We start from the raw sequence: 103237 nt of genomic DNA, 5'->3' as shown, positions 1-103237 counted from the left end.
GGTCAGGAAGGGCTGACAACAATTGCATAGTTGTTGGCCAAAGGAGAGCCACCGAGCGGTGCCTGTATGCAAAGTGGCAGTGTTGCCGATCCTAGAGCTAGGATCCAGGCCCGAGCTGGGTGCGGAGCTGAGGGGAGGAGCAAGGAACAGCCCATGCATCCATGTAAATGTCCCGGGCCTGGGGCTCTCCGGCAGAACGTCCTCAGCCACCTTGGATAGAGGGCAGTTGTGCAAACCATGTTGAGAGCATTAAAAGGTGGGGCAATAACTTAGGACTTGTCATTTGCGAGTTGAATTACATGCTCAGGGGAAATCAAGGACAAGAAATCCTTAGGCATACACCTAAAAAAGGGATTGAGATGAGAATACAACTGTTAACTTCTTCTCCTCGGGGTTCTCCTGGCAAGGCAGCATCAGCGGAATTAAATACATTCACAGACGATTAATCAAAATAAGCTTCTTCCCAGTGAGAAACAGCTCAATTTTAAGGAGATCGGGTCTTGTGTGGGTTTTGTTTGTGGGTTTTCTTTCCTTCTTTCAGCACAACCACCTCAGCCAGCCAACTGTTTGTTAGCCCTCCCCTATTCTGACTTTACAAGGTTACTTTTACCTAATAGGGAACACAGCGCCCCTGAGATTAACTCCTACCTTTCTGCCACCACCTGAACGCTGTGTGCAAAATCATCTTTCTTCCAAATTGCTGAAGGTACAGACTTTGTCTTTTCCTTCCCACATTAGTAACAAGAGTTCAGACAAAACAAAAAGAGGAGATACAAATCTCTAGCATTTTGCTTTTACTCCTTCATGGGCTCTTTCCAATGCAACTTCACAAAAGCAATATAAAGTCTGTTTTTACTTCTCAAAGGAAGATCTTGTTCCACAGATCACGTAGTGCAATTGGTCACCTGGTAGAAAAAAAATTATCTTCTTCGGTTCCACGGAAGAAAAACACTGAAAACAGTTCCACGGTCTCCATAAAAATAGGAAAGTATCTCCAAGATCATCTATAATAAAGTTTCTGTTGTGTTGAACACACAATAGCTACTAGTCTGGGCTTTAATTGAAGAGGATCGAATCTGGGTCCTGGTTGGCCAGCTGTGCAATGTGCTTTAATACATCCTTCTTGGTAATGATCCCCAGGAGCTTCCTGAAAAATGAAAACACATTTTCATTGCATCGACACCCACAGGAGGATCCTTGCTCTCACCTCATTTTGCATATGGTAATTGTAACAGAAGTGCTTTTTGGATGACAGCGGTGACTCGCCACACAAACTCTATCACAGAATTGTTAAGGCTGGAAAAGCCCTCTCAGCTCATCCAGTCCCGTCAGCCCAACCCCACCATGCCGAATAAACCACGTCCTGAAAAAGAATGTGTTCACAGTAAACGATGCCAGGTGGTTATAAGCAAGGAACAAACATTAATAATTATGGACACCACCTTCTCCAAAAAGACCAAACCGAATGCCTAGGGCTGTGCTGTCATTCCTGGTACTTGCAGGAGTCGTGCTATCAGGAAGATGCAGAGTGCCACCAGGGACCAGGGATGGAGGCAGGCAGTCACAGAATCATGGATGGTTTGGGTTGGAAGGGACCTTAAAGATCATCCAGTTCCAACCCCTTTGCCATGGGCAGGGACACCTCCCACTGGATCAGCGGCTCCAAGCCCCATCCAACCTGGCCTGGAACACCTCCAGGATGGGGCAGCCACCACTGCTCTGGGAAACCTGGGCCAGGGCCTCCCCACCCTCACAAAAAAACATTTCTCCTTAAGATTTCATCTCAATCTTCCCTCTTGCAGCTCAAAACTGTTCCCCTTGTCCTATCCCTGCCCCTTCTCATCAAGAGCCCCTCTCCAGCTTTCCTGGAGCCCCTTTCAGGACAGGAAGCTGCTCTAAGTTCACCCCGCAGCCTTCTCTTCTCCAGGCTGAACAACCCCAACTCTCTCAGCCTGGCCTTGTACAGGAGGTGCTCCAGCCCTTGGATCATCTCCGTGGCCTCCTCTGGACTCACTCCAACAGCTCCATGTCCTTCCTGTACTGAGGACTCCAGAGCTGGTTGCAGGGCTCCAGGTGGGGTCTCACCAGAGCAGAGCAGAGGGGCAGAATCCCCTCCCTCCCTGCTGTCCCACTGCTTGGGATGCAGCCCAGGACATGGTTGGTTTCTGGGCTGTGAGTGCACATTCTGTCTCACTGACATTGAGCTTCTCACCTCCAGCAGCCCAAGTCCTTCTCCTCAGTGTTGCTCCCAATCCATTCTCTGCCCAGCCTGGATTTGCCCTTGGGGCTGCCCCGACCCAAGTGCACTTTGCCTTGCTGAACCTCACAAAGGTGGCAAAGCCCCACCTCTCCAGCTTGTCCAGGTCCTTCTGTCAGGGTTGGGTGCTGAGCCGCACGGCTACCTGTCCAGAACCAACTGAACCAGCTGGTCCCAAGCACCACAGCAGGGAACAGTGAGAGAATTCCTGCTGGGGCTGTTCTTCAGGGAACAGATCGCTGTGTTTGCCCTTGTTCCTTACCACCTCACCAAACATCCTGTTTCTGATCAACACCAAAGCAAATTTAAGCAGCTGTCTGAGAGACACAGCCAAGTCTGAGAGGAGGCCGGGAGCCCTTCCCCATCACTTTGAGAGGCCCCTCACCATACCGTGCTGTGTCTTCACTTTACAGGCTTTGTGCTGCTGCTTCAACTGAAAGAGAGGGGCTTCACAATGCCTTTTTTTTTCCAGTAGCAGCGGCTGTTCATGCTCTGAACATCAGTGGCCTTTGTTCACTGGAAGTAGTGGAGGGGTTGACTCAGGCAGTGCTGGGACCTCGGGATCTCCTGCAGCGTTCTTACCCATTGTGAGTCACCAGGCACTGGCGCAATCCCAGCTTGCGGAATATATCCACGACGATTTCCATGGGGGTTTGGTCTGTCACTGTGAAAGGACTGAGGTCCAGGATGCTCCTAAGTTTCAGCATAGAGGGGGAGTTTGGAGGCAGTGGAGGAGAGTGGTCAGTGAAATAAATCACTGAGGTGCTCACAATTCCATCCTGCTTCTTCCGGGCATTTTCTGGAAGAAGAAATAGTTGATTAAATCTCATCCCTCTTCTCCTTTTCCCAGCTGAAGAGCATACCAGCGCATAAATATCCTTTCTCTCTCTTTGCCCACACTGGAATGGCCTTAGAGGTCCATTCCTCCCCTTTATCTTCAATAATAGAATCATAGAATCATCGAATCATAGAATGGTTTGGGTTGGAAGGGACCTTGAAAATCATCCAGTTCCACCCCGTGCCATGGGGCAGCCACTACTGCTCTGGGCAACCTGGCCAGGGCCTCATCACCCTCACTGTGAAGAATTTCCTTCTAATGTCTAGTCTAAATCTTCCCCTCTCCAATATAAAGCCATTCCCCCTCATCCTGTCACTCCAAGCCTTTGTAAAAAGTCCCTCCTCAGCTTTCTTGGAGCCCCTTCGGACACTGGGCCTCTGTAAGGTCTCCTTGGAGCCTCCTCTTCTCCAGGCTGAATAACCCCAACTCTCTCAGCCTGTCCTCATATGGGAGATGTTCCAGCCCTCGGATCATATGATCATAGATCATAGAAAACAAGTTAAGTACTTGCCATCGCACAGATATTTACAGCAGGGCATCACAGCCCTCTGCTGCCACACCACAGCTTCCATTTGGGATTTACACTGGGAAGGGGCCAGCTAGGGCCAGCCAGGCAGGCCAGACACCAGACTGGACACCGGCAGCTGGTTGTCACAAGCTAAACACCACTCTGTGGCACACACCGGCACACTACTGGGCTCACCCAGGACAAAAGAGTCCCTGGGGGTTTCCAAATGAAACAAATGTCCCAGTGAAACAAATTGTCCCTGCCCATGGCAGGGGGGTTGGAACTGGATGATCTTTAAGGTCCCTTTCCAACCCTAACTATTCTATGATTCTATGATATGCAATAATTGGTAGTCATACCACAACATTGCCTTTCAGAAAGAAGGCAACACACCGAATTATATGATAGAGTGCTTTTTCTTTATTTCATTCCATGTTGTCATAAGGACAGACACTTACCAGAACAAGAACAACACTCCCGTGCTCTGGAACACTGCACTGCACACCCTAGTGCTGAAAAACTTACCTTAAAAGGGAGAGGGAACACACAGGGTCGATGCCCCATCCCTGGAGGGATTCAAGGCCAGGTTGAATAGGGCTTGGATCACCCTGATCCACCGGGAGGTGGCCCTGCCCATGGCAGGGGGTTGGAACTGGATGGGCTTTAAGGTCCCTTCCAACCCAAACCGTCCTATGAATCACATCTGCAGGTTAAGTCTAAAAACTAGTCTAACTCTGCCACTGGTCCAGGTTAGCTCAGGACCAAGCCACCACATGACCCCTACCAGGAAGGCATCCAGCTTGGGCTGGGACAGTACATTCAACCCCACGCTGGAGAACACACCACAGAGCTCATGCCTCTTCAATCCCACACGATCACACTGTTCCCACCAACACAAACTGCTTTCGCCTAAGGTAAGTGCCACCTTGCTCCCTTGCACCAGCACCCACGTGCCCCCTCCTGAGAGCCAGAACTGGAGACTAACCTGCAAGACACTAACCGAGCAGGGAGGGGAGATGAGTTCCTGGCTGGATCAGTTCTCCTCCAGCTCACCATGAGGCTTGCTTGAATTCTGCTGGGAGCCAGAGTAAGGAAGTGTGTGAGCAACTCCAGCTCGCCCAAGCTTAGCACGGGTGCTTGGAGCCCGAGCTACAGCTGGACACAAACCATATGGACTCAACTTGTATGAGTGTGGGGCTTGGTATCCCTATGCCCAATCTTAACTCCAGTGGAGATGCTGTTTTTGAGGACGTGGATGCCCATGTACCTCTCAATGCTGATACACAGACTTCTCCTGCTTCATCAAGAGATGACATAGTGCCTTGCCCAAACCAGGAGACAACATAAGCAGAACTTCCACTCATGTCTTATGGTGGGAAACAGCATTTGCAGGTGTCTAAGAAATTAGGGAGCAAGAGGAACCTAAATGTGCCCTAAATTGTAAGGGGCAATGTTATTTTCAAAGGAGTTCAACTCACATCACCAACGGAAACTGCAGCCGAGTGCTGCCAGGAGAACGTTTACCAAGTGCTGTCAGCACTGCACACCACCGTCCTCACAATCCCAATGCAAAAGTGGAACAAGTGAGAGACCAGGCTGACTTGCAGTGGTGAGGAGAGGTGGAAGACCTTAACATCAACATTGACATTTATCGGTTTGACAGCACCAACTCAGAAGCAATCAGCAATTCCGTACATGGGCCTACCAGGCATTGGTCCTTAATGAAATAAAATAGGGCTTGAGATGTGAACAGCTAAGAAAGCTTTCCACATCCAGACACAAAGCTAGGAAAACTTAGTTCTGGCTGGCAAGAAGTCTCATGCTTCGCAACCATGCCCTAAGGTTTATGAATTCAGCAGAGCCAGGCTAATTGAACAGGGCAAGCCATGTCGTCCTTCACAGACCCCATCCTGCTCAGGGATGGAGGTGCAGGCCACCACCACTACTGGGTGTTTCAAGTTGTCAAGTAAACTACAGCTGGTGGCATCACTTATCTATGCAGCATCTTGCCTCTTACCAATTGAAATTATGAGGTCTCTCCTGAGGACAAATCCCACAAGCCGCTGGGACTCTCGTGACACCACCACTGGGTAGCCACTGTACGTTGTTTCATTGATAATGGTCTCAACATCTTCTACAGTCATGCTGTCCTGAGTGATGACAGTCAGAGGAGGATCGTTCCTCCGCGGCCTCATTACATCCATCGCAAGTGTCTTGTGTGAGAACTCTTCCTTGGCTTCCAAGAAAGGGTATCCGTTGAGGCGAATATGGGCATCGTAAATGCCTTCTCGTCCAATGGCATCAGCCACCCACTTGCTAGTCATGGCTGCTGCCATCAGAGGAACAATGTATTCCAGTCCACCAGTGAGCTCAAACATAATAACTACCAGGGACACAGTCATTCGGGTCACCCCACCTGCAAAGAGAACACAGGCAATGTGAACAGGCAGTTTGGGGAGTTTCCAGGCAGGAGAGCTGTTCCCAGGTTTGCTACAGCTGTCCTCTGCCAGTGCCCCTAGAGAACATCCCCTGTCAGCAAAACATTGGATTCCTACATTCCACTCAGCATCGCAGTGGAAGCCAAACACCAGCAGAAGATGGTACCGAAACCATCATTCCTTCCAGAACACGGTGCCACAGGCTGGCTTATAAAGGTTGGGTACACAGAATCACAGAATGTCCTGAGTTGGAACGGACCCACAAGGACCATCGTGTCCAACTCCTGTCCCTGCACAGGACAACCTTAACATTCACATCGTGGGTCTGAGGGCCTTGGCCAAATGCTTCTGGAATATAGTCAGGATTGGCATCATGACTGCTTTCCTGGGAGCTGTTCCAGGGATCCACCACCCTCTGGGTGAAGAACCTGCTCCTTATGTCCAACCTAACCCTCCCCTGGAACATCTTCCTGCCATTCCCTTGGGTCCTGTCATTGGTGGCCACAGAGAAGAGCTCAGCACCTGCTCTTCCTCCTCCCCTGCTGAGGAAGCTGCAGAGTGTGATGAAGTCTCCCCTCAGTCTCCTCTTCTCCAGGCTGAACAGACCAAGTGATTTTCGGTTTTGATGGGTCTTTCCCTGAGCACTAAAGCAACCTTAAAAGATGGCAAACTTTCCCTAATGTTCCTTAGCCTCAAAACAGTGGCCACGACAGCGAAGGGCCTTACGCACCCCTCCACAGGCAGGTTCATGAGACGTGATCTCTGACAGGCTGCATGCAAAAAGCAAGCGCCATCCAACATAGAATCATAGAATCATAGAATAGTTTTGGGTTGGAAGGGACCTTAAAGATCATTTAGTTTCAACCCCCTGCCACGGGCAGGGACATCACACTGGATCAGGCTGCCGAAGGTCCCGTCCAACCTGGCCTTGAAAACCTCCAAGCGTGGGGTGGCCACAACCTTCCCTGGGTAACTGTTCCAGTGTCTCACCACTCTCATGGTGAAGAAATTCTTCTTAATGTCCAGTCTAAAATCTGCCCCTCTCCAGTTTACAACCAGTTCCCCCGGTCCTATCACCACAAGCCTTTACAAATAGCCCCTCTCCAGCTTTCCTGTAGGCCCCCACCAGGTACTGGAAGGTCGCTATAAGATTCTCCTCTGAGCCTTCTCCTCTCCAGGCTGAACAACCCCAACTCCCTCAGCCTGTCCTTGTAGGGAAGGTGCTCCAGCCCTCCGGTCATCTTTGTAGCCTCCTCTGGACCCATTCCAACATCCTCTGGTTCCCAATAGCAAGGGCTTCTCACCACTCCCCTTCTCCATTTGCTGTCAGCCAGACCTTCCACTGCTACTTCTTCTATCACACTTGTGAAGGTTGTTAAACACCAAAATAGTTGAGGCATTTCAAGAGAAAACAAGGTGGGTCTTTTGAATATCAACATCATATTTTTGTAACAGCATTTTGTCTTGGCGTGTTTTAATATTGCTTTGGAGATTGAAGTCCTGTAGGTATTGCCAAAGATGTTAGAGCTGCTCTGCTCCAAGAACCACCTCCTGAAGAGGCACACACCATTCAGTGCTGTCCAGTGGCAAACAGAACAATTAATGAAGTGGAACTGTACTGATTTTTCATCATTACATGCCCTTTAAAAAGACCAAAGATGGGTTGCCACAGAATCATGGAATGGTTTGGGTTGGAAGGGACCTCAAAGCCCATCCAGTTCCAGCATGCTGCCATGGGCAGGGACACCTCCCACTGGATCAGGGGGCTCAAAGACCCAGCCAACCTGGCCTTGGACACCTCCAGTTTTGATAATTCAGAGTTTCTTCTGATCCAATAAAGAAGTCTCTTAAGAGTTAAAGATATTATTCCATGGAGAGGATTGGGAATTACACTGAAAGTGAAGCTTAGTCACATGTACTCAGTCCCTCAAAATCAGCCAAGCAGAATAAGCAACAGAGCACTTCAAAGAAGAATTGCATCATGAGATTTAAGACCAGAGCAGGAAGTAAAAGGAATTAAAACCCCATGGGAAAATCTAAAGTCCCTGGCGAGTGTCACTTCTTCCACCTGCCCATTCAGGAGCTCCCCAACTAAAACCTATCATCTCCAGCAACAGGTTGGTGCTGGCAAAAGAACACAAACAGGATGAGAAACACATTGCATATTCTACTAGAAAGTTTCCTCTTCTTGAGACAAAGCCAGTGTTTATGGACTGTGGTAACAGAAGCAAGGCTTCACTCCTGCAATTCTCAACATGGGCAACCAGCATAGGAAGGACGCTGTTGGCGTGAGTCTAGAGGCGGCCACAGAGATGATCCGAAGGCTGGAGCACCTCCCATACAAGGACAGGCTGAGAGAGTTTGGGTTGTTCAGCCTGGAGAAGAGAAGGCTTTGCGGAGACCTTAGAGCAGCTTCCAGTGCTGAAAGGGGCTCCAGGAAAGCTGGGGAGGGGCTCTGGATCAGGGAGGGCAGGGATAGGACGAGGGGAACAGTTTTGACTTGCAAGAGGGGAGATTGAGATGAGATCTAAGGGAGAAATGTTTTGCTGTGAGGGTGGGGAAGCCCTGGCCCAGGTTGCCCAGAGCAGTCGTGGCTGCCCCATCCCTGGAGGTGTTGTTCAAGGCTAGGCTGGATGGGGCTTGGAGCCTCTGATCCAGTGGGAGATGTCCCTGCCCATGACAGGGGGCTGGAACTGGAAGGGCTTTGAGGTCCCTTCCAAACCAGACCATTCTGTGATTCAGTGAACCAGAACCTTATCACAGCCTGGATGCCAAGAGCTCTTGCTTACCTAAACAGGCTGCAGCTCCAACCATGGCGTAGAGGCCAGGAGTGATGCAGTCGGCGCCTTGGCTGCACCAGCCGCTGAAGATGGCCCAGTCATGGTGGTAAAAGGCCAGCTGCTCCATGGCTACTCCAAGCAAGCGGCCAGCAATTGCCCCCACCGCCATGCTGGGGATGAAGAGACCAGAGGGGACCTGGGAAAACACACATTTGTAAACATGCTGTTTCTCAGAAAGCTCAAAGACCAGTGATGGATATGTAAAGTTAGAAGTCACACTGCAGTAAAATAGGCAAGGATGCCTCACTCTAGAGCATAGGAAGGGCAGAGGTAACAATGTGTGCAACTTAGTTGGAATTTACTCCTTTCTGGGCAGGAGAAACAGCCCCGCTAGAGGTTAGTGTGGATCAGAACAAGCTTCTTTGAAGAGCTTATTTCCCAAGAGACTGTAACAAAGCTTCGCCTGCCCAGCGCTAATACCACCTCGTGCCTTTCTGACCACACAGCGTAATCCCACTTTGCTGCCTTCACCTACTGGGAGTGCAACCATCCTTCTTCCTAGCAGCAATTCCGGCTCCACTAGGAAAGCAAGGGTGCCTGGAATTCACACTGTACCAGTGCCATCCAGCAGAGCTGCTGCTGGCAAGTTCCACCTCTGCACTTCAGCTGTTCCAGGACTGTGAAAGCTCCTGTTCTTCGAAGTCAGAGAATCTCTCCCTCTATCCTCTACGCTTTTGTAATACAGCTCCCTCACACATTGTATGTCTTTCTCACAGACTTGATCAAAGGATCATAGAGTGGTTTGTGTTGGAAGAGACCTTAGGCAGAAACATTTTGCTGTGAGGGTGAGGAGGCCCTGGCCCAGGTTGCCCAGAGCAGTGGTGGCTGCCCCATCCCTGGAGGTGTTCAAGGCCAGGCTGGATGGGGCTTGGAGCAACCGGATCCAGTGGGAGGTGTCCACGCCCATGGGAAGGAGGTTGGAACTAGGGCTTTTAAACCCTTCCAACTCAAACCATTCTGCGTTTCTGTGAGTGTGAGGCAACTCTCACCTTCATGCCAAAGGTGAAGACTGTGATGAAGACTTTCATTACAAGTGCCAAAGCCAGCTGCCACATGGCAGTGTAAACTCCAGGGCCAGCAGCTCGGTCTGGCAGGTCATCCCCTTTGGTGCTGTTGAAATCATTCACGTACTCGCAGAGTTTGGAGGAGTCCAAAATCCCACAGTCATTGAAGAGCTCTGAAATCAGCTCGCTGGTGCTCATCCTGGTGTACTCGTTGGGGAAGGCCAGAATGGCTGTGATTGCAGTCACCACAAACACCTCCAGCACAGGGTATTTGCCAAGCTTGGTCGTCTTGCGTCGCCTGCACCAGGCAATGTTGCTGCGGATGAAGAAAGCTCCCCAAAGCCCACCAAATATTCCCAAAAGGATGAATGGAACGAGCTCCAAAAGATGCCATGGCATGTGAAACTCCACATAGAAGAGAACCAGGCGGCTGTTTCCAAAAGGGTTGATGGAGCGCAGGGTAAATGCAGCGACCAGAGCAGCGAAGAAGGAACGCCACAGTGTCTTGAGAGGAAAGTAATAACTGACCTAAAAAAGAAAAACAAAGCAGATGCAGTCAACTTGAACATTTCTCAACACACAGATTGCTACCCAGTAACGAAATCACTGCTGTGTAAGTAGAAGCAAGGGCTGAGATTGATGTGCACTGGTTACACCCCTCCTCCTCTCCAGCCAAGCACCTCAGCCTTTATTCTAAGCTCTGATTCAATGTGGATTGTGAACATGATACAGGGTCCTGGCTTGAAGACTTGCAATGCAGCCAGTGCCCTCTCTGATCCCTTGGAGCGGAGGTGACTTACTTGGATAATAAAAGCTTCTATGAATCAGCTTGGAGCTGAATCTGAAGTACTATTTGCCTTGCATGCTTAGCGAAGTCCAGAAGCGCCAAACAACAGCACTCGCCAAAGCTGGCCCCCACACTGAGCCAACCCACCCCGATCTCCTCTGAGCTAAGCCCTGACGCAAGCAGCGGTGACCCATTTCATGTCTGGATCAAAGAACAAGGGTTTAGAAGTTCTTTGGGAAGAAAAGATAGGCCAGACAAGTTTGTTCCCAGTTACCCTGGGGCAGGAGAGCGTGGAAAACACAACAGAGGCTGTGGCTGTGAGCAGGCAGTGCTGCTGAGCATGGACAGACCGGTGGAAACCAACAGGTTCATTGCAAAGCTAAGGATAGACATCATCCAAAAGAAATTCTCTGGTAGTCGTAAGAATTACCTGAAACCCCAATAAGCTTTTAAGTTGCTTGGCCTTGTAAATACACCACCAATCAGTATTCAACAGGGTCTCATTTCCAAACCCAAGCAGTTAGGAGCGGACTGCATTTATAAACCAGCAGGGTCAGTTCTTGCAATAAAAGAGGTCACCAAGAGCTAAGAGAAAATGCTGATATTACCTCTTCCAGACTAAAGAGCACTCCTCCGATCGGTGCGCCGAAAGCTACAGACACACCAGCAGCTGCAGCTGCTGATAACACCTAAGAGAGAAACCAAACACACATTTTGATCAGGAAAACAGGTTGCCCAGAGCAGTGGTGGCTGTCCCATCCCTGGAGGGATTCAAGGCCAGGTTGGATGGGGCTTGGAGCCCCTGATCCAGTGAGAGATGTCCCTGCCCATGGCAGGGGGCTTTAAGGTCCCTTCCAACCAAAACCATTCTCTGATTCTCAGACCTTCCCAAACCAACCCCTCATTTTTGTCTGTATATAATTAATAGTGGCACAATTTTTATCTCCAGTGAGCGCACAGAAAGTCAGGCTCTGACCTGGGCAAAGATGGAGTGAGAAAATTCACTGGGGAGAAAAACTGCAAGTAGCAACCAAAGCAGCAGCGTACGAACATCAACATTCCCATCCCCAAATCCATACAAGCAGCTTCACTGACAATTACCTTCTGTTTCAGCTGGTTCCATGCTAAGGTTTCACCCTAGATAAAGCTTCAGTAAACCAGAACAGCAGTACTTTCACCTCCCAGAACATTTGCTCTTCCCATGTGTGCCTGGCCTCAAGTTGCACCAGGGGAGATTTAGGTTGGATATTAGGAGGAATTTCTTTATTGAAAGGGTTGTCAAGCATCGGAAGAGGCTGCCCAGAGTGATGGTTGAGTCCCCATCCATGGAGGGGCAAGCAGATGTCGTACTTGGGGACATGGTCTCATGGTGGGCTTAGCAGGGCTGGATCGATGATTGGACTCGATGATCTTAAAGGTCTTTTCCAACAAAAAATATCCTGTGATTCTGCCCAACATTCATACAGTGTCTCAGAAGAAGGTAACACAGTGTAACTAGAGGTGCTGTGGGGCTACCCAAACCCCTGCCACTCCTCTGGGTGAATTCTGGATGACAGGTTGGGTTTAGCAGAAGATAAACTAGCCAATGCTATGCTACACATCTCACATTACTCACTCTCCAGTGCCCTGTCCAGAGAAAAGCCTTCCAGCACTGAGGAAATGCTTGTAGGCTTCACCTCAGACATCGACTTCGTTCTTACACCACACCAATCCCTGTGGCCCTGAAAGCAAAGTCCTCATTCTACTCCTACAGCCAAGTCCAGGTCCCTTAAACAGTCCTGACATGGTTTATGGAGCTGCAAGGAAAACAAACTGGGTCAGCAGCAGGTTAGTGTCAGTGAACGCTCCCATCACCTGCGCTGGCGAGATGCCGTAGTGTCACTCCCTAAGCCAAACGGCTTTTGCTCCAACCAGGCGTGCTGAGACACACCGAGAACACACCACAACACAACGAACCCTGGAGGCAAAGCCCCAGACCGCCTGCTCTCTCCACACTGCCTCAGCCGTTCAAGAACCCCTCCATACCTCTCTGCGCTTCGCTTCGTTCTTCCTGTATTTGGTGAAGAGGTGACACAAGATGTTCCCACAGCAGCAGGCGACGTGCACCAGGGGCCCCTCTTTGCCCAGGCTCAGCCCAGAGGACACGGCCAACACTAAGGTGATGGTTTTGATGATCAGCGTCCACTTGCCCAGGTAGCCTCTAATGATGAAACCACTTAAGATAGTTTTGATCTGGAAGTCAAGCACACAAAGCTCTACAGGCTTTCATTCAAGCCCTGGTCAGAACTCCTGTTTACAAGGCACTCCCAATCCTGCCCTCAACTCTCCTCTACAGCTTTCAGAGTCTTCCCCATCTATCAAAGTACTGCAGAGGCGGTAAAAATAGCCCTCCATACAAAGCCAAAACCAGTCCCAAGTCCTTCCTCAGGGCCACCACTGCTGCTGAAGGAAAATCTGAGGCTGCCTTTTGTAGCCTGACAAAAATGGGGGGCTTTTGTTCATAATTCCTACAGAAAATGCCACAACTAAAGGGCCTGCAAGGAGACTTAAGCACTAGATGTGTGTCAGGAAGAGTTTGGGAAAGAACCCATATATTATGCCATCATTAGAACTGCAAGAAATTATTATACATAGTATTTGTAGTCTTTGGATAGTGAGTCCTTCTCCAGCTTAGAAAAACCCAGGTTTCGTCCATACTCACTCACCTCTGGGATCCCCGAGCCGCAGGCATAAGGAGCAAAGCCCTTCACAAGTAACACAGCGAGAAGGGAGAACAACAATGCCCAGAGAACGTACATGAAGTAGTTGAGAATATAGGCAAAAGCCCCCTGAAAGGCAGAGAAAGTTACCCAAATTAGATCATTTCAACCAAGCTCACATCACACCCGCGCACTGAACCAAACACGCAGAGAGAGCAGGGAGCGGCCCACAGTCATCAGCCAAGGTGAAGGGAACTACAGGCAGGCGGGGGGGTCAATGTGTTTGCTGGGTTACAGGGATATGAGCTAATCGTATCTCCAAACCTGTAATACAGAAGAGCAAACACAACTAGCTCGGTACTGGGATAAGTGGTGTCCCAGTCAAGTGGGCTGCTCTACTGGATAGAGATAGCAGAAAAGCAAGACTTGAGCTCGTTCGGTATTCCTGTACGCGTGTAGACAAAACAGAACCACAGAATTGATTGCGGTGGAAGGGACCTCAAAGCCCATCCAGTTCCAAAGCCCTACCATGGGCAGGGACACCTCCCAATGGATCGGAGCTCCAAGCCCCATCCAACCTGGCCTTGAACACCTTCAGGGATGGGGCAGCTACCACTGCTCTGGGAAACCTGGGCCAGGGCCTCCCCACCCTCAGCAAAACAGTTCTTCTTAAGATCTCATCTCAGTCTCCCTTGTTTCAGCTGAAACCCATTCCCCCTCATCCTCTCCCTGCCCTCCCTTATCAAGAGCTCCTCCCCAGCTTTTCTGGAGCCCCTTTCAGCACTGGAAGCTGCTCTAAAGGTCTCCCCACAGCCTTATCTTCTCCAGGCTGAACAACCCCAACCCTCCCAGCCTGTCCTCATACAGGAGTTTTCCCAGCCCTTGGGTCATCTCTGTGGCCTCCTCTGGACTTCCTCCAACAGCTCCCCGTCCTTCCTCTGCTGAGGACTCCAGAACTGGATGCAGAACTCCCCAGTAATTCCTCTGAGCAGGCACATGGCTAACACACTGCATGTGTCAGTGTTTCTTTTCCTCCCTGAGGACAACATGTATGTGACTTGTTGGAGTTTGTTTATGCCCCTGGAACACCCGTGTTGAATGTGGACATTGGTGGAGCACTGAAACAGCTGCCAGGGAAGCAGTCACAGCACCAAGCCTGACAATATTCCAGAAGCCTTTGGCCAAGGCCCTCAGCCCCACAGTCTGTTGGGGTGGTCCTTTGCAGGGCCAGGAGCTGGACTCAATGGTCCTTGTGGGTCCCTTCCTACTCAGAACTTTCTGCAATTCTGTGAATGTTAAACCACTGAACCAGCCAGAGCTTCCACTTCTGGCACGCAAATCCACATGCCAGCAAAAGATGGGGGAAGGGAACATTCAGCAGCAAAAGCATTGCAGGCAAATGTCACCTCTCCCTGGCCAAGGATCAGCTGGGACCAGCTCTCCCACTCAGGACACTTGTCTCTGTCCGTAAAAGTTGTGTTGGATTTCCAGCAGCAGTGCTCATGGTTAAACCAGAAACCTGCTAAACACACGCCTTCTTTCAGATCTGTCATCCAGTGAGCAGAAATGTCGATCAGACCCGCCAAGGAACCTAGTTTAGAGGAAAAAACAAGATAAAAATTTAGTAAGAGTCTTAGGCAGATTCAAACATCTCAAGGTTACAGCCTGCCCTACTAATTTCTGACTCATCCATCAACAAATAGAGCAGTACTGGTATTTTTTACTACAATTAACTTGTATCCTATAGAGAGTTAAATGGGAAGATTCGCTTAAGTACATAGACTCCTAGAATGGTTTGGGTTGGAAGGGACCTCAGAGCCCATCCACTTCCAGCCCCTGCCATGGGCAGCGACACCTCCCACTGGGTCTGGGGCTCCAATCCCCTTCCAATCTGGCCTGGAACCCCTCCAGGGATGGGGCAGCCACCACTGCTCTGGGCCAGGGCCTCCACATCCTCTCAGTGAAACATTTCTCCCTAAGATCCCATCTCAACCTCCCCTCTTGCAGCTCAAAACTGTTCCCTCCCATCCTCTCCCTGCCTTCCCTGATCCAGAGCCCTTCCCCAGCTTTCCTGGAGCCCCTTTCAGCACTGGAAGCTGCTCTAAGGTCTCCACAGAGCCTTCTCTTCTCCAGGCTGAACAACCCCAACTCTCTCAGCCTGTCCTTGTATGGGAGGTGCTCCAGCCCTCAGATGATCTCCGTGGTCTCCTCTGGACTTGCTCCAACAGCTCCATCAGGGAACAAAGCATTCCTATGAGTATATCAAAGGCTGACCATTGCGCTGCATTCAAACCCACCTGACCTCACCAGAAATTAATTCTCTTGATTACGCTCATTAAAGACAGCACAGCAAGGAGTCTGAGAGGCCAAGAGGGTTTGCATTTCTGGAAGACACAGACAAAACACGTCACAGGTCTCTGGTGCAAGACTCGGAATTCAGAAGTTCCACTAACAACACAGAGACTGTGACAGGAATAACTTGAACTTTGGAGAAAACACTTCCAACACAAAAAAAAAAGGAGGGGAAAGTTACAACTGTGCCAAGTGAAACACAAAGCAAGCAGAGAGCCTGTAAAGAAAGTTATTCAGATTTTAAAAGAGGAATCTTGAAGTAACTTCTTTTTCTTTGAAGAATAACTCCTACAACTCCCAAAGATAAATCCTGCAATCGGCTGTTCTCAACTAAAATCTACATCAACACAAAGGCCAGGAAGGGACCTCTGCTCTATGTGAGCAAGTGCTAGCACCGTCTCCAAAGGCAGCAAGGCACTTGGCAAACATTCCAGTTAATGGAAAACCAGCAAGCGGCTTCCTGTGTGAATATTAACAGGAGGGCTCATTCCTTGTGATCCATGCTTAGCTGCTTTATGTTACGAAGCACATCTCCATCCAACTGATGTACTTGTACTGCACTCGGTCCAAAGTTTACTCTTGAAGTAATTTAAAAGACTTTGGAAAGAAGCCTGACTTCTCAAGAAACACCTCACCCTTCTTATATCTAAGGGGGGAAAAGGGAAAAAGAAACTCTTGCTTGGCCCGAACCTCCTCAGTGTCAATGATATCAATGTTCAGAAGGACTATGTACACTGGGACACATTCCTCTGTTTTCAGATCAGCTCTGCTTTTATTAACTACTATTGTTGTTATTCCAGGGCTCTGGCCCAGCAGCAGGTCCAGAGCCAGGACAGCTTTCAGCCTCAATTTTGTACCTGGGAATTTACACAAACACAGCCTCAAAGAAGATTCTTCTCTTGCCCAGAGCAGCGGTGGCTGCCCCATCCCTGGAGGGGTTCAAGGTCAGATTGGATGGGGCTTGGAGCCCCTGATCCAATGGGAGGTGTCCCTGCCTGTGGCACGGGGTGGAAATGGATGGGCTTTGAGGTCCCTTCCAATGCAATCCATTCTGTGGTTCACAAATTCACAAATATCCTCTGTACAGTGCAAAGCGGCAGCAGAACCATCAGTACTGGCACAGCCCCTCCACAGCCCTTACTCCAGGGACAAACTCTCCTGCTCCAGAGATCTACCAGGGCTTGTGGCAGGGATCCATATTGACCTTGCAGAGCAGAAACAGGACTCATTGCTCTTACCTGCCAGCAGCCCAATGAGGAGCATCAACAGCCAGCCAGAAAAGGCATCGCTCACGCTATGGATCAGTGCCCAGGTGGATTCTTTACTTCTGCTGGTGATCTAAAGAAGGTTTCCCAAAAAGAAAAGAGAATCTGTTAAGACATTGATCTGCATTAGTGGAAACACTCTGAAAACTACATGGTGAGGTCGTTAGCAGAAGAGAGGCTCTAACATGCTATCACGATACATTCTGCTTTGAGGGACAGAGGAAAGGTCTTGGTCAGTGGCTGATTTTACGACTGCAACAGTCAATGCAGCGCTGGTTAGGAGATGGACACAAACGAATCAAGGATACTTCCATTTTTTCCAGAAAAAAAAAGAAAAATAGCCTTCCAAGTACTGAAAGGGGCTCCAGGAAAGCTGGAGAGGGACCCTTGATCAGGGAGTGCACGGACAGGACAAGGGGCAAAGGTTTGGAGCTACAAGAGGGGAGACTAAGATGAGATCTTAGGAAGAAATGTTTTGGTGTGAGGGTGGGGAGGCCCTGGCCCAGGCTGCCCAGAGCAGTGGTGGCTGCCCCATCCCTGGAGGTGTCCCTGCCCACGGCAGGAGGCTGGAACTGGATGGGCTTTGAGGACCCTCCAACCAGAACCATTCCATGATTCGATGGATCTGTTCAGGGAACGCTTTCCTCCTGGCCGTCTTCTCCATAAAAACAAGACATAATTCATCCCTTAATCATTTAAAACCATTGTCAGTAACAGCAAGTTGCCAATGTCCTGATTGCACGAGCAAATCTGAACGTTCCAGACCTCCTCGAGCAATTTATCAACACTGCCTTGTGGGTATTGATACCCACCATGGGGAGAGCAGACAGGGCTGTCACCACCATTTTGTGGTCTCCAGCAACCACCTAGATGCCAGTAATACAAGCCAGCTGTTGCTCGGAGCAAAGGAGAAATTGCCAAGCGCTACTCAGCCAGACACGAGGTGGAATGCAGGTTTAATTCCCATACAGAGAAATGGCCAGGCTGGGAGCCAGGCTGTGCTGGTGCCACTGGAAAGTGGGATTTGGACCCGTTCTGGACACATGGGCTCCATGGAGGCTTGGGTCAGCTCTGCAGGTGCCTGGCAGAGATGGCTGAAGCCTGCCAGTCTCCCTGCTCTTGACAGGCAGACAGAGGGTGACACAACGGCTCCACTGTGCCCCAGTCACCCTGGCCACCCTCCCAAGGGAAATGTTCCAGTACACCACTATTATTCTCAGATAAAAAAGGCACATTCATGCAAACAGCTCACATTCACTAAATGAGGAGTAAATAAAGAATCCTTTCTGCTTGGATAAGCATCACTTGTTTTTTCCTCTGGGCTTTTGTCTTTCAAACACTGCACTGAACCATTCTGAATCCAAGCAGGGCTTGAGGTGGGGGCTAAAGCTATTTCCTTTATACTTCTTCTCATGGAACTAATCCTACACCTCTTTGGCCAGCCGTAACTTCTGCTTTGACCCGATTTCAACTTCTTTTGATACAGACAGAAGCAGCATCACTGGCGATAGGAAACAGATCATCCTGTTCCATGCTGACGGGCGTCGTCTTTGTATACAAGCTTCTGTGTGAGGAGTTCTTTGGGTTTGTACCATTAATCCATAGAATAACAGAATGGTTTGGGTCAGAAGCGAAAGCCCGTCCAGTCCCACCCCCTGCCATGGGCAGGGACATCTCCCACTGGATCAGGGGCTCCAAGCCCCATCCAACCTGGCCTTGAACACCTTCAGGGATGGGGCAGCTACCACTGCTCTGGGAAACCTGGGCCAGGGCCTCCCCACCCTCAGCAAAACATTTCTTCCTAAGATGTCATCTCAGTCTCCCCTCTTGCGGCTCAAAACTATTCCCCCTGGTCCTATCCCTGCCTTCCCTGATCAAGAGCCCCCCCCTAGCTTTCCTGGAGCCCCTTTCAGGACTGGAAGCTGCTCTAAGGTCTCCCCACAGCCTTTTCTTCTCCAGGCTGAACAATCCCAACTCACTCAGCCTCCTTGTATGGGAGGTGCTCCAGCCCTTGGGTCATCTCCATGGCCTCCTCTGGCCTTGCTCCTGTGCTGAGGACTCCAGCACTCGACACAGGGCTCCAGGTGGGGTCTCACCAGAGCAGAGCAGAGCAGAGAAGCAGAATCCCCTCCCTCTCTGCTGATCCCACTGCTTGGGATATAGCCCCAGACACGGTTGGTTTCTGGGCTGTGAGCGCACATTACCAGCTCATGTGGAGCTCCTCATCCCCCAGCACCCCAAGTCCTTCTCCTTAGGGCTGCTTTCAATGAGAAGAGGCTTTGGGGCAGGAGGTTGTCGGGGTACAGAGCCCTTTAACCGTGTCTGTGTGTGTTCAGGTTTGGGCACTACAATGCACTGTCTGTAGTCATGCTGTGTACGGACTACGTTCGGTTTGTGCACTGTGGTTGAGACACAGGTTGTGCTATGAGGCTCAGGGAAAATAACACAAAATGAAAGAACATTTTGGCAAGGAGGTAGACAAGTTGAGTTCAGCCATCACTCTGCTAGAGTTCTGCCAGCAAGGGTTTCTGGTGAATCAGGAGCACACTGGGGACATGAGTACTTTTATTTAAAGCACTCATTGCTCTCTAAGCAGATCCCTTTGATCGCAGAGCCCAATGAAGTTCCAGGAATGAATTCTGAAAGAATTGTAGGTAGTTTTCTCAAAAATGAAGCACAAAACAGTTTGAACAGAAAGAGCACCATTCACCAGCGCAATTGCATGTGCAAAGAAATAACTCCATTTCTTTCTCAATAAACGGTATCTCAGGGGCTGAGATTCCCCATTATGACCACGCAATGGCAATGGAATTCCTCCAGATAATGCACGCACCTTCCACGAGGAGGAGGGCAGGTTTTGCTACGCTTCAGAGCTGAGCAAGTTGAAAATGGCACAAGAAACTGTGCCATTAAAGCAATTAAGAAGTGTATCCAATCTAGTAAAGCTTTTGAAATAAATCAAAGGCTTCAGAAGAGAAGCAGCAATTGATAAACCACAGCATGTTCAGTTTACCATTCCTTTTCCTCAAGCTGAAGATGCTGTGGAGAAGCTCTGTGTTCCCATGTCAAGGGCAATCCCTCTGCCCTAGGTGTATCTCCAGGATGTGCCTGTCTAGTCCGCCAATCAGAACTAGGATCAACTCTTGCAAGTTCATTATTCTGCCCTCAGTGCCGGCCAGGAGTAAGAAATGTTACCTCTCTGTGCCTGTCCCGGTCCCTGGACTTCTCTCGCACCCAATCTATAGTGTTAAAATCTTCATAGGTCCCCACACCAGGAAGAGGTTCCTCCAGGAAATCCATCATTGTGCTTGTGCTGTTCATCCCTCCTCCATTATATGAGGAAAATCCTGATGGGGGGAAAAGGAACATTTCTTAGTTTACTCCCATTTTAGGGAAAAAAAACCCCACAAACAACAAAAAAGTAACACTATCTTAGTGGGTAAACCACAGATTTCAGTGGAACCAAACAGCCAGGGAGCCGCTTCTGGAGCTAAACTATAGAATCATGGAATCTTGGAATCGTTTAGGTTTGAAGAAGGTGTTGAAACACATTGAGGGGAAAACCAAAACAAAGGTCTTTTAAACCTTATTCAAATAAATCAAGTATTTTCCTCACAGATTGATTGATGTGCAACAAGTCTTTTTCTGAGCACATCAGCAAGCTTCATTCCTTCGCTTGCACAAGTGCTGAGGCCCCTGCTCCAAGTCAACATCAACAGAACCCTTCAGGAATCACTCCATGTATTTTTCTTCCTAAGCCACTGCATGCAGAAAAGGCAAAAATTCCATGGGTACTCCAAGAAACACCCTGTTATATTTCAGCAGAGGTGAAAGGTGCCCTGCGGCCTGTTATCCACTATGGAAAAGTGTCCTCAGAAGTGAGACCACCTCACACACAGAATGCTGGTTTTGAAATTCCCTTAAGAAGCCTTTAATGCTGCTCTCACAGGAGCAGCCTACCATGGAATCATAGAATGGTTTGGGCTGGAACAGACCTCAAAGCCCATCCAGTTCCACTCTCCTGCCATGAGCAGGGACACCTCCTGCTGGATCAGGGGCTCCAAGCCCCATCCAACCTGGCCTTGAACACCTCCAGGGATGGGGCAGCCACCTCTGCTCTGGGCAACCTGGGCCAGGGCCTCCCCACCCTCAGAGCAAAACATTCCTCCCTGAGATCTCATCTCAATCTCCCCTCTTGCAGCTCAAAACTGCTCCCCCTGGTCCTATCACTGCCCTCCCTGACCAAGAGCCCCTCCCCCAGCTTTCCTGGAGCCCCTTTCAGGACTGGAATCTGCTTTAAGGTCTCCCCACAGCCTTCTCTTCTCCAAGCTAAACAACCCCAACTCTCTCAGCCTGGCCTTGTACAGGAGGTGCTCTAGACCTTGGATCATCTCCGTGGCCTCCTCTGGACTCATTCAAACCGCTCCATGTCCTTGCCATGCATGATCTTTCTTTTAAGAAATGGAAGAGAAGAAAAGGATGCAGTGATTGCCCTTGAAAGGAGGGACAGATGTAGCTGATAATCCCTCTTTTGCAACTATAGCCTTGCCTTCTTCTCCTGTGTCCGGGAAGCCAGTGGACCAGCCTGACATACACAGCATTTGGAGAAGGCAGAGAATGCAGCTGTGCAACAAGCCGTAGAGCAGCACAGATTAACTCACCTCAGCTCGAAAGACCTTTAAAACAGCCATCTATAAGATATATTGATGGTCAGAAAAGGAGAAGAGTAGGGTACTGCAAGCCAGCTAAGATGCACAGCGAGCAGCCTTCATAGGCAGCTGCCAGCCTGCCGCAACCTGAAGGGGAGTACAGAATCTCTGAGGGAGCAGGAAGAGATTGAAGTCCTCAGTAGCTCATTTCTCACCTGAACTGGGAAGCCCTGCCTACAAGTCACAGATCATTCACCTGGCAATCCACAGCACACCGAAGCCTATCAGACCCTGCCCGCTCCACAGAGTTCCCACACTCACAGAAGCGTAGAATGGTTTCGTTGGGAAAGACCTTTGAGATCATCGAGTCCAGCTGCACTTGTCCACTACTACACCAGAGCCCTGAGCACCTCTTCTGCCCAGCTTTCAAACACAGGATGGGGACTCCACCACTGCCCTGCAGCCCCTTGCAGTCCCTACTGCTGGTGACCCCCACAAGCAGAACATCCATCATGCATGTTCCTCCTCCAAGAACGTGCTGCTACAAAAAGCTTCCCAGGGCACACACATGGTGACAGGAGAAGGGGAGCTGGTTTCTCAGACATGGGCAGGACAGTAAATCTAGAATCATGGAATTATGATGGTTGCAGAAGACCTCTAAGATCACCCAGTCCAACAGTCAGCCCAAAATCTAGTCCTGGTTCTGTAATACAATAAGAGTTTAGTCATCCAGAAGAAAAAAAGATGCAAAATCTAAAATCTAGACAAAACTGAAAGGTGGTGGGCAACAGGAACATTGAATTCCCGTGCAGAAGGATAATGTTTAATATTTCATTTAGCAGATTTAGATTGTAGATTCCACCAGGGCAGAGATGTCTTCAGATAGGGAGAAGTAAGGAATTTAAACAATTGCTTTCTACCCCACCATCTAATAGCAAGACAGACCTGTGCTGTCTTCTGACAGAGTGGTGAAGCCCTAGCAGATACTGCCCAGGGCAGTGGTGGAGTCTCCATCCCTGGAGGGGCTCAAAACCAGTGTGGCCGTGATGCTTGGAGACATGGTTTAGCAGGCACGGTGGGGGTAGGCTGACAATAGGACTGGATGAGCTCAGAGGGCAACCTTAACAATTCGGTGATTTCCAAGCCCATCTCCCAGACTGGCACAACTGCCGCTAAGCGGAGAAAAAGCTGCAGGAAAACAAGATGAGTCACGTAGCACAGCTGACAACCACCACAAAACAACCCACTTTACAAAGGCTCCTCACTTCATCTGGGACAAGAAGCAAAGGTTAACTGAAGTCTCCAGAAGACCTTCCCAAGTGGTGAGCACACAGAGCCCCACCTGCCCTGGACAGAAAACAGAGCACGCTTGCTGCAAACCTGGAGGAATTACACTGGTTTTGACAACATTTCTACACTTCGGAGGCCACCAGCTTGGAAATACACAAACTGGCATCAATGCTGTCTGAGACTTCCCCACTCAAATGTGTCTCCCCCACCCCCGGAAATTCCAAATACTGCACTACAAATCATAGAATCATGGAATGGTTTGAGTTGGAAGGGAAGCCCATCCAGCTCCAACCCCCTGCCATGGGCAGTAACACCTCCCACTGGATCAGGGGCTCCAAGACCCATCCAACCTGGCCTTGAACACCTCCAGGGATGGGACAACGACCACTGCTCTGGTCAGCCTGGGCCAGGGCCCCTCCCACCTTCATTGTGAAGAATTTCTTCCTAATGTCTAGTCTAAATCTTCCTTTCTCCAATTTAAAGCCAGCCCCTTCACCCTATCACTCCATGCCTTTGTAGAAAGTTCAGCTTTCTTGTAGCCCCTTTCAGTACTGGAAGGTCACTATAAGGTCTCCTCGGACCCTTCTTTTCTCCAGGCTGAACAACCCCAACTCTCTCAGCCTGTCCTCATATGGGAGGTGCTCCAAATGTAATGGACCAAAACTTCCTTGAATAAATTATCCCAATAATGACAGACAACCAGGTACAACGTGTACAGTGTGGAGATACCTGCAACCCCCTCCTGCAAGCCTGTATAAAGCAATTTGGGCAACCGCCGCCCTTCAAGGCAACAAATCCCCTCTAAAGCAGATATTTGATCTAAGGCAAAGACAAATCACCATCCCAATCAACTACAGCTCAAGCAAGTGTCACCTGAGAGCACTCTCAGCAAGTTTGCCATTGACACCAAGCTGTGTAGTGCAGTTGACGTGCCAGAGGGCTGAAGCCCTGCGTCCAGTTCTGGAGTCCTCAGCCCAGGAAGGACATGGAGCTGTTGGAATGGGCCCAGAGGAAGCCATGGAGATGATGCGAGGCCTGGAGCAACTCCTGTACAATGACAGGCTGAGAGAGTTGGGGTTGTTCAGCCTTGAGAAGGGTGCAGGCAGACCTCAGAGCAGCTTCCAGTCCTGAAAAGGGCTCCGGGAAAGCTGGGGAGGGGCTCTGGATCAGGGAGTGCAGGGAGAGGACAAGGGGGAATGGTTCTGAGCTGAAAGATAAAGTTTAGGCAAGATCTTAGGGAGAAATGTTTTGCTGAGGGTGGGGAGGCCCTGGCCCATGTTGCCTCTGATCCAGTGGGAGGTGTCCCTGCCCATGGCAGCAGTGGGACTGGATGGGCTTCCAGGTTCCTTCCAACCAAAACCATTCTGTGATTCTAGCAGTGCAGTGACAGTTCCTGTCTGTGCTGCAGACACCAGGCATTTGCTCTCTGCTCGGTTTCATGTTGGCATACCTACCTCAACCTTTCTAAAAGATAAAAAGATGTAGTTGTCCAAAAAAAAAAAAAAAAAAAAAAAGCATTACTAAAGCAGTGTTAAACCCACCTGACAGATGACTTTGAGAAGTATTTTCTGCAAGACAATGTGAACTGTGTCATTCCTTGCTCACTCTTCTGGAACAACCACCCAGACCATCAGCTTTCAACTGTCCTGGGAACACCTCCCAGCTCAAAGCTGCCACAGACAACAAGGAGAAGCTGACACTCAGCATTGCCCCACAGCATGAAAGGGGTCACAGGGCATTGCATCCCTTGCAGGCAGCACCCAAAATCCCACAGGTCTCAGCCTGCACCATTCTTATCACGGTCTACAGCTGCCAGAAAGGAGGTTGGACCGAGGTGGATGCTGGGCTCTTCTCTCAAGTAACAAGTGATAGGATGAGAAGAAATGGCCTCAAGATGTGCCAGAGGAGGTTTAGATTGGATATTAGGAAGAGTTTCTTCCCTGGAAGGGTTCTCAGTCACTGGAACAGCTGCTCAGGGCATTGGTGGAGTCTCCATCTGTGGAGGGGTTTAAAAGACATAGAGACGAGGTGCTCAGAGATGCGATTTAGTGGTGGACAGAGACGGTTGGACTCGATGATCTCAAAGGTCTTTTCCAACCAAGCGATTCTATGATTCTATGATCCCATCTGTACCACAACCAGCAGCTGCAGAGGGGATCTTGCAACGAGGCCAAATGCAAACGGGACAGTCTCACCCTGCTTGCAAGCTGTGGGCCAGCCAGTGGGAGTTCAGAGACTGATCTCACTCTCCAGACCCTGATTCCATCTCACCAAATCTTTCATCTGGAGAGCAGCAGGGGCTTCTATCCCAAAAGCTGCACCCCAGGGTCTGCAGCCGCATATGGCAATTTCACAGCCAGGTATATGGAGAAGCTGTATTGATAGGAGGAGGGGGAATGGCTTTAAATTGGAGAGGGGAAGATTTAGACTGGATATAAGGAGGAAATTCTTCACAATGAGGGTGGGGAAGCCCTGTCCCAGGTTGCCCAGAGCAGTGGTGGCTGCCCCATCCCTGGAGGGGTTCAAGGCCAGGTTGGATTGGGCTTGGAGCAACCTGATCTAGTGGAAGGCGTCCCTGCCCATGGCAGGGGAGTGGAACTGGATGTTCTTTAAGGTCCCTTCCAACTGAAACCATTCCATGATTCTACGTGGAGAAGGTGCCCGTTTGACAGAAGATAATGAGGAAATGCCCTCAGAGTTTCCCCAGGAGCAATAGCAAACTATAAAATGGCTGACAGCCATAAATATTTATCAAGATCATATTTCCTGCTTCAGCTTGTAACAAATCAAGGATCCTGAGATAACCAGAGAGGAATAAAGGAAGAATATGAGCTCAGTCATGCCTTGCAACCCAGACAATCCTAGAGATCTCCCGAATTCCCAACTAATGGATCTCTAAATCTATATTTAATATCTAGAGGGAGAGAGTTCAATGCAACCCCGTTAGAGACGCACAGTTCATTTCTTAATCAGATTTGTTAGCATTTTGAGCACCTCTTCTCCTCAAAATAGGTTAATGCTGCACTTCAGAGGCTCTGCCTGGCTCCAGTACTTGTTAAAGTTACAGCCAGCTGCCACTGTGATACAGCAAACGCACAGGGCTGTACGGATTGTCCTGCCAGCACAGCAAGGTGACAGCCATGGGACCTGGGAGAGGGCTGCTTTGTACTGCTTCCCTCAGCCCAGTACATCTGGGAGAAGAAAGGGGGTTGCAGACAAAAGGGAGACCGGCAGTAAACAACCATTACACAGCAGAAATCCAACAGACAACGGCTGCTCTCCTGGCCCAACCATCCCCTCATCCCAGTGGCTCTGGAGCAGCCGTCAGCAGTCTGAGCCCCACAAGCTCCACTAAGGACAGACCCGCTCCCCCTTGGCTCCCATCCCCTCTCCTCACCCTTGCTCAGCCGCTGCTCCTCCCGCTGCAGCCCCTTCGGGAGCCTGGACATCCCATGGCCATGCACTCTTTGGTTTTACAGCAGCACTTGCTGCATCCTTGTCCTCTGGACACGGGTGCAGAAGAGTCGGCAGCGGCGCTGGGCCCTCCCCGCACGCCTGCCATGTCGTCACCACAGCCGTCACGAGGCAGTCCTTGCACCTCGCTGCAAGAGGCAGGATTTGAGTGACGCGGGGAGGTTCAAGCTCCCAGGCAGGCAAGGAGAGGAGAAGGTGCCGCATCCAGGGCTCTGTACTCCCGATGGGGCCAGAACAGAGACCGCACTATGAAGCTGCAAGCAGAGCCGCTCAGGCAGTGCTTGGGATGTTTTATCTGGCTGAATGGATTCCCTGGGACTCAAACGTGCCTGTTGCTGTACGGCACAGCCTCGGCACAGCAGAGAGCTCTGGCTGCCGGCACAAGGGCTGTGAGATGGAGAATAGCTCCCTCCAGATGCTCTATGCTCTCATAAGACCAAGAAGCCAGGCAGGTTAAAGGAATTTCAGGTGCCCTTCCTTCATCCCAACAAGCCAGGCAGGTTAAAGCTGTGCACAAGGAAATCCAGGTGCCCTTCACCCAACGGTCCAGTCCCCAGCCCTGGCCAAGCCAGCCTTGAGCTGACCGACCACAGCCCATCCCTGTGGGGATGCCCCAGGCATCAGCACCCAGGTGACTGCGCTGGAGCCAACAACACTCTTTGGTTCACTGAATGGTGGCTAAAATCAGGGGGCCATCCTGTGAGCAATCCTAGCGCTGAGTATCAGTGTTTAGAAACAAAGCCAGGTTGCCCTTAGTGTAAGGCTTCAAGGTTGAGGTGATTTCAGAGTAATTTTGCTGTGTCGTGAGAATGAGGGAACTACGTCAAGAAAACCAGAGCTAAGCATGGGAACAAGATGTGTAATTTAACAATGTAACTTTGCGATTAAAATGTTTTGATTCCATGGATACATGTAACTTGAGAAATGTAACCAATCACTGTCTGTTGTTAGGATGTGTTGTACCAATCAACAATTAACACGATTACTAATTAGAGCTTAGTTAGGTATAAAACCAGAACAAAAGAGTGAATAAATTACTTCACTCTGATCATATCGATCACTGTGTGTTGTTCCTACTTCCGTCGCAGTTCACCAGCCTGGGATGGACTCTGAGCCACATCTCCACCTTTCCAAAGGTCTGGGCCAAGCCAAATGTGCGTTTCCCTGGGGTGAAGCTCATAACAGAGCTTCGTGACATTGGTGGGGCAGGCACAGATGGACTGAAACCCCCCTTTCTCTCCCTACCCAAGCAACATCCCCCTCGCCTAAGAGCCCAGAGGTGCTCTTTGCTCCCTGTCTTTCCACAAGGCAGGCAGCATGGAATGTTTTTTGACCCGGCCCCAGAAACGATACTGGCGTTCTTTTCTCACCCCCTTTAGGCCCCTCAAGCACTCTTTATCTCGCCATTCAATGCACCTCAGAGCTCAGAAGTGCCACTGATTAAGTTCTCTGGGCTCCAATCTCCTTGTAATTTCAACATTGTCTGGCAAGCCTGGAACACTGCACCCCAGAAAATGCTGACTTTGGTCTCACCTGATATACTCACCATATTTGGAGATCACAGAGGAAAGTGGTGGAAGCAAAAAAGCTGTGGTAGATGTCTCCTACCTTGAGCACCGATCTCAGAGGTTGGCCCTTTAGAACTTCCAGTGGATGGGTTGTTCAGCCCAGCATGCCAGAGGTGCAGCAGTGGAGTGAAAGCCCTGGCTAGCTAACCAAGGGAAGGTATTTCATCCTTCGGAGAGCAGCTGCCAGCTGGCCAGCCCCACCACAGAAACCAGTCACTGCCTCCACTGCCACTGCACACAGCAGGCGTGTCTGGAGAGTGTAGACAAGGACAGAGCTAGCAGATAAATCCCAAAATCCACAGTAAGTCCAGAAGAGGTCACAGACATGATGTGAGGGCTGGAGCACCTCCCATACAAGAATGGGCTGAGAGAGTTGGGGTTGTTCAGCCTGGAGAAGAGAAGGCTGTGGAGAGATGTTAAGAGCAGCTTTCAGGACTGAAAGGGGATCCAGGAAAGCTGGGGAGGGGCTCTTGCTCAGGGACTGCAGGAGCTGGACGAGGGGAACAGTTTTCAGCTGAAAGAGGGGAGATTAAGATGAGATCTTGTTTTGCTGTGAGTGTGAGGAGGCTCTGGCCCAGGTTGCCCTGAGCAGTGGCGGCTGCCCCATCCCTGGAGGTGTTCAAGCCAGGTTGGATGGGGCTTTGATCACCCTAATCTCGTGGGAGGTGTCCCTGCTCATGACAGGCGGTTGGAACTGGATGGGCTTTGAGGTCCCTTCCAACCCAAACCGCTCGATGAGTCAGTCTATGATCCCTTCATCTGGCTTTGAAAGATGACAACCGGGTAACAGGAGAGCAGGAGAAACTCGGTGCCAACAGAGCAAGGTGGACAGGGACAGGGAAGAGACCCCAGTAAACGTCAGGCTCTGTGTCACCATGTCTGACCTAAAAATTCAAGTGTCTGCAGAGAACGCTCAGTAATGGAGAATGGGCAAAAAGGAAATTGCTGCTTTTAAAATCCCTTAAAATCAAGAAGCTGAAAAGATTTACTACTGTACAAATGCACCCTAAATATCATGTGTGGTTCTGGTCACGTTTACTAGGGCACAGAAAGGAGGAGATGCTAAGACAAAATAACCTTTTGGAAACCAGACTGTATCCTTAAAAAGACCGTGCCACCCCATCAGCCCTGTGGGCAAGATTAAAATCTGTGCTCTGACAATGATTTTCATAGAATCATGGAATGCTTTGAGTTGGAAGGACCTCAAAGCCCATCCAGTCCTACCCCCTGCCATGGGCAGGGACACCTCCCATTGGATCAGAGGCTCCAAGCCTCATCCAACCTGGCCTTGAACACCTCCAGGGATGGGGCAGCCACCACTGCTCTGGGAAACCTGGGCCAGGACCTCCCCACACTCACAGCAAAACAGTTCTTCTTAAGATCTCATCTCAGTTTCCCTTGCTTCAGCTGAAACCCACCCCCCCTCATCCTGTCCCTGTCTTCCCTGATCCAGAGCCCTTCCTCAGCTTTCCTGGAGCCCCTTTCAGGACTGGAAGCTGCTCTAAGCTCTCCTCCCAGCCTTCTCTTCTCCAGGCTGAACAACCCCAACTCTCTCAGCCTGTCCTCATACAGGAGGTGCTCCAGCCCTCGCATCATCTCTTTGGCCTCCTTCCTGTGCTGAAGACTCCAGAACTGGATGCAGGGCTCCAGGTGGAGTCTCACTAGAGTGGAGCAGAGGGGCAGAATCCCCTCCGTCCCTGCTGGTCCCACTGCTTGGGATGCAGCCCTGGACACGGTTGGTTTTTGGGCTGCGAGCACAGATGGCCAGCTTTTGAGGAAGCCCTGCTAAGAACCACTCATTGCCTGGTGTAAAACCATTCCCTCAGTACCAAAACTGCAAGGAAAACTAGAAAAGGATTGGAGTATTTTATTGAAAACCCAAGTTCGATCCCCTAACATAACTTCACAGCATGGGGAAAAAAAAGATGATAAGGAACGTCTTATCTGTTGCCTTGTGTTGCCAAAATGCGAAAGTCCAACCCAGAGAAGATAAGAGCAAGAGAATGTGCTACTCATGGGGAGTTTTTGATAACACAAACAGCCTAGCAGCTGGCGGGAAAAGCCACTGCAGCCGGTTTTAAATCATTTGGACTGGAACAAGCCTGGAGCACTCGGAACATCCATATTTTTGTTCAAGCCCTTCAAGAGCTCCAGCCTTAGGGAAGCAGATGTGCTCTTGCCCATTCCAGCTACGAACGATGTTTCAGTCAGCCCAGATCCCACCAAAAGGTATTTTTTAACACAAGCATCCTGTGTTTCGGGCAGCCGGCGAGGCTGGCGGTTCCTGGCAGGGACCTGGCACAACATGACGGTCCAGTCACTCATCAGCTAAAGGCTCGTGAGGCCAGCACATAGCAGCACTGGCTGCCAAATGCACTCCAGATTTGCAAACCTACCAAGCAGCGGGTGACGCTGCCTCCTCCGGTCACTTGACAGGGTCTGTGTGCTCCAGTTGTGGCTGCTCGTTCCACTTGAGATGCTGCCACTCCTGCAGAGAGCTTGGAGGAGGCGGTAAGAGAGGGCTGGGATCCGGGTCCAAGAGTTCTCCGTGACTCAACCCCATCCAACAACACACAGGCACCCAAAGCAGCAGGGCCCAGCCACAGGTTTGCAGCTGACTCCACCATGGGAGAATCTCAGCCCCCACCTCTCCAGCTCCAGCCAAGCCTGTGCCACATCTTCAGACACCCAAGCATTTGCCGTCTAACATGTCCTGTACTCAGCAGGGGAAATTTGAGAGTGAACAGAAACTGGTATTTGGACAAGGGACTCCTTCTCTTTTTAAACTTCCTTTTTTACTTTTGTGTGTGTCCCCTCTGTCCCCGGACTTCCCTCTCCCATCGGGAACAGGGACCCCCCGAGAGGTGGCCACCACCATTCCAAGCCACACGTGCCAGCAGGATGGACCTCCACTTTTTCCACAGCAGTAGCCACAGGCACTCAAACCCCTGAGCAAGGATGGGAAAAGTCTATTTAAGCAAAGAGGGAAACAATTGAGCCGTGTTTCAGGCCAGCAGCAAAACTAAACTCAGCTCCAGGTACCCAGGGCTGGGGCTGAGCTCCACAGATTAATCATTTCCACGTGAGAAGTCAAAGTATTACTGAACAGAATCATATAATCATTCAGGTTGGAAAAGCCCTCTAAGCTCATCCAGGCAAACCATCAGCCCAACCCCACCGTGCCTGCTAAACCCTGTCCCCAAGTGCCATGGCCACATGGTTTTCGAACCCCTCCAGGGATGTCAACCCCACCCTGGGCAGCCTCTGCTGGGCCTTCACCACTCTGTCAGTAAAGAAATTCTCCCTAATATCCAATCTAAACCTCCCCTGGCACAGCTTGAGACCATTTCCTCTCATCTTAACGCTTCTTACTTGGGAGAAGAGCCCACCTCACCACAACCTCCATTCTGGGAGCTGCAGAGAGTGATGAGGTCTCCCCTCAGCCTCCTCTTCGCCAGACTAACAGCCCCAGGGCCCTCAGCTGCCTCTCATAACCCCTGTTCTCCAGCCCCTTCTCCAGCTCCATTCCTTTCTCTGGATGTGCTCCAGCCCCTCAATGTTTTTCCTGCACTAAGGGACCCAAAACTGAACCCAGGATTCGAGGTGTGGCCTCACCAGCGCCAAGTCCAGGGGGATGATCCCTTCCCTGCTTCTGCTGGCCACTGCATGGCTGAGCCAAGCCAGGATGCTGTTGGCCTTCTTGGCCACGTGGGTCACTGCTGGGTCATGTTCAGCTGCTGTCAATTAGCATCTCTAGGACTTCTTCCACTGTTCAGCTTTCCAGCCACACTTCCCCAATCCTGGAGCTGCACAGGGCTGTTGTGGCCCAAGTGCAGGATCCAGCGCTTGGCCTTGGTGAACCTCACACAACTGGTCACAGCCCATGGATGTAACCTGTCTGGATCCCTCTGCAGAGCCTGGGCCATGGATCCAGCCCATCCAGATCCCCTGGCAGAGCCTTCCTACCCTTGAGTAGATCAACGCTCCTAAACAACTTGGTATCATCTGCAAACTGACTGAGGGAGCACTCAATGCCCTCATCCAGATCATGGATATAGATATTAAGAATTAAAGATATGAAACAGAACCAGCCCAAACACAGAGCCCTGCAGAACCCTGGTTGTGACCAGCTGCCAACTGGACTCAGCTCCGTTCACCAAAACTCTCCGGGCTCGGCCATCCAGTTGTTTTTTCACCCAGCAAAGAGCACGTCCATCCAAACCACAAGCCACCAGCTTCTCTAGGAGAATGCTGTGGGAAACAGTGCCAAATTCAGCTCCTTCTCTCTAGATAGTAAACATGAGTACACGTTTCACTTTAGCAAGCCGATACCCCAACAGTTCTCGAAAAAGCAATTCCCACCAGCAGGGAAGACAACATGAATTTACAATTCCATTACCAACACGCATAGTGTGATTATTTCCACATAAATGCTACACATATAAGTAACTAATACATCTTCAGCAGTAAATTCAGTCACAAGTCTTATTCCAAGCTCTGTGTGAGGAGTTTTGGAGTGGTCTCCCAGTCCCCTCCATCAGCACACTGCCTGCCCTCTGGCCCGCAGCCGTGCTCTCATGTTAGACAGAACCCAGGAAACATTACGCTCAGGATGTAAATCTTGTACGCATCCCCAATCCAAAGTCTCTCCCCAGCTTTTCTGGAGCCCATTTCAGGACTGGAAGCTGCTCTAAGGTCTCCCTGTAGCCTTCTCTTCTCCAGGTTGAACAACCCCAACTCTCTCAGCCCATTGTCCTCGAACAGGAGGTGCTCCTGCCCTTGGTCCATCTCCATGGCCCCCTCTGGACTCGGTCCAGCAGATCCAGGACAGACCCCCCTGGACAGATAAGCAGTGCTGGGGCAAGCCAAGTGCCTTAGGCTACCTGCAAGCTCAGAACTGAATCCCTTTGTGCTGTTACATTCCAAGATTCACTCCACAACCGCCAACCTTTAAAATCACAGGTGAGGGAAGAGGAGTGGGGAGTCTCTGTCTGTATCACAGACCCCCAGGAATTGCTCCGTGCAATCATCCCTGCCCACCAAATCACAGCACCTCCCTCGCAGCACGGCCAGCTCTGCCCTACAGCAGCTATCTCTGAACACTCTAGAGAGGACTATCCAGAAGCCCTAAAAGCACAGTGGTGGCAGAGGATGATACTCTACACTGAAGAGCAAAGTAACCACACAGACAGGTAAGAGAGCAGCTTTCCTCTCAACAGGTTACTGGATGCACAAGGGCAGCTTGTCAGGGAAGACAGACAAGGATCTTCCCAGAGGACTGCAGTTCAGTGTTCGTGTTGGGTCTCTGAGAGCCAGGTAGTGCAGGTCTCCAAACTAGGACAGAGACATGTGCCCCAGTCAACTGCCCCACACAGGCATGCTCAGAGTCACATAAAAGAGAAGCTTTGAAGCCTCAGTCTGGGTCTAGAAATCCTCTTGGCCTGAGCTGGCATCCTTGGGCTCTGGCATGAGCTGTATCTAACCCTGCATAAGGGAGCAGAACCTCAACATGGATGGTCTCCAAGGGGGAAGAATTCCAAAGAAATAGAGTGATTAAAGTGTCGAGCTCGGTATCTGTTCTTGGCTTCAGCTGTGTGAGCTCAGGTGAGGTCTCAGACCACTTGACAGGAAGAGCAGAACCACAAACCACACCTTGAATCCTGGGTTCAGTTTTGGGCTCCTCACTACAAGAAGGACATTGGGGGGCTGAAGCATGTCCAGAGAAGGGCAATGAAGCTGGGGAACAAGCATTGTGAGAAGCAGCTGAGGGAGCTGGGGTTGTCTAGCCTGGAGGAAAGGAGGCTGAGGGAAGATCTTATCACTGTCTACAACTCCCTAAAACGAGGTTGTAGCAAGGTGGGTGTTGGTCTCTTCTCCCAAGTGACAGTCGATAGGATGAGAGGAAATGGCCCCAAGTCACACCAGGGCAGGTTCAGATTAGGCATCAGGAAAAGTTTCTTCACTAAAAGGGTTCTCAGACACTGGCAAAGGCTGCCCAGGGAGGCAGTGGAGTCCCCATCCCTGGAAGTGTTTAAAAGACAGGGAGATGAGGTGCTTCAGGGATCTTGTTTAGTAGTGGACAGGTACGGTTGGACTAGATGATCTCAAAGGTCTTTTCCAAGCAAGCAATTCTATAAAGCAGTGCCTCCCCATCACAACAAAGTCCCTCACACACTTCTTGTGATTGCCACTTATCTGAAGGAGATTTTCTCCCATGCATGGAACACATGCCTCCCACTGGCCTTGGTTACAAAGCAACGCTGAGAGCCAAGTGCTGCACGTGAGCAAGTGTTTGGCTGCTCTGCACAAGTCTGCTCAGGATGCAATGCTGTTCAGAATCTCACCAACTATTCATACTGGTGCTGTGATTTCCTCTCAGCAGAGGCCACTGGGACCCATACAGAAAACATGAATGTGAAATCCTATCAAAAGCCGTTATGAAAAAGAGAAAGCAGAGCGATGCATGAGCGTTACCTCCCATCTCCCTGTCGAGTGGTGGGTCATCGTCTGTCATGGAGAAGTCCAGAGATGCTCCCACTATTTCCAGCATATCTTCATCGCTAGTGCTGCTTTGGAAACTCCCTCGTCGATAGCCTTTCTGATCCATGGCCAGAGCTTCCAAACCTGGGAGCAAAGGGAAAATTGTTAGGTGCCAGCATGTAGACTCACCTTCTAAGACAACAGGACTGATGCCCACTTGACATTTGGTCCTTAAGACCAGGAGGTCACACTGCTTTTCCCATGCAAAGGAGAAACACAGTGACACCAGCCGAAGTTTTGCCCTATCCCTGGAGGTGTTCAAGGCCAGGTTGGATTTGGCTTTGATGACCCTGATTCAGTGGGAGGTGTCCCTGCCCATGGTAGGTGGTTGGAATTGGACAGGCTTTGAGGTCCCTTGCAACCCAAACCATTTTGTGATTCTACAATTCTAAGTATGGGCTAGAACAAGCAACTGCTCAGGACAAAACTGGATGTTTACTGTTCCAAGGAAAGCTCTTGCACTACATTTCACATTGCCACAAGCTAGAAAGAAACATCAAGACCCAGTATGGCATCTGAACTCAACTTGAGAGATGTACAAACACAGCAGCAATGGGGACCCAGGTTCTTAGAAGAGAAGCAGTTCAGAAACCTGCATGGCCAAGTCAAACCCTGCAGAGGAAAATCCTTCCACAATATGGAATTCTGCACACACATCCTCTATCCTCAGTCAGCCACTGGCTGGAAAACGGTTCAAACTGGATCACGAATAGCTTCCAGCCACAAGACAGGCTTAACCAAGGCTACGAGATTGACAGTAACCACCCCACAAAACAGAAACAGCCCCACTCGCAGCTGCTGAGAGCTGGGGAGGGGCTCTTGACCAGGGAATGTAGGGATAGGACAAACGGGAACAGTTTTGAGCTGAAAGAGAGGAGACTGAGATGAGAACCTGCGGAGAAATGTTTTGCTGTGAGGGTGGGGAGGCCCTGGCCCAGGTTGCCCAGAGCAGTGGCTGCCCCATCCCTGGAGGGGTTCAAGGCCAGGCTGGATTGGCCTTAAAGCCCCTGATCCAGTGGGAGGTGTCCCTGCCCATTGCAGGAAGGCTGGGACTGGGTGGGCTTTGAGGTCCCTTCTGACACAAACCATTCTTGATTCTATGATCTCTCCTCCTGTTCTCTAGGACAGCAGGGAAACTACAGAAGCACGAGCTCTGAAAACAGAACAACAAACTAAATTGGAAAAAAAAAATTCAGACCTTGGCCTTAAAAATAGCTCTGGCAACCCAAAAGTGGGAACCTCTTCATCTCAATGAGAAGGCAGACCATGTTTGCTTTCCTCTTGCAAGCATACACATTTTTCAAAAGAATTAGAGGAACCAAGTACGCTGCTTTGCTTTATTTCAGGAAGGGAAGAAGCCAGCCCTTGCAGGCAGCAGGAATCACACGTTCTGCAGAAAGCACTTCCTATTGCAACAAAAAAGCCATCACACCACATACAAAAAAAGTCTTGGCATTGTGTTCAGTGATGCACAGGGCTTTTCGCTGAATCTCGCTCTGTAGAACGCCATGTTACTTAAACTGGTAAGCCCTATTTACTCACTAAACTAGTGCAGAATACACCAGTAAAGAACCCAGCTGAGGGACACTGGGTGCTGGGGAAGGTGCGAGAGCTGCCACCTGTGGCTTGCAGCACAGAGATGGCACGGGCTGCAGTCCTCCATCAGCATGCACAGAGAAACAAAGGCAGGAGAAACCGAGGAAACCAAAGCTATTGCTTACTAGCTAACATTAAAAATAATTAAATGTCATTAAGGTGCTGCAGTGCAGCTCTGCTAAGCTGCTCCCAGGGAGCACAGCAGATCGAGGTCCCAGCCCAGGAGGCAGGGATGGCTGGATCCCCCCAGCTCCTGTGGCACAGCACTTGTCTGTAGCACACCACCATTTGAGAGGTATTTTCCAATGAGACTCGGTGTATATGTGGGAGGGGAGGTTTCAAATATGTCTGTACTCACGTATTTGCTTTGCGCTAAAAGCCTAAATGCACGGGCCTGCCAGAGCCTGGGTCCCTCGGTCGCCAGAACGCACGGCATCACGCCAGCTGCCAGGACTCCCTGCTTGCCAATTGCAGCAATGTCACCCCTGCTCCCCTCAGCCCACTCCCAAGTTTGTTTGTAAGGACAGGTTTAAAAGCCAAGCCCAAGGCACAAAGCCCACCACTGTCCCACTATAGCAGGACCCAGGTCATGCCCAGCACGTGTGCCATCCAGAAAGGACAGAGAAGCTGATCATTCAGAGCTCGCTCCTCTCCCAAGTTCTAGAGCAGTCCTTGGTGATGCAGGTTTAAGCCACTTTTCCTTACAGGAATGCCCCCACTATGGGCAAGTGATGCCTTTCCAGACTAAACCATGCACACAAAAGGACTTCTCATGCTTATCTACATCGTTATTTACCGCATAGTTCATCAGACCACAGCTGGCTCTTTCCTCCCGGCTCAAGGTACTATCCAAAGATGCAGGCGTACATACCAGAGGGCTCCGGGTGCAGCCAGTGCCTCTGCAAGTGAGAAGACATCCTCCTCCAGCTGCCCCTCTCCACCACCTCTGCCTTTTTCAGTCCGTCCATGTTTTCCCCATTGCAGTCAAGCAAAGGGAAGCTACGAACCCGACGGGTTGGCCTCGTGATGCCTGGAAGTGACTCAGATGACAGCACTTGCAAGGAGGAAGCCAGAGCACCCCACTGCCATCCCACGGAGCAAACCCAGCCCCAGCCTCTGCTGTGATGCTTCTGTCCTCAAGTGCTTTTCAATCAACACCAGACCTTGTAGGTTTTTTACCCTATTTCATGCTTTGACATCACTGCCATCCAGAGCAAGCCTGCTCCTCCAGCCTCACCACAGCACCTACCATCACCGCCCCTTCTTCTCTGCAGCCGGAGAACTAGGACCAGCGAGCCACAACATCCACGAGCTCCAGCACCGCCACCCCAGCCTCCACTGCGCAATACACGGGCTCACTGCAGCCCTTCCAACACCCAGCTTCAATGATTTCCACATCAGAGCATGTTAAAATCCCTGTAGTGTTTTTTCCCTGCCATCAGATGTGTGGCTTGGCTCCAGCTCCACCAGCACCACAAAGACATTGTGCCCAGAGAACACGACGTAACAGAGCTGAAAGTGATCCTGACCAGTCGCTCTCCCAAGTCACCGCTGCGGTGGGGAAGGAGTGAGCTTACCACCCAGTGACTGTTGCACGGGGAAAACCAAAGCCTAAATCACAAGACTGCCCTTTCAACAGAGCTCAGCACACCTGAGCAAGGCTGCAACAGCTCAGGGCACATCCCGTCCCATAGCTGCCAGATCAAATGGTACCCAGATGAGGAGAAACATCAATAAACAAACTGTAACTGAAAAAAAAAACCAAAAGGAATTGAGGGGGGGAGGGTGGGGAAAAAGCCATTTAACCGTTATGTCAATATTCCAGAGCAAGGCTTTACTGCAATGTTATCACTCCCTTTAAAAAAACAAAAGGTTACTCCTCAGGGCAGAGGCGGTTAGTCCACAAGAGAGAAACTTCATTGTGCCGGGCACCTAAGCAAGCTGGTTTGGATGGTGCCATACCCCAGAGCATGGAATACGGAGTCCTGCCAGGCACGGGTGCAACATGTTGGACTTCAAGAGAATCACAAGAGGAATGGACAATGATCTTAACAAAAAAATAAACAAACAACAACTCAATTGTAATTTCTTCTTTATCTGCTAAAAAAAAAATCAAACCAGAGTGTATACAAAGTTGGAGGCAGTGTTCACAGAGAAGCTCCAAGGTTTTCAACCCTTCTCCGAACACAAATCAGAGCCCAGACACCAGCAAAACCCTTGACTGCATCATTTTGTAGCTTGATAAAAAGGACAATGCTATTTTTCCAAGTCTTGCCTTCCTCCCGTTTCCTGCGCTGTCTGAAGTGATAACAACCGGTCTCCCTGTCTGTACAGATGAAACCACGCAAAGGGGTGAGCTGATACCCGAGAGGATTGTTGACACCATCCCTAAGTTCCTTTCGGGAGCATAAAAACATCTTCAGGGAAAGCTCAAGTGTTCAAAATGCACTGTTAGCTATGGCTTGGTTTCACAAACAGCATACAAACCACTTAACAGAAGGATTTAGTGGCTCAGGTAAGATTATCACCCTTTCTTTCACCATTGCCTTTGCAGTGTACAGTCATAAACCCATTTAATTACAGTTCCTCCTCGCTGTTTGCCTGCCTGTTTCTCCTCTGAAGAGCAGACAACTGCTTCACCCTTGAGCATCACTCCGCTCCTCCCATTCTGCTCCTCTCCCCAGGGATGACGGCCTCAGGTGGCCCAAGAGGGCACAGGAGCAGGGAAATGGAGAAGCCGTCCCTCTCAGGCTGGAGCCCCCAGCCGCCTCACAGGGCATCCCATCCTTGGCGGTCACCGGAGTGAAGGCAAACAAACAGCAGGCAAGCTGTTTGCATGAGGCAAGAGCTGCGCAGCCACACCGGCCTGGAACAATAGGTGGTTTTATGGAAACTGGGAAGTCTCCCAACACAAGGCGAACACAAAGACTGGAATTGTTTTAGGGCCTATTTGGGTTCTTTGTTGTTCTCTGACACGCACTCCCACAGGCCCCAGGGAGATGATGTTCCATTTGTGGCTCTAACAGCCTCCGAGCCAGGTAATGTGCACCTTAGACTTCACCAGGGAATGCCAGGAAGCCTTGTCCAGGTCCTACAACATTCCAGGTACCCTGGCACTTCTCCACATCGGGCTGACAGAGTATGTTAATGGATTCTCTGCTATGCCAGGATGCTTTTGCACACAGACAAGTTCCAGCTTATGTCCCTATGCCTTGTTGCTGTGCCTTCTCCTTTGACAACTCGGCATTCTACATGGCTTGTGCCGCTCTGCCCCAGATAGTGCAAAACTCAAAGCGAAGGAAACATCAACCACAAGCGATTTCATCCTCAGCTAGTGAGTAAATGCACTTGACTTCTGAATAAAACTCTTGTTCCGCGAGTGTCGTTAACCGAATCACATCCCTTTGCTAGAAAAGCACGCCTCCAGAAGAAAGACGTTTCATTTATTAGATTAAAAAAAAAAAAAACAATTATCTCCCGCTGATTGAAGAAATTGCTGCTGCAGATGTTCAGATGCTTTACATCAAGGGGATTTATAGAAACAAAAATAAAGCAGCCCACGTCTCCAGCTTTCCCAGGCATTTCCACAGCTCGTATCAGAAACACACTCGTCAGAAGACTTGAGGAAAGCAGAAAAACACTCGTAAGGCACGGTGCAGAGAGGTCCCATGGCTTTGCTTGAGAGGGCTGGTCAGATGCTTTTTTTTATGTTGGCTTTTATGAAGGAGGGACAGGAGAGAGGAGAACCAGCAGCTGGAGACCTCTCTCCTGATGTTTTCCACAGGGAAGGTCCCAGAGCAGTGGTGGCTGCCCCATCCCTGGAGGGGTTCAAGGCCAGGTTGGATGGGGCTCTGAGCCTCCTGATCCAGCAGGAGGTGTCCCTGCCCATGGCAGCGGGGTGGTACTAGATGGGCTTTAAGGTCCCTTCCAAACCAAACCATTCCACGATTCTAAGGTATGATTCTATGAAATCCAGGATGGTGACACTGGGTGACTGGCATGGTTCTGTATCAGCTGGTTTTAAACATACCTGTGTAGCTGGTAAGCGATGACTTCAACGTGTCTACAGGCCATCCTCAGGTCAACAGATCTTCAACAACCTCCAGCCAGCCAGCTTTCCCATCAGGAAGAGCGTGATTAACACATGACCCAGAGTGAAACAGCCAGAACAAGCACAGGCGGTTTGCATCACAGAGACTGCTTCAGCATCAAGACCAGATCTGTCATGGTTTTCATCCTGGAAACATCAAAACCTTGGATGAAGACTCTAAAGCCACCACTAGACAAAGTCTCTAGCCTTAAGCTGTATCACAACCAAAACCGTCTTCACGGCCAACTCCTCTCCTGGGAGAGCTCTACGAAAAAGAACAACCCTACAGGCCCCATTCTCCTGAAGGAAGCAGGCTGCTTCTTGGATGAAGCCAAGCCAAGACTGCTGCAGACCATGCTCAAGGAGCTGCAGCCAACGTCCAACCTTACAGGAAGCTGAGGAGAGTTAGGGGCTCCTAGACACATGGCAGTGAAGGTGTCCAAGCCACAAAGGCTTCATCTTCTCCCTGCAATGGGCTGGAGGGACCAGCCCAGTGACCTGCAGGTTCTGTCTGGCATGGTGCAACACACAGCAGTTTGCAGCGTGTGCAGACTGAACCAGCCACAGCACATCCTCCCCAAACCAAGTGGACAAATGATGTGGATGCAAGATGAGATGATCTTAATGCAGAAAAGTTTTCAAGGCAGCATGAAAATCACTTGAACTGGCCAAAGGTGGTTTTTATATCAAAGAATGGTTTGGGTCAGAAGGGACCCCAAAGCCCGTCCAGTTCCAATCCCCTGCCATGGGCAGGGACACCTCCCACTGGAACAGGGAGATCAAAGCCCCATCCAACCTGGCCTTGAACACCTCCAGGGGTGGGGCAGCCACCACTACTCTGGGCAACCTGAGCCAGGGCCAGTTCTGCTTCTTGTTTGACAAGGTACAAAACACCCAGATCAGTGGAATACAGGCTGCAATGGAGTTAGGAAGGGATTTTTCAGGGCACAAAGAGAATGCAAAGCACCCAACTTGCACAAAACCCACCATGAGAAAAGCCTGCTGAAAGCCTCACAGTGGTGACAGTAAGGGGTTTATGGGAGAACTGGAGCCATGGCAAAAACGGCTGCTGGGCTTCCCAGGGAGGCAGAACAGACCATCCAAGAAGATGCTGCCAAGTCAGAGCGAGAATCACAGCTGGCACCAAAAGCCACGGAGCTGCCAGGCCCCAAGCACTGCTCTCACAAGTTATAGAATCATACACTCCCTAAGTTGGAAAAGACCTTTGAGATCGAGTCCAACTGTGCCTGTCGACTACTAAATCATATCCCTAAGGACTTCATTTGCCTGTCTTTTAAATAACTCCAGGGATGGGGACTCCACCACCTCCCTGAGCAGCTGTTCTAGTCCTTGATAACCCTTTTAGTGAAGAAGTTTTTCCTAATATCCAATGTGAACCTTCCCTGGTGCAGCTTGAGGCCATTCCCTCTCATCCTATCGCCTGTCACTTGGGAGAAGAGACCAACACCCACCTCTCCACAACCTTCTTTCAGGCAGTTGTAGACAGGTCTATCCTTCAGCCTCCTCTTTTCTAAGCTAAACAACCCCAGGTCCCTCAGCCGCTCCCCATAAGACTTGCTCTCCAGTCCCTTCACCAGCTTCGTTGCCCTCCTCCGGAGGAGCTTCAGAACCTAAATGTCCTCCTTGCAATGACAGGCCCAAAACTGAACCGAGGATTCGAGGCGTGGTCTCACCAGTGCTGAGTGCAGGGGCAGAATCACCTCCTTGCTCCTACTGGCCATGTTGTTCCTGATCCAAGCCAGGAGGCCATTGGCCTTCTTGGCCACCCAGGCCACTGCTGGCTCATGTTCAGCCACTGTCGAGCAGCACCCCAGGTCCTTCTCTGCCCAGAAGCTTTCCAGCTGCTCTTCCCCAAGCCTGGAGCTACACAGGGTTGTTGTGGCCCAAGTGCAGGACTCTGCACTGGACCTTGTTGAACCTCATTCTGTTGGCCTCAGCCCATTGATCCTTGTTGGATCTTTCCAACACATCCCTCTCCACAAAATCAGTGGAGAAGTGCATGTGATACTACTGATTTTATCCATTTCTGTCAAAGCACTAGATCTCAGTCAGCTTGCAGCCTCCTCAGGCTGATCGGCTCCTCAACCTGGAGCATTCTTGCTCTTCCTTCACAGGCACTAGATGTTTTAAAAGACAAACAGAAGCTCCCGAAAGTGGGGGAGGCATAAAACCGGTGTTTTGGAAGCACTGAATTGCAGCCCAACAGGTCAGAAATCCACTGCATTGAACCAGAACAAGCTGGCATGCAAACAACAGGCCTGACGCACTGACTGCAATACCGAAACAGATCTTGGGGCTCACTGAATTTCTACAGATGGTTCAGCTCCCTGCAAAACCAGGACACGCATTCGATAGCCCACCTTCCACCCTCCAGCCACAGAAACTGCAATGTTTCACTGTCCCCATGCTCTGCAACTTCCCATGATGTCAGCACCCTCAGAATGCAAAGAGGTTTCCATATTGTCTTTAGGAAAGGTGAAATTTGGCTGGAGAGCAAAGTGCCTAAGATTTCATCTCAATCTCCCCTCTTGCAGCTCAAAACCATTCCCCCTCATTCTATCCCTGCGCTCCCTGATCAAGAGCCCCTTCTCCAGGTTTCCTAGAGCCCTTTTCAGTGGAAGCTGCTCTAAGGTCTCCCTGCAGCCTTCTCTTCTCCAGGCTGAACAACCCCAACTCTCTTAGCCTGTCCTCATACGGGAAGTGCTACAGCCCTCAGATCATCCCCATGGTCTCCTCTGGACTCACTCCAACAGCTCCATGTCCTTCCTGTGCTGAGGACTCCAGAACTGGATGCAGGGCTCCAGGTGGGCTCTCAAAGCAGAGCGAACATGGACTGCTGCTCACCGCAGCAGCTCTTCTTTTATTTCAAACATTTTTTAAAATGATATTGTAGCAGGTACCATTTAATAAGAAAAAAGGGAGCTCATTTTATGTACCCCGTGTCTCACTACAGTACTTAAATGCCTTGAGAACTTTCTGCTTCAAGCACAAACCCACAAAGAGGCAAAGGGACTACCGGGTTGAAAACTGGGGACGCGATGAAAACTTCTCACCCCTCAAAAATCCACTGGTTGCCTCCATTTGGCCAAAGCACTTGCCTGTGTACTCCTCTCCTCCCCTCCCCTACCTCTGCTACCCAGGTGTGCCTGCAGCATCCTCCTGAATCAAATCCATCCACTGCACAGACAAATCCACAGTTGAGGTTCAGCTGAAGACAACAGAACACTACAGAGACAGAAGCAGCTTCCATGGCAGCTTGCTCTGTCTGGGAGACAGCCTGATTTTGCACCACTGCTCAGCCCCTTCTTCCCTCCCCAGATAACCACAGGGTGCTTCCCCTGAGCTTGCCACACTCATTTCTTGGCCTCGAGAAATGAGTGAGGAAACCCTCAGAGGTGTCACCCTCAGAGTGCAGGGACACACGCTCGCCATTCCACTTTGCACGACACAGCCGGTCGGGAAGGGAACAGCCATGAATGCAGGCTGGCATCACTGCCCCAAGTCCGGAGACACCCATCACAGTATTCTCACACCATGTCAGTGTGCAGGCATCAGCCTCAGACCAAAAGCACTGCACAAACAGCAATGGGTATGCAGCACCATGATGTCCAAGTAATCTGGACATCAGAACCAGCTGGCCAGGGCAGTGGTGGAGTCTCCATCCCTGGAGGGGTTTAAAAAACGGAGTGGCATGACACTTTAGGTGGGCTAACGGTTTGGTCTGGATGAGCTTAAATGTCTTTTCCAGTCTCAATGATTCCATGACTGGTAGCTTCACCTGTTTAAGCAGGCATGGCCTGGTCTGTCTTGGCCAGCAAGGCTCCTCATCTGCTCCGCTTTCGGACGCAGACCCAGTCCCACCGCAGAGACAGGTTGGGCTTCCACACTCAAGGGTGGAAGGACTCAGAAAAGGATCTTCCAAACTTAGGGTTCATAGTTCTTGCAAAACAACTACACGCGCCCTGCTGCATAACCAGGGTGAGTTGTTATTACAGAAGGGAGTAATTAAAAGCATGGTGCAAGATGCACATATTCAGATCCACGCTCGTCAAATTCTGCACTCGGGCACTCCGACGTGAATCCAAACTCCTGGACAAACTCGTTGGATGAGTCAAAGTCCAGACAATGACAGCATCAGTCACCTCCAGCCCTCACCTGGTTGTGTGCATGCAGTTTAGGGTGCCAGCTGCTCGGCTGGACTTTCCCTCCACACCCAGAAACACCCAAACAGCTTGGATATCGTAATGGATCAACTCCGCCTCTACAGAAGCACACTTGCAATGAAGAATTTTGAGGGACAGGTTTGACTTCCTTCACCAGTGACCAGGTGCAGCTGGAGACAGAGCTGGTGCCACCTTCCACACCAAAGATGGAAGAAGATGAAGAACCATGGCAGAGGGAAAAATAACACAGGTGTTGGGGAAGGAGGAGGTGGGTGAAGTCAAAGGAGTAGAAGGCAGCTGAGAGAGTTGTTCAGTCTGGAGAAGAGAAGGCTCCAGAGAGACCTTAGAGCAGCTTCCAGTCCTAAAAGGGGCTCCAGGAAAGCTGGAGAGGGGCTCGTGATCAGGGAGGGCAGGGACAGGACAAGGGGGAATGGTTTTCAGCTGCAAGAGGGGAGATGGAGATGAGATCTTGGAAAGAAATGTTCTGCTGCGAGGGTGGGGAGGCCCTGCTCCGAGGGTGCCCAGAGCAGCAGTGGTTGCCCCATCCCTGGAGATGCTCAAGGCCAGGTTGGATGGGGCTTGGAGCAACCTGAACCCAATGGGAAAGTGTCCCCGCCATGCAGGGGGTAAACTGGATGGGCTTTGAGGTCCCTTCTAACCAAACCATTCTGTGATTCTAAGAAGCAGGCAAGCCTCGAGAGCCCAGGGAGCAGCAGGCACCTTGCTCTAAGGGTAGGATGCTTCCACTGCCAGATACATCCTTGAAAAATGCTATCCCCAGGTCCAAAAGAATATCTATGTACATCACCCTACACGTAAAAACCCTCCCAGCAAGGCCAGGCGGCAGTAGAAGAAGGCCAAGTATTTCCAGGCACCCCTCCCAAGCATGATGCTGGCTGCTGTCACCCCACACCAGATCCGCTGCTTCCTGCACCGTTGGGCTTCCTGACTCGAATCCCTCAGCTGATCCCTGCCACCAGGTGCTCACGTCACCACTGCTGACCTCAGAGCTTGCTCAGTGAGTCCTACTGTTAAACCAGCTGGTGAAAAGCAGTTCTTCATCTGGAGAGCAAGCGAGCTCCACATTCTAATCATCCACTGCAATGCAACGATTGCACAAACGGCTTTCTGCCTTGCCAACACATCCATAGCTGAAAGAATAACGTGTCATTAATAGGGCTCCCCTGAAATATCGGTATTACAGCCAGGTTTCTTACTCAGTTACCAGCTTCATGGCTTTTTTTGCCTAGAAAAAAGCCAAACAAGATCAAATGGAAATTGGACAAAGCACTGCTGGAGAAGAAGCAAAGGAGAACGGACTGCCAAAGGACTTAAAAAAAACCAACCAAAGGATGCTTAGTGCAGCTCCAGTCTTGGGGAAGAGCGCCTGGAAATCTCCCGGTTGTAAAATGACCTAGGGGTGCTAACCGACAGCAGCTGAACATGAGCCAGCAGTGGCCCACGTGGCCAAGAAGGCCAACAGCATCCTGGCTTGGCTCAGCCATGCAGTGGCCAGCAGAAGCAGGGAAGGGATCATCCCCCTGGACTTGGCACTGGTGAGGCCTCACCTCGAATCCTGGGTTCAATTTTTGGGTCCCTCAGTGGCAGGAAAGACATTGAGGGGCTGGAGCACATCCAGAGAAAGGAATGGAGCTGGAGAAGGGGCTGGAGAACAGGGGTTATGAGAGGCAGCTGAGGGCCCTGGGGCTGTTAGTCTGGCGAAGAGGAGGCTGAGGGGAGACCTCATCACTCTCTGCAGCTCCCAGAAAGGAGGTTGTGGTGAGATAGGTTCTAGGCTCTTCTCTGAAGGAACAAGTGATCAGACAAGAGGGAATAGCCTCAAGTTGCGCCAGGGGAGGTTTAGATCGGATATTAGGGAAAATTTATTTACAAAAAGACTGGTGAAGGCCTGGCAGAGGCTGCGCAGGGTGGTGGTGGAGTTGACATCCCTGGAGGGTTTCAAAAACCACGTGGCCACAGTTCTTCAGGACCTGGTTTAGCAGGCACAGCAGGGTTGGGCTGATGGTCAGACTCGATAAGCTTAGAGGTTTTTCCCAACATTAATGATTCCACGATTCTATGACAGCATTAAGATGAAAAGAAAAACTTGCTTCTCAGCATTCCGTAAGCCTGAAACGCAACGGGATGGCCAAGAGCACACGGCAGCGGAAGAAGCAGCAGGGCTGTACAGGACACAAGAGAGAAGACAAGAATGCTGCATGGCACAGCTTCCCAATGAGCCCTGCAGAACATAGCAGGAGGAAGGAGAAAGGAGTGTCCTTATTGTAGGTTCCACAGTGACTTTCCACCTTCTCAGCTTTCTGGCAGCAAAAGCTCATGGCCACAGGGAGACCAAATGGAATTTGTGTTACATTCTCAAGTGCACAAGGGGGTTTGTAAGGTGCAGGTACAACCACAGCCTCACTAAATAAACCACTTTGAGTTGGGCGCTGCTCCCATGTCAGCTCCTGGAGTTACCAGAGAACAACTGCTGGTGACAGCACCACAAACTCTTGAGCAAACCAAACCCAAATCTCTACAGATCTTTTGGTGCAACCATGCCTGAGGTCGTTTACCCCTGACTTTCACCTGCAGAGGGTGGGAGGCTGCTTCAGACACCAGCAGCTCTGCAAGGCTCCAGCTGGGGATGGCAAGATGATGGTTTGGCCATTGTGTCCCAAAGAATTAAAAGCAATTTGTGCTTTTATAGAACTGTGCCTCAAGTGGGCATTTCAAAACAAAGATAACATCGCTTTCCAGTTCCCCTGGGAACAGAGGGAGTCAGAGGCGCAGCGGTGACTCCCAGACATACCTCCCTGCTGCCTCACAGGTGCTGGTCCCTCTGCCTTGTGGCCACCCAGAACAGAAGCACCAGCACCTGGCAAGTGGGGCTGCATGCACGTCAGGCACGGGACGTGTGGCAGGACCCGCATGGAAGAGCCCTGCCCGACCCAGTGCTCGGAATAGCCCCATTTCCTGACTCCATTTGACTTTCCAGGTCAGCTTTGACCAATGCACCCCCTCCTCAACACCGAGAGGCAGCCACGGCCCTGCCCCACTGCCACCCCCAAGGATCCAAAGACCCTGCCCCACGGACAGCCACATGGATCCAAAGGCCCTGCCCCACCGCCACCCCCACAACCCCATGGGGCTTGCCGCGCCGCCAAACCCATGGACCCACTGACAGCCCCACTGCCACTCCCATGGACCCAAGGCCGTGCCCCACTGCTACCCCCACAGCTCCACGGGCCCTGCCCCACTGCCACCCTCACAGCTCCACGGGCCCACGGACCCCGCCCCACGGACGCCCCGGGCCCAGACCCTACCGCCCTCCCCCACCTGCGCTCCCGGCTGCTCCGCGCGCGGCGGGACGGGGCCGGGCAGAATGGACACGTGACCACACCAGCCCCACCCGTCCGCCGCGCTGTGGGCAGGGCCGGGTGCGCAGGCGTACTGCGCCGAGTGAAGCCTCGTACCGCCATCTTGGGTGTGGGCAGTGGCTCTTAAAGCGGTTCCCACCACCCCCCCGAGCGCGCGCACACACGGACGCACACACGGACACGCACACACACACAGACACACACACAGACACACACACAGACACACACGGACATACACGGACACACACACGGACACACACACGGACATACACGGACACACACACGGACACGCGCACACACGCACACACACGCACACACACATGGACACACAGACGGACACACACGGACATACACGGACATGGACACACACACGGACACACATGGACACACCCCCACACGGACACACACCCCCCCCCACCCCCCCCCCCCCACCCACCCACACCCCCTCCGTCAGCTGCCTCTCCTTGCTGCTCCCCCATCACTGACCCCCATTGCACCCCGCCACTGCAGACTTCCCATCGCTGACCCCCATTGCTGCTCCCCCCATTGCACAACCCTCATCACTGACTCCCATCGCTGTTCCCCGATCACTGACCCCCATCACTGACCCCCCATCACTGACTTCCATTGCTGCTCTCACCATTGCAGATCCCTCACCACAGACAACCCCATCGCTGCCCCCCATTGCTGCTGCCCTCATTGCAGACCCCCACATCGCTGACCCCCCTTGCTGCTCCCCCATCACTGATGCCCACTTCTACTCCCCCCCCCGACTCCCCATCACTGATCCCCTTTGCTGCTGCCCCCATTGCAGACCCTCACTGCATCACTGACACCTCCTTAGTGCTCCCCCAACACTGAGCCCGACTGCAGACCCCCCATCACTGACTGCCATTGCTGCTCCCGCCACTGCAGAACCTTCACCACTGACCCCCATCACTGACGACCATTGCTGCCCCTCCATCATTGATGCCCACTTCTGCTCCCCCCATCACAGACCCCCCATTACTGACCTCTATTGCAACCTCCATCACTACTCCCCCATTGCTGACTCCCGTTGCTTCTCCCCCCATTGCAGACCCCTCATCACTGACACCCCCGTCGCTGCCCCCTTTGATGCTGCCCCCATTGCAGACCCCCATCACTGCTCCCCCATTGCTGACTCTCACTGCTGCACCCCCATTGCAGACCCCATCACTGACACACACCCCACTGCTGCTCCCCCATCACTGACCTCTCATTGCTGCCCTCCTTTGCTGCTGCCCTCATTGCAGACCCCCACTGCATCATTAACCCCCCCTTGCTTCTCCCCCCATCACTGACGTCCTGGGCCCCATTGTTGCTTCCCCATCGCTGCCCCTCATCGCTGCCCCCCATCACTGCCCCTCATCGCTCGCCCCCCCAAAGCTGCCCTGTCCCCATTCCTGAGCCCCCATGTCCCCCAGGCGGGCTGGTGCAGCAGATCCTGATGCTCCTAGGGGCACTTGCCCCCTGCCACCCCTGTGAGGCCCCCTGGGTCAGGGGTCCCAAAGCACCTTTCACTTTTCTCCAGGCTCTGCTCATCCAGCCGGAGCACCAGCCGGCTCCTTGGAACATGGAGATGGGGGCACCAAGGCAAGTGAGATGGTGCCAAGGAGCAGCTCATCTGCAGGGCACAGCAAGCACCAACGTCCTTCCATAGAATCGTAGAATGGGTTGGGTTGGAAGGACCTCAAGACCCATCCAGTTCTACCGCCTGTGATGGGCACGGACAACTCCCACTGGATCAGAGTGATCAAAGCCCTATCCAACCTGGCCTTGGACACCTCCAGTGATGGGGCAGCCACCACTGCTCTGGGCAACCTGGGCCAGGGCCTCCCCACAGGAGGGGAAAACATTTCTTCCTATGATCTCATTTCAATCTCACCTCTTTCAGCTCAAAATCGTTGCCCGCCCCCCCCTCCTGTCCCTGCCTTTCCTGATCAAGAGCCCCTCCACAGTTTTCCTGGAGCTGCTGTGTGAGCTGGGGAGGAAGAAGCGCAGCCATGCCTCAGTTTCCCCTTTTCCCACTTATGTCCCTGGGCGAAGCATGGGACTTGGTTTTATTTGCACAAGCGTCCTCAGCAGCACAAAACTCCTTGGAGCATCAGCTGGGGCGGCTACGGGCTGTGCCCCCAGCCAGAGACAGACCCTCTGGTGCTGTCCCACCACCATAGCCCACCTCTTGGTCCATTCCAGTCCCACCAGTCTGCCCGAGGACAGGCTGTACTGGGGGTGCTGGCAGCACTAGAGGGCAGCAACGATGCAGGCAGGAGCTGCCCAGGCAGGTAGAGCCACGCTTGAGCTCCCTAGTGATGCCTTGCTGTCCTCCTCCAGGTGTCTTCTCCTGCCATGGAGACTGCTCAAAACCTGCTGGTTTCTTCTTTGGACCTGGAAACTTGGCCGGTCCCTGTTGGGAGACAACCCAGAAGGGCATGGAGCCATGCTGAGGACACGGTGGGGATGATGCTGCTGGAAGTGGAGCAAGAACCTGTCTTGTTCCCATTAAGAGGCACGCGAGAGGTCCAGGATCCAGGCAGGATCCAAGCCTTTGGTTCTCCCTCATCGCAGGAGCAGAGGTTCACTGGGCTGGGGAGGCTCTGCAAGCTCCCAGGATGGAGATGCAGAGGTGCTGTACAGATGTGTTTGCTTCCCCAAGAACGTCTCCTCAGATGGCTTGTGGGAAGGTGGCCCTGCTTCTCTTCATCTAAAGGCTTCATCCAGTGCCCAACAGCCTGGTAACCTCAAACCTCCTGTGTCCATCCAGGAGAGGCAGCAAAGAGGGTGAATGTCATGGTGGGGCTGGCAATGCTTCTGTTTCCAGCACATGGAAGAGACACCTTAGTTTTACAATAACAGAGACCCTAGAAGATGCCACCAGCATTATGCCATGTCAGCGAAGATCCTTTAGAAGAGCAAGACCCTGCCACAAGTCCTAATGACGGGAACCATGGCTTCATCTGAGCTTCCCTGTGTTCACACGGCTCAGCTGAGCTGCCCCAGGAATTAGTGCCAAAAGATGAGTACCAGCTCCTCTGGTCACAGCCTCTTGGTGGCTCTGCTGGATGCAGCCAGCCTCAGCACATCCTTGAGAACAGCATGGTATTCCCACCTTCTAGACATGCACCAAGCTGGGGTGTGCTTTCAACCAGCCCCCGCCCCACTCCTCACCTCCCTAGGAGCAGGGACTGCCGTGTTTGGCCTTCCACCTCCTTTCCTCACCGTGCTCAGGGCATCAGAGCTGGTGGAGAGGGTCAGGTGGGCAGCAGGTTCCTCCACAGGGATGGTAAGGACCTGTCCTCTGCCCAGAGGCCCAGCGCACACAGCAGCGAGTGGGTCTGTCCTACCCTGCTTGCTGCTTTGGGGTCTTTCTGGTCCCCTTCTCACTAATTATTTGGAGGGAGAAGTCACTGTCCCAAGGTTTGGGAAACAAGCTATATGGCACGGTCAACATGCTGGAGGGCAGGGGTGGATCCAGAGGGACCTGAACAGGCTGGAGATGAGGCTGTGAGAACCTCTTGGGGTTAACAAGGCCGAGTGCAAGGTCCTGCACCTGGGTCAGGGCAATCCCAAGCACAAATCCAGGCTGGGCAGAGAATGGATTAGGAGCAGCCCTAAGGAGAAGGACTCGGAGTGCTGGGGATGAGAAGCTTAACATGAGCAAGCAACGTGCAATCCCAGCCCAGAAACCAATTGCTGCATCCCAAACAGCGGGACCAACAGGGCAAGGGAGAGGATTCTGCCCCTCTGCTCCACTCCGGTGAGACCCCACCTGTAGCCCCACGTCCAGTTCTGGAGTCCTCAGCAAAGGAAGGACATGGAGCTGTTGGAGCGAGTCCAGAGGAGGCCATAGAGATGATGCGAGGGCTGGAGCACATCCTATACCAGGACAGGCTGAGAGAGTTGTGGTTGTTCAGCCTGGAGAGGAGAAGGCTGTGGGGAGACCTTAGAGCAGCTTCCAGTACTGAAAGGGGCTCCAGGAACGCTGGGGAGGGGCTCTGGATCAGGGAGGGCAGGGACAGGACCAGGGGGACGGTTTTGAGCTGAAAGAGGGGAGACTGAGATGAGATATTAGGAAGAAATGTTTTGCTGTGAGGGTGGGGAGGCCCTGGCCCAGGTTTCCCAGAGCAGTGGTGGCTGCCCCATCCCTGGAAGTTGGATGGAGCTTGGAGCACTGGCAGGGAGTTGGAACTGGATGGACTTTAAGGTCTCTTCCAACCCAAACCATTCTAGGCTTATATGAATTCCTGTGAGCCCCACAGAGGGGGTCTTTGCTCTCAGCCCTCCCCAGAGCAGCCTCATGTCCAGCTCCTGTGGGACTGACAACATCCCCATTTTCCCATCGAATGAACTTCTCATATTTTTCCTTCTGGACAGCAGTGCTGATGTTCTTGTCTACCCAGCACACAAAAGGCCTGGAAGAACCAGAAACAAACAGGATGGGGAACTGCAACTTCAAAACCATAGCAGAAACCAGACTTTCTGCAAAGCAAGAGTCTTTGGGAGAGAGGAGCAGGCCTATGGGGCTGGGGAAGAGAGGGAAGGAGAGGTCTTTGCTCTGCTCCACCACTGTCCTGCTCATCCCAACAGTGACAAGTTCTTAAGCAGTGCCTAGGCTTTAAGGAGCATTTTTGTGCAATGAGGAGCTTCAGGAAGAGAAACGGGGATCTGGCCATTCTTGCAGACACACTCTACGGAAGGCAGACCCCTTCCCTGATTTCCTGCCCATTGTTTTCTCACATCGCCAGCAGAAATACGAAATCCCCCTGGCTGAATGTGAAAGTCAGATCCATCATGCGAAGGAGACAGGGACACTGGGAAGCGTCTGGGTTCAGGGAAACAGGAAGCCTTGAAATAGATGAAGCTGGAAACCTGTGGCCAGGGAGAAGCTGGGAGCATCCAGCATCCCACCGCATTATCTGCTCAGCCCCTGCTTTGCCCCTTGGCATTATTTTGTGATGACCCCCCTGCCTTTTGCCTCTCCTGCCATCACAGTTTCCTTGTCTCCCCCACCAACCCTGTTGTAGACCCCAGTCCAAAGCACAGGGTGCTCTGAGACCAGTCCCTGATATGCTCTGAGGCACCCCGGATCTGACACCCTATGCCCCCCAGAGAGCAATCTTGGTGATGGGTGCAGGTTGTCCCCACTGCCAGCAGAAGGCATGGCCTTGTCCTGCTGCTAAAAGAAAGCTCAGTCCCATACCCTCCTGTGAAAGGATAATACCAGAGGTGATCCTGAGAAAAGAAGCAACCACCTTCTTGTCCAGCCCCACACCAGAACCTGCAGGGATGGACTTGCCACCCCTGTGTGCTGACCCAGCAGAAGGACCTAGAGCCAGATCAAAGCTGACCATGCAGAGGGTGAGCGGGAAGGAGGGGATGCTCAGCACCATGAAGACACAGGGAGGAGGAGATTTCACCCACTTGGTATTTGCTTGCAGTGACTCTCAGAGATACCTGCCCAGCATGGACCTCCCAGTGCTGACAGCCAGCAGGCACCTGGGAGCCTGGGTAGATAGAATCATGGAACCATAGAGTGGCTTGGGCTGGAAGAGACCTCAGAGCCCATCCAGTTCCATCCCCAGCCATGGCAGGGACACCTCCCACGGGATCAGGGGCTCCAAGCCCCATCCAACCTGGCCTTGAACACCTCCAGGGATGGGGCAGCCACCACTGCTCTGGGCAACCTGGGCCAGGGCCTCCCCACCCTCACAGCAGAACATTTCTCCCTAAGATCTCATTTCAGTCTCCCCTCTTGCAGCTCAAAACCATCCCCCTCATCCTGTCCCTGCCCTCCCTGATCCAGAACCCCTCCCCAGCTTTCCTGGAGAGCCTTTCAGCACTGGAAGCTGCTCTAAGGTCTCCCCACAGCTTTCTCTTCTCCAGGCTGAATGATCCCAACTCTCTCAGCCTGTCCTGGTACAGGAGGTGCTCCAGCACTTGCATCATCTCCATGGCCTCCTCTGGACTCGCTTCAACAGCTCCATGTCCTTCCTTTGCTGAGGACTCCAGAACTGGACGTGGGGCTACAGGTGGGGTCTCACCAGAGCAGAGCAGAGGGGCAGAATCCCCTCCCTCCCTGCTGGTCCCACTGCTTGGGATGCAGCTCAGGACACGGTTGGTTTCTGGGCTGCGAGCACACGTTGCTGGCTCAAAGGAACAAGGCTCCAACAAAAGCAAATACCACAGAGAAAAGAGTTGAACTTCAATATCTAAACAAACCTTGCAGTGGCAGGACATGAAACTCCTGGGCCACAGTGAGGAAAGGAGATGGCATGGGCTGAGCATCCTGCTAATGAAACCAGAAGGAATTCCATGGAAAAAAAAAAGACATTTCAAGCCCAAAGATCCCTGCCTGACCAGACTGCCACGCTCTGGGCACAGAAAATCGAGGTGATTATGGTGAGCAGGGATATTTGCAGGCTTAGCCCAATGCCTGAATGCAGGTTTAGCGCCAGAGGAGCGGTTATATAGGGCTGGACCCTCCCGGTATTAGTTTAATCAATTTAATTATGAGGTTAATGCCAGCTAAGCCAGTAGGGAGCCCTGCCCGGATCAGCTGTGTTCCTCTGAGCTCACCCAACTGGGACCTGTGTCAGCAATGTCTGCCAAGGGGTTATGTCTGGGGTGGCAATGGGGCTCCTGCCTTGCGTCCCACCATTGCTGCTGTTGAGGGCTGCAGGAGGGCAGCTCCTAACGATGCGGGAAGGCAGCAGGAGACGGTCCAGAGAGATGGGATAACCTTTCCCGGCCATTGTCCCATGCCGCTGAGTGAAATACCAGCAACTGAGGAGCACGTGAAGCTCATCCGTTCCCAGTCCCTGGGGCCAACCTCTGGCCAAGCAGAACAGAACAATCCTCGGAAGTGACCCATGGGGACGAGGGGACAGGATGCTGTGCTGGCCGCCACCACCGGTATTGTCTCTTTGGATACCTGGGGGATGAAGTCAGAGCCCAGCTCTGTACCGAGGAGCATGGGGTGGGGGTTGAGAGGGGAACAGTGCCCAGGAGAAAGAAACACAAAGTCTCTCTGATCGCAGCCACCTGCCACAGTCTCCACCGGGGTGAGACCTCAGCGAGGACTAGGAGGACCTTGTCTTCTTTCATCCAGGGACACTGGTGCCCTAGGGGAGGCAGGCAATGCACCCATGTCACACTGACTGACGCTGCGGAGCTCTCCTGTCTTCAGGGGTCAGAGAATCATTTGGGTTGGAAAAGACCTTGGAGATCATCAATTCCAACCATACCTGTCAACAACTAAATCGTATCCCTAAGCAACAGAGAGACTCTTTGGAGACTTTTTCAGAAGTCAGGAAGAGCAACTGCTCCACCGCTGAGGACACCTCCCAGCCCTGTTCTGCAGCCTGGTCTGAAGGCACAAGCCTCCAGCCCACTCTAGACAAATGTGGCTCATTTTCCACCCTGGTAGCTCTTCAAGACACCATTCTGTCTCCATCGTCACTGTCAACCTTCCCAGGGGTCGCCTCAAGGCACCCAGAGGTGGGGAAGCACCCTAGGGGATTCCTTGGGACACTAGTGGTCAAAATCAGGGTGAAGGGTGCAAAGCAGGAGTGAGAGCTCCAGCTCTGGTTGCCACCAGCTCTCCCTGCAGCCTGGAGGGGCAGGGCTTGGAGCCAGCACCGCACTATTCACTGCGGTGAGGTATTTGAGCACTGAAAGGATTCACACTGGGATGGTCCTTCAGGAACGGGTTGGAACAAGGATACAGCTCAAAGGCCTGAGAGATGGTGCGGGAGAGACTTGCTGCTCCTTGATAAGACCCTGCTGAAGGCTGATGGAGCTGAGGACTCCACAATGCTGTACAGGGTAGAGAGACATGCATAGCCTGGCTCTCTGAACATCCTGTGTGTGACAAAGACCTCCTTCCACCAAGCTGTCCAGTGTTGCTTGCTGAGCTACATCCTAGCACAGTTCCTCTGTGCAGGCAGACCAAGCCCGCAATGGCTACTGAAGCCCCGACTTCATAGAATCATTAATGTTGAAAAAGCCTTCTCAGCTCATCCAGTCCAACCATCAGCCCAACTCCACCATGCCTGCTAAACCATGTCCTCAAATGTCAAGGCCACATGGTTTATGAACCCCTCCAGGGATGGAGACTCCACCACTACCTTGGGCAAGGATTTCTTGCCTTGCTCAGAAGGGCCGTGTTGCCATCACTCTCAATCAGGACCTGAGGCTGTTCAGCCTGAACTATAACTCTCCTCGTAGCCCTGTGCCAACAAAGCTTTTTCTGTCATGCTTTTCCCTCCAGCAGCTGGGCAGGCCACCGTGGGGACTCCCCCAGCACAACCATGACCTATGATGCCCCAAGTCTCCTACGACCCCACCGCACACGTCTGTTGTTTCACATCACTACATGAAATTGCAGCTAAAGTCTGCTGTCTCCGTGGTGGGAGCTGTGGGCGAGAACGCTGAAGAGCTGATGGCAGTGGTGACACCGGGCTACATCACCCCTTTTGGTTCTGGGAAGGAAGTTTGTTTCTGGGGAGGAGCAGTCAAAGCCAACCTTTATCCCCGCTTGGCCTTTGGAGGAGGCAAAGCCACCCCACATAATGCAGCAGGGGGTCTCCTGTCTGTGCCGAAGGCAAGGACCAGTGTTTGGAGATGTGAGAGGTGGTTGGGTTCATTATGTCTGGAGGGTCACCATGTCCATCTTCCTTTGGTCACCAAAATGGAGATGATCCTCAGAGCCTGTGTTTGGCTGCATCAACACAGCGGTGAAAGGCAGCAGCGGGGTGCGAGTCTGAGTTCTGGGCATTAGGGAATCTGTGCCCCCCAAAGAAAAATCTCTTGGGCTCTGCTTTGTTATCCTGAATCATCAGGGCTGTTCTTGGGCAGGGATTCAGGTGACAGAGAATTTGGCCTTCCTGGGTCCTGCACTGATCCACCTCCTGCAGGTAGGACGTGGATCAGGCACAGAGAAGGCTGGAAGCTCTGCGGGGAGAGGAGTACAGCTATGGGGGGGGGGTATAAACTCTTCAGGCAGGACAGGAAGGGTAGAAAAGGAGGTGGTGTAGCCCTCTCTGTCAAAGAGTGCTTTCATACCCTGGAGCTGGATTACCGTGAGGAAGGGACTGAGTGCCTTGGGTTAAAATCAGAGGAGCCCACAAGAAGGCAGATATTGTGATGGGAGTCTGTTACAGACCACCCAGCCAAGAAGAAGCAGCAGATGAGCTCTTCTATAAACAGCTGGGGATAGTCTCTAGATCACCACCTCTTGTCCTCATGGGAGGCTTCAATCTTCCTGATATCTGCTGGGAGTACAATACAGCAGAAAGGAAGCAGTTTAAGAGGTTCCTGGAGTGTGTGGAAGACAACTTCCTCACACAACTGGTTAGTGAACCAACAAGGGAGGATGCCCTCCTGGACCTGCTGTTTGTGAATAGAGAAGGTCTTGTGGGGGATGTGACGGTTGGAGGACGCCTGGGACTAAGCGATCATGAGATGATAGGGTTTTCAGTTCTGGGTGAGATGAAGAAGGGGATTAGCAAAACAGTCACGTTAAATTCCAGAGGGCAGACTTTGGACTGTTCAGAAGGCTGGTTAGGAAAGTCCCATGGGAGACAGTCGTTCAGGGCAAGGGAGCTCATGAGGGCTGGGTGCTCTTGAAAAATTAAGTCCTAGCAGCTCAGGAGCAAGCCATCCCTGTGTTCCTGAAAAGGTGCCAGCGGGGGAAAAAAACAGCTTAGTTGAGTAGGGAGATCTTGAGAGACATCAAATTGAAGAGGAATGTCTATGAGCTTTGGAAGAAGGGACATGCGTCTTGGGTGGACTACAGGGAGAAAGTGAGATCGTACAGGTTAAAAATCAGGAGGGCTAAGGCCCAGCTAGAAATCAAATTGGCTAAATCTGTGAAAGATAATAAAAAATCTTTCTACAAATACATTAACAAGAAAAGGAGGACTAGGGAGAATATTCAGTCCCTATTGGATGCAGAAGGAATAACATAGGGGATGAAAACAAGGCTGAGGTACTTAATGCCTTCTTTGCCTCAGTCTTTAATAGCAAGGAAAGTTGTTCCCTCTGTGTACAAACCCAGGAGTTAGAGGAGCAGAATGAGGCTCCCATGATCCAAGAGGAGGCGGTTAGAGACTTGCTTGCCCAGCTAGACACCCACAAGTCTGTGGGGCCAGATGGGATCCACCCAAGAGTACTCAAGGAGCTGCCGGATGTCCTTTCCAAACCCCTTTCCATCATCTTCCAGCGGTCCTGGCTGACTGGGGAAGTTCCACTAGACTGGAGGCTGGCTGATGTTGTGCCCATATACAAGAAGGGTTGCAGGGAGGATCCGGGGAACTCCAGGCCTGTCAGTCTGACCTCAGTGCCGGAGGAAGTCATGCAACAGGTGATCTTGAGTGCTATCATGAAGCACATGCAAGAGAACCGGGTGATCAGGCCCAGTCAACATGGGTTTACAAAGGGCAGATCTTGCCAAACTAACCTGATCGCCTTCTATGACAAAGTGACTCAACTACTGGATGGGGGAAAGGCTGTGGATGGAGTCTTCTTGGACTTCAGTAAAGCCTTTGACACAGTTTTTCACAGCACTCTGCTTCAGAAACTGTCTGCCTCTGGCCTGGACAGGCGTACACTCTCCTGGGTTGAAAACTGGTTGGATGGCCGGGCCCAGAGAGTGGTGGTCAATGGAGTTAACTCCAGCTGGAGGCCAGTCACAAGTGGGGTTCCCCAGGGCTCGGTACTGGGTCCAGCTCTGTTCAATGTCTTTATCAATGACCTGGATGAAGGCATTGAGTGCACCCTTAGCAAGTTTGCAGATGACACCAAGCTGGGAGGAGGTGTGGATCTGCTGGAGGGCAGGGAGGCTCTGCAAAAGGGATCTGAACAGGCTGGACTGCTGGGCCGAGACCAATGGCATGAGGTTTAACAAGGCCAAATGCCAGGTCCTGCACTTGGGGCACAACAACCCTATGCAGTGCTACAGACTGGGGAAAGAGTGGCCAGAAAGCTGCAGGGAAGAGAAGGACCTTGGGGTGCTGGTTGACAGCCGACTGAACATGAGCCAGCAGTGTGCCCAGGTGGCAAAGAAGGCCAATGGCATCTTGGCTTGTATCAGAAACGGTGTGACCAGCAGGTCCAGGGAGGTGATTCTCCCTCTGTACTCGGCACTGGTGAGACCGCACACTGAGTACTGTGTTCAGTTCTGGGCCCCTCACCACAAGAAGGATGTTGAGGCTCTGGAGCGTGTCCAGAGAAGAGCTACGAAGCTGGTGAGGGGGCTGGAGAACAAGTCTTACGAAGAGCAGCTGAGAGAGCTGGGGTTGTTTACCCTGCAGAAGAGGAGGCTGAGGGGAGACCTTATTACTCTCTACAACTACCTGAAAGGAGGTTGTGGAGAGGAGGGAGCTGGGCTCTTCTCCCAAGTGTCAGAGGACAGGACAAGGGGAAATGGCCTGAAGCTCCGTCAGGGGAGGTTCAGGTTGGATATCAGAAAAAAATTCTTCATGGAAAGTGTCATCAGGCACTGGAACAGCTGCCCAGGGAGGTGGTTGAGTCGCCTTCCCTGGATGTGTTTAAGGAATGAGTGGATGAAAGGCTTACGGACATGGTTTAAGGGAGTGTTAGGAATGGTTGGACTTGATGATCCAGTGGGTCCTTTCCAACCTGGTGATTCTATGATTCTACGATTCTATTAGAGGGCTGAGAGCAGCCCCCAAGGCAGGAAGGGAGGGAAGGACTCAAGAGTCGAGGTGCTCAGCACGGTCAGGGCTGGTTTAGGAGGATCAGTTGATGAGGACCTGGAGCTATCATGGGCAGGTCCCACAGAGAATCATAGAATAGTTTGGGTTGGAAAAGACCCTAAAGAACATCCAGTTCCAACCCCCCTGCCATGGGCAGGGACACCTCCCACTGGATCAGGGGCTCCAAGCCCCATCCAACTTGGCCTTGAACACCTCCAGGAATGGGGCAGCCACCACTTCCCTGGGCAACCTGTGCCAGGGCCTCACCACGCTCGTTGATCTTACGTCTAGTTTAAATCTGCCTCTCTCTAGTTTATACCCGTTGCCCCTCATCCTACCACTACAAGCCTTTGTAAACAGTCCCTTGCCAGCTTTTTTGTAGATAGAATCACAGACTAGAAGTGATGTTCCTTCCTGCTGCCCCCAGGATGGGATCTTCATGAGCGCTTACCTTGCTGCTACCACCTGGCCAGCCCCGGGGGACCTCGCACCCACAGACCAGCTGGACTTTTGGCGGGGGAACAGGAACTACTGCCATGCCTGCCCTCACGTAGCTCTCCACTTCCAGCCAGAAAGCATGCTGGAAAATTTGCTTTAACAGTAGGACCTCAATGAGCCCCACTTCTCCTTTCCCATAAATGTGAGTTTTTTCCCCAAAAACATGTGAGAGAGCTTGCTGGGAAAGAACGGCAGCAGCAAACGGCATCCCCATGGTTAAGTCATCTCCCCAAAATAGTCACAGCTTCTTGCATCACCACGGCCAGACTCTCGGGGCAGTGGGAGTGCTACCCTCCCCAGAAGGATGTGGTTCCTCTCTGAGATACTGCCTGGCACAGACATCCCCAAGTGCACACAGCCCTAGGCGGCACCACTTACAAGTGTTTTGGCTGCTGGAGGAGAAAGCACCAGCTGGAGGAGCTCAGCAGGCCCGGGAGGACTGGAGAGCCACAGTTATGTGAGGGTGAAGGAGAACTTTTCGTGGGACAACCTGAGGTCTCCACTCAAATATTTCTGTAGTTAGAGCCCCTCTTGCTACTTGGTTTTAAGCTTAGCAAGAGCAGCAGATTTTGCTGTGGTGTTTTGGTGGAGAAACACCTTGCTTTATGTGCCTTTCTCTGGGCTGACCCAGTCAGCAGGGTATGATGAAGGAAATCCAGCTTATAATTTCTTTAGGGGAACTCTAGTGACTCAATTTACACCCACAGAGGCTGGGGAGCTCCCTCCAGGTGGGAACAACTTCATGAAGGAACATCTAGCCCAGGTAGGCAGAGGGAGCAAGTTCCACTCCATCAGCCTCCAGGCACAGACAGATTGCCGTGCTTGTCCTGCCTCCCCCTGACACTCGAGGGCCACCTCCACACAGCAAAAGCCTCCCGATGCCTTCTTCCTATGAATGCCAGAGAGAGGAAAAGCAAGAGGGCCCAAAACCACAGGGAGGCACAGGCAACACTGGCCCAGAGGTGGTGCCTATGGTGGTGGCCACCAGGGATGTTGCTGCCCTCCATGCAGCAAGGAATGGAGGTGGCCGATTGCCACCCAGCCTCTGTGTCACTGTGTGCCAGCCCTGCTAAACCTCTCATCCCCATGCCACAGCCTGGGCATTCGGGTCCCCAGGATGCCAGGAAACGGGATCCTCTGCAAGCTGCAATGCGGCTGGACCTGAACGTCCGCAGCCTGGAGGAGGAGGCTTCCTGAATCATAGAACTGTGGAATGGTTTGGGTTGGAAGGGACCTTAAAGCCCATCCAGTTCCACCCCTTTGCCATGGGCAGGGACACCTCCCACTGGATCAGGGGCTCCGAGCCCCATCCAACCTGGCCTTGAACATCTCCAGGGATGGGGCAGCCACCACTGCTCTGGGCAACCTGGGCCAGGGCCTCCCCACCCTCACTGTGAAGAACTTCTTCCTGAGATCTCATCTCGATCTCCCCTCTTTCAGCTGAAAACCATTCCCGTTGTCCCATCCCTGCACTCCTTGATGAAAAGCCCCTCTTCAGCTTTCCTATAGCCCCTTTCAGCACTGGAAGTTGCTCTAAGGTCTCCCCGCAGCCTTCTCTTCTCCAGGCTGAACAACCCCAACTCTCTCAGCTTGTTCTCGGACAGGAGGTGCTCCAGCCCTCAGATCATCTCTATGGCCTCCTCTGGACTCACTCCAACATCTCCATGTCCTTCCTGTGCTGAGGACTCCAGAACTGGACACAAGGCTCCAGGTTTGGTTTCACTAGCACGGAGCAGAGGGGCAGAATCCCCTCCCTCCCTGCTGGTCCCACTGCTTGGGATGCAGCCCAGGATGTGGAAGGTCCTATGGAAGCGTGTACAGGACCTACTGGAGCAGGACAGTGCCTGCTCCACCAGCAAATAACTATGGCTGTCTAGAAAGGCTGGGTTTGCAATAAGGCTTGAAGGGGGAGGTGCAGGCAGCAGGTCTGTGCAGTTGCCTCAGCTCTGGTTACCCGCTTCCCATCCCTCGGCAGTCCGGTGCATTGCTCTCGCTTAGAAGAAAACAAGCAGGCAGAGACTGCAGGGCAGGGAACACATGGCTGGAAGTGGTGCCAGCCTTGCAGGTGGCCCTGTGCAGGCACCATGTGCCAGCTGCAGCCTGGCTGGGTTTCTCCTCCCTTGACCATGGCAGGATGGGGGCTGCAACTTGATCAGCCTGGATCAGCAGCTCCCAGGTGATGCTCAGGGGCTGACAATCCCTGGCAGCTCCAGCACTGTCAACTCCCAGTGCCTTGGGAGGGTGGATTCCTAGCCTGGCACATCCAAAGCATGTTCAAGACTCTTTACAGAGCCCTACGCAAAGTCCAACCTGGTTCTGTTGCTCCCAGGGCTCCTTGGCCCTGGTCCAGCCTCCTCTGAGCTGCAGGGGAAGAGGAGCCCAGGGGAAGAACTGATGTTTGGCAGGACGTGCTCCTTCATCCTGATTGTTTTTGCAGCACCTCCACTGCACATGCACACAAGGGCCATCCCAGCATCCCCTCCAACCACCTCAGTCAGCCCCAGTCCTCTCTGCTTTTCAGTTTTCAGCCACCCAAGCGAGGCCAGGAGGTATTAGTCCTCCCCGGGGCTGCACAACAGCCCTTGGACAATCATCACCTCATGGGCTGGTGGACGCTGTAGCACTCATCTCAGTGCCACCCAGGTTTGCCCCCAACTCCTGCCTGGGCTCCCCAGGAAAAATATCCCCCACTCCGTGCCAGTAGAGCGCTTGCTGGATCTCCTGCGCCCACCCAAAGGAGTCTTCTTGCAGCGATGTGCTATCCCAAGGGCTGGGTGGGCTGCGCATCACCGTTGCTGCTGCTGTGGGTGCAGGCTGGGTGGGACAGCTCTAGCATGAAGTCCCACATCACTGGCACTGTGAGACGCCCAGTGCCAGCGCCCCTGCTCCTCCCAGCACCAGCTCAAGCAGATGCTGAGTGCCTATCACCAGGTGCAGGAGGTACCACAAGCCCTGGAGAGGACCCTCAGCCTCGTGAAGCGGGCAGCACCCATGGAGCCTGCCCCATTTGAGGAAACCCAGGGTGAAACCCAAACTCCTCTCCTGGCAACCTCCACAACAAACACTTCTGGAGCTTCACTGCATCTGCTAATTCGCTGCAGGGGATGCATCAGCCGCAGCAGGTTTGGGACTTGGAAGTATTTATATCTGCAGCTGCTTAGCAACGTCTGCAGATGTGGCGCTGGTGTGAACGGCACCCAGGAAGGCAACAGTGTGGCATTTCCCAACTCAGCACCGAGCCTCACGGTGAACCAGACAGAGACAGTGCAGCCGGGGAGTGGGCTATGAAAAATCCCCTTCCCACACAGGCTCTGATGGCACTCATCAGACTCAGAGGCAGAAAGAGACTGTGGGTGGACTAAACACCAGAGTCAGAGTGAGATCAAGAGGGCGAAACGCCTATATGCAATGAGTAAGACGGGAAAAATTGTTCTGGGTGACACTGGGGGGGCTGCTGGCACCAGTGTGCACAGCAGGGACAGTCCCTGCGGTGAAGGAATCCAGAATTGGTACAGGGAGATTAAAATCAAGAGCAAAAGCACAAGCAGTAATGGGGTGGTGGGAACTTGGCAAACAAAACTTGGCCTCAAGTTGTGCCAGGGGAGGTTTAGATTGGATATCATGGAAAATATCTTTACCCAAAGAGTGGAGAAGCCCTGGCAGAGGCTGCCCAGGGCAGTGGGAGAGTCTCCATCCCTGAAGGGATTCAAAACCCATGTGGCCATGGTTCTTCAGGACATGGTTCAGCAGGCACAGCGGAGTTGGGCTGACAGTTGGACTGGATGAGTTGAGAGGGCTTTTCCAATCTCAGTGACTCTATGAAAAAGGATTATGCAGGTGCTGAGGATCTGAAGGTAGCAAGGATGAATGGGAACTACTTAATGAAAAAAGCAGTTAATCTCAGGTTTGCTTGAAATGGTAAGACTGGAATAAGGTCAAGATTTATACCTACACCCAACTTTAGGGCATTTAAATACTAAGAATCGTGCCTACAGGAGATCTTAGATGATCCAGTGGGAGATGTCCCTGGCCATGGCAGGGAGTGGAACTGAATGGGCTTTAAAGTTCCTTCCAAACCATTCCATGATTCAATGGTGATTCTATGTAAATAAGGCACCTTCTGATTATTGACTACTTAGGTAGAAGGTAAGCACGTGCACAGGGACCTTTCATGATGAAATCATAATGAATTGATAAGAAAAGTGACTGCATCTCAGTTCTTTGTCTACCAATGCTCTACAATCAGCCTGACCAGGTCTGCTGGCTGTGTTGAACGCCCAGCAGCCACTTCTGCAGCACTGAAATAAATATAAATACCTCAACTCCATTTATGGACACTGAGTGAAGAACACTACTTTTGGGGTCACACCCACAGCCCCTGCTGCCTGGCCCCACCCAGGTGGGCTGAGCACATCTCCAAGCACCACTTGTCTTCTGGTTGCCCCTTGCTGGGGCTGGGGAGTCAGTTTGGGAGGTAGATCAGTGTTCATGTCACACAGCATGGGGGAGAATGATGGCAGAAAGCCTCCCATGTGGGACCTACCCTGCACAGACCTGTGCTGGGGCAGCTTGGAAGTCATAGAGTGGTTTGGGTTGGAAGGGACCTCAAAACCCATCCAGCTCCACCTCCTTGCCATGGGCAGAGACACCTCCCACAGGATCAGAGGCTCCAAGCCCCATCCAATCTGGCCTTGAACACCTCCAGGAATGGGGCAGCCACCACTGCTCTGGGCAACATGGGCCAGGGCCTCCACACCCTAACCATGAAGAATTTCTTCCTAAAGTCTAGTCTAAATCTTCCCCTTTCCAATCTGAGGCCATTCCATCTTCTCCTATGATTCCATGCCCTTGTAAAAAGTTCCTCCCAAGCTTTCCTGGAGACCCTTTCAGCACTGGAAGCTGCTCTAAGGTCTCCCTGCAGCCTTCTCTTCTCCAGGCTGAACAACCCCAACTCTCTCAGTCTGTCCTCATACAGGATGTGCTCCAGCCCTCGGATCACCTCCATGGCCTCCTCTGGATCTGTTCCAACAATTCCATATCTTTCTTATGTTGGGGACTCCAGAACTGAACTCAGGGCTCCAGGCAGGGTCTCACCAGAGCAGAGCAGAGGGGCAGAATCCCCTCCCTTCCTGCTGCTCCCACTGCTTGGGATGCAGCCCAGGACATGGTTTGTCCCCACCACACTCATGCCCTCTCTCCCAAGTGCTTGAGTCTGCAGGATTAATTAATTAATTAATGCTCAGCAGATGTCTGCCACAGCGCTAAGCCCAGGCTGGCAGATTAGATGACCAACATTCTCCTGATCAGCACCCCATGAACCAAGAGGTGAGGGAAGAAGCTAAAACTGCCTGGCTTCCTGCTCAGACAGTTGCAACACAGCCGCACGTGGTACTGGTCCACGTGGACATCACAGGAAAAGGAGGGCAGAGCCTAACCATCCCCTGAGCTCCTCCTGTTCAATGCCACCACTTGCAGGGCAGCTTCTGGGGAGAGAAAACCCAAGGCTAGACTAAGCATCCCTCACAACTGCCACATCTCAGAGTGATGAGGTCTCCCCTCAGCCTCCTCCTCTCCAGGCTAAACCACCCCAGGTCCCTCAGGTGCTCCTCATAAGACATGTCCTCCAGCACCTTCTCCAGCTAAGTTGCCCACTCCCAGCCCTGAGGTGGCTGCAGAGGAGGGAGGAGTCCATGGGAAAAGGTTAGGCACAAACACACACAGACCAGCACAAAGACTCAAAAACCCGTTCATAAAAATCCATCCCATCTGTACAGAGCAGAATCCCCTTTTTACAGTATTTACAGCAGCAGTCGGGGCAACAGCACTTAGGGTGTGGGCAGGGGCTGTGTTTGAGACTACCTGTGCAAAGCAAAGAGCCAGCAGCGGTTGTCACTGCAGATGCCACGGTGGAAATAGGCTTTCCTGACCCTGAAGGGGACACCGAGCTCTCACTGACACACTGCAGCCTCATCTTCCCCAAAAAGCACCTTGTGGCTTCCACAGTGGCACAGGCCCCAATACACACGGTCACCAGGGCTGCCACTCGCCTCAAAAGAAAGCCTAGCATCCTCAGCGAGAGCTTGTCCCATCTCACAGTGGCAGAGTCCTGTCCTGCACGCAGGGGCACAGCATGGCCCAGCCAGAGTTGCAGCCCAGCCGCTCATCCCGCTGCTGGATCAGTCCTTGGTGTGGCATGGCAGAGCCATTGCCCAGGCAGGTGGGGGCTGGCAGGGGCGTAGAAGCAGAGGCTGTGTCGGGGAGGCACGGGGCTCATCTGTGGGTCCTCTGCTCCAAAGTTGCCACCAAAAGCACAGCTCACATCTCTGCAGGACAATCAAGGGGGAGCGGGGGAGGGGGAAGAGCTTAATAAGATGAAAGCTGCACAGTGTACTGGAACCCCCAGGCATCACCAGCAGCAGGGTTAGAACAGAAATCATAGAATAGTTTGAGGTAGAAAAGGCCTCAAATCCCATCCAGTCCCACTCTCTGCCGTGGGCAGGGACACCTCCCACAGGATCAGGGGGATCAAAGCCCCATCCAGCCTGGCCTTGAACACCTTCAGGGATGGGGCAGCCACCACTGCTCTGGGCAACCTGGGCCAGGGCCTCCCCACCCTCACTGTGAAGAATTCCTTCCTAACATCTAAATCTCTCCCCCTCCAATTTAAAGTCATTAAAAATCTGCTGAAGGGCGTTGGTCTGGTCTCCTTCCTGTGCCACTGCCTTCCAGTATGCCTCAGAGCCAGCAGAAGCAGCAATTCCCACCAGCCACCTCATTTTTGACGCTCAGAAAGGAAGAGAAGGGAACAGATACTGAGAACTGTGACTTTTGCAGCTTGCCTAGGGGGAAATATTTGACTTTTTAATCTTTTAAATCCAGTTCTCTCTGACCTAAGACTGTCACGCAGGGCTGCACACAGCTCCACAGGGCTGTTTTTTTTCCAGGCTGGGGTATAACCATATGGAAACAGAATTTTCCTCAGCTTCCCTGCCACCCCACAGCAAAGAGAAGCCTTTGAACAGCAACTGGAGTGATGCTGTAGGCAGAGAGCTATGAGCATCTCTACATCTGCTCAAAAAGTGCCACCAATTCTGCAGGTTGTGCCACCTTTTTAGCAGGCTTTCCTTGTCAGGACCAGTCTGTGTCCTTCACATCCCCAGCCCTTTCCAGCCCTGCACCACCTGAAGGAAACTGATGCATCAGAGGGAAGACACTCAAGCAGTGGAATTTCTGCCCCAGCTGAAAGAGCTTGAAGGGCAGTAGGGGGGTGACATCCAAAGAAGCCTCCTCCCAAAGAAAAGACAGAAGGATTCCAGCCCCAGAGCCAAGGGCAGGCTTTGAGCTCCTTGCAGCAAGAGCCCCAGCCAGGAGGGGTGCTGGGCCAGGCTCTGACGAGCTAGAGACAGCAGAGAAGCCCCAGTCCTGGCGTCTGGCCATGCTGGATGCTTGGGAAACACAAGAATCAGGGCCGCATACATACCTTCCAATACTTTATCAAGATCCGCAATGAACTCCTCCAGCTCCTGCGTGTCTCCCAGCTTAGCTAGCAGAGAGAAACACACCATCAGGTCTCTCCCATTCCCTCTCCCCAGATCTAATATCAGAGAAAAAAGATCCATACCCTTTGCTTCTAACCACAATCTGCTTCTGTAGCAGCCAGGTGCTGCCCAGCAGCAGGTGGAAGGGGGTAGAGAGGGTCTGCATGTGCCATAGGCGGCAATCACTGCACAGCTTGGGAATAACCCGCAACAAACGCCCCCAGCACAGCATCCCCGTGGTGGATCCAGCTATGGGATCACAGCCCACGCTCATACCCATCTGCTGAAGGCATCAGAACAGCAGCGCTGAACTGTATGGAGCAGCTGCCCAGTGCTGCTTGGCTGTGGACTCCTGCTTGCATGGGGTTTAGGAGCAGCTCCAGCACCACTCGTCCCCAGGGCAGGGTGCTCCTCACATGCATGCGCACAGATGGAGGCAGGGAGTTACAGCACTGAGGAGCAAAAGGTTCCACCAAGAACGAGGGCAACAGCGCAGGAAAAGCCCAGGACTAACTCAGAGATGCAGACAAGCAGTGTTTCCACCTCCCACCCCACCTCTGCCCCTGATCTCAGCCCCAGGCTCTTGAGGGACAATGGTGTCCACAGGTATCGTGCAGATCAGCATCCCATCACCCAGCCAGGAGTGCTTCAGGCTCACCATGGGGGAATGCGAAGAGATAGGGTACGTACTCCCATGCGCATGGAGTTATCAGGCCAGAACTAGATTACATCCGTGCACAGTGGGAAGGGTGCTCACCTTCCCTGTGCTTTCATCCCTGCATGATCCTGCACTTCCCAGTTCAGGAACGAAGCCCATCACCGAGAACCTCCAAAACTAACTTCTGTCTCAGTCTAGCCTTGATGAGGAACGTGACAGTCTAACGTCATACCTCTTCCAGCATGCTCCTGGGACCCCAGGGTTCATTCCTACCTCCAAATCCTGCCAGCTCCCATTGGCATCTCCTGCCCCCTCCCCCAGGGCAGCCCATCACTGCTGAGCCAAGCCAAGCACGTAAAAGGAAGCCCTGGCAAACAGCCCTTAGGACAGGTCTTTCAGCCTCACCTTCGGAGGGGTGAGCATTGGCAGGGGTGTTGAGGTCCTCCTCACTGGAGTTGAGGCTGCTTCCTGGGGATGTGTTGGTACCTGCAGACACAAACTATCAGCCATGCTCCATGGCCACAGGCACCTTATAAAGAAATTGTGGGACCAGGGACCAATCCTGTGTGTGGCACAGGGCACCTGGTCCACCCTCACTCTTGACCAGCCCATCTGTGCTCCCTCTGCTGCAACGAATGTTGGAAAAGGGAACTCAGCTTCTCTGCCAGAAGGCAGCACCAGAGGCTGGTGGGCGTGGCCATGGGGACTCCTTGGGGTCGTTCCAGCCAACTGGTTCCCTCCAAGCTCCCAGTTATCTCAAGCCTTGCAGCAGCCAACCCAGCAGAAGGAGCCCCAGCAGACATTGGTGGGGTAGGATCCAGTGATCATCACCCCATGTTACTCATCCAGCCCTTGAGAGATGAGTCAGATGGGCAACTCAGAGGTGGAACCAGCAGGAAGCCCTGTGGTTTACCACGGAGGAACCCCAGAGCTACCAAAGCAGCTCCATCCCGACATACACTGTCATCCCCCAGGCCTCCTCATTCCCCAGCCCCAGACTCACTCTCCAGCTCATCAATGCCACTGTCGTACATGCTGTGTACCGCTTTCTTCTTCAGCTCCTCCAGGTGTTGCTCATATTGACACGCAGGGCCTCTGTCAAAGTCCTCCATCACCTCATCAAACTCCCGCAGGAGGTCACTGAGCTCATCAGCCATTGCTAGGGGGAAGAGTCAGTGGAGGGAGGTGTTTGGGGCACACACTGGGCAGGCAGCCCCAACAAAAGCCTCCTGGAAGCAGGACCAGGCTGGGCATGGGGCAGACCCGGGCTCCAGGCTTCCTCTCTGCAGGCAAGCTCCCAGCTCTTGCTTCATGCAGTAAGTTCTTCTTCTAGCTGGAGGTGTCCCTGCCCATGGCAGGGAGGTGGAACTGGATGGGCTTTAAGGTCCCTTCCAACCCAATTCATTCTCTGATTCTGTGATTGAAGTTCAGGGCTGACATTGCTCCTCATCACACCTCCCCTCCCAAAGCTCTGAGCACATCCTGCTCCTCTTTGCCCAAGTGGAGGCCGAACCCAGTAAGAGCTGGTTCTGGGCAGGAAAGGTTCTGGATCCAAGCCAGCTTTTTCCTCTGCCTTCTGGGTAGGCTACAGCAGGCTGATGGCTGCCCTGGGCTATGGTGAGCTTGGGTGACCAGGACCTGCTTCCCAGGGTTGTGCTGCTTGCTCCTCTGGCTCCTGCCCTACAGAGCTAGCCCATCGCTGAGGAGACAAGGCTGGAGTAGCCCCACAGTGAGGAAAATACCAGCACAGCTGGCAGACAGGAGCCAAGCGAGGGCCAGCGCTGGGCTCAGGCTGCCTCTCAAACCTGCACACACTGGAAGGGACCACGGCTGGGTTGACAGCCCTGGCTGCTGTGGTGATGTGAAGCCAGAGGATGGAGCCAATGAGGTGGAACCCCAGGGGATGACGACATGGAAGGGGCTTCATCCTGCACTCTGATACCCAAAATGCTGGCAAATCAACTCTATAAGACTGATTTTGGAGTTTTAGAAAGGAAACACCCTTTCTTAGCCTGGGCAACACAACGAGCAAGCTCCATCAATTGTGTGCAGTGAGACAGGAGCTGGGACAGGGTGGATTTTCCACTTACATACCTATGTATAAGTTTCCCCAGAATTTTTAAGCGTATTCTATTACTTTCCAAGGACTCATTCTAATGTTGTTCTGACAACAGTCAAATCTCTGCCAGCACAGATCACACTGAACACAAGATGTTATTATCTCCAAAGAATGAACAGTGTCTGGGAAAAAGCCGTTTTAAAGAAAGCTTGCTATAAAAACCATGCTAAGAGGAACATACTTTCTAACTTTAAAAAAAAAAATAAAGTTACTTAGACGAAACTGAGCTCTGCTTTAGCTTAAATAAAAAATATTCTGCTTTTTGTAACAGTAATTCTTTTGCAGATCGCTCTGCGAGATGGGGTCTGTCCGAGGGGAGAGGAGGGGAAGATAGTTTGGGTTGGAAGGGACCTTAAAGATCATCTAGTAATGTACGATGGGGGTGCAGAGCCCCTGCGGAGAGGGGGCAGGCACTCACCTGGGGCTGGGCTGAGTTGAGCTGGTCTCCAGCGGCGGCAGCAGAAACGACTCCCGGAGCAGCAGCATCGGCTTTTTCTCGGGGCCGGTGGGCGGGGAGGGGGCGGCACCGCAGCTCCCCCGCCCCGCTGAACCAGGGGCAGCCGGGGAGGAATTACTGGGAGACAGGGAGTCATAGAGTCGTGGAATCGTGGAGTGGTCTGGGTTGGAAGGGACTTCAAATCCCATCCAGTTCCACTCCCTGCCATGGGCAGGGACACCTCCCACTGGCTCAGGGGCTCCAAGCCCCATCCAACCTGGACTTGAACCCCTCCAGGGATGGGGCAGCCACCACTGCTCTGGGCAGCCTGGGCCAGGGCCTCTCTACCGTCATGAAACTAAATGTGAGCCGGCAACGTGCGCTCACAGCCCAGAAACCACCCGTGTCCTGGGCTGCATCCCAAGCAGTGGGACCAGCAGGGAGGGAGGGGATTCTGCCCCTCTGCTCCGCGCTGGTGAGACCCCACCTGGAGTCCTGTGTTCAGTTCTGGAGTCACAGAATCACAGAATCACCAGGTTGGAAAGGACCCACTGGATCATCGAGTCCAACCATTCCTAACACTCCCTAAACCATGTCCCTCAGCACTTCATCCACCCGTTCCTTAAACACCTCCAGGGAAGGCGACTCGACCCCCTCCCTGGGCAGCTGTTCCAGTGCCCAACGACTCTTTCTGTGAAGAATTTTTTTCTGATATCCAACCTGAACCTCCCCTGGTGGAGCTTCAGGCCATTGGAAGGACATGGAGCTGTTGGAGTGAGTCCAGAGGAGGCCACGGAGATGACGCGAGATCTGGAGTACCTCCTGTCCAAGAACAGGCTGAGAGAGTTGGGGTTGTTCAGCCTGGAGAAGAGAAGGCTGCGGGGAGACCTTAGAGCAGCTTCCAGTGCTGAAAGGGGCTCCAGGAAAGCTGGGGAGGGGCTCTGGATCAGGGAGGGTAGGGACAGGATGAGGGGGAATGGTTTTCATCTGAAAGAGGGGAGATTGGGACACAGCTCCTTTCCAGGAGCTGCAGAGAGCAATGAGGTCTCCCCTCAGCCTCCTTTTTCTCTAGGCTGAACAGCTCCAGGTCCCTCAGCCATTCCCAGAACCTCTGAGCTCCAGACCCTTCCCCAGCTCCATTCTCTTCTCTGGACATGCTTCATGAATCACGGTGCTTTGCAACAGGTTTGTCAATCGGGGCTGATTGTGTGAGGCTGAATCAAAATGAGTGATAAGCAAATCCTTGTGGATGGTGGGCAGTGACAGCCCATTTGCTTTTGAGGCAGAAAAAACCTTGCAGGGTTCAAAGGAGGCAGCTCCTGGGCAGAGAGCAGTGCCGGGCTGCCCTCAAGCAGAGTTTTTAGCAACAGCCGGTGTTGAGCAGCTTTCAGGTCTTGTGATGTGGCAGTGGAGAAGGCCTGCAGCGATATTTCTATCTTTGAAAGTAAGGGGAGAAAGACATCATGTTCCCAGGAGAGCCGCAAAGGCCTTCTTCTGCCCACCATTATGGCGATAGGGGAAAATAAACATCAGAAGGACTTTTCTCGCAAAGCAAAGAGTCACCTGGTGTTCCAGCATCCTTGTCCCATTCAGGTTATCATAAACCGGGTGGTGATTCCACATTCTGTGGTGTTTCTGAACCTGGCAATGCTTGGCACTTCTTCCCATCACCCAGTGGAAGTGGTGTAACAAGTACAGGAGGTAAAATCTGAGGCCAGCCAGCCCATCTGTCAAGGAGCCTTCATAGGGATGACTGGATGCTCTTGTAGATTGCTGTTGTAACATCCAGTGGTGATCACAAGACTTTCAGTCACCATTTAAATCCTTGTGTGGCTTCCAAGGCGGCAACTATATAATGACAGCTCAACACTACAGTCTTAGGTGGACCTGTTGGCCAAGGATCTGCAGCCCCCGTGTCTCCCACATCCTCCAATTTGGCAGCACGTCCTACCCAAGTGCTATGAATGCCTTAAAGGTCATATGTGCCCCACTATCATTTCTCACCCTCAGTTCCTGGAGAGAGGTGCGTGTCAAAAGCAGTGGAAGAACAAGTTAAAGCTCAGAAGAATCAAGAGAGAGAAGCCAAAGGGGTGTTTGGTGGCAACGATCTGTTCCAAGTGACTCACTGAGGTGGCGAGGAATGAGGAAATGTTTGCTCTGCGTGGGTTTTTCTTTTTTTGATACTGATAAAAATGATCAAAAACATGCAATGGAGGCAGCCACCACTTCTCTGGGCAACCTGGGCCAAGGACCCACCACCCTCACAAGAAAACATTTCTCCCTGAGATCTCATTTTGATCTCCCCTCTTTCCACTCAAAACTGTTCCCCTTGTCCTATCCCTGCTCTCCCTGATCAAGACCCTCTCCCCAGCTTTCCTGGAGCCTCTTTCAGGACTGGAAGCTGCTCTAAGGTCTCTCTGCAGCCTTCCCTTCTCCAGGCTGAACAACCCCAACTCTCTCAGCCTGTCATCATATGGGAGGTACTCCAGCCATCGGATCACCTCCATGGCCTCCTCTGGAATCGCTCCAACAGCTCCATGTCCTTCCTGTGCTGAGGACTCCAAAACTGGGTGCAGGGCTCCAGGTGGGGTCTCACCAGATCAGAGGGGCAGAATCCCCTCCCTGGTCCTGTTGGTCCTACTGCTTGGGATGCAGCCTGGGACATGGTTGTCATTAGGCGTTACTGTTAAAGGATTCAAGCTAACAGGAGATAACCAGTCACACCACACGGGAATAGTGAGACCTGTGCTGACTGTTGGCTGAGGAGTAGAGAGTCACGCTGACATGCCAAGGGCTTCTAGGAAGAGCTTTGTGACATCCCCTAGAAGATCTGCTCTTGCAGCAGGCAGAATGCTGCAGTCTGTCTGCACAGAGCAGCTGCTGCCTCCTTGGAAATGGTGTTGATGCTTGAGCATGCTGGTGACCTTCAGCAGAGTCATGGTGTCCTGTGATTATCCACTTCTGCAGACTCAACAGCACTGCTCATCTCTGGAGCTTATCAGTTCTTGGGAGGCTTTCACCGGCTATCTCTCAGCACACACTTCTCTCCACAGCCTCTGTTCTCTGGGAACTCCTTCTCCACCCATCCTGACAGTACCCTTCCGCAGGGAAGGGACCTTTACAAAGTAAGAGCTCAGCCCTGAGCAATGCAGCTGGGAAGATGAAGTACCGTGAGATGGATACCATCCCCTGGACAGACGCAGCCGAGGCTCTGGTGGAATAACTCCTCCCTGGCAGGCCAGGGGCAATGAAAGGCACCTGCATTCATTAATGATCCTTTCACTGCTACCAGGCTTAGCCAAAGCCATGACACCAGAGAACCATGAGCCAAGCCGTGGCCTCCTTGCTCACAAACAGAGCAAGACACCAGCAGCGCTGGAGCACACAGCAGCATCGAGGTCCCAGCCCTTCCTCATGCCTCAGTGCAGCCTATGGCAAAACAGCCAGACCTCAGAGTGGTCCAGGAAGGAGGCCCTTTGGAACAGGGCTGCCAAAGGGCAGGTCCTGGCCCACAGGACCATGGCTGGGGCTTCCTGCCTTGATGGACCCTTGCTTTGTACACTCACATTCAGCCTTAGGACAAATCCAAGCACATCCCAAGCATCAATCCAGAGGCTGGGTGGAAAATGGACTGAGAAGAGCCCTGAAGAGAAGGACTTGGGGTGCTGGGGATGAGAAGCTCATCATGAGCCGGCAATGTGTGTTTGCAGCCCAGAAATCAACCATGTCCTGGGCTGCATCCCAAGCAGTGGGACCAGCAGGGAGGGAGGGGATTCTGTGCCTCTGCTCCGCTCTGATGAGACCCCACCTGGAGTCCTGAGCTCAGTTCTGGAGTCCTCAGAAGTCCATGGAACTGTTGGAGCGAATCCAGCAGAGGCCACAGAGATGATGCAAGGGCTGGAGTACCTCCTATCCGAGGACAGGCTGAGAGAGTTGGGGTTGTTCAGCCTGGAGAAGAGAAGGCTGTGGGGAGACCTTAGAGCAGCTTCCAGTGCCGAAAGGGGCTATAGGAAAGCTGTGGAGGGGCTCTGGATCAGGGAGGGCAGGGATAGGACGACGGAGAACAGTTTTGAGTTGCAAGAGGGGAGATTGAGATGAGATCTTAGGCAGAAATGTTTTGCTGTGAGGGTGGGGAGGCCCTGGCCCAGGTTTCCCAGAGCAGCGGTGGCTGCCCCATCCCTGGAGGGGTTCAAGGCCAGGTTGGATGGGGCCTGGAGCCCCTGATCCAGTGGGAGGGGCCGTTACCCGCGGCAGGCGGTGGGACTGGATGGGATTTGAGGTCCCTTCCAACCCAAACCATTTTGTGATTCCATTGCCATTCGGTGCTGCTCCTTCTACTCAGGGGACACGGTCTCAAACTCAGCCCCCGCAACCCCCCCGGGCTGCTCTCAGCCCTTTGACCGCTGCCCCCCCTCCCCCGCCCCGGGGCCAATAGCGCCCCTCGGCCCCGCCCCAGCCCGGCCCTGGCTAGTAGCGCTCCCCCAGCGCGGGGGGAGCGGAGCGGCCCGGAGCTGCCGGGATGGTGAGTGCGGGGCGGGGTTGGGCTAGGGGCTCGAATGGGGCTCAGGCTGGTGCCGGTGCGGGTTGGGATGGGATGGAGTGGGGCAGGTGCTGGGACAGGAAGAGGTGCTGCGCTGGCATGGGATGGGGATGGGGATGGGATGGCATGGGAGTGAACAGGAGTGGGGCTGGGGCAGGGGCTGGGGATGGAATAGGGCAGGGGCTGGAATCTTCCAGCGGTCCTGGCTGACTGGGAAAGTTGCACTAGACTGGAGGCTGGCTGATGTTGTGCCCATCTACAAGAAGGGTTGCAGGGAAGATCTGGGGAACTACAGGCCTGTCAGTCTGACCTCAGTGTCGGGGAAAGTCATGGAACAGGTAATCTTGAGTGCTATCAGGAAGCACATGCAAGAGAACCAGGTGATCAGGCCCAGTCAACATGGGTTTACAAAAGGCAGATCTTGCCAAACTAACCTGATCGCCTTCTATGACAAAATCACTCGACTACTGGATGGGGGAAAGGCTGTGGATGGAGTCTTCTTGGACTTCAGTAAAGCCTTTGACACAGTTTCTCACAGCACTCTGCTTCAGAAACTGTCAGCCTCTGGCCTGGACAGGCGCACACTCTCCTGGGTTGAAAACTGGTTGGATGGCCGGGCCCAGAGAGTGGTGATCAATGGAGTTAACTCCAGCTGGAGGCCAGTTACAAGTGGGGTTCCCCAGGGCTCGGTACTGGGTCCAGCTCTGTTCAATGTCTTTATCAATGACCTGGATGAAGGCATTGAGTGCACCCTCAGCAAGTTTGCAGATGACACTAAGTTGGGAGGAAGTGTGGATCTGCTGGAGGGTAGGGAGGCTCTGCAGAGGGATCTGAACAGGCTGGACTGCTGGGCCGAGACCAATGGGATGAGGTTTAACAAGGCCAAATGCTGGGTCCTGCACTTGGGGCACAACAACCCTATGCAGTGCTACAGACTGGGGAAAGAGTGGCCGGAAAGCTGCAGGGAAGAGAAGGACCTTGGGGTGCTGGTTGGCAGCCGACTGAACATGAGCCAGCAGTGTGCCCAGGTGGCCAAGAAGGCCAACGGCATCTTGGCTTGTATCAGAAATGGGGTCACCAGCAGGTCCAGGGAGGTTATTCTCCCTCTGTACTCGGCACTGGTGAGACCGCACCTCGAATACTGTGTTCAGTTCTGGACCCCTCACCACAAGAAGGATGTTGAGGCTCTGGAGCGTGTCCAGAGAAGAGCAACGAAGCTGGTGAGGGGGCTGGAGAACAAGTCTTATGAGGAGCGGCTGAGAGAGCTGGGGTTGTTTAGCCTGGAGAAGAGGAGGCTGAGGGGAGACCTTATTACTCTCTACAACTACCTGAAAGGAGGTTGTGGAGAGGAGGGAGCTGGGCTCTTCTCCCAAGTGACAGAGGACGGGACAAGAGGGAATGGCCTGAAGCTCCGTCAGGGGAGGTTCAGGTTGGATATCAGAAAAAAATTCTTCACAGTAAGAGTCATTGGGCACTGGAACAAGCTGCCCAGGGAGGTGGTCGAGTCACCTTCCCTGGAGGTGTTTGAGGAACGGGTGGATGAAGTGCTGAGGAACATGGTTTAGGGAGTGTTAGGAATGGTTGGACTCGATGATCCAATGGGTCCTTTCCAACCTGGTGATTCTGTGGTTCTGTGATTCTGTGGGGCAGGGGCTGGGGATGGGATGGGGTAGGGTCTCCCCACAGCCTTCTTTTCTCCAGGCTGAACAACCCCAACTCTCTCAGTCTGTCCTTGGACAGGAGGTACTCCAGCCCTTGCATCATCTCTGTGGCCTCTGCTGGATTCGCTCCAACAGCTTCACGTCCTTCTTCTGCTGAGGACTCCAGAACTGGATGCAGGGCTCCAGGTTTGGTCTCACCAGATCGGAGCAGAGGGGCAGGATCCCCTCCCTCCCTGCTGGTCCCACTGCTTTGGATGCAGCCCAGGAGACGATTGGTTTCTGGGCTGTGAGCGGACGTTGCTGGCTCATGTTGAGCTTCTCACCCCCAGCACCCTGAGTCCTTCTCCTCAGGGGCTGCTCTCAGTCATGTCATTTCCCAGCCTGTATTTTGAGTGTTTCTTACAATGTAACCACTACTATTTTTCCTTAAACTTACCTTTACTTCCTTAAGGCTGAAAAAGATTCCAAAGAAGAGATTGTCAAAGCTTTCAAACTCTTTGATGATGATAAAACTGTCAAAATCTCTTTCAAGAACCTCAAGCATGCCGCCAAAGAACTGGGGGAAAATCTCACTGATGAGGAGCTGCAGCTGTACAGCTTATACCTGGTGTGTAAACCGTGTTGGGCACAAGTGCTTGCTGCCTGTGGCCAATGCTGTAAGGTTCTGATTGTCTGTGCCCGCTGAGCAGGAAGGCAGGCACAGATGCTCAGGTATTACTTGGTTTCATATTTGTCTAAAAGCTCTATAAGCAGTCTCAGTCCAATTCTCCCTCTGCCTGGAGAGCTGAGGCATCTCTGCCTGTCTGTGAAGTAGGAGGATGAGCAATGAGAATAAGAAGTGGGAATCCCTCTCTCAGTGGGGGAAGGAAGCTTGCTCAGGGGCAGTTTTTAGGTCAAGTCTTCCAGTTGTAGGTGCTGTCCTGTGCGATTCTGATGCCTGAAGTGAACCTGTCTTCTCTCTCCTGGCAGAAATGGAAGAGTTTCTGTCAGTTTGTGACTGGGAGCTGGATTCTGAGGTCAAAGACGGGTAAAGTGAACGTGGCTGTTGAGACTGCGTCAGCAGAAATGCAGTTTAGCTGGGGTTACAATGATGAAAAAGGAACAACCCCACTCTAAGCACTTTGTTTCTTCCAGGACAGTTCCTCTCATACAAGATTTTCTACGTAGACTTTTGTATAAATACATATATAAGGGCAGTTTAGTAAATACTTTGTAGCATAGTAGCTCTGATGTTGAGCTAATGCTTTCTCCTTTAAAATAATATACTTAAAAATGGTTCTGATTCTGTATTAACTTAATAATTTGAGTCCCAGCCTAATCCACATCTCGTTTCTGAATACAGACATCCTTCGGGACATGATCGATGAAGGAGACAGAGATGGATATGGGGAAGTGAACAGGCAAGAATTCTTGTGGATCATGAAGAAGACCAGCCTTAACTGAAACAGAACTGTATGTATTTGTGCTCATGTGTGTAAATGTTCGGTAGTGCCTCACTTTTTTTTTCCAGCCTGTTCTTTTGAGACAGCAGAAAATCAGATCAATCTATCAACATGGTGGGATGACTCGTATAACTGGAGTGCAGCTATGGGGAGTTTAAACTCTTCAGGTGGGACAGGAAGGGTAGGAGAGGAGGCGGTGTAGCCTTCTATGTCAAAGAGTGCTTTCATACCCTGGAGCTGGATTACCGTGAGGAAGGGACTGAGTGCCTTGGGTTAAAATCAGAGGAGCCCACAAGAAGGCAGACATTGTGATGGGAGTCTGTTACAGACCACCCAGCCAAGAAGAAGCAGCAGATGAGCTCTTCTATAAACAGCTGGGGATAGTCTCTAGATCACTACCTCTTGTCCTTGTGGGAGGCTTCAGTCTTCCTGATATCTGCTGGGAGTACAATACAGCAGAAAGGAAGCAGTCTAGGAGGTTCCTGGAGTGTGTGGAAGACAACTTCCTCACACAACTGGTGAGTGAGCTGACAAGGGAGGGTGCCCTCCTGGACCTGCTGTTTGTGAATAGAGAAGGCCTTGTGGGGGATGTGACGGTTGGAGGACACCTGGGACTAAGCGATCATGAGATGATAGGGTTTTCAGTTCTGGGTGAGATGAAGAAGGGGATTAGCAAAACAGTCACATTAAACTTCCAGAGGGCAGACTTTGGACTGTTCAGAAGGCTGGTTAGGAAAGTCCCATGGGAGACAGTCGTTCAGGGCAAGGGAGCCCACGAGGGCTGGGCACTCTTCAAAAATGAAATCCTAGCAGCTCAGGAGCAAGCCATCCCCATGTTCCTGAAAAGGTGCCAGCAGGGGAAAAAACCAGCTTGGTTGAGTAGGGAGATCTTGAGAGACATCAAATTGAAGAGGAATGTCTATGAGCTTTGGAAGAAGGAACAGGTGTCTTAGGTGGACTACAGGGAGAAAGTGAGATCGTACAGGTTAAAAATCAGGAGGGCTAAGGCCCAACTAGAAATCAAATTGGCTAAATCTGTGAAAGATAATAAAAAATCTTTCTACAAATACATTAACAAGAAAAGGAGGACTAGGGAGAATATTCAGTCCCTATTGGATGCAGAAGGAATAACAGTGATAGGGGATGAAAACAAGGCTGAGGTACTTAATGCCTTCTTTGCCTCAGTCTTTATTAGCAAGGAAAGCTGTTCCCTCTGTGTACAAACCCAGGAGTTAGAGGAGCAGAATGAAGCTCCCATGATCCAAGAGGAGGCTGTTAGAGACTTGCTTGCCCAGCTAGACACCCACAAGTCTGTGGGGCCAGATGGGATCCACCCAAGAGTACTCAAGGAGCTGCCGGATGTCCTTTCCAAACCCCTTTCCATCATCTTCCAGCGGTCCTGGCTGACTGGGGAAGTTCCACTGGACTGGAGGCTGATGTTGTGCCCATCTACAAGAAGGGTTGCAGGGAGGATCCGGGGGACTCCAGGCCTGTCAGTCTGACCTCAGTGCCAGGGAAAGTCATGCAACAGGTGATCTTGAGTGCTATCAGGAAGCACATGCAAGAGAACCGGGTGATCACGCCCAGTCAACATGGGTTTACAAAAGGCAGATCTTGCCCAACTAACCTGATCACCTTCTATGACAAAGTGACTCGACTACTGGATGGGGGAAAGGCTGTGGATGGAGTCTTCTTGGACTTCAGTAAAGCCTTTGACACAGTTTCTCACAGCACTCTGCTTCAGAAACTGTCTGCCTCTGGCCTGGACAGGCGCACACTGTCCTGGGTTGAAAACTGGTCGGATGGCCGGGCCCAGAGTGGTGGTCAATGGAGTTAACTCCAGCTGGAGGCCAGAACATGAGCCAGCAGTGTGCCAGGTGGCCAAGAAGGCCAATGGCATCTTGGCTTGTATCAGAAACGGCGTGACCAGCAGGTCTGGGGAGGTTATTCTCCTCCTGGCACATCTTTATCGAGGCATCGAGACAACGTTAGCCTGAGCTACAGGGACTTGGCTTGAGCAGACCAGAAGGGAGATACAGATCGTAGGATCACAGATTGGCCTGAGTTGGAATGGCCTGGATGAGCTTGGAGGTTCTTTCCAACCCAAACCATTCTGTGACTCTCTGATTCTGACCAATCCTGGCAAAATAAGTGGGGTTTGTTGCTGGTGACTCCTTCCTGTAGTGGTTTCCCCACACGCTGGCCAACCAGTAGCACTAAAATCACATCCAAATCCAGAGTAACAAGGGCAAAATGAAAGCAGAATTCTTCTCATGCAAAAAGTGTTGAACTTTATTCAGTAGCAGAACTGCGTTCCTTCCTTTTGCCACCAATTCCTCTGCTCTGTGAGGTGGAGGTTTGTGGGGAACTTTGGAGCACTGGGAAGGTTGGATGTATGAGGAATCTTGGAAAGGGCCCAATTCCTGTAGATACGTGATGTGCACATCTGGTCAGACCAGTGGTGGTCGATGGGATGCAGGCAGAACCAAGGACGATGGCTGTATTTGAGCTCTGTGGAAACCTGGCTTCTGCCTGCCAGCTCAGTGCCTGCCCACACTCCAGTTACTGGCAGTTTGCTGCCAGTAACTGGTGCGTCCTTGGCAGAACACGACAACTCTTCCATTGCTCTGGAGTTCTCCCTCCTCAGCAACCAGCAGTGGTCCAGTGAGGGAGAAGAACTCCATTTGAGTATCATTTGCCTGTTGATCTGTGGGTGTAAAAGGGGAAGAATGTTCTCTAAGGCTCGGTGCCTGCAAACAAGAGGAGATGGATTCTGTGGCTTTGTGGTGTTCAGGCAAGTCTGACCACTTCTTTGACCATTTTTCCGATGCCATCGTAGATCTCGTGAATGGGGGCATTGCACATGAAGGCACTGGTGGTCACCAGCTTGTTCTTCACATCCACGTGAACTTCAGTGACATGTTTGTTCACGTGCTTGCAACCAAGCTCCTTCATGGTCTCAGCAGTCTTTGCGTAAGGCCATCTACAAGAACAAAAGACAATAAACGTTGTGTGGGGAAGCTGTTGCTACACCAAGTGATTTGACAAAGACCTAGAGTGAGCAGTCTCCTGACTGCAGAGATGGATGGTCCATAAGAAAACCTGTTTTATAGGATCCACATCTCTTCCTGTATTCTGGAGTCTTCAGCACAGGAAGGACGTGGAGCTATTGGAGCGAGTCCGGCAGAGGCCACAGAGATGATGCAAGGGCTGGAGTACCTCCTGTCCAAGGACAGACTGAGAGAATTGGGGTTGTTCAGCCTGGAGAAGAGAAAGCTGTGGGGAGACCTTAGAGCAGCTTCCAGTGCTAAAAGGGGCTCCAGGAAAGCTGGGGAGTGGCTCTTGATCAGGGTGGGCAGGGAGAGGAAGAGGGGGAACGGTTTAGAGCTGAAAGAGGGGAGATTGAGATGAGATCTTAGGGAGAAATGTTTTGCTGTGAGGGTGGGGAGGCCCTGGCCCAGGTTGCCCAGAGCAGTGATGGCTGCCCCATCCCTGGAGGTGTTCAAGGCCAGGTAGGATGGGGCTTGGAGCCCCTGATCCAGTGGGAGGTGTCCCTGCCCATAGCAAGGGGTTGGAGCTGGGTGGGCTTTGAGGTCCCTTCCGACCCAAACTATTCTGTGATTTTATGATGTCTACAGAACAAGGAAAAACTCCAGTGAGTTGAAAAGCTGAAGTAAAGCCACAATAAGACCTTGATGTTCCGCTATAGATGTTTTGCTACTGAACTCTTTCCTCTCCAGACTTTGTGTTTAGGGTTGAGGGTTTATTGTCACTAGCTTCCTCAGGTGACATTACTTCCTAGCCCTTCCTAGCAAGAGCCATCCAAGTTCCTTCCCTGCCACTGGGAGAATTCAGTCACAGCTTTCCCTTGTAAGTAAGGACAGTTCAACTCCTTCCCTCTCAGCACTGCCAAGTCTTGTGCAACCATCCTGTTCCTACCTAGGGTCTGCTTCGTTTCATGAGTCTGTGGTCTGGTGTCTTTCCTACCCTAGGACTAAGAGGGTGCTGTTTACCCTGGGGAAGCATTGCTGATGCTGTGATGTTCGTGGTGTGATGTCATATCAGCTCTCCAAGGGTACTTACTTCTCACACTCTGTGTCGTGGCCCACAGTCAGCTCGCAGCCTGGGAAGATCTTGGCTGCCAGCACTGGGGAAATGCAGCACAGACCAATGGGCTTTTGGGCAGCATGGAATGCCTTCAGGACGTCCTCCACCTCTTTGGAGATCACGCAGTTCTTGCCTTGGGTAGCCCAAGTGCTCAGGTTTTTAGCAACTCCAAAGCCACCTGAGAAGAGAAACAGATTAGGCCAGAAGATCAGTACTCTGGAGTGGGATTTATTCAGGTATGAAAGAATGCTAAAATGGATTTGGTGGGTGGCAGCATTTGCCCAGTGTTGATAAAAGAATTGAAATCAGACAAGTTGAACCCTTGTGAGCTGCCTGCCAGGAGGTGAGACATCAAAGCAGCTTTGTTGCTCCTAAAGAGAACTGAATCATAGAATCATTTGGTTGGAAATAGACCTTTGAGATCAAGGGTCCAACCATACCTGTCCACTGCTAAGCAAGATCCCTGAGTGCCTCATCTGCCCAGCTTTTAAATATCTGCAAGGATGGGGACTCAATCACCTCCCTGGGCAGCCTTTCCAGTGCCTGAGAACCGTTTTGGTGAAGAACTTTTCCCTCATATCCAATCTGAACCTCTTCTGGGGCAACTTGAAGCCATTTTCTCTCATCCTATTGCCTGTCACTGTGGAGAAGAGACCAGCATCCACCTTGCTACAACCTCCTTTCAGGCAGTTGTAGACAGTGATGAGGTCTCCTCTCAGCCTCCTTTTCTCCAGGCTAAACAGCCCCAGTTCCCTCAGCCGGTCCTCATAACCCTTGTTCTCCAGTCCCTTCCCCAGCTTCGTTCCCTTCTCTGGACACGCTCCAGCTCCTCAATGTCTTTTTTTGCAGTGAAGCAGAGAGGTACCAGTGCTCTGTTGGGTACTGTGTTTCACCTCTGAGCTCTGTTCTGAATGAGGGTGGGACATGCTGATGAGTTTTCTCTTGTCTCTTCATCCTTGCTCCAAGCCTGATGCATCCCCAGTGAAATCCCCAGTGGTCATCCTTTCTCTGAAGATAAATTGCAAGGCTAACCAAGCTTTTGAGTCAACTCCTCTCTGTCCCAGCCTCCTCTTCTTCTGGTAAGGAGGTAGGTGTGTGGTGATGGAGGGGATAATTCCAATAGATGGTTCAGAGAGGAATTCCATTAGTGATTATCTGCCCTGTCCTCTTGGGATAAGCTTCTGCGTTGCTCTTTTAATGTAAGCCCAAGCCACCACAGCTGCACAGATGGGAGATGCCTGTCCTTCCAGTCTGTCTTCCTCCCCACTGGTGCTGCCAGTCTTCCTCCCTACTGGTGCTGCCCAATTCCTCTCCAGCCCATGACTCCCACGTCATTCAAGGCTTAGCGCATTTTTAAGCTGTTCCCAAGACTTTGGGCATGCAGACCCTGCATGCTGTCCTACCAGGTATGATGATGGCATCCAGCCCCTTGACATCCAGCTTGGCTAGATCCTTGATGTTGCCTCTGGCGATTCTGGCACTTTCAACTAGCACGTTGCGCTTCTCCTGAGTTGGCTGTCCTTTCACGTGGTCCACCACATGCATCTGGTCAACATCGGGAGCATAAAACTCTGCCTGTGGAGGGAGGGAAAAGTTCTGTTATCCTTCAGGTGTGTATCTTAAGCATGTTAAAGATCATAGGGAGTGAATGGAGATGCTGGAGTTGCTGGAAAGAACATTGCTGGTGGATGCAGTGACCTTCGCACTCATCTGTACCTGATACTGGCACCAGAAAGGTTATTGTCATAGGGAGGAGGAGGAAGGAAAGGAAGAGAAAGAAGAAATAAAGAAGGGAAGGAAGGAAGGAAGGAAGGAAGGAAGGAAGGAAGGAAGGAAGGAAGGAAGGAAGGAAGGAAGGAAGGAAGGAAGGAAGGAATATTTATCCTGACTTTAAAGGAATGAGGGTGGTGTTAGGTAAAAGCGAAGCAGGCAGTCCTTACTACTTGTTCTGGGGCCTGAAGTGCTGGAGAAGGAGCAGTGACTCCTTTCCTCCTTAGGAAAGTGAAGTGTCCCTAGAGCCATTGGTGAAGCCATTTTGTAGTGCTTTCCCTCTGCATCCAAATCAATCCCCTTCACTGGGACACCCCAGCCCTGTCCCAGCGGCCCCTGCAAAGCCGGTCATCCCCTCTGGGGGCTGGCTACCCAGCCTGTCAACCCACTTGCCTCCCTCAACGGCAGGACTTTGAGTTTCTAAATTGGAGAGGGGAAGATTTAGATCAGACATTAGGAGGAAATTCTTTACAACAAGGGTGGGAAGCTGTGGCCCAGGTTGCCCAGAGCAGTGGTGGCTGCCTCATCCCTGGAGGGGTTCAAGGCCAGATTGGATGGGGCTTGGAGCAACCTGATCCAGTGTCCCTGCCTGTGGCAGAGGTTGGAACAGGTGGGCTTTGAGGTCCCTTCTGATGCAAACCATTCTGTGATTCTATGATTCCTATGATTCTATGATTCTTCTCCCCAGCTGCTGCTCTCCCAAAGCCAGAGGTTTTGCGCCCCTGGGAAATGCTTCCCCTTCCTTCAGAGTGGTTTCAAGCTCACACGCAGACGTGTAGAGTGGAGGGTGGCAAACAGATGGGCAGCAGGTTTTGGGACTGCACAATTTTTGCAGTTCTGGGCCTCATAGTTTAAGAAGGATGTTAAGGTACTCGAAGGTGTCCAGAGGAGGGCAGTGTCCAGCTGGTGAGAGGGCTGGAAGGAATGTCTTATGAAGAGCGGCTAAAGACTTTGGGATAGTCTAGTTTGGAGAAAAGGAGGCTGAGGGGCATTGCTCTCTACATTTCCCTGAGGATGAGATGTGGAGAGAGCAATGCTGGGCTCTTCTCCCTGGGATCCAGGGACAAGACACAGGGAAAGCGTTCAAAGCTACATCAGGGGAGGTTTATACTAGACATTTGGAAGTGTTTATTTACAAAGAGGGTGGTCAAACACTGGGAAAGGCTTCCTGGAGAGATGGTTCATGCCTGAAGCCTATTAGTGTTTAAGAGGCGTTTTGACCATGTCCTTAATAACATCCTTTAACTTTTGGTCAGCCGTGAAGTGGTCTGGCAGTTGGAATGGATGATCTTTTAGGTCTCTTCCAACAGAAATGTTCTGTTTGGTTTTGTTCTGTTCTGTTTTATTTTACTGTATTCTAAATTTCCTTAGACAAGCTTGATGAAAAAATAGAAGGAAAGGATTGAAATAATGCCCGAGGTTCCTCCACTAGAGGCCCTTGCTGGTCCAGGAATGAGTGGAGTTTGTGCTCTGAGCCTGCCAACTCTGGGTACCGCAGGAGGGAGGCGACTGCAGCAGGACGGGGGGAGAAGAAGAGGTAAAATTACAGACAGAAAAGGTTTGGAAGAGCCTCGGCTTTAAGCCAAACAGAGAATACATGGTTTGAAGGCTTTGGAATTGTTCAAGCCAGGTTGGATGGGGCTTGGAGACCCCTGATCCAGTGGGAGGTGGCCCTGCCTGTGGCATGGGGTGGAACTGGATGGGCTTTGAGGTCCCTTCCAACCCAAACTATTCCATGCTTGATTTTATGACTGATTCTCATTGGGTGAGATGGCTTCGTAGCACATGTCCATCCCCACTGTGCCTTTGTATTTAATAGAGCAATTCTGATTCCCGGGAGAATGGCTCTGACCCACCATTGTAGGTGGCTCAGAGCTGAGGTTGATGTTAAACAGGGCTTCTCTCCCTCTTCTTCCAGTCACACCAATATTGTGACTAACGTTAGAGCAGCTGTTTGAGGCTCCTGCTTTTTACCCCTTTTCAAGTTCAAGTCATTAGAACTTGTCTGTTTTCCGTTCTAATCATTGTAGGTTTAAAAAGATGAATCTCAAGCAGCCCAAACTAGCAGCAGCCTTCTCAACAGAAACACCAAAGCAGCCAAGGGGGGGTGCAAGCCACAAAGAATGCAGAATGCAGTTAGGAAAGTTGGCCTCAGTGTTTGGATACACTCAACACAGAGCACTGAGCCAGCCCTTTTATACAGCAAAGTTGTGAGAGCAAAGCAGAGGCCAGAGTGTTCTCCACACTCACTGGAGGAGCTCCTACACTGTTTGCTTTGACTCCAGTCATGCTTTGGAATTACCTGAGCAGCGATGGGGAGCTTGTGATTTGTCCGGCAAGCCACAAACCTCCTAAGAGACAAGCACCTTAGGCAAGAGACAGACTGAAAAGCAGAGCAGGGTAGAAAGAGCCAGCGCTGGGACAGGAACCTGCCAGGGTGCCTCTTACCTGTGCCCCCTCCCTGCTGAGATGCACCAGCACAGCGGAAGCCTCATGGATCTCACTCCCGTCGTACACTCCGCACCCGGCCAGCACGACAGCCACTCTCTTTCCCATGGTCCCAACCAGAGCAGGATTCCCTGGAGAGCCTCAAATTACTGTGCTTCTCTGTTCAGCGCCTGGACTCTTTTATAGCGCGATTCCTCCCCCAGGAGCAGGTGGGGCCAGGAGGGCTGGGCTCAAGTTCTTACTGGCAAGAAGGTTTTCTTTCCAGGGCCACAGGCAGGGCATGTCAATATTATTTGTTTCCTCAGCTGACTGCTCCCTTGCAGATCTTCCTAGCACGTTGTCTGCAGAGCATCCCCAGCTGACGGGACCTGTTCCACAGAGCAGCTCTGTTTTCCTTCTCGGCTGTCCTTTTTCCATTCTATTTCAGAGTGAAGTACCAAAGGCTTTGTACATAAGGTGGTATCAGAGGGAGCCTGCCTAGACCAAGTGTTCCAGCCACTGCATTCCTCTTTGTGCCCCATTTTTTAAACCCCACACTGCATAGGGAAACCTCAGTCTTTTAACACCAAGATTTCCTTTTCTGACCTTAAGTGTTCTTCTCCTTGTATCCTGTCTCTCAAGAGCAGACATTTTGCACTCAGTTGTAGTTGTTTTCTGGCCTTTGGGTCTTGAGGTTAGGAATGGAGCACCTTCCGTACAAGGCCAGCCTGAGGGAGTTGGGCTTGCTTAGTCTGGAGGAGAGAAGGCTACAAGGAGATCTTATAGCGACCTTCCAGGACCTGAAGTGGCTACAAGAAAGCTGGAGGGGGACTATTCATAGAGGCTTTTGGTGATCAAAGCCTCTTCACTGCTGGTTGACTCGGTATCTAAGATATTCTTATTGTTTCTTCTTGCATGAAAAAGCAGCTGAACCATGCTGCAACTTGAACAGATAGTTTCTTCCTTCAGCTGGTCAGAGAGCAGTCCCTTAATAATAGAACAAAGACAGCCAGCAGATGATGATTTAAAGAAACTTACTGCTTGCTGCAGACGGTGTTATTTAGCTCTGCCTGTTGCGAATTGATTGAGGTGGTTCTCCTTGTTGATATAACTGCTTTGGGGTAACTGGACAGACCGGGGTTTCTCCAGTGCTGGCTCCTCTTGTAATAAGATCTATCTCAATAGACACATTGAACCTGAAGATCTAAATATTTAGGACATGGAACCTAAGGAACCTAGAGATTTAGCTCATAGATCTATTGGAGCAAGTCCAGAGGAGGCCACGGAGATGATCTGAGGGCTGGAGCACCTCCCATATGAGGACAGGGTGAGAGAGTTGGGGTTGTTCAGCCTGGAGAAGAGAAGGCTCTGAGGAGACATTAGAGCAGCTTCCAGTCCTGAAAGGGGCTCCAGGAAAGCTGGGGAGGGGCTCTTGATCAGGGAGGGCAGGGACAGGACAAGAGGGGATGGGTTTGAGCTGAAAGAGGGGAGATTGAGATGACATCTGAGGAAGAAATATTTTGTTGTGAGGGCGGGAAGGCCCTGGCCCAGGTTCCCCAGAGCAGTGGTGGCTGCCCCATCCCTGGAGGTGTTCCAGGCCAGGTTGGATGGGGCTTGGAGCCCCTGATCCAGTGGGAGGTGTCCCTGCCCATGGCAGGGGATGGGACTGGATGAGCTTTGAGGTCCCTTCCAACCCAAACCATTCCATGATTCTGGGGTGATTCTGTAACTGATATTCCCTCACTGCCTGCTCTGTTCTCCTGGAAAGCCAGCCAGGCTCCTCTAAATCTACCCTCACACCGATGGTCTCCAATCTGCATGTTGACATTGACACCTCACTCATGCCAGCTGCACAGGAAGAGCTCACGCTGAGTGCCAGGAGAGGCTGGATTAGGTGGATGTGGCATGACACGTGGGCAGAATCACCTTTAAGGTAATGGCACTGAATATGCCCTGAGTTGCCCAGCGCAGAGCAGAGGTGCCAGGCATTCATAGCTGTGACAGGGACAAACAGCAGGAGCATGACCAGCGTTAGGAGAAATAACTGGTCCCTAGGGAGCTCCTGGACTTGCAGAGTGCTTGTTTGCTCCAGTGAGGTGGATTCTTTTAAAAACCTTAATTTTAACTGGTGTAATTTCCTCACTGGCTGCAGCAAAAAGGCAGTCACGGTAATAAACCCTCAGCGTTGGTTTTCAAGTGTCTTTTTGACCAAGAGTTAATCACCAGTAAAATTAGCAGCCCCTGGAGGGACCTCCCAGAAACCCACGCTGACTCACGGGCCCAAATTTATTGCAGCGAGGAGGAACTGGTTTGCATTTCTTCCCGCGTGCAGAGAGGAACGCTAACAGACGATGTTTGTAGGGAAAAGGGGTGGAGAGCCGGGAGGAACGCGGGCCAGCCAAGTGGCTTTGGTTATAAAGAGCTAGGGAGGAAAGCGAGGCAGCAGTTGAGCCGCAGCCGGGGCTTCGGCAAACTCGGGGATGGCAGACAGGAAAGCTGAGTCACTGCATTCCTCCATAGGGCTCTTGGGTATTTCTGCAGGTAGGAATCAAGTCGTCTTGGCATGGGAGGATGGGGTTGGGACTAACTTGCACGGACAACCCTCTTTCCAAAGGGGGCTAAAGTCTCTGTTTATCCTGAATCCTCTCTGCTTGGGTAACGTCTTCGATCCTGAGGTCCCTGTGCCTATTCCAGCAGCCAACACAATATTTGTCTTGGCTTTAAAGCGCTGGCCTGAACTTTTGTGCTTGATCTGCGCAGGGTAGGAAGCAAATCCAAATGTTTTGGTAGCTGTTTTCAGAAATGATCTTTATTTGGATGCACTTTCCTCTCTCCTCTCCTCTCCTCTCCTCTCCTCTCCTCTCCTCTCCTCTCCTCTCCTCTCCTCTCCTCTCCTCTCCTCTCCTCTCCTCTCCTCTCCTCTCCTCTCCTCTCCTCTCCTCTCCTCTCCTCTCCTCTCCTCTCCTCTCCTCTCCTCTCCTCTCCTCTCCTCTCCTCTCCTCTCCTCTCCTCTCCTCTCCTCTCCTCTCCTCTCCTCTCCTCTCCTCTCCTCTCCTCTCCATCTTCCCTGCAGCTCTGGTTTCTCTGTTCTCTCCCTTTCCTTTGCTCTGTCTTTGTGTTTCACCTTTCAGAGTGCTGCCCCTTGTCATTTTAGCTGGTTTTCTGTACGCACAAGGCTTGTGTGATCACCCATAGAGCACATGTGCTCTGTCTGCCTTTGGTGTGACTGGGAGTGGAGAGCTGATTTTTACCTTTAACCAACAACAGGGGAGCACTTTCAAACCTGATTAAGTTCAAGTTTCTTAAAACCAGTCTCTTAGAGAGAGGTGAGAGCTTGGACACAAACCAAGCTACTACACACTCCTGCAGCACCTCAGATTTCATTATTTGCTGTCCTCGTACTGTGATTTTTCCTAGATTTTCTGGTTTTTTTGGGGTGAAGTTTACAAGCTCTTTCTTTTTTTCCCACTTCTCTTCTCACACACAGGCTCACTCGTGCTGGCAGTGCATTTCTACAGTCTGCCCCGAGCAGCCCCTCTGATCCCCAGCACAGTGCTTGGAGTCCTTCTCTTGATTTTATCATCTCTTTTGGCGTACGCAGGTAAGACTTGGAGGGTGGCCAGCCTCAAGGCATCCCCCCTCTGTAGCTTCACATGGATTTGGCAGCCTGATCCAGTGGGAGGTGTCCCTGCCCATGGCAGGGGGGTTGGAACTGGATGATCTTTAAGGTCCCTTCCAACCTAAACTGTTCTATGATTCTATGAAAATAGCATGTCAGTGTGTAAATGCCAAGAGGTCTAGCTGTCTAAGAGAAGAAAATCACTGACTATAACCAAATCCACACTTTTTAGAGTGAATGCTGAGTTATTTCTCCTTTTTAACTCAACAAGAATGTGAAAAACCAAGATTTGGTGCTGATAGTTTTTTATCTACAAAGCAGACAGCTTGGCACAGGCAGTACATAATTTAACCCCCAAAACATAGGTTCTTCTCCTCTCAGTCTGTGGTGGCACAAAGCATTAATAGAGAGCACTTAGAAGGAGCTGTGTTGGTGGGACCAGCATTCCACCACAGCTGGTGGGATGGACCGCTGGGCAGGTGGTGTTTTACAGTTGATGGGAATCAACAGCCTCCTACCTAAGGCGGGAATTCTATACTTGTGTGATTACAGCCTTCTGTAACTTGAGGACTCATTCAGAAGAGCTCTTGCTTCCCTTTTCAACTTGAGTCTGGCTCACAGAGCTGTATTAGTTTGAGGATGAAATGAAGCATAGGTGCATTACAAAGCCCCAGCTTGGAAGGAACCTTTCAGGTCTACCCACACTGATCACAGGGGAGAAAGTAGAGCAGTAAAAATCAGGTACCTGGTGATATTGTTTGGAGGTAGTAGGTGAGTTCCATTCAACTTACAACGATCCTCGTCATTTTGAGGATCAAGATGCTCAACAGGGTAGTTCTTGAGAGGGAGTGGAGTTTGCAATTCCTATGCTTCTGTCTTCTGAGGAGGCCCACTTATTTATGGGGCTTGTGTGATGCTTGTGTTTCAAACGCTGGACCTGACAGCTTGCAGCAGGGACAAAGCAAACCACCAGGGAACCCGAACGAAAGAGGACTTGATTTGCATGAATATATTATGGTCTTGTTAGTGAGCCTGGTAGGCATCAGATGGCTTGCTGAACCTGGACTTCTTTAGAGGGAACTGCATGCCAGGCTTAGTACAGCACATCGCTGAAGGATCTCAAGGGCTTTTTGCTCACCTCAGGCATTCTGATAAACACAAAGTGTTGTGCTGGTAGAGTCTTCATGGTCGAGTCTACAGAGTGTAATGGGGCGTGGTGCAACCTACCTAAAGTCATGATAACTCTGTCTAGCATCACGCAGGACCTGTGACTTCCATCCATAGTGATCATGCTTCCAACATACCATGTGGCTATAGCACAGCTGCCTGTCCTAACAACCACATTCCATAATCTACTGTCCTGAAGTCACATTTCTACCTTGTCATTTTTTTCATAGGAATTCGGAGAAGTCCGAGAAATGCCTCTGTGTTCTTATCTCTCTGTCTGACCATCTCAGTATTCTGGTGTGGCTATGGAGTGATCTTCGTCCTGGAAGGGCAAGGAGTTTTGAACGACGCTGGTGATTTCCGCAGTGCCATGGTGCCTGGCCTGGTCACATTCACTTTGGCACTGCTCATTATTGCAGTGGTGGGCTTCCTTTGCAGAGAGGTCGTCCTAGCTATGATTGCTTCTGCTGTCTCACTTGCCAGTGCTCATGAAGTCGCCATGCTTTATAGCACAGCTTTCGGTTCCTCAGCTGTGGCTTGCAATTACATGATTGTCTGCTTGGTTGGTGGTTATTTTGCTCTGGGCAGGATTCTCTATTTCCTAAACAAAGAGAAAATTGCCCTCCCTGGTACAGATCTGGCCAAGAACAAGACCCACAAACAGGTCCAGTCCACCAGTGGCAGCGGGAGTCATTTTGCAGTTGTCGGTCTGATTCTGAACATGCTGTCTGCCAGTGTCTTTGGCTGTAGGCTCCTGGGCATCACTGGCAAACTGGTTATTGGGCAAGTGCCCTGGCTGTGGGCAGCTGGGATCTACCAGATTGGCATCTGCATTTTATCATACCGTGCCATGGATGCACTAATGGCTACGTTCTTTGGTTTCACTTCCATCCTGAAATTTGCTGAAGGCTATTGCCTTTTGTACCCAATCTGGCAACCAGAGGAGCCATCTTTTCCTACTCCATTCTTGGTGGTTTTCTCAATTCTTTTTGCAGTCTTGGGCCTTTTTCTCACTCTTAAGAGCCCAGTAGATGGCCTGTATTTGCTGTTTTACGTGGCCTACTGCATTGCATTAGCTTGCCATCCTAAGGGGTTTTTGGAAGGTGGACCCCAAGGCATGGATGTGGCCATCTTTGTGGGCTCAGCCTTGATGACTCTAATTCACCTGTACAATGTGAAAGCAAGTGCCAAGATCCCAACAGGGAAGGATGCTATGAAGGCCCTTCTCGCTCGCAGCAGTTTCCTGAAGCTTCGTGAAGGGACAGACCTTCATACCCCATACCTGGGGTATTCCAAATACGCAGACGCAGAAGTACTTGGCTATGCATGCAGTGTCCTTGCTTCTTTTGCTATAACAATGCCAGGAGACCCACAGGCTCCACTTGCTGTTGTTGTGATTCCATGGGTAGTGGTAGCTGGTGGGGTCCTTAAGCTTCTAGGCGGCTCAGTGGCCTTTGCCCGGGGTAAAACCCTGGAGAGCAGTGCCTTCATTCTCTATGGTGTCCTGTGGATCGTCTGGGGCCTGACCAGGTATGGTGGCCTCTATGGCACCACCAGAAGCTTCCATGCAGCAGTAGGCATCGTTGCTTTCATGCTCTTCAATGGCTTCATTGTCTTCTGCACGCTTTTCTTAAATATCACTTGGTTTTTTTACTCCCTCACGTTCTTCCTCATCACTGTCAGCTTCTTGCTGGATTCCATCCATGCTCTCCCAGCTGGCTATGACGTCGCTGCCACGCTCATCTTTGGCCTGGTCAGTTTTTACTGCTTCCTGTCTGCCCTTTTCAACAGCATCTTTGAGGGCTCCTGCTTGCCAATGGGTAGGCCCATTGTGCAGCTTAGAGGTGTGGGGGGAGGAACAACCAAGTGCCTTCATCTGCCTGCCAGGAAAGCTTCCTCAGTCAAGAGAATTGCAGGTAAGGGCATCACGTAGGGCATAATGTGGGGGTGGAGGGTAAATTAAGGGAGGTGTTTGTAGCAGAACACTATTAAAAGGATGCAATTCCAGTCCAGGTGTGGAAACCATAATAATCTGATGACATTTGGATGAAGTGGGCCAAGTGATAAGAGTTGTTAGAAGCCAAAGACACTATGGGGGAAATAGGACCAATTCCATGGTAGGAGATGGGTTTGGCAGTGAACTGCTGCGTCTCCTGTCTCATAGCCCTGTCTGCTCAGCCACGCTCAGAAACATGAATCCTCCAGGTTGGGGCTGCCACTGAAAGCTTTGTACAGAGGAAGTGGGGCAAATGTGTGGTGCTTGCTCTCTCCATGGGGCTGAATGACTTCTGGCCCTGATGACCATGGCCCAGCGCTCTCCTAAATGCCAGATCTCCTCCAGGAGGAATGCTTGAAAATGCACTGGCAGAGGAAAAGATTTGTTAGTTGGGAAAAGGAGATGGGAGCACTAAATTCGCTGTTTGGTCTGTGACAGCTCTTCTGGGAATTACAGCCTCTCACTTCCAGTCGCTCAAGTGGTTCTGCCCTGTTCACATGCCAACAGATATCCTGAAGAACGGAGGGACTTGTGGCATCCCCACAGACACTGTGTATGTGCTTGTGGCAGCCTGTAATCGGCCTGATGCTGTGGAGAAAGCTCACCAGTAAGTATTTATCTTGCTGCTCCAGTGAGGGCTTCCTTGATTGGTCTAAAGGAGCCTCTAGTACTTACTTGTTCCTGGCCACTGGGTACAGCAACCACTGAGAGCAGAGAGATGCATACCTTGGCTTGTTCTTTTCATCGGACCAGTGAAGTCATGAGTCTGAGGGAGAAGATCTGAATGAGGAAAGGAGGCAGTTTAACTGGAATTGTCTTCTAGGATATTATCGTGGAATCAGAATAGTTTGTCTTGGAAGGGACCTTAAAGCCCATCCAGTTCCAACCCCCGGTGATGGGCAGGGACACATCTCACTAGACCAGGCTGCCCAAGGCCTGAACACCTCCAGGGATGGGACATCCACAGCCTCCCTGGACAACCTGTTTCAGTGCTTCACCACTCTCGTGGTGAATAAATTCTTTATGCCCAGAAGAAGACACCTGGCAGGTATAGGGCCAGCTAGCTTGGATATCACAAGGGAAGCGAAAGAAGTAGCAAATGGGGCAGGGGAATTTTGTACCAATCTGTAGGTATTATGCATATCGTCACAACAAACCCCCTCTTGTGTGTAACAAACACCTCTGGCTATAATTTTGTAAGCGCCTGAGACCCTTTGTATCACTGGTGTTTCCTCAGACTTTGGGCAGTTGGGGCTTCTACACATCCTTACATGAGAAGCTAAAGCTTTGATTTGGAGTAGACATTCTTGGCTGGGAATGATGCCCCTTCCTGTCAGGTCACCTGTTGAATGGTCCTACTCTTACTACAGACTGGTGACCTGGGGCAGAGCCCACAGACCTTGTCTTGACCTCACCAATATGATTTCCTTTTCAGCTTGAAAATAAATCACCATCGTACTTCTGTGCTCATTTTTTTTTGCCTCCTTTCCAGGTCCAAGCACCAGGCTCAGGATCGCCCCATGTCACTCTGGATTTCCAGCCTAAAGCAACTGGAACCTGCAAAGCATTTGTTCACTCCCCTCCTCTGGGACTTCATGGAGTCTGCCTGGCCATCTCCTATCAGCTTGGTGGTTCCCAGAGGTGAGGAAAAGCTGTTACTTCTAAGCTCTCTGGAGAGCTTTGGCTTTGAAACTCCAACTTTAAGTCACGCATTCCTGCAACGCCACACAGTCTATGGCAATATGTCTGGTAAGATCATTGTCTTCAGACTGATATCCATTCATAAGTGCTGTGTGACTCTTCCTTGTGCAGGTGAATGGGTGGACTTCCTGGGAATGAAAGACTCTGCTATATATGTTGGGACCCCTCAGAGTGTTGCCATCCGTATCCCTGACTGCTCTGTCACCACGCACCTCATTGACTTGGTGAGTGGCCAGAGGACACGCATCACAGCAGTGCTGGTGACCAGACCTTGCCAGTTGCTGGCGCCTCTGGAGGCGAGAAGGAAAGTGAGAGCCTGGAGCACTCTCTGTTAGTCCTCTTGGCTCCTGTCTTCTCTTTTTCATTTCCTCAGTGAAGTGAGGATCCTCGCATGTTCAGACAGGTTTAGGGAGTGAAAAGTGTTAAATCAGTAACTCCCACAAGAAAAATATCATTAAGAAGGCACGGGGCATGCAGGCAGCTGGTGGTTGATTTTGTTGCAGAAAAGCAATAACCACCAGGACAGAAAGCCAGAAAAGCTGTAACACACAGACACTCTGTCTGATTTCCTACATAGAACACTTTTGTTGCAAGCATGGGCTTATGTGAAGCCAGAATAACTTCTGAAGGTCTAGAATGTGGCCAGAGGAACTGCAATACCCTGCGGGTTTTGCCTATTTATAGGACAGCTATTGTAGGTCTTTGGTTGCTGGAAACCTGCCCATGGCAGGGGGGTTGGAACTACATGATCTTTAAGGTCCCTTCCAGCTGTAAATATTCTATGATTCTATGATTCTATGAAACCAAAATGTTCTTTCCTGATCAACACCAGCAAAGCCCAGTTCAGCAGGGTGGTGGTGAGTTGTTCACGGATTTGGTGGGACTATAGTTGCCTACAAAGTCAGTGTCACTGCCTCGGTGAGTCACATTGACCTCTCTTCACAGTCACAGAGACTCACAAGTGAACCTCACAGTTCAAGTCATTCGTCTGGGCCCTGGCCCAGGCATTCAAGTAAAACGTGCACGGAGCTTTCACTCCCATTTTTGTGTCACCAGGTTGGCCCCATTGTGGTCACGTCAGCAAATCCAACGGGAGAGGCAGACACAACCCACCACAACCAAGTGTACGCCAAGCTGGGAGATAAGGTAACTGAGGCTCTGTGTCTTTTCTTTCCGGCTGATCCCAAAAGATGTGGGTATGGAAGAATGCAAGTGCCTTGTTTCCAGTCGGCGAATCAATAGTTGATATCAGGAATCTGGGAAAGCATCTCATTAAAAACCCTCATGGACACTCCTCCTGTTGGCGTCACAGTGAAAGCACAGTGTAAAATACAGAACTTGGTGGGGAATCAAAATACTACTGGATAGTTATGGCTTTGGCAATGTGTGTTAGTTCATCTTCCAACACAGAACGATACCAAAATGCTTCTTTGCTTACAGGTAATAAACTCACTGATGCCTGAAAGCGCCAGGGCTCCAGCTGGCATGGAGCTGTCAGAACACAGGAGGTTCCCTTCTAAAGCTGAAGCTGTTTTATAGCTGGTGCCAAAGCTTTAAAATATTCCGGGCTTGTAGAACTTAGCTTAGTTCTGGAAGTGCAGTGGCGATGGCCATCCAAATGGCTCTTTCATTTACTGCTAAACCCTGAGAGCACTGCACTTTGTGTTTTCACAGCAGACAGTGTGAGGACAGTTTTAAAGAAAAGGTGGTACAAATCTTCCACTTCTGACTCCTCAACAATCTGTTTTTCTACACGTTTGATTTGTGGACAGGACTTCTTCAAAGCTTCTCAGCTTGAGTAAGCCTGTCTTTGCTGAACTGCTGATCTACACCCCACAGAGCTCTCTCTCTCTTTGCTTTTAATATGTTCATTCATTCCAATTTCAGCCCTTAATTAGTGTCAATACATGAGGGTAGGAAGGAAGTCCTTAAAGGGGCTCCAGGAAAGCTGGGGAGGGACTCTGGATCAGGAGTGCAGGGATGGGACAAGGGGAGGTGGTTTTGAGCAGCAAGAGGGAAGATTGAGATGAGATCTTAGGGAGAAATGTGAGGGAGAATACTGTGAGGGTGGGGAGGCCCTGGCCCAGGTTGCCCAGAGCAGTGGTGGCTGCCCCATCCCTGGAGGGGTTCAAGGCCAGGTTGGATGGGGCTTTGATCACCCTGATCCAGTGGGAGATGTCCCTGCCCATGGCTGGGGGTTGGAACTGGATGGGCTTTGAGGTCCCTTCCAGCACAAACCATTCTGTGATTCTGCAATTACCTGCTGTTGCAAGGAGGAAACTGCCCTCTGTTTTCCCAAGTGCCTGAGGGGAATTTAGTGTGAACTTCTGTTGCTCTTCAGGTGGATGCAGTTCTTTGTGCTGGGCCTTCTCCAGAGAACATTGCCTCCACTGTTGTGGACTGCACCAAAATTGACAGTGGAAACATCGGGTTCTTCAGAGTTGGTATTATCCCCAAGTCTCAGGTAAAATTCATCCTGATTTTATTTCTGTTCCCTTTCCCCATTGCTGCTCATTAGGTGGGTTTCAGACTGTGGGTTTCCTAGCTCCCTAAAGAGGTGAAGAAATCTGTGGTAGCATGAGGAATTATCATCGGGTGGTGTGAAAGAGCAGAAGAATAGAGGTCTATGTTGTTTGTATCCTGACCCTGCCTCCAGACCACCATTGCACCTCTCTGTGCTAAGCTCTGGAGAATGTGCAAGATGAGATGGATTCACTGGTGGGAAGAGCTTTGAGATCCAAGGTCATGGACCTCTGTGGGGCAGGGTCTCCATGTATACCTGTCCCAGAGACCTTTGAGCAGGCAGAAATGCTTAGTGTAATCCCAAGGCTGAGCCCAGACACGGAGTTTGAGAGAACAGGGCATTATTCCAATAGCTGGAGAAGAAATTAGTGCTGTCCCCTAATTACTGACCCAGTCACGAGTGTGGTTACTGGTTCCAGGTGCTGCAGATACTGGAGCAGGTGCAGAAGAAGCACACACTGGTTCCTAACAGCGGCACTTGGACCACAAAAGGCCAGGAAGAACGTGTGAACCAGAGCCACGCTGTGCAAAACGGGGTGGGCACGGCTGCCTTGGAAGGGACCACACTGGCACCGTCCACCACCGATGGCCATGAGAACCTCACTCGCTTCTGACTCCATGCAGGTCAAGCAGTTACGTGCTCGCTAGGAAGGTGTTTGCTGGGAAGTGCCATCTAGGCTAGAGTGGGGAAAGGGAGTGGTTTCTCAGCTGTGGGGGTGACTTATTCATCTTTCTATGGATCCTGCTACGCTATCCCAGCACAGAACTGACAAACCACCATCACTCAGAAGTAACATTTTCACTTACAGACACTGCCGGCTTTCACTGAAGATCAGCCACGACCAAAGAGAGGGTTATGTTGGTGACAGACTAGCCCAGAGTACTCAAACGGGAGTCAATCCCTTCGGTTGGGGCATGTGAAGGGTTTCATGAGTACACATTGGGGGGGAAAAGTGCTGCTTGAATCTTGTGGTGGGAAGAGGGAGAACAGTAGATGTTGACAGGTGCTGTGGTGGTGGATACAGTGGGCTTTCTAATACAGGGGAGACACATGTCCTTGGGAGCTGGGGTTGTGCTGATAGGTCTTCTTGAAGGTCATGGAACCCAACACTAATAAGAAATGCTGTTATCTGAGGTGCCATTTTCTGTGTCTCAGTCACTGTGCATGTGGAATTACCATTTTGATGACACCAATATCTTCTTAGAAGTGCTGGAGGGTTATGAAAGACCTTCCTTTCCAATGTTATCTTATGCAGAGTATGGATTCCAGGAGAATCGTCTGCACTGCATTTGAGGGTGCTGGAAGCTGGTCTCTTGCCTTATAGCGTAACCATTCATATCTCATGGTACATTTCCTCCAGAGTGCAGGTTGAGTGCAGAGTCATAGCTGCTGACCAGGAGGAGGTGAAGAGATGCTTCAAGCTAACGTGAGGAGTCTTCCTTGGCCAAGACTTCCTATGGTTCTGCTGTCAGCAGCTTGTTTAGTCTCTGAAAACTCTTGATCTTATTCTCACCCGACTCAGGTGCAAGGTGCTGATCAAACTCCAGCTGAAACCAATGAATTGATACATTGATTTCACCTGAAGTTCTGCTGGAACTTAAATGCTGTGCAGTCAGAGGAGCTCAACCTCTATGAACTATGGCAAAACCAGGTCTTTCTCATCTTGTTCTTACAGAGCTGGCTCTCTTCCTGCAGAGAACAATTCCAGATAGTTGAATTTGTTGAATATTTGCTGGTCTACTTACTGTATCTCTTTTGAGTTTATTCAGAGTGATTTTTTTTTTTAAGCAATAAACTGTTTTCAATTAAGAGCTACGTGTCCACTGTGCTATCATCTGCACCAAGTACGTGGGACAGGCCTCATGGATCAAAGGGTTGTGGATTTTAGCATGTCAGGATTCCTGACCATGCACTAAGGGTCTTAGGAGGGAATCAAATTGCATCACTTTCTAGGATGGGCAAGAGAAGGGAAAAGAGAACTCCTAACCTTACCCCCCTCGTGCTGGCTCCAATGCAAATGAACTCATAAACACCTGGGCTGAATTTCATCCCTTTCCTTGACTCACTAAAGAACACCCACAAACACTGAAAGCTGAGGGAGTGTCGTAAGAAGTGTTAATCTGGAGAGGTGCTGAAGCACCACAAAGTCTTTTGCTGTGGGAAAGCATCCCTGGCTTAAATCAACCAGGGATGCTGCTACCCTGGGAGTCAAATTATAGAATCACGTGATGGAAGGGACCTCAAAGCCCATCCAGTTCCATGCCTCTGCCAGGAGCAGGGACACCTCCGACTGGATCAGGGGCTCCAAGCCCCATCCAACCTGGCCTTGAACCCCTCCAGGGATGGGGCAGCCACCACTGCTCTGGGAAACCTGGGCCAGGACCTCCGCACCCTCACTGTGAAGAATTTCTTCCTAATGTCCACTCTAAATCTTCCCCCTTCTAATTAAAGCCATTCCCCCTCGTCCTATCCCTGCACTGCCTGATCAGGAGCCCCTTTCAGGACTGGAAGCTGCTCTAAGTTCTCCCCACAGCCTTCTCTTCTCCAGGCTGAACAACCTCACCTCTCTCAGCCTGGCCTTGTACAGGAGGTGCTTCAGCCCTTGGATCATCTCCATGGCCTCCTCTGTACTCGCTCCAACAGCTCCATGTCCTTCCAGTGTTGAGAACTCCAGAACTGGATGCAGGGCTCCAGGTGGGATCTCACCAGAGTGGAGCAGAGGGGCAGAATCCCCTCCCTCCCTGCTGGTCCCACTGCTTGGGATGCAGCCCTGGACACGGTTGGTTTCTGGGTTGTGAGCCCACGTTGCCAGCTCATGTTGAGCTTCTCATCCTCCAGAACTCCAAGTCCTTCTCTTCAGGGCTCATCCCAGGCTATTTGTTCACAGATCAAATTGATTTTGAAATACTGAAAACTCAAATATCTTTGTCAATTTTAAATGTAGGGTTTGGTCAAAAACGGTTGGCCTGCCCTCCTTAGGGGAGAGTCTCATCAAGCCCTTCTGGTGCTGTTCCTTTCCTATCCTGTTTAGTATGAAGGACTTGCTCCATTGCAGTGTACAGGACAAGAGGGACAAATGGGGATTTGTGGTTCCATTGTACATGACTCGGAGGGCTTCAGGCCTGAAAAATCACCCTGGGAGGCAAAAAAGTCTCATGAATGGTCCTCTTTGTGAAATACCCTATGCTTAAATCCCACTGGGGCTGGAACCCACCCAGGAAGAAGGTTGTCCCACCTTGGTTTTGCCCTTTGTGGAGTCCAGACATCCATGTCAATGGAAAGAAAAAAAGAATGGAAAATAAAATGTATTTTCCAGCTGCAGGAAACAAACAACTCACCCTTCTGAGAAACAGATCTGTGCCAGAGGAATAGGAACTGACTCAATGACATCTTCAAGGATGCGTGTTGGTATAGTGGGTGGACCTGATACCAGACTGGGTAGAGTGGTTGAGAGAGGAAGGGCGGCATCGCAAACACCTCTCCAGCGTAACCAGCCTTGAGACATGGGCAGAGTCATCAATGTCGCTTGACCACCGCCAGCTTTAAAAAACACCAGGAACTGGGAGCTCTGCGGGGACTGAATCACAGAATCACAGAATCACCAGGTTGGAAAGGACCCACTGGATCATCGAGTCCAACCATTCCTAACACTCCCTAAACCATGTCCCTCAGCACTTCATCCACCCGTTCCTTAAACACCTCCAGGGAAGGTGACTCGACCACCTCCCTGGGCAGCTTGTTCCAGTGCCCAATGACCCTTACTGTGAAGAATTTTTTTCTGATATCCAACCTGAACCTCCCCTGACGGAGCTTCAGGCCATTCCCTCTTGTCCTGTCCCCTGTCACTTGGGAGAAGAGCCCAGCTCCCTCCTCTCCACAACCTCCTTTCAGGTAGTTGTAGAGAGTAATAAGGTCTCCCCTCAGCCTCCTCTTCTCCAGGCTAAACAATCCCAGCTCTCTCAGCCGCTCCTCATAAGACTTGTTCTCCAGCCCCCTCACCAGCTTCGTTGCTCTTCTCTGGACACGCTCCAGAGCCTCAACATCCTTCTTGTGGTGAGGGGTCCAGAACTGAACACAGTATTCGAGGTGCGGTCTCACCAGTGCCGAGTACAGAGGGAGAATAACCTCCCTGGACCTGCTGGTGACCCCATTTCTGATACAAGCCAAGATGCCATTGGCCTTCTTGGCCACCTGGGCACACTGCTGGCTCATGTTCAGTCAGCTGTCAACCAGCACCCCCAGGTCCTTCTCCTCCGTGCAGCTCTCCAGCCACTCTTCCCCCAGTCTGTAGCACTGCATAGGGTTGTTGTGCCCCAACTGCAGGACCCGGCATTTGGTCTTGGACACAGCCTTCTCCTCTTTAGCTCCTGCTTCTGAAATTTGAAAGTCAAAGTCTGTCTATAGCTTGGGATGGGACATGAGGTGGAAGAAAAGGCAGAAGCAAAGTTCTGCTTAATTGGGTGATAATCAGTTAAAGCAAAACCCTCTGATCTTGAACACCCTGGAGATATTCAAGACCAGGTTTTGCTCAAGTGGGAGGTGTCCCTGCCCATGGTAGGAGGTTGGAACTGGATGGGCTTTGAGGTCCCTTCCAACACAAACCATTCCATGATTCTATGATCTTGGCATTGTCGAGGGCACAGCATCTGAAAACATAGCCTGTAGTGACTTTATGGCATGGTCACCTTGCTGCATTCTTCCTGGCGCTCCTCCCGCTTGCATCAAGGGCCTGGGGTTACTACAAAATGACCGAACAATCTGGTTTGTCACTTTTGGGGCAAATACCGAAAACAACAAAGAAACAGCATATTTCACAATCCTGGGCCATGTCTTCAGCTTAGACTTATGCACCTGATAGCTGAGCAGTGGAGTCCAGCCAAGAGCTGTCAACCTCTAGTGGTCCAAAGCCATCTGGGAGTCCCCGGCCCTCACACCAGCTGTAATACTGGATTTACGGTGCAGCTCTGAGACGAGGCTCAGGATAAGTCAGAACAGAGATGGGTGAGTGACATCAGCCAGGCACTTAACCAAACCAGAAGAAGGTAACTCTGTCAATGTCTTTTGCTGCACATTTCCTTTGTTGTAATTCACAGTGGACATGAAGTTGTCTGGTGTGGAAGAGCAGTAGAGAATTTATTTCCCTGGTGAATAGAATCGATTGTGTGAAAGTTCTTGTAGTAAAAAGCAGCGATCTGGATACTGAGTTTCTTGAGTCATAACAAGAATTAACGGGGTGAACTTTCAGTTGAGACTTCCTCACAGCCTTCCTATCTGCCCCAACTAGAAAAGTATCTGGTGGCTCCAAGACTTCCATCATCTCCTTATGCACAGCACTGTCATAGTAGGGCTGAGGAAGGAAAGGCTCTGCAGTAGCTGCATCTTTGGGCAGGGGCATATGGGTTTATCACATCATCACATCAATCACATCACTGTATTCCTCTGCTCCATTTCCACCATTGCTGGAATCTCACTGCCAATGGTGATCATAGAACCACAGAATGGTTTGGGTTGGAAGGGACCTCAAAGCCCATTCAGTT

At 51.5% G+C, this 103237-nt stretch overlaps 3 protein-coding genes across 17 annotated transcripts; 1 reads left to right on the top strand and 2 right to left on the bottom strand.

Moving 5' to 3' along the window:
* Window positions 1-391: 391 nt before the first annotated feature.
* On the bottom strand, window positions 392-70858 carry LOC104066235 (H(+)/Cl(-) exchange transporter 5). Of its 13 annotated transcripts, XM_054075964.1 has the most exons (16): window positions 70729-70858; window positions 69195-69350; window positions 68597-68677; window positions 67476-67538; window positions 34444-34593; window positions 20184-20335; window positions 16962-17061; window positions 14778-14962; window positions 13378-13500; window positions 12698-12904; window positions 11281-11361; window positions 9871-10413; window positions 8831-9017; window positions 5621-6019; window positions 2840-3056; window positions 392-1147 (listed from the first exon to the last, which is right to left on the bottom strand). In XM_054075964.1, exons 2-16 carry the CDS (start codon window positions 69346-69348, stop codon window positions 1057-1059), a joined length of 2733 nt encoding a protein of 910 aa, XP_053931939.1. In that variant the 5' UTR covers window positions 69349-69350; window positions 70729-70858; the 3' UTR covers window positions 392-1056. The 13 variants fall into 13 exon arrangements, with proteins under 13 accessions (XP_053931939.1, XP_053931940.1, XP_053931943.1 ...); XM_054075965.1 differs by lacking the exon at window positions 12698-12904; XM_054075968.1 differs by lacking the exons at window positions 67476-67538; window positions 68597-68677; window positions 69195-69350; window positions 70729-70858 and adding exons at window positions 38068-39724; window positions 40136-40342; window positions 47719-47801.
* Window positions 70859-75204: 4346 nt separating this feature from the next.
* LOC104066247 (uncharacterized) lies at window positions 75205-99464 on the top strand. Of its 3 annotated transcripts, XM_054075992.1 has the most exons (11): window positions 75205-75268; window positions 77399-77554; window positions 78290-78399; window positions 90181-90294; window positions 91710-93395; window positions 93914-94082; window positions 94968-95116; window positions 95288-95400; window positions 96233-96322; window positions 97518-97640; window positions 98119-99464. In XM_054075992.1, exons 5-11 carry the CDS (start codon window positions 91850-91852, stop codon window positions 98311-98313), a joined length of 2385 nt encoding a protein of 794 aa, XP_053931967.1. In that variant the 5' UTR covers window positions 75205-75268; window positions 77399-77554; window positions 78290-78399; window positions 90181-90294; window positions 91710-91849; the 3' UTR covers window positions 98314-99464. The 3 variants fall into 3 exon arrangements, with proteins under 3 accessions (XP_053931967.1, XP_053931965.1, XP_053931966.1); XM_054075990.1 differs by lacking the exons at window positions 75205-75268; window positions 77399-77554; window positions 78290-78399 and adding an exon at window positions 89015-89234; XM_054075991.1 differs by lacking the exons at window positions 75205-75268; window positions 77399-77554; window positions 78290-78399 and adding an exon at window positions 89016-89234 and having other exon boundaries at window positions 93983-94082.
* On the bottom strand, window positions 79620-86870 carry LOC104066236 (glutamine amidotransferase-like class 1 domain-containing protein 3, mitochondrial). The gene is made up of 4 exons (XM_009568815.2): window positions 86715-86870; window positions 83900-84071; window positions 82473-82674; window positions 79620-81372 (listed from the first exon to the last, which is right to left on the bottom strand). Exons 1-4 carry the CDS (start codon window positions 86820-86822, stop codon window positions 81180-81182), a joined length of 675 nt encoding a protein of 224 aa, XP_009567110.1. The 5' UTR covers window positions 86823-86870; the 3' UTR covers window positions 79620-81179.
* Window positions 99465-103237: the final 3773 nt, after the last annotated feature.

This window comes from Cuculus canorus, chromosome 10 (assembly GCF_017976375.1).
Source record: "Cuculus canorus isolate bCucCan1 chromosome 10, bCucCan1.pri, whole genome shotgun sequence".
Classification (NCBI taxonomy): Eukaryota; Metazoa; Chordata; class Aves; order Cuculiformes; family Cuculidae; genus Cuculus; species Cuculus canorus.
Note: the sequence above shows the minus strand (reverse complement) of the source record. Positions and strands in the feature narration are given on the sequence as shown.

Excerpts from the sequence above, each read along its gene's own strand:
- LOC104066235 (XM_054075964.1), bottom strand. The coding sequence starts at position 69,348 with ATGGCTGATGAGCTCAGTGACCTCCTGCGGGAGTTTGATGAGGTGATG. Across the intron at positions 67,539-68,596 it reads CAATGCTCACCCCTCCGAAG|CTAAGCTGGGAGACACGCAG; the intron begins GTGAGGCTGAAA and ends TCTCTCTGCTAG. Across the intron at positions 12,905-13,377 it reads GCGGCTCGGGGATCCCAGAG|ATCAAAACTATCTTAAGTGG; the intron begins GTGAGTGAGTAT and ends CTTGACTTCCAG.
- LOC104066236 (XM_009568815.2), bottom strand. The coding sequence starts at position 86,822 with ATGGGAAAGAGAGTGGCTGTCGTGCTGGCCGGGTGCGGAGTGTACGAC. Across the intron at positions 82,675-83,899 it reads GGATGCCATCATCATACCTG|GTGGCTTTGGAGTTGCTAAA; the intron begins GTAGGACAGCAT and ends TTCTCTTCTCAG. Across the intron at positions 81,373-82,472 it reads CACGACACAGAGTGTGAGAA|ATGGCCTTACGCAAAGACTG; the intron begins GTAAGTACCCTT and ends TTGTTCTTGTAG.
- LOC104066247 (XM_054075990.1), top strand. The coding sequence starts at position 89,174 with ATGGCAGACAGGAAAGCTGAGTCACTGCATTCCTCCATAGGGCTCTTG. Across the intron at positions 89,235-90,180 it reads GCTCTTGGGTATTTCTGCAG|GCTCACTCGTGCTGGCAGTG; the intron begins GTAGGAATCAAG and ends TCTCACACACAG. Across the intron at positions 95,117-95,287 it reads CAGCTTGGTGGTTCCCAGAG|GTGAATGGGTGGACTTCCTG; the intron begins GTGAGGAAAAGC and ends TTCCTTGTGCAG.